Source organism: Balaenoptera ricei, chromosome 10 (genome assembly GCF_028023285.1).
Source record: "Balaenoptera ricei isolate mBalRic1 chromosome 10, mBalRic1.hap2, whole genome shotgun sequence".
NCBI lineage: Eukaryota > Metazoa > Chordata > Mammalia > Artiodactyla > Balaenopteridae > Balaenoptera > Balaenoptera ricei.
This window is the reverse complement of record NC_082648.1, coordinates 8,906,109-9,050,287: the sequence shown is the minus strand read 5'-3', so window position 1 is coordinate 9,050,287 and position 144,179 is coordinate 8,906,109. Positions and strand designations below refer to the sequence as shown.

The 144,179-nt window shown below is 38.5% G+C and overlaps 5 protein-coding genes across 11 annotated transcripts; 3 read left to right on the top strand and 2 right to left on the bottom strand.

The window, feature by feature from the left end:
* Positions 1-4,681: 4,681 nt before the first annotated feature.
* On the top strand, positions 4,682-5,611 carry TAS2R42 (taste 2 receptor member 42). Its single transcript, XM_059934486.1, has one exon. It carries the CDS (start codon positions 4,682-4,684, stop codon positions 5,609-5,611), a length of 930 nt encoding a protein of 309 aa, XP_059790469.1.
* A 5,512-nt stretch (positions 5,612-11,123) lies between these two features.
* SMIM10L1 (small integral membrane protein 10 like 1) lies at positions 11,124-14,620 on the bottom strand. Its single transcript, XM_059935310.1, has one exon. The coding sequence runs from the start codon at positions 14,429-14,431 to the stop codon at positions 14,225-14,227; it is 207 nt and encodes a 68-aa protein (XP_059791293.1). The 5' UTR covers positions 14,432-14,620; the 3' UTR covers positions 11,124-14,224.
* A 15,661-nt stretch (positions 14,621-30,281) lies between these two features.
* Positions 30,282-31,197, top strand: LOC132372409 (taste receptor type 2 member 20-like). Its single transcript, XM_059934484.1, is given in 3 exon segments — positions 30,282-30,717; positions 30,720-31,052; positions 31,055-31,197. Coding segments are annotated over 3 exon segments (912 nt in total).
* Positions 31,198-41,392: 10,195 nt separating this feature from the next.
* On the bottom strand, positions 41,393-113,046 carry LOC132372997 (otolin-1-like). 6 transcript variants are annotated; one of them, XM_059935303.1, is made up of 8 exons: positions 71,896-71,977; positions 67,135-67,207; positions 65,808-65,858; positions 46,531-46,652; positions 44,823-44,855; positions 43,969-44,007; positions 41,931-42,252; positions 41,393-41,481 (listed from the first exon to the last, which is right to left on the bottom strand). In XM_059935303.1, exons 4-7 carry the CDS (start codon positions 46,607-46,609, stop codon positions 41,972-41,974), a joined length of 432 nt encoding a protein of 143 aa, XP_059791286.1. In that variant the 5' UTR covers positions 46,610-46,652; positions 65,808-65,858; positions 67,135-67,207; positions 71,896-71,977; the 3' UTR covers positions 41,393-41,481; positions 41,931-41,971. The 6 variants fall into 6 exon arrangements, with proteins under 6 accessions (XP_059791286.1, XP_059791289.1, XP_059791290.1 ...); XM_059935306.1 differs by lacking the exons at positions 65,808-65,858; positions 67,135-67,207; positions 71,896-71,977 and adding exons at positions 90,279-90,394; positions 112,723-113,046; XM_059935307.1 differs by lacking the exons at positions 65,808-65,858; positions 67,135-67,207 and adding an exon at positions 112,723-113,046 and having other exon boundaries at positions 71,896-71,939.
* A 160-nt stretch (positions 113,047-113,206) lies between these two features.
* Positions 113,207-136,305, top strand: YBX3 (Y-box binding protein 3). Of its 2 annotated transcripts, XM_059935302.1 has the most exons (10): positions 113,207-113,645; positions 117,351-117,414; positions 118,403-118,436; positions 120,819-120,908; positions 122,800-122,922; positions 125,917-126,126; positions 130,622-130,719; positions 132,845-133,016; positions 133,598-133,697; positions 135,710-136,305. In XM_059935302.1, the coding sequence occupies exons 1-9, from the start codon at positions 113,384-113,386 to the stop codon at positions 133,661-133,663; spliced, it is 1,119 nt and encodes a 372-aa protein (XP_059791285.1). In that variant the 5' UTR covers positions 113,207-113,383; the 3' UTR covers positions 133,664-133,697; positions 135,710-136,305. The 2 variants fall into 2 exon arrangements, with proteins under 2 accessions (XP_059791285.1, XP_059791284.1); XM_059935301.1 differs by lacking the exon at positions 125,917-126,126 and having other exon boundaries at positions 113,297-113,645.
* Positions 136,306-144,179: the final 7,874 nt, after the last annotated feature.

Here is a 144,179-nt window from a genome sequence, read left to right as displayed (position 1 = left end):
TCTGATGCCTTTGAATGGGGAAATGACATCAGAGTCCCCAAAGGAGGAGTGAATAAATAAAAATGCCAGCAGAGATAAAGATCTGGTGGCACTGAAGGGAGATGCAGTTCATTGACTGACTCTCTTGAAGGTGGCAGGATTGGTCTACGGACACAAAACACAGTAGGAAAGTGGCATTTACGACACAGGGGTGCCTGTTCCCCAACTAGGAGGAAAGGCATCAATACGTTCAGTTTCAAATATCCACCCTAAGTCAAGCTTTTGTGTTCCTGTGGAAGATAAAGAAGACAATATACAAAGGGTCTTGCTGAATCATGAAAAGTGGCATAAAGTAGGTATCAAGAGTCCAGATTCTGGAGTCAAAGGGCCTGGGTTTGAAACTTACTAGCTTTGTTACTAATTTTTCTGGTCACCAATTCTCATGTGCCCAGAACACTACCAAGCAGTTCTCCACCACCAGCTGGGTGTCTTACAGTTCAACTCAGTTCACCAACCTGAAAGCTCTCTGAAAACTTTTGTTTTTTTTAATGGAGACTTCATTATATAGGTATAATTGATTAAATCGTTGACCATGGTGATTGATTCAACCTCCAGCCTTGCTGCTTCCCCCCACCCCCAGAGGTCAGGTGGGTGGGACTGAAAGTTCCAACCCTCTCATGACAGGGTTAGTTCCCTTGGCAATCAACCCCATCCTTAGGTTACCTAGGGGCTTTTAAAAATTAACCTCATTAACGTAACATAAGACACCTTTTATCACTCTCATAACTTAGGAAATTCCAAGGGTTTTAGGAGCTCTGTGCCAGAAGACCAAATATATATTTATTATAAATCACAATATCACAGTGACCTTGGGCAGATTACTTATCCTCTTTATGCCTTGGTTTCTCTTTTCTAAAAAGTAGAGTAATATTGTAATAATAAATTATTTACATAATTAATACATTAGTTTAAAATTTGAATTAATTAACAGATATAAAGCACTTAGAACAGTGCCTGGCACATACTATTTATTGTTATTTTTGTTATTATTATTGTCATTACTACCATGGGGTTTGAGGAGAAAGATTGTGCTAAATGGAAATAATTGACTTGAGATTTAAAAAACAAAAATCAAATAAAACTCTTTGGGCTCTGAGAGTCTTCTGTGGGTCAATTTATGTAAGTTAAACATCAGTTATTTCAATACAAAATTTCTATCTCATTTCTACACATACAGTATGTATTTCATTGGTATGAAACTGCTCTGTAGGGTCGGGGTGGTGGAGGGAATTCAGAGGTAATTTGTTTAACACCACCCTAGGAAATTACAATGCAGGGCAAGTAAAAATGTAACACATAAAGCCTTTAAAAACTACAGTTGTTGAAATTGAAGTCAGATTTCCAAAATATGGCCCTTTGTGCCACTGGTTCTTCCTCTGAAACTGATTAAAACAGAGGCAGATACATTATGGCCTCTGTTGTTACTTAGGATTGTATAGTGAGAGAAATAAATGCAGCAATTACAAAATCTATAACACATTGAATTGATTTTTTTTTAATTTTAGAATTTTATTTACTTTTTTATACAGCAGGATCTTATTAGTTATCCATTTTATACATTAGTGTATACATGTCAATCCCAATCTCCCAATTCATCCCACCACCACCACCTGCCACTTTCCCCCCTTGGTGTCCATACGTTTCTTCTCTACATCTGTGTTTCTATTTCTGCCCTGCGAACCGGTTCATCTGTACCATTTTTCTAGGTTCCACATATATGCGTTAATATACGATATTTGTTCTTCTCTTTCTGACTTATTTCACTGTGTATGACAGTCTCTAGATCGATCCATGTCTCTACAAATGACCCAATTTCGTTCCTTTTTATGGCTGAGTAATATTCCATTGTATATATGTACCACATCTTCTTTATCCATTCGTCTGTCGATGGGCATTTAGGTTGCTTCCATGACCTGGCTATTGTAAACAGTGCTGGAGTGAACATTGGGGTGAGTGTGTCTTTTTGAATTATGGTTTTCTCTGGGTATATGCCCAGTAGTGGGATTGCTGGGTCATATGGTAGTTCTATTTTTAGTTTTTTAAGAAACCTCCATACTGTTCTCCATAGTGGCTGTATCAATTTACATTCCCACCAACAGTGCAAGAGGGTTCCTAGAAGTAGTTCTTTTTCATAAAGAAAAATACAAAGGCTTCCACATCTTGGTTGCCCGATGTGTATGTTTTTGTGATTCAGTATGACTTCTGATTTGAACCAGGAGACTAGAGAGCAGTGTTGGTTATTTCAAGGTTAGTACAGAAACCTCTCATGAATTCAGACACGTTATAAAATTGTCTCTAGTTTTAAGGGGTTACCATCTTTTCTTGCTCTAATACTAGTTTCACAGTCAGGTCTTACTCATTTTCTCTTTTTCAGTATTCCCAATAAGACTACCAACCAAGTTAGCACTCATTCACTTGACATATAGTAATTGAGGGCCTGCAGTCCCTCCTTGTTCTAGGAATTGGAAATAGATCAGTGGAGACAAAAAATAGTCCCTTTCCTCATGGAGCACACGTGATTGCCAACGTGGCTAAGGTTGTGTAGTGTAAGTGCCTGACAACAAGCTTTTGATTGCAGAGGCATCCATTTCAAGGACCTCCATCTTTTTTTTTTGGCCGTGCTGTGAGGCTTGTGGGATCTTAGTTCCCCCACAGGGGATTGAACCTGCGCCTGAGGCAGTGAAACCGCTGGGCCTCCATCTTGACTAGACATTGCCAGCTGTCTACAGCTACTACTAAAACACCTAGATAAGAAGCCAGGTTGCCCCCACCCTTGAAGTTTCCCCTTTAGAAGATGCCAGGTAACCTAGATAACAGACTGTTCACTCAAGTGACTCCATTTCTCCCTTTCCAAGCCCTAATTCCCCCTCTTATGGTTTAAATTCGCTGTTAAAGAGTGAAACTGTGAAACCCTAGGCACCCTACCCTCAACCCAGTAAAGGCAGAGCCCCAGGGGCTTTCTTGTCTCTCTCTCTCTCCTCCTGACTTCACTGTATGGCCCTTGCTGTGCTGTGTACCCTCCAGGACCTGTGAGTAATAAACCTTGTTTTTTCCTGATGGTTATTGCGGAGGTGAGTCTTGCATTCATAAGAACCACAGCAGCAGGTCCAGCCACAGCACTGGCTCTGGTGGGGAAGTGTCTCTGGGGGCTCCTACAGGTAGTTTGGGCCCAGGTGAGTGCCTCAGGCATTCCTAGCCAATAGCATCTCTATAGAGAGGCTGAGACCGACATGAAACAGGTTATTAGTCAACCAGAATCAGAATCGGCTGAATGGGAAATGCATTGTCAGAGGACAGTGGGCAAAATCCTGTCTTGTTCCTGGAGAACCTTCATAGATTTGCATCTTGTGGGTAGAAAGATGTTTTGCCTGGGTTTAGGAGGCACTGTGCAGCACACATCAAGGAGCTCTCAGTGAGCGCCGACAGTGTACCCCAGACCAATTAAGTCAGAATCCCTAAGGGCGGCTCACAGGCATTTATATATATGTATAGCTCCCTAGGTAACTCCACTTTACAGTCAAGGTTGAAAACCATTGTATTAGAGTTACCTGTTTGTTAAAGCAAAAAAAAAAACAAGCGAAAATATATTTTACTGTAAATTAATTTTTTATGAGATGAAGAATGTTCTCAAAAGCAGAATTAATGAAAAGGAGAACCTCCCTCCTACCCATCCACCCCCTGCCTTTTATTTTCTTTTTTTCTACCTTATTTTTTTTCTTACTGTTTTTTTTGTCTCAGCTGACAATAGCTAATTCAGAATCAAATAGGCAGGAACTCGTTGGAAACAAAGCTAAAAAATGCAGAGTAGTAGCTCAGGTAGAGGTATGATTTTGGTACCTTTCCATATGCTTTTACATCATTCTGTAAAATCATTTCCATTTTTATCTATTTCTTCAAAAAATCCTAAAAAGCTTTAAGACCTATGCCAGTTGTCACTATCCGCAGGAAACTAGAATTAATTATAGACAATAGATTTTGTAGCACCCTCCTCGTAGCACCAAAATGTTGTAATTGCATTTTGGTCAAACTTTTGTCATATTCAATAGTAATATTTAATGTTGCTTTTTCCACTACTCTGTGAGCTCCTTGATATTGCTTCTCTTTATTACACTTGTTTCATCTATAACAGTATCTGAAACGTTACGGATTTTATTAAATGAAATTGATGAATAATGCTTGTATTGTAGAGGTTATTTTTAGAGAACTCTATTAAAATTAAGAAACTTGAATCTAAATGGTATTGAGTTTCTGTTGAAAAAGAAAGTACAAATCAGTATAAAGAAATCTGTCTCATATTTGCATGTTTGACTTTTCCAGATGTCCTCACAACTGGAAAATTGCTGCCAGTGCCAATGATGAGTGGGCACATTTACTGTTTAATTTGGCAATCAGTAGCTGATTGAAAGTAATGTTAAGTTTTTCATTTAGAGCTGTGAGACTAGATCTCCTTGCACAAATTTCAGACCTATGGCTGGAATAAAAGAGGAAGTTCTTTATGAAGATAAGTGAGATGGTATCTGAGTTTCACTGAGCATTTTTTAGTAGAAAAGTGAAAAGTATCAAACTGGATATCATACAACACTTTGACCGCCAAAAAAATCAGTGAAAAATAGTATTAGCTTTCTGGATTCTTTCTACAGCAATGCCATCTGGAGTTGAAAATACTTTTCTGGTAGAGGTAATAGGAGAATTCATGATTGGAATGCTGGGGAATGGGTTCATTGTACTAGTTAACTGCATTGACTGGGTGAAGAGACCGAAGTTCTCATCAGCTGACTGCATCCTCACCGGCCTGGCAATCTCCAGAATCAGTCAACGTTGGAAAATGCTATTTGACTCGTTTGTACTGGTGTTATGGCCACATCTATATGCCATTGATAAACTGGCAAAAATTTTTTGGACCCTGTCCAATCACCTAGCTACCTGGTTTGCTACTTGTCTAAGTGTTTTCTGCCTCTTTAAAATAGCCAGTTCCTCCCACCCCTGCTTCACCTGGCTGCGGTGGCAAATTCGTAGAGTGGTACTTGTGCTTCTGTTGGGGTCTTTGCTCTTACTGTTTTTGAACTTTGAATTAGTAGATGCATTTAATGGTGTCTGGACTAATGTCTACAAAATATATGAAAGAAACTCAACATGGCCCTCAGATGTAAGTAAAACTCTGTATCTTGACATGTTGATTGTTTTCACCTTCATCTGCCTAATCCCCTTTCTTCTGTCCCTGACCTCATTGCTCCGTTTATTCCTCTCCTTGATGAGACACACCAGGAATTTGCAGCTCATCCCCAGCTCAAAGGACTTCAGCATAGAGGCCCATAAAAGAGCCATGAAAATGGTGATGTCTTTCCTCCTCCTCTTCATGGTTCACGTTTCTTCTGTCCTATTAACAGGTTGGGTTTTCCTTAAACTGCAGAAACATCAAGCCAATTTGGTTGTCATGTTAACTTTGACTCTTTTTCCTTCAAGCCACTCATTTATCCTAGTTTTGGCAAACAACAAGGTGAGGCAAAATGCCTTAGGACTACTGTGGTATCTTAACTGCCACCTGAAAAGAGTGAAACCTTTAGCTTCATAGACTTTTCCAGAATTTTCTATATTCCAAGAGAACTGAATTAATGAAGAGACATTGAAGATCCATTTTAACTTCTGTTTTTCTCACTGGATTCTTTGAGATACTATTGTGCCTCACAAATTTTCCCTAGAATGGCCTACAAACTAACAATCTACTCACATAGGTGAGTAGATTTTTTAAAAGCGAACATCATTGTCATCGTAACACTTTCTAGTAACAAGAAAATATTAGAGACACTATGAATATAAAATATATAATGCAATATGTATTCATTTTATATATGCTGGAAAATATTTACTACAGTCATATGTCAGGAAAAAAACCCATGATTATTTAGACATGAAAATCCTTTCCAAGGTAGAGTAGGTGAAATATTTGTACAATATTAAGTTAAAAATAAATCAAGGAATAAAAATTTTGTAAGCATGGCATCTTAAAATGGCAGACGTAACTTTGAAAACAGAGGCTCAGACTATCTATCATTAGGGATCCAAGCTAGACTAGCCACTACCTTTCTAGAATAAGAAAAAAATCAACTGAATTTATAAAAAGGTACTGAATAATTATCCCTAAGTGTATAATAATACTTATGTGTCTACTTTGACATGGAATTTGTATGGGGTGTGTGTGTGTACATCTACGGATTATATGAACAGTAATGTCCCTGGTCAGAGAGGATAAAAACAACCAACTCACCAGAGATAAAAACAAAGTTTACAAGAGAATATCACATATTTGTAGAATTTTTGGACATGTTTGTGTGCATATATAGTGCTGAGTTGACATTTATAGTAATTAAAGTAAAAGCAGCTGAAAATGTATATACATCTTAAGGCCAGCAGGTGGCAAAATTGTGCTTGCTAATGATATTACAATTTTGAATACAATAATTCATAATTTTGCTAGTAATTTTAGAGATTACAATTGTAAACATTTTTTAAAACCATAAAAAATTAAGAAATTTTTGTTAGGATTTATAGTTGCCATAATTATTCAGTGGTAGAAGCAAACAAACAAAAAAACCCAAAAACAACTTTGAAAATATGTGGGTTATAAATTAATTTTGATGGAGCAGTAGGCCAAGTCTGACACTAGGAAGAATGTAAGAACCATAAGAGCTTTGTAAAGCGTGCCTTTACTCCAGGGAACAGGGCTATGGGGTACTCTGATGTATCCATAATGATAATGATACATGTATATGCAGATCTCCGTAAAGATTTAGATTTCTAAGCTGCATTCATTATGTTGGACACTATATAATAAATTTCCTGGGTAGGGGTAGGGGGAATTACATGAAGGTGGTCAAAAGATACAAACTTCCAGTTATAAGATAAGTAGTACTGGGGAAGTAATGTACAGTGTGATGACTATAATTAACATTGCTGTATGGTATATTTGAAAGTTGCTAAGAGAGTTGTTTGTAAAAGTTCTCATCACAAGGAAAAAGACATCTTTTTTTTGGTATTCATACTAGATGATGGATGTTAACTAAACTTATTGTGGTAATCATTTTGCAATACATGTAAATCAAATTGTTATGTGTACACCTTAAACTTATACAGTGCTGTGTGTCAATTATATCTCAATAAAACTGAAAGAAAAAATAAATTTCCTAATGGTTGTCACTGGGATTATCTTGTTTTAGGAAAGGTGAAATTCTCATTATACTGGTTATATTTAGATTCAGTACTGAGGATAATTTGATTTAGAATCCCTTTCAGTAAAAAAGTTAAAAATTACTTTGTGCTTATTAGAAGTAAGCATAGTTTTAGTTTTTAGATTTACATTTCAGTGTTACTAAACTTTTCTTTAATGACCTATAAGATAAAAAAAGATTTAGGCAACTATGCATAGCCCTGGGTGCTTATGAGGAATTTAGCAGTAAATGTCTCATTAGGATTAAGTTCTCCCTACTCATGTACTAATCTTGGAGAGGTGAAGCTATAAGAAGTAGGGGCCTGGGAACTTCCCTGGTGGTGCAGTGGTTAAGAATCCACCTGCCCAATGCAGTGGGCACAGGTTCGAGCCCTGCTCCGGGAAGATCCCACATGCCGCGGAGCAACTAGGCCCCTGTGCCACAACTACTGAGCCTGCGCTCTAACGCCTGTGAGCCACAACTACTGAAGCCCGCACGCCTAGAGTCCGTGCTCCACAGCAAGAGAAGCCACTGCAATGAAGCCCGCGCACCGCAACGAAGAGTAGCCCCTGCTAGCTGCAACTAGAGAAAGCCCGCGCGCAGCAGCAAAGACCCAATGCAGCCAAAAATAAAAAATTAAATTAAAAAAAAATAAAGTAAAAAAAAAAAAAGAAGTAGGGGCCTATTCCACATAATAGAAGCACAGAAAATGACTATAAAAAGGTGAAGTCTGGGTTATGGGCTGGGCATTGTCTACCAATGTATTTATTGTCTTCTCCCTATTAAAATGGCATTTAGAGATTAAGTTCTGTGCCTCTCCCTTCCATAAGAAGAAGCCTGTGTTAGAGATCCCAGCCTTGATCCAAGAAAAGCTACTAGTATCACATCCATAGCTAGTCTCATGCAATCTGGAGAGAACTGAATCCTATTCTGGGACCAAATTATTGGGAAAATAAAATGATTGTCCGTGCTTTCTTGCTGATCACTTCCCTCCAAAATAAACTTTTTATAGTCGAAGTAATGAGTTTTTTGGGTTTTTTTTTTCAGCTTGCCCACACCTGAGATCAGGAGTGTTGCAAATAACCTGTTTCTAATCTCAAAAGAGGCTTATGCCTGAGCTCTGCCCTAGGCCTAGAACTTAAACTGAGAAGATATTTTAGTGTTCAAGCCATGTTGTCTTGAACTTTACTGAAAAGGTCCCAGTAGAAATACGCATGGGTGAATACAGAACGTGATAATGTTGAATCTCTGATGGTTCAGGTGTTCTATCTGCTGCTCTTGATTAAACCTCATGTTCTCCAAGGCAGGGGCTTTCATAACAGAAGTACAGAAATCAGGGGGGCACCTGCAAAACCCATTCTTCCACAGTCCACCCACCTTAACATTGGTTAGGGCTGTCTATCGAGATCTATGCCCTGTGCTGGATTGCCCAGAATAAACCATTTAAAAATGGATCAGATGGTTGGTTTGATCAATTAAAAAAAAGACTATTTTTTTTTTGGAGGGGGATTATTTGAAGGAATAAAAGCTCGGGTGACAGATGGGTTATTTTCGACTTTAGCAATTTGGAGGGACACCAACGTAGATACGGCTTCAGAAGACTAAGGCACTATCTTAACTTGTATGTTAGTACCTCTGTTTCTTAGCCCCAGGTTTAAATGAGTTAGTTTTAAAATAACTTCTTTTCCCTTCCATATGGATCTAACCTGACCTCTAAATTTTAAGGCTTCTATTAATTGTACTCATCTTTGACTGCAGTTTGAGATGCTTTTTATCAATTAAAAAGCTAAAACAGTCTTTTGAAAAACAGCTCTTTTTTCAAATTAAACATCTTTTTGTTTCTTTATCTGTTGGACACAATCTCTATTACTGTGCCAATGATTTTAGAGCCAAGATGTTCTAAGTACAGTATTTCCTTAGTGGTTTTTGCTTTTTCGTTGTGTGATGATTTATTTTTCCTCATTTTGGTTCATATGAAAAAGTATACCCACTCTCCCTCACCCAGTATATGAAAGATCTCCATTCCGCTTTATTTTTCACTGATGGCACTCCACCACCTTACTGTGAATAAATCCACTGGGTGCTTGAAAGCCATAAGGATGAGCAAGAATTTCTCATGTTCACTGCAGATCCCTAATTAGGACAGAAACTGGCAGGAGTGCCCTCAGATGTACTGCAACTAAGATGTACTTTACTAAGAATTCCAGTGTTTCTTCATTTGTTGTAGGCACCAGCAATGTCCTTTGGCCTTTCAGTTCTTCCAAGAGCATTGCTGAGATTTGTATAAGTGAGGAGTGGGGGTGGGGAGGAGTTGGTTTCAGCTGCAAAAGATTCATGACCTGACCTGGTGGTAATCCTGCTGGGCAATAGGCTATCATCTGTTCTTGCTGAAATTGCAAGGAAGTTCCCTCACTTAGGGTAATTCAAGAAATAGACTGATGTGACTCAATCCAGCCCAAGTGTTGGAAATTCTGATAGCTATTGAAGAGGTTCTTTCCTTGGTCCACTGTGTTTGGAATCTTCCAAATCTACTCCTCAGACTACCTTCCAGGCATTAGGATTTTCCTCTCCTTCTTTTGTACCTATATTCATAAACTTTCTATTCCGCCACCACTTTATGTCTCCATATGTAAGTTCTGTTTTCTTCTTGACTCTATCAAATGCTATTGATGCTCCAAGAAAAGTCTCCATTAAAGAGACTTTAATGCAGAATTTTGTAACCGGGAATTTAGTTAGGCCTCCTCAGAACAGCAATGACTTATCTTCAAAATTCATGTTTTTACCTGATCTCCACTCCGTCATGGGAAGGAAAGTGTTTTCTTTCCATCCTAGGGGAAATGAATGTCCTTTCCTCTGTGTCCTCCATCACCTTCATCCCTCTTCCCCACAAATAGGCCAAATTTCCCCACAAATTAGGCATCAGAGTATAAAATACTCGAATTTACATATCAAATAATGTTAAATATTTATATTCTAATACAAAAGGCCCTCAATAATTATATTAAAAAGAGATATCCTCAAGTATTACTCAGGTAATACTTACGTTTGAGAATTTGAGAAAAGCGACGGGATTATTCAGAATTACCTACACATGTAAAAAAAATTGAATCCCTCATCAAATGTATCTTTAGTAATAAACTTGAGATGCACTTGTGGTTTGGCCAGTTACTATGACCTTGGGAAAGTTACTTAACCTCACTAAATCCTAGTTTCCTTACCTGAAAAAATGATGAAAATATCTTTCTCATAGGGTACACGTGAGGATTATGATCATGTAAGTAAATAACTTTTCATAGTTCCTGCTATTAAAATCTCAATAAAATTTAAAAAACATGCTGATAGTGATATGTTCTTTTTTTTTCAAGTTTTTTTTTTTTTTTTTGATGTGGACCATTTTTAAAGTCTTTATTGAATTTGTTACAATATTGCTTCTGTTTTATGTTTTGGTTTTTTGGCCACAAGGCATGTGGGATCTTAGCTCCCTGACCAGGGATCGAAACCACACCCCCTGCATTGGAAGGCAAAACCTTAACCACTGGACCACCAGGGAAGTCCCGATGATACATTCTTTTAGCCAACTAATCATAAGTATTTTTACCCTCAATTTTTAAATTCTTAAAAAAAAAATCTTGCTCCCTAACCCTTAGGTTATGTGTTTACTATGATCACTATTTCCCTTTAAACTACAAGAGTCTCCATTCCCCCAGCATTCTTGTCAGTTGCACTGCATAAAAAAGTTTTTTTCTTTATTGATCAGAATTATGCCACCTCTTTGCTTCTTCAAGTTTGAGATCTCTGGGCCAATCAATATTCTTCATGGCCTGAAAAAGCTTGATTTATGGGAGAAATAAAGTAGATGACTTTAGTATCAGACACAAACACATCTTTATTTCTTTTATTGACTGCTAACTAAGTGTAGAAAAACCAACTAATTTGGCATTCATTCAACAATATTTACTCACATTAGGCAATGCTCTAGGCTGGGGATTGAGAAAATCTTTGGCTTCATGGATGTGACCTGGAAGGATGCCAGGAGGAATAAAATTCCTTGTAAATTAGAATAGTAAGTGGTTAATAATAAGTAGGGCAAAAATCTTGTTTTCTCCCGTGGGAAACTTTACTGAGTTGTATCATGTAGGAAGAAAAATACACATCTGGTTTTAAGAGCAATTGTTAAGAATAAATGGTAAATCATGGAGCTTTCATTCAATTCCTACTATATATTTGCTGATATTACAGGCTGTAAAATTCGATAGGATACAGTATCTTCCCTCACAGGGCTTCTAATCTAGTTGGAGGATATAATAATAAATCTGCTAAAGTGCCTTAGTTTCTTCAGTGTAGCAAAACACTAATATGAAGAAAAAAAGGTTGAGGAAGGCACACGTTCATTAGCCACCCAAATGGAGCATCCCTGTATGTCACCATTCCAGGGCTAATGGCAGCCTCATTCTTCTGTGTTACAAATTGGGACATTAGTGCCTCTAGGAAATAGTGATGCCCACCATTTGTCAGCCCATTGGCAATACTGAATTATTTCATTGATCAAATTACATTTCTGATATTTTAGACTAAAATGTTTTAGTCCCTGCTCTTTCACAGCAATACGTAATTACCACGGGAAGAGATCAAAGTCCAGGAAACCTGTCTTCTTGGATATTCTTTAAAAAACATCTGATAATGCACAATTAAGCACAAATAAGGAAGCCTATGAAAATGGCATAGGTTGATATTATCACAGCCCTTTAGATGGATTAAAAGAAATGATCTCTAATCTGGTCAGGAGCATCTGGGAAAAACTTAATGGAAAAAGTGATGTCTAAGTTCAGCCTTAAAACACAGGTAGAGTAACCATAAGCCAAAAAAAAAAAAAAAAAAAAAGGTACAGAAGGCAGAAGAAAGTGTACGTAGAAAGAGGAAGATGCTCTAGTTTGGCTGGAGACAAGGAATGAAGGGTAGGAAGAAGTTACTCAAAGCAAGACATTGTGCTACAGGGGGCACTTATTTTATAATCCTAGAGTACACTTGTTTGTTGGATACAATTAGTGGAATACGGAACACTACAAATAGTTTAAATCTTTACTTTGGCAAATAATTGCCCCTTTCAGCTCAAATCTCTCTTCCTGGAAGGTCTTCCCTACACCCCCATTGTCAGTAATCTACAAACCTCCTTCAGTACTAAAACCCTCCATTGGAAAAGCAGGCACTCCATATGAGAGTTTTAAGTTTTATTCACAAGTTAATGAAATATTGTTATAACAAATACTCTTTACTGTGTACAGTATGTATCAAGCACTAAGTCAGGCTTATTTTTAATTCCCGACTGATCTTTAAAGGTGGGTATTTTTACTCTCATTTAATAGAATTGAGAAAACTGGGGTTTAGGCAGATTAATGGGCTCACCTGGACCGCAAAATTAGTTTGTATTTTAACAGAGGTCTGCCTGATATATATATCTCCACACACACACACGGCTAAGAAAAATCACCGTTACTGTTAGACTGGTAGTGAAAAACAGCAGTCCTCCACCTTTCTCTGTCTATCCCTGATTTCCTTTCTCCAGAGACTACCAATTTTAACTCTTAGCTATTTCTTACTGTACTCTAAGTGACAAGTTATACTGCTTTTTAAAAATCTTTTCTATATCAGATCTTGATTGATTCTCCCCCATTACATATACATCTCTCTCTTCTCCAATCCTTGCAATGTTACCTAATAATCTGTTATCTGTATTCAGTGTTTATATCATTATAACTGACTTTATATGATGAGTAGTAATATTCTTCACAGTTGAGTTATGCAGTGTAGTTCTTGAAAATTTTTTTATTCTTCCCGGGGTTCATAATTGCCTCAGCTTTGCTTCCTAATTAGAAAAAATTTTGCAGACCACTAATTCATCTCCAGACTCTCTGAAATCTAAAAATCTCTTGACTCTATATTCAAATACATCAGGTAATCTGAGACATTCCACCCTAACTCTAACCTCTAGGCATTTCTTGTTGACCTCATGCTGTTCTCCCCTCCTCTTCTCTCTCTTTCATATAGTTACATTTTAGCAACTTTATGGCTACTCTTTAAATAATAAAATGCCCTCTTCCCCCATCGACAACAGAATTTTCCTCAGCTTCCCACTTTAAAAGACACCATTGCCATTCCAGGTACACTCACTTTTACGCCATCAAGGCTGATAACATGTGCATTCAACTTTGTAACTGTAAGTATTCTCTTAAAAAGATGAAAACCATAAACAGCATTTACATTACTATGATTATTTAAATGTTATTCAATAAATCGCCAAGCTTTGTGCTATGACTGGATTTCCTTCTCTTTGGCTCCAAGATTTTGAACTGCATGTTACTCATAGGGACACTGAAATAAAGTCTCCTTTCTTACACTCCCTCTGTTCAAAATCCTGCAGCATTTTACATTGTTTCGTATTTGAAGGATGTGTTTCCTGTACAGTTTTTTTTCACTGAAAGCTTCTGATCGTCATTTGTTTTTCCGTGTGGGATGAAGAAATATATGCCCTCCACAGCATATCCTTAAGATCTCCAGCTTCTTACTCATTCAGCGTCCTGCTTATATTCCAGTCTCATACTCCCGAAATTTACTGATTAAAGTAATATGGACCATGAGCTTGTACATTCTTGTCCTGAAAATTTTAGTAGCTTTCCCTTTTTGTAATACATCCTGTTCGTCCCGTTTTTGTTTTAAGGATGCACAGTTTCTTAAATATTGTCGTGGGTCTTAACTGAAGTTCTTTCTCGGCTGCCGGAATCGCGTATTTCCTCTTCGTAATCTCGGCAAGGTCTCGGTGACATTCCAGGAGCTCGGCTGAGAGCGGAGAGCACAGCCGCGGAGGGAGCCCAGGCACTCTCGCGAGACAGCGGGACTCCTCGCCCTCAGCTCCGCGGCGCCGCGGGGCCTCCTGGGAGTCGGCCATAATGCAGGCCCGGAATGCCGGCGGCTTCCTCAGGGCTCTAAAAGTGTACCTGCAAGCGGATGTTGAGGACCACGGAGCCTGCGATGTAGAAGTACGGGAAGTTCATGCGCAGCTGCCAGGCCAGCTCGAAGAAGGCGAGGAGGGTGCGGGAGAGCCCCTTGCAGAAGACCCCGTACGAGCCGGGGGCCGCGGCCAGGCTCGAGGCCTTGAGAGCCAAGGATGACGGAGCCGCCGCGGTGGCCATGGACGCGGTGTCGCCGCTCGCCCGGTGTGGTGCCTGGAGCGCAGGGTGACCGTAGACCCCGCGGACCCCCCGACAGACGGCAGTGACCGGGAGGGGCCGGGGGCTAAGCGGCAGCTGGCCTCACACTTGCGCCTGACGTAGCCGCGGCTGCTTCGCTAACGGCGGTGAGGCGGGGGCTGCGGTTGGCGCTCCGCCCCTTCCTGTCTGCTGCTTAAAATGGTATTCAGCGTTTAGAGTTTTAACTCTTGGTAGGTCGGGAACGGGTTATTTATTTACATATATACCATGCAGTTATTTTGTACAGCATATACGAACAGCCTTACTGATACTGTTTTCACTTTAAAATGAAGAAAGGAAGCTAAGTAAAATTCTGGAACTTGCCCGAGGCGCTTGCATTAAAACTCGGGTTAGTCTGCTCTGTGATCTGGGCTACTAGCCAGGAATCTTAACCAGTTGATTCCGTAACATTAACTTTAATATTAGGGCAAGGTGAACTCCTCACATAAGCCAGTTTGGGCACAGAGTCTCCGTATTTACAACATGCTTTAACTTAAAGGATCACAATCTCAGGCAGTGGATTTCCTATGTATTAGGACGATTTCAGATGCAAGTGTTAGAAATTACACACTTATTTAAGCAAACACACACACACATATCCACGTATATAAAACTGTATAAAACGCAGTTGTGTATCCCCAACTAGAATTTCTTTTGCTACTTTGCTACCAGTACCAACCCAGCAACTAGACGGCACCTAGAGGAACTGATTACTGCTCACTCAAGACAACTTCTAAAATACTGGTATAGAGACTGAAGAGTAGTGTAAGATAAATGACAGCTCAGAACCAGTAGATGTATCGTTTCCACATAGGAGTACAATTTATCTTTTCTGAAAATTGAAAGAATAATAGAGGTATTCAGGGTCACAGAAGTCATTAAGTCCCTGTATCTTCCATTTCCAACTACGTAAAACTATGTGGACTCATTCTCTTCCACCATTCTTCTGCTCTTCGCTCCCCTCCCTCCCCCCTAGCTCTTGTTAACTCCATGAAAACCAGATCTTTCATTCTGAGCCCACGGGGAAAGCAGCAGCCATTTATCAATATTTATAACATGGCTAGGTTGATATCCCGTTCCAGTTGGAAAGGAATAGGCAAAGAAGGCAGTCATGAAGCTCCAGCTCCTACTTGTTAATGCTGCAGAGCTGACGAAAGATTTCTATCAGGTGAAAGTGACAGTGGAGAGTGGGATAGGATCAGTATTTTACATGATTGTGTTTTTTTATTCTGTCCCTTGATGTTTAGATTTGAATGAGTGATCCACACTTTTTGCCAAGTAGGCACACATAAGTAAGCTTCAACAGGAACACGTCTTAAACCATTTCTCCAGATGATGCTTCATTGACATTGACTCTTTTTTTTTTTTTTAAACTTCAAGTCATGTTTTTTTAATGATTTTTTTTCCTCCATATTTTAAATTTATTTATTTATTTATTTATTTTTGGTTGTGTTGTGTCTTCGTTTCTGTGAGGACTTTCTCTAGTTGTGGCAAGCGGGGGCCACTCTTCATCGCGGTGCGCGGGCCTCTCACCATCGTGGCCTCTCTTGCTGCGGAGCACAGGCTCCAGACGCGCAGGCTCAGTAGTTGTGGCTCACGGGCCTAGTCGCTCCGCGGCATGTGGGATCCTCCCAGACCAGGGCTCGAACCCGTGTCCCCTGCATTAGCAGGCAGACTTAACCACTGCACCACCAGGGAAGCCATTCATTGACTCTTTAACTTGGCCTTCCTTTCCAAATCTTTCTTATCCCCTTATTGTTGACCCTATATTCCCAATTTAGTACTTTTTTTTTTTTTCTCCTTTAAAGTAAATGTTTATTGGGAAAGTCAAGTCTGCTGAATTTACAATGATTTGCTATTAAATCATCATGAAGCTTAAAATCCCCAGAGGTCATGCTCATCTTTTCATCACACACATTGCTTTTCATTTTCAGGAGGCCTAGACAGGCTCTGAAAAGTAGTTCATCTCACTGGGTTTCACATCAGTAGGGCCAGGAATGCAACCTAAAGCTCTTGGTAGAGCTCTGCCTTAAGAGGAGATCATACCAAGATCAAATGTAAGTGCATCATTTCTTTTTTTTTTTTTTTTTAACATCTTTATTGGAGTATAATTGCTTTACAATGGTGTGTTTCTGCTTTATAACAAAGTGAATCAGTTATACATATACATATGCCCAGTTTAGTACTTTTTAATGGCTTGTTTGGTTTAATCATGCTTTGAAAAAGTTTTAAGGTAAGCTGCAGCAGGTCTGCAAATTCTCAGCTCCTTTTTTAAAGAATTTGCCAATATAAATGTTCTATTATATAAAAACAAATGCATTCAGGCTGCAAGGATTGGATCCAAACGATCCAAGCCTAAACACAAGAGAAAAGTTACAACTCAGTGAAAGAGTCTGTCCCACATTTGCAGGCTAACAGATTGAGTTTAGCCTTTCAGTAGGCATCACATCAGGAACCGTTTGATGTTTAGTGGAAACCTTTATGTAGGTTTAGTAAACTCAGTGAAAGAAAAATTGTAACATATGATAGCAATGATTAGATCCCATAGTAACACTGCAATTTCTGGGTCAAGACTGTACATTCAAGCATCAGATTTGTGTCATACTGAAGCAAACCATTAGCTGCAACATCAGATTAAGATTTTTTCCCTCTTCAGGCATCTAGAAAAATATCTGATGCAGGCATTGTTTCTGGACGCTTAGCTCTGAATCTCCTTCTGCAGACCTTGTAATACTTTGATACTCTCTCATAAATGCCTTTATGCTTAAAACCACCAGAATAGATTCTTTTAAAATAAATTTCAGTGAGTTCATGTTGACCTTTCCAATTCTAATTTTGTATACATTTATTTCTTTTTTCTAATGCTGAAAATTTTGGTCCCTAACAACAAAAAATTAACAGTTATTTGTGTGCATCTCTGTGTATAATAGTTTCAGACTAACAATATGCTATTCTAACAACATAATTATTAAAAAAACAATTTAAGATATCTCTTATTTAAGAATATATCCTAATGGAGACAAAAAATAAAATTACCATGTCTTAGCATCATTTGAAACAACTTTATTATTAAACTATACAAACAAGTGTCTTTGCTTTATTTTGCATTTGATTTTTACAGATAGATAGTTCTTTTGATTTAATTTTGTCTATTATTATGTAATAAATTTTCATGGTACCAGAGTCAAAACTTCAAAACAAAGTATATTTAAAGAAGTCTGGCTTCTTTCCTGTCTCCTCATCTCTGTTACACTCCAAATAGGTAACCATTTTAAAAAATTAGTTTTCAGTTAGAAAGCCTTCTGCACTTCCTTAGGCACTAGATAGCACACTATACACATTGTTCTGCATCTTGCTGTTTTTCACTTAGACGTATAACTGGAGATGACTCCATGGGACTCTGTAACATCTTGCCCATTCCTTTTTACTGCTGAATACTATTCCATTTATCCCCTCTCTGCAGTTATTCATAGACCCAGGCTGCAGAAGGCTTAACCAATTTCAACACATTTTTTCTTTTTTTTTTCAGCTTTGTTGAAGTATAATTGACAAAATTGTAATATATTTAAGGTGTATGATGTGATGATTTGATATACGTATACATTGTTAAAGGGTTCCCACAATCAAGTTAATTAACACATAAATTGCTTCACATATTTACCCAGCCCCCCTTTTATTTGTGTGAGAACACAAGTTCAGCTCTCTTAGCAAATTTACAGTATTATCAACTATAGTCACCATGTTATACATTAGATTCTCAGACCTTATTTGTGTTATAACTGAAAGTCTGTACCCTTTTGCCAACCTCTTCTCATTTCCCCTAACCTCTGGCAATCACCATATCTTTCTGTAAATGTGACTTTTTTTTTGTAAGATACCATATAAGTAATACCATGAAGTATTTGTCTTTCCCTGTATGGCTTATTTCACTAAGCAAAACGCCCGCCAGTTTTACTCATGTTGTTGCAAACGGCAGGATTTCCTTTTTTTTTTTTTTTTTTTGGTGGCCGAATAATATTTGTGAGACATATATATTTATTTATTTCACATTTTCTTTATCCATTCATCCTTCTGTGGACACTTAGATTGTTTTCATAGTTGGCTATTGTGAATAATGCTTCAGTGAACATGGGAGTACAGATAACTCTAAGAAAATGATTCTGTTTCCACTGGATGTATATCCAGAAGTGGGATTGCTGGATCATATGGTATCTCTATTGTTAAGTTCTTGAGGAACCACCATACGTTTTTCCAACTGCCTGTACCAGTTTACATTCCCATCAGTGGTGCACTAGGGTTCCCTTTTTACATCCTTGCCAGCATTTGTTGTATCTTGCTTTTTGGATATAGACATCCTAATAGATGTGGTATCTCATTTGATTTGCCTTTCCCTGATCATTAGTGACGTTGAGCACCTTTTCATAAACCTGTTGGACATTTGTATGTTTTCTTTGCAAAATGTCTCTTCAGGTCCTTTACCCATTTTAAAAATCATATTCATAGTTTTTTTGTTTGTTTTGTTTTTGTTTTCTTTTTTGCTATTGAGTTGTATGAGTGCCATGTATATTTTGTACATTAACCCCTTATCAGTATATGATTTGCAGATATTTACTCCCGTTCCAAAGGTGGCCTTTTCATTTTGCTGATGGTATCTTTTGTTGTGTGGAAGCTTTTTAGTTTGATGTAGTCCCACTTGTTTATTTTTGCTGTTGTTGCCTTTGTTTTTGGTGTCAAATCCAAAAACTCATTGTCAAGACCAATGTCAATGAACATTTTCCCTGTGCTTTCTTCTAGGATTTTTATAGTTTCAGGTCTTAAGTTCAGGTCCTTAATTCATTCTGAACTGATTTTTGTGTGTGGTGTAAGATAAGGGTTCGGTTCATTCTTTTGCAGTTGTGTATTCAGTTTTTCCAGTACCACTTATTGAAGAGACTGTCCTTTCCCCACTGTATACTCTTGGCATCTTTGTTGAAAATTAGTTGAGTGTATATGCTTATGTTTGTATCTGGGCTCTCTGTTCTGTTCCATTGAACTATGTGTCTGTTTTTATGCCAATACTATCTGTTCTGATTACTATAGCTTGTACTATGGTTTGAAATCAGGATGTGTGATGCTCCCAGCTTTGTTCTTTCTCAAGATTGCTTTGGCTGTTCAGGGTCTTTTGTAGTTCCATACAGATTTTAAGATTTTTTTCTATTTATGTGAAAAATGCTATTATAATTTTGATAGAGCTTGCATTCAATCTGTAGATCTCTTGGGGTGGTATGGATATTTAAACAATATTAATTATTCTGATTCATGAGCATGGAATAGCTTTCCACTTATTTGTGTCTTTTTCACCTTCAATTTCTTTGAATGTCTTGCAGTTTTCAGAGTACAGATCTTTCACCTCATTAGTTAAATTTATTCGAAGGTATTTTATTCTTTTTGATGCAGTTATAAATGAGATTGTTTTCTTAATTTGTCTTTCTGATAGTTCATTGTTAGTGTATAGAAATGCAACTGAATTTTGGATATTGAATTTGTATCTTGCAAGTTTACTGAATTTGTTTATTCTAGCAGTTTATTTGGTGGAGTTTTTATGTTTTTTTTTTTTAACATAATATGCCATCTGCAAATAAAGAGTTTTACTTCTTCCTTTTTTTAATATTTACATTTATTTATTTTTGGCTGCATTGGGTCTTCGTTGCTGCACGTGGGCTTTCTCTAGTTGCAGTGAGCTGGGGCTACTCTTCGTTGCGGTGCGCAGGCTTCTCATTGTAGTGTCTTCTCTTGTTGCGGAGCACAGGCTCTAGGTGTGCGGGCTTCAGTAGTAGTGGCTCGCGGGCTCTAGAGCGCAGGCTCAGTAGTTGTGGCGCACGGGCTTAGTTGCTTTGCGGTATGTGGGATCTTCCCGGACCAGGGCTCGAACCCATGTCCCCTGCATTGGCAGGCGGATTCTTAACCACTGCGCCACCAGGGAAGCCCCAAAAGGTTATTTTTAAGATATAAGAAAAATTATTCTAAATGCAAAGTTGTATATGCAAGATGATGGAAAATTAATTGAAATGGTAAATATATGTGTAAGTCTAAATGAATGTTGACTGTATAAAGATCATATTTTGGGTTAAAATATATAATGAATAAAATATATGAGAATAGCAGCATATAGACTGAGAATGAATATGAAAGTGATACGTTTAGTTAAATTATTATTTTCTTGAACCTTTCCTTTTCTGTGAGGCAAGTCAGAGTTTCAGATTTAGTAACCCTAGAAAAATTCTACTTCTAAGCATATACCAAGACAAGTGTATCAAGTAATGTGTAAAAGAATGCTCATAGTAGCATTCCTCTAAGTTGCTCAAAACAAGAAACAGCCCAAATATCTACCAACTAAGAATGGATAAATATTTTAGTAAACTAATTCAATGGAATAATATAGAGAATTGAAAAGGAATGACCCACATGTATATGCAACAATATGTTAAGTTTCCAAAACATAATGATGAATAAAAAACCATAAATAGAAAAAGATGTAAATTTCACAAAGCAGACAAAACAAAGCTACACAGTTTAGTTTTGCACATTTAGGTAGTAAAGTATAAAGAAAATCAAAGAAATGATCAACATAAAGTATGGATATTGGTCACCTCAGGAGAAGTGAAGAAAGGTGTAGTGATTTAGAAAGTGGGTAGAGGTGGTTATCAGCTGTTTGTAGCATCCATTTCTTGACCTGTGTAGCAGTTACATGTGTGTTTGCTTCGTAATAGGCTGTTTCTAAGTGTGCATTATAATTTTTAATAAAAACTTACAATTAGGAGAAATTTCTCATAAAAATTAATCATTACTGTGCTCATTATATACCTAAGGGGAAAAATCCACTCTCCATATGTACTACTGAAGTCTAAAAGAGTTGAAGTGAGAATTTTCTTATTTTAGCTGCACATGTAGAAATTGAGATTATGGTACCTACTTTCCCCAGATTTTTACAAAAGCTTTCATTGACCCTTAATTATTCATCTCCCATGAGAAAAACTTTGACATACTTCATCTGTTTTTCTTTTGGCTTTCTTTTGGCTTCCGAATTCTTGACACATTAAGAGTAAGTGGTAAACACATTTTCCACACTGTTGGGTTAACAGGGTATCTGTATCTGTTAGCTTTTGCTGAAAAAGAAACCATTCTAAAACGTCACTGTGAAATTACAGTAGATATTTATATGTCCCATGTCTGTAGGATTCAGTTATTTTTAGGCTGGACTTGGTTGGATGGCTCTGATGATTTTATTTTTATTTATTACTATTATTTTTAATAAATTATTTATTTATTTATTTTTGGCTGCATTGGGTCTTCGTTGCTGCGTGCGGGCTCTCTCTAGTTGCACCGAGCGGAGGCTACTCTTCATTGCGCTGCGTGGGCTTCTCATTGCAGTGGCTTCTCTTGCTGCGGAGCATGGCCTCTAGGTGCACGGGCTTCACTAGTTGTGGCATGCGGGCTCAGTAGTTGTGGCACACAGGCTTAGTTGCTCTGTGGCACATGGGATCTTCCCAGACCAGGGATTGAACCCGTGTCCCCTGCGTTGACAAGCAGATTCTTAACCACTGCGCCACCAGGGAAGCCCCTCTCTGATGATTTTAAATGGACTTGGTTATATATCTGGGAACTAGCTGCAGTTTGGCCAACTTAGTTTGGATCTTGCTGCAGCAGTTTGACTCCGCGAGTCTCATTTTCCTCCGGAAATCAGTACACTAGCCTGAGCATGTTTTCATGGGGATTGCAGAAGAGCCAGATTTGGACAGCCCTGATGTGGACGCCATTTCAAACTTCTACTTGTGTCAAGTCTACTAATTCCCCATTCATCAAAGCAAGTTTACATGATTGAGTTCAGAGTGCCCATAGTGGAGGTTACTGCAATATTGCATGTCAAAGGGTGTAGATAAAATGATTATTAAAAAAGTGCAGAAATTGTAGGAAAAACAATTGCCAGACTACGTTAGTCCAATTTTTCAGTTTCCTCCCATACAGAAAAATGCTCATCCCCATTTGAGCATCCCCTAAAGTCTAATTCAATTATAGCATTAGCCCTGAATTCCAGGATCTTCTGATCTACATCTTGTTAGGTAATGGCTCCTTTTCATCTGGAAAACAAGGAATTAAAAAGGCAAATTTTGGGCTTCCCTGGTGGCGCAGTGTTTGAGAATCTGCCTGCCAATGCAGGGGACACGGGTTCGAGCCCTGGTCTGGGAAGATCCCACATGCCGTGGAGCAACTAGGCCCGTGAGCCACAATTACTGAGCCTGCGCGTCTGGAGCCTGTGGTCCGCAACAAGAGAGGCCGCGATAATGAGAGGCCCACGCACCGCGATGAAGAGTGGCCCCCACTTGCCACAACTAGAGAAAGCCCTCGCACAGAAACGAAGACCCAACACAGCCATAAATAAATTAAAAAAAAAAAAAAAGGCAAATTATTAACACGTCAAAGATGTAGTACACAGCATTGAAACAGGGCAGGATAGCCATAACAAACAATTCCATAGGAGAAGAGGGGAAGAATAGGAAAACAGCAATTCTGACTCATAAAGATTCTGAAATCATACATGGAAAATATTTTAGTACCATTTTCTTTTGGCAGTAGACACGTTTCGTGATTATGTCCTTGTCGTGCTTTACAGTCAGTTGTTCTCTATGGCCATTGGCTTTGCCCTTGGGAATAGCCCTGTTTTTCCATCACTCTCTTTGAGTAGTTTTGAAGAGGGCATTGGAAAATATGCCTTTTGAATAATGTTTTCAGCCTGCTTTCTGAGGTAGAAAGCTGGGGTCCAGATAATTTTTACATTTACAAAAGTCTTAGTCCAGGCTGGCAGCAGTTTTATCATAGGCTGTCTCAAAAACATTTGTACTTTCTGTGTATTTGATTATAATATATTCCATGAGCCAAAAGCCATATTCATACTTCTTTTCAACAGTCACCTCTCTGTAGATTAATCATACTACTTATAAGAGTGAACAAGGCCCAGTGTGCAAGCACCAGTGATGTAAGCCCCAATGATACAAATCTCTGCTTGTTAACAACTAATTGGCCAAAACAAATTATGTGGCTGAGCACAGAGCGAGGGGAAAAATAGGTGGGTGAGAGGGTATAACAAAGTTATAGGCTGAAGAATGGGGACCAACTTATGCAGTCTACCATGCTACCCTCTATATTGCACAAGCAATTCCAGGTAACAGCTATGTCTTGGGTATACCTGAGTCTCAGTGTTCTACTCCTATCTGGAATTGTCTCTCTATAGTAAAATTATAAGATTTTTGAGAGCTCATTTTGATTTATATTACAGAGAAGACTGCCACTGCCTTCTTTTCTGGAATTATGCAAATTCTGTTTTTAGCAGAAGTTTCCTACAATTCCCCACATTTGTCCCAGGTGTAAATTTCTCATCACAATTTTCTGCTTATCAACAGTTCCATTCTGTTAGTTCCTCCAGGGATTGTACTTTTTTTTTTCCTGGAGCCTTCCTGGCCAATCTGCTTCTTCTTTATTAAAAATACTGGTTAGGCAGCCATTTTTTTGGTTCATATTTTTCCTGTCCTATCATTACTTCTCTAAATTTTGCATTTTGAAGACCCTTGTTAAGGTAAGATACATGGTATTAATATATTTCATTTTTTATGAAACCATCTATTATTTAAATCAATTAAGCCCATTTCTTGTCACCGAATAGGTAATATAATCTAAAGATATTCCATTATCAGTTAAACATCACCCCAACTCTGAATTTAGTTCATTGTCATCTTGCCTGGTTCTCCTCTCATCTTCTATGTAGTTTTCTTTAATGTCTTTTTTTTTCATAAATTTTTATGCATGCCATTCTTCACTTCTGAACCACATTCAAGTGTATCTTGAAATTCAGTAACTAATGCCAGAAATGTCTCCATGATCCATTAATGCTTTGTGTAGTCATCTTAGCAAATAATATGGGCCCAAGAAGTCACAGTTCTTGAGTGTCAGTGCCAGGACTGGGATTCAGGCCTATCTTCTATTTAGGCTGGTATATAAGCCCAGGAAAATCTTACCTCCAAAATCTTTGCACTTTTCATCACACAATATTAACTCTAAATTTAGGTGAAAGTGATTGTTTATCAGGAACCAAACTGTGCAGAGTTTCGTAAGTCTATCTCACTACATAACTGTTAATGTTTAAATGGAACTGCAGGGTGTGGATTTCCTTATATTGGTGAGAGATATTTAAGTTTTAGGTAAGGGAAAAGCAAATTCAGACTTATGGCTTACACAACTGAAAATTCCAGGGATAGGGCCCCTTCTTGTGTGGCTAGATTTAGATGAACATGACAGCTCTGCCAAAGATAAGTCTTGAAAATGAGCATACTTGTTCTCAATCTCATTAGTAACAATAAAATGAATTCAGTCACATGCCTGACAGAATATGACCCCTATATTCAACTCATTTAGGTAGACTATCAATGACGTTATTTTTTATTACAGTTAACAGCCTTCCCTCCTGTGATTGATTAAATAATGGCCCCTCAACAGTCTACATCTTAATCCCTAGAAGCTGCGCATAATGTTATGTTGCAAGGCAAGGTGGAATTAAGATTGCAGATGGAATTAATTAAGATTGCAGCTAGTCAGCTGACCTTGAAATGTGGATAGTATCCTGGATTATCCAGGTGGACCCATTGGAATCACAAGGGTCCTTTTAATTGGAAGAGAGACAGGAGAGTCAGAATGAATGAAGAAGATGGGAAGATGGAAGCAGAGATCAGAGGAACATGATTGCCGGCTTTGAAGAAAAAAGGGGGCCGTGAGCTAAGGAATGCAGACAGCCTCTAGGGGCTGGAAAAGTCTAGGGTGGATTCTCCTCTAAAGCCTTCAGAAGGAATGCATACCTGCCAAGCCCTTGATTTTAGGTCTCCTTCATTTTAGCCCAATAGGACCCATGTCAGGCTTCTGACCTCCAGAATTATCCAATCTAATCTATATTTATGTATTATCTAAACACTTGTTTTCTGTTCTTTGTATAAACTTTTTCTAAAAAGGACAGGTTAAATTCCAGAATATTTACCTATTCATCTACTATAGTTAATTGGCAGATCAACTGCAGCCAAACTGAGCACATTTACCATGTCCAAGACTATCTTTATTTCTATACATTGAACCAACTGCGTGACTGGTACACCAACTTGAGACAGGAGGGAAGAGGGCAGGGTACAACCTTTAAAAGAATGACATAGCCATTGAAGATATGATGAAAACTGGTTAGAACCAACTAAGCTCAAGAAGGTGGAAAATTCGACTTCCAGTAGACCTTGACCCTCATTTATAAGCTCATTAGCATCTAAATGACACACTCACAGGTACCTTGACAGTTCTGAGGCTAACCATAAAAGGCCAAAAACTGGGCAGTGGCCCAGTTCCTGGAAATCCATGCCCTTTCCCCAAAATCATTGGAATAATCCTCCCACCTGTTAGCCTATGTAATTACCAGCCCATAAAAACTAACCACCCTTGCATCCCAGGGCCTCTCACCTTCTGAGACGGCCCACCCTCAGTCTATGGAGTGTGTATCTCCCAGGCCCGCTCTCACCTTCTGAGACGGCCCACACTCTGTCTGTAGAGTGTGTTTCTACCAGGGCTGCTCTTGCCTTTTGAGACGGACCACGTTCTGCCTGTGGAACGTGTATCTCTGCTTTCACTTTACTATGGCTCACTCTTGATCTCTTTCCTGTGCGAAGCCAAGGACTGTCACTTGGTGGCCCATCCCAGGAACTCACCTGAGACCTGGGACATGGCCATCCTCATGCACCCCACTTTCCTTTGATTATAAAAATGTAGCCCACTTAGTACTTGGGGCAGAGCTCTCTTGCCTGCCCACTTGTATCCTTCACAAGCGTCCTGTATTAATAAATCTACTTCTTACCTATCACTTTGCCTCTTACTGAATTCCTTCTGCACTGAGACAAAGAACCTGAGCTTCATTAAGTCCTGAGACCAGGTGTGAGGTTTCAGCTGGAAGATTGTGGGTTCGAGTCTGCGCCTAAGCCAGGGATTGTGGGTTCAAGTCCCACCTGAGGCACAACTGGGTCCGAGTCCTATCCGAAGGAGTGTGGTTTCAGTCTTACCTCAAGAACATAATAGAAGTCATCAGGAATTATAACCAGGTGAACCAGAGAGTTGAAAGTTAGAGTGGGAAAGAATAATTTAGATGGTTGTGGTTTCTATTCTCTTCATGAATATTTACATTTAAATAATAGGTACACAGTCCTTCCCCTAAAAACCAGACATCAGCACCAGCAATTGTACTAAACAATTACTTTGCACCTCTCTGCCTTTGTTCTGAAACTGCTTTCCTCTTCTCTAAGTGTTTCACAGTGAATTCTAGTTTTGATTTTTTAAAATGTAATTGCTTTAGGATATTCTAGAAAACACTTGTTAGCATTTTTCTAGGTTTCTGTATGCTTCTCTGGTTTTGCCTCAAGTGAGAAAATCCACATGTAAGCCTCTGTATCATGAGTTATACTGGCAAGTTTTCAACCTGTTTTTTTGTGAGTGGAAATTCTGAAAGCTGGTATTTGGATGCAATGACCTAACCTTAGGGCAAAAAGAAAATTGCAAATCAGTGCAAGTTACTCTTATTCACATTCACATGATAAGCAAATGGAATTCAGCCTTTCTATCATCAGTGCTCATAGAGTGTTCTTGCTTGTATTAGCACAGCTGTTTGAAAGGCACAACAACGTGCATATGTTAATACAGATGTTTTGCCGCAACTTGTCTGAAGGATTTCTAGATTAAAACTCTACAGTAAAGCATCACATATGTGCCACACTGTACAAGATATGGAACAAAGCAAAGCAAACTGTTAACTGTATCCTTAGAGATTAGCATTTTTCTCTCTTCAGGGATTTCCGTTGATTTGCACAATATTGTTGCTGATGATTGAGTTAGGAGAATTCCTTACAGGAATTTTTGAAAATTGTTTGAGAGTACTCATAAATTGCATTAGTTAGCTCAAGTATCAGATTTCCTTGGGTGACTTTATCCTAAGGAATTTATATCCAGAATTAGTTGTATTGAGTACCATATGTGAATTTTTTAGAATCAAAAAATTACTTTATACTGGTTTTTATATCACTTCTATATTGATATTAAACTAGGAAAAAAACTGCAGTATTTTCCTTTGCCCACAGACTACTGTTTGACTCTCTCGTTTGGCATTTTAAAAAATATCTATTAGTGGCCCATATTTTTATATCTGGCCTCTTGCAGTTTTTAACTCCTCCCATCTTTAAGATCCATTCCCACTCATACTCTTCAGGTGTGTGTTGATATAAAATTTACAAAATTTTACAATTCTTTTGGTGTGTATTTTACCTTCCCATGCATTACACTTTGTACTTTATCATTTGTGGGCTGGAAGTTAAGTGTGATTGTAGGTCGAAGCACTAAGAGGAGGAAGAGGAGGTAGGGATATGTCTTGAGGAGGGTCAGCATTCCTCCACAGGGCATCCAACTCAGGAGAAGTCATTACAGATTTTCAAGGCAAGGGAAGACTAACCTCCTCAGTGAAGGGAGGGAGGATGCTTCATCTGACAAAGGCTCAGTAAAATTGAGGGGTTCAAGATCCCTCAGATTCTTTGAAATCTACCCATACATCCCCATTCCAACTTCTAGGGTCTCACACATGAACCCTGTGTCAGCTTGGATGAAACAATATAGTAGGAATGTAAAGGTGCTACTCTTGCTCAAAGACCTCATTTAAGACCTGATGTGTCACCGGTAGCCTACATGATCTTGAGCAAACTTATTTAAATTCTGTAATCTCCAGGTTACACATTTTTCAAAATAGAATAGTCTTCTATCTCTACTAAATGATGCTATTGAGAAGCAAATGTGATGTCAAAGACAAAAATACCTTGTAATATATAGGCACATATCTAGAGAATATTGATTACTATTACTGTAATCATCAAAATAAAGATTATTCTGGTAAAAATAATACATTTCTTTTAAACTTCAATTACTGAGATTCATTTGTACCAAGTTTTTTTAATTTATGAATTATTTGCAGTCACCTACCTTCCTTCAGCCTAGGTAGAGTTGAATTATCGGTGCTTTTGATTTGTTTTCTTTTTTAGTACTATAGACAATGATGCTGCTGATTATAATGATGATAAAATTTCATCCCTAAATTCAGTTTTCTACAACAATTTTAATTCTGCAAATAGATCTTAGAAACTGCTACTTGGGAGTTTTCATGCTTTTTTATGGTGCATTTTAGGGAAGGGCAGAGGTGAAACATTGGAAGAGAATCTTTCCTGATTAGCATCTAAGCAAACTATATTCTTTCATACGTATTAGAACATGATAAGTCACAGCAGACATTACTATAAAAGAAGAAATATCTATACTTGTTGGCAGGGAAATCACAAACTAAGACATTTTAGAGGAACTGAAATGTTTTTCACAATGTTAGCTGAGGACCAGTGTGATAATAGAAGCTGGTGTTTATTGAAATAGAAAGGAATGGAAGCCACAATAAAAACAAAAAAGCACCTCAAGACTATTAGTTTTCAATCCATTAATTCATCAGTAATAGTATTTGGGATGGTAGTTTTTCACTCAGAAAAAATGTGAAGCGTACAGGACCAGGTCTTTTTGTTTTTTTTAATCTGTGAAATTCATAATCGGTATTTGGGGAAATAGATTGATTGGAATAATGAACTGTACCAACTGGGTGAGACACAGGAAAATCAACTTCATTAACTTCATTCTTACCAGCTTATCCATAACCAGAATATGTTTCTTAATCATGGTACTCACTGATTAATTTCTACTGGTGCTCTCTGCAGATTCACATAACATTGGTCAAACTGGAAAAATTAATATTCTGTTTTGCATAATGATCAACCACTTCAGTGTCTGGTTTGACACCTGCCTCAGCATCTTCTCTCTCCTGAGGATAGCCACCTTTTTTCATCTTCTTTTTCTTTGGTTGAAGTGGCAGATTTTGTAATTTCAAGGCAGGCTGGGAAAGTATTTCAATTTAGTTTTCTAAAATGAGAGCTAGATCTCATAAAGCATGGTTCCAGGAATAGGATTCAGTTCCTGGGTGACTTAAAATAGTGGCAATTGTCCAATATTTCCCACTTGAATTATTCAGCTCCCCAATGTTCACCCTTTACTCCACATTTAAAATTTACAAAAAGTCCCTCATTCCATCTAACAAAAGAAAGTTTCCATAACTATATTAGGTGTCTGTTTTGCATTATAGACTTTGTATTACACATCAACTCAAGATCTGGTGATTTTGATCCTGGTGATGTTGAGCCTTGTTATGACCAAGCTCCATCTAATAGTTTAGGCTTTCACTGTACATTCTATGTATTGGGTTTTAAAATTTTGCTCACTAACAACTAAAGTTGATGAACACAAATTATGGCGAGGTTAAACAGGGGAAAAGTTGCAAAACAATATGTCCTTATTTGCATGCTGGCAAATGAGAATTCATCTTTCACTTCAACATCAGTTATGAATTAATCCATCCCACGGCAAGGACACAGTGTATGAATAGGGCCAGTTTGAGCTTTTAGGGAATAACAGTGTTTATCATCAAGACAACATTGAGCTCTTCCATTATTATTTCCTGGTGCTTTCCTGCTTGACATTCATCACGGAATTTAAAAGAAACAAGAATTTCACTGCACATGCAGAAATCAGGTGCACAAAGTATTTAAGGTCAGAATATGGAAGGAATCACAACAGTGATGTTAAGACTTGGTTCTTTTTTTTTCTAGACATGTTAACTTTACTACTGAACATTTTTTCTATTCTAGTAATGACAGAATTTGTTCTGGGAAATTTTGCCAATGGCTTCATAGCACTGGTGAACTGCATTGACTGGGTCAAGAGACAAAAGGTCTCTTCAGCTGATGGAATTCTAACTGCTCTGGCAGTCTCCAGAATTGGTTTGCTCTGGGTAATTTTACTAAATTGGTATTTAATTATGTTTAATCCAGTTCTACATAGTTTAAAAGTAAGAATTATTGTTTATGTTGCCTGGACAGTAAGCAATCATTATAGCATCTGGCTTGCTACTAGCCTCAGCATATTTTATTTGTTCAAGATAACCAATTTCTCCAGCCTAATTTTTCTTCACCTGAAGTGGAGAGTTAAAAGTGTAGTTCTCATGCTGATGTTGGGGACTTCTTTCGTTTTGGTTTTTCAAGTTGTGGTGGTAGCATAAATGAGGCTATCCAGACAAATGAATACGAAGGAAATATCACTCAGAAGACCAAATTGAGGGACATTTTACACCTTTCAAATTTGACTCTGTTCACGCTAACAAACCTCACACCCTTTACTATGTCCCTGACAGCTTTCCTGCTGCTAATCTTTTCCCTGTGGAAACATCTCAGGAAGATGCAGTTCAATGGCAAAGGATCCCAAGATCCCAGCACCAAGGTCCATATAAAAGCCACGCAAACTGTCATCTCCATTCTTTTGCTATTTGCCATTTATTTCCTGGCTCTAATCGTATCAGTTTGGAGTCCTAATGAGCTGCAGAAGGAATGGTCCTCATGCTTTTCCACACTCTTGGAACCAGTTGTCCTTCAGTCCACTCATTTATCCTGATTTGGGGAAACAGGACATTAACACAGGCCTTTTTATCATTTCCGTGGCAGCCAAGATGCTGGCTGAAAGAAAGGAAATAAGTGGAAACATATGTCTTCTAGCAGAAAATTAAGGGATGAAGTCTATAATGTTTTATACTTTCTACTGCTTTTTAAAAATGTGTATATAATTGAGTAACGTCCAAAGGTTTACCTAGAAAAGTCTTTTACCTAAGCTTATCTCAAAAAGTGTATAGGTGTGTGTTTACGAAAGATATAAGACATAAGATTACCACACCATTAAACAATATTTTCCTGGTAAGCAATCTAATTTTACAAAATATTGTGTGAAATTCCTCGGGATAATGAAGCAATGTGTGTTTCACATACATGTTCTGTGTTATCGCCTTCCAATTGAAAAATTTATGTTATGAATTTTAAAGAACTGACAACTCAAGAAATCATTGCTATTTTCCACTCTAATTAGTACCACAGTGTGTTTGGATTTTATTGTTTGAGCCTCCAGTTGTTCGGATGGTAATGACTTTCAATTCTAAATCAGACATTGAGGATGTATATTTGGGATAGATGTTATCCCATCATGAATACTTCTTTCATGGTTAATAGAGAGTAATTAGCAATGTTGTTGGGAAAAGAATGCCTACAATAAAATTCAAGAGTAACAATCATATTTAGATAAATTTTACACATGTGTACAATCAGCTCTACTGAGGAATATTAGATTTAATATATGTAGACAAAAAACTTAGGAAAAAATCAAGTTCTGTTACAGGGATGAAGAGGAAAATAATAATCATGACTTGTTTTCAATGCTGCTATATTTCCACATGCAGTTAGGAAAGTCATTTTTTACACTTTTTAATTAAGAAGACCTTTTTTGAAGTTGATATCTGATGTCAAATTATTTATTTTCCCCCAAACCACCTTTGGGCCTCTGAATTATCATCTCCTCCATTTTGCTACCTAAAAATTCCTTTTAAACTTCAGACAAGAAGTCTCAGATCTTCCCTATCTTAAAAATACATTCAGTAGTACAAAATTATAGTACATGATTCAGTGATTTTTCTGCATGTATTAAAGTGGTATCTGTGATATCTATGTAATAATTATAGGAAATGTCTTCAAGATCTGTTTTATTATAATCTTCTGGACAATGCTGAAACAGAAAGTGGGTTGACATAGTATTGATAGCAAGTTTCACTACAGGAAAGAAATGTATAGCCTTGTTCGACAACTGAATTTATATGTCTATATTAATTCTTAGTTAGGAAATTGTAACAGCATTATCTAAACCTTAAGGTAAATCATTTCCACATCTGATTTATTCATTGTTTTTAATTATCTGTCTGCCCCAGCAGAATATAAGCCCTACAATGTGGGGATCATGTTTATCTTGTTTCCTGCCCCCTCCCTGGACATAAAAGTAAGTCTATAGAAGAGTCTGTCCAAATGATATATTCTGGTCACTAAATGGATGAATAAAGTATAAGGATTGGAAACCAATGAAAATGAAACTCATCACAAACTCTGTGGGTCACATGGATTTACTAGTTCTGTTTCTTCACGATTCAAATGCCTCTGCACAAATCTACATACTCTTAATTCCAATTTCTGCATTAGACTGGGTAGATGAACTGCTACCCCATATAGGCTCCCAAGCATATAGTGACCCAAACACAATGTACATTTAATATTGCTCTTTTAAGAGCACTGATATGTCTGGCAGCCTTTTTTAGGCAGTTATCCAGGGAATCAGGCTGATTAATAGTTTGCCATCTTTAACATGGGGCTTCTAAGATTTCTTGGAGTTATTTCCATTCAAGACAAGGGAGAAAAAGGCATAGGGAGGACTGTGCATGGGGAGATTATTTGGGACAGGCCTAAAAATAATGCCCATAATTTTCACTTACATGACATTGTTCAGACTTTGATTACATTGCTACAAACATCTGTAAGGGAGGCTGGGAAATGTGGTCACTTTATAGCCCAGAAAGAAGAACATGGACTTGAGGATGTGGAAGTGGGAGGGCACTTATTCACACTTAAATTGGAATAGCAACAAGTTACTGTAAAACAAAAAGAATTTTCTCCATTTAGAAGCATGGTGTAGCTTGTTCGTGTCATTCTTTTTTCCTCTCTATTTTTTTTCTTTTTCTTTTTTTATTGGAGAAAAATTGCTTTACAATGTTGTGTTACTTTCTGCTGTACAATGAAGTGAATCAGCTATATGTATACCTATATCCCCTCCCTCTTGGACCTCCCTCCCTCCCTTCCCCCCATCTAGGTCATCACAGAGCACCGAGCTGAGCTCCCTGTGCTATACAGCAGCTTCCCACTAGCTATTTTACACATGATAGTGTATTTATGTCAAACCTTATCTCCCAATTCATCCCACCCTCCTCTTCCCCCACTATGTCCACATGTCCGTTCTCTACATCTACATCTCTATTCCTACTCTACAAATAGGTTCATCTGTACCATTTTTCTAGATTCAAGAACACAATGCAGTATAAAAATGGGAAAAAAATCATAAGACTAAGTGCTACATGGAAGACAAAACATGCTCATTAAATTTATGGAAAGATTCTCAACATAATTATTAATTGGGGAAATGCAAATTTAAACCACAGTGAACACCATTTTTATCCCCTATACTGTCAACAAACAAGGAGCCTGATAATACCAAATAATGGAGAAGATGTGGATTAAAGAAACCTTTAATACATTTTGGTTAGAGTCTAAATTGATGTATGTACTTTAGGAAAGTAGTTACCATTACCTTAATAGTCACATATCCCTAATTTACCAATTATGGGTGTTAAATAACTGTTTACAAATTTGTCCAGAAGAATATATAAAACAATGTTGACAGTAGCAATTTTTGTGATAGCAAAAATCTGGAAACAATGAAAATATACATGACAAAAAGTAGACAAATAAATGGTAGTAGAAACATAAAATGGGAGATTATACACAACTAAAAAAAAACTTACTGATAATGCTCATCTTTAATAATGTAAATCAGATGCTAACCTCCATTTTGGGAATGATTTACTGAATAACTTGATTAAATTGGCATACTGGATTTTTATGGAGAGTCATAAAGAATAGATATCCTGAATTTATCCTAAATAATCTTAAAATTATGAAATAATTTTAATAAAGATTAAAAAGTGATGCTTACATATTCACCAGGGTCCACGTATAAGGATATTTATAACAGCATTGATGATAAGGGTATATTCCATCGGCAGTAGAATGGATCAATAAAATGTGCTAAATTCATCCAGTTGAACACTATTCAACAACAAAAATAAACTACAATTACATACCACCATATGGATGATTGTTTCACATAAAATGAAATTTTAAATAAAAGGAACTCGACCTTCCCTGTGCACTCCCTTGAAAATAAAACAACATAAATAATTCCAGTCCCCTAAAATCCAATTGCTGGCACAACTAAACTACAGGCATGCCTAATTTATTGTGTTTCACTTTATTGCATTTTTTTAACAAATTGAAGGTTGTGGCAACCCTGTACCAAGCAAGTCTATCAGCGTCATTTTTCCAACAGTACTTGCTCACTTCGTGTCTCTGTGTCACACTTGGATAATTCTCACAACATTTCAAACTTTTTCATTATTATAATATTTGTTGTGGGGATTTGTGATCAGTGATCTTTGGTGTTACTACTTACTAAAGGCTCAGATGAGGATGAATTTTTTTTTGCCATAAAGTATTTTTAAGTTAAGGTATGCACATTTTTTTAGACATAATACTAATTGCACCCTTTACAGACTACAGTATAGTGTAAACATAACATTTCTATGCACTGGAAAACCAACTTTATTGGTTTTAGTTTAAAACCACTTTATTGTGACTCACTTTATTGCGATACTTGCTTTATTGTTGTCTGGAACTGAACCTGCAATATCTCCAAAGTCTGCATGTATAATACCTAGAAATCATATTTAGGTAGTAAAACAACAAAGAAAATGATAGAAATTACTTCCACAAAGCATGGTGGGTTCTGTTTGGGAGTAAAACAGGTGGTGTGATCAGGAAGAGGCATATGGTGAGTTTCTTTTTTTTTTCTCGGGTGGTGTTAACATCACTGTGCAATGTAGAAGAATTTAACTATATATTCTCTTCCTGTTTATCATATCCTATTTTTAAAGTGTTATCATTATTATTAGCTACTTTATTCTAGAAAAACATGCTATCATATATTTTACTTTTGCATATATTAAAAACCCCACCATCAGGACTTCCCTGGTGGCGCAGTGGTTAAGAATCCACCTGCCAATGCAGGGAACATGGGTTCAATCCCTGGTCCAAGAAGATCCCACATGCCGCGGAGCAACTAAGCCTGTGTGCCACAAATACTGAGCCTGCACTCTAGCGCCCGTGAGCCACAACTACTGAGCCCGTGTGCTGCAACTACTGAAGCCTGCACGCCTAGAGCCCGTGCTCTGCAACAAGAGAAACCACAGCAATAAGAAGCCCACGCACCACAACGAAGAGTAGCCCCCGCTAGCCGCGGCTGGAGAAAGCCCGCGCACAGCAATGAAGACCTAATGCAGACAAAAATCAATCAACCAATAAATAAATATTAAAAAAAAAAACCCCAAAATCCACCATCCGTTGTTGTTTTTAGACAATTATCTTAAAAAAAGATTTTTAAAAAGAAGGATCTTATATACTTACCCATGTAGTTCCATATATAATACTATTTAGTCCTTTGTGTTGATTCTTATTTCCATCTGGTATTATTTTCTTTCTGCCTGGAGGAAGTCCTTTAAGATTTCTTGTAGTGTGGGTCGCGGGTGTGCATTCCCTTTGTTTTTATTTATTTATTTATTTTTGGCTGCTTTGGGTCTTCATTGCTACGCGTGGGCTTTCTCTAGTTGTGGCGAGCGGGGGCTACTCTTCGTTGGGGTGCACAGGCTTCTCACTGCAGTGGCTTCTCTTGTTGCAAAGCATGGGCTCTAGGTGCACGGGCTTCAGTAGATGTGGCACGCAGCCTCAGTAGTTGTGACTTGCGGGCTCTAGAGTGCAGGCTCAGTAGTTGTGGAGCACGGGCTTAGTTGCTCCGCGGCATGTGGGATCTTCCTGGACCAGGGCTTGAACCCATGTCCCCTGCCTTGGCAGGAGGATTCTTAACCACTGCGCCTCCCTTTGTTTTTTTATGTCTGAAAAAGTCTAAATTTCTCCTTCAGTTTTGAAAAATATTTTGTCTGGGTATTCTAGGTTGAGAAGTTTTGGGGGTTTTCCCTATTTGAGTGTTTTGAAGATGTTGCTACAGCAAATTCTTGCTCACACTATTTCTGAAGGGAAATCTATCATCCTTATTTGTTCCTCTGAACATAGCATCTTTTTCTCTGGCTAATGTTAATATTTTCCCATTAAAACTACTTTTGAGAAATTTGATTATCATATGTCTTGGTGTATTTTTGTTTTGTTTCTTATGCTTGGGGTGTATTGATATTCTTGGGTCTGTGGGTTTATAGCTTGGACACAATGATGGCCTCTGTATAAGGTGGAGTTGCTGCAATTTTCTGGACAGGGTACTAAAAAAAATCAGAAAGTTCAGGAATATAGTAATGTCAGAAAGGATTGACTAGATAAAATCCAAGAACCCACCACCTACCTATGTTCCCCAGGAGATCCCTGAGGATATTCCTTTCCCTGAGGCAGTAATGAATGCTCTGGTGAGGGGAGCGCTGGCATCACTGAGAACTCAGTGATGGGATGTTCTCTGTAGGTCAGAATTGGCTAGTGGGAGAGGCTGCCCAGGCTGCTGGGCTCCTTAGTGTCAATGAGTACATTGGACTTGTCAGTTGCAGCACTTAACCATCATTACCATATTGGACAGCAAGTCCAGCCAGAGTGCTAGTCACCATACATTGATTCAGAGGAATCTGTGGTGAGAACTAATATAAGTGGTATTCCTAGGATTCAAGCAGATACACAGTCAAATAAGGTACTTCTTGAATTATGTAAGAAAAATTGAAATGCCAAGAAGTCACTGCAATAGAAATTCATTATTCCTTCTCAAGCTTCCAGCTCTGAGTCGCTTCACAAAAAGTCCATTGAAGAGGAGGCTGTTTTTCATTGAGAAATAATCTTGCAAAGCCACTGCAAGTTTTCATGGCAGGTGTTTTCACAACCTTCAACCCTCCTCAAAGGGGACTGTGCTCATTTGAGAGAGTAGTTTTGAATTGGGGAAAGAGGGGAAATTAGATATTTTGAGAGCTATTAAATATAGAATTTGACCTGACGCTAATACCAGAGCAACAAAAATGTCATCATCATCTTACAGTGAGAATAGAATGGAGGCTTAGGGGGGACAAATTCTTCAGTGCTTCCAGAGGGTCCAAATACCTACCTGTGGTTATCTCCCTAGTTCTCAAGAATAAAATTGGGACGGATGTACTTAGTATCTGTCAGAACACAGCATTGAAGGCTCTTAAGTTTCAGGTGGACAGAATGACTTATCTACTAGATCAGCAAGCTTTTGTCTTCAACCATTCACGTTTTGAGTAGATGTTGAAAGACAGGTACTAGTTGGGTGCCAGAAAACTAGAAATACACATAGAAATACACACAGATTTGGCTTCAGACAGCAGTTCTTGCATAGTAAGGTGTGAGTGATCAGGTTTTTGGTCAGTCTAATTCTTGCCTCTCTGGGCAGACACTATTGATGACTGTCATCTCTCTGCCTGCTTTGGAACCAACCGTACGGCTCCATCGCAGAAGACAAAATATGTACAGATAACCAACTGTGAGTCTCAGTGCAGGCCCGTCATCACCGTGTGTGAAGAAAATTCTTGCCTAAATCTGATTAGGATCTCTAAGTATACAGAAAAGATCCAGATAATCTGGTACAGTCGCCCTTCAGTATCCAAGAGGATTGGTTTCAGGATCCCCCCACCCCCATCGCAGATACCAAAATCCATGGATCCTCAAGTTTCTTATACAAAATGGCATAATATTTGCATATAACCTACACACATCCTCCTGCACTTTAAACCGTCTTTAGATTACTTATAATACCTAATACAGTGTAAATTCTATGTAAACAGTTGTAAATACAATGTAAATGTTATATAAGTAGCTGCCAGCATGCGTCAAATTCAAGTTTGCTTTTTGGAATTTTCTGGAATTTTTTTTTCAAATGTTTTCAAGCCGGGGTTGGTTGCATCTGCAGGTGGAACCTACAAATACAAGATAAATACAGGCTGACTGTATTTAACATCTGTATTGTAAGATTTAAAACACGTAACTAAAATTTACATACAAATGCCCACTTTTATCCTTAAGAAATGACTGGGTAGTAGAATCCTCTCTGTGACTGGCATTTAAATGTGGCAGGGGTGGAGGGTTGGGGGGAAGGGCTATTCCAAAACTGCTAGAAATTTGCTGCTTAGAACTCTAAGTATGGCAGAAGAAATTCACTTTTAGGGAGCATGCCTCTGTTCCAGTTAGGATCATATAATTAAGCCCCGGTGGTCAAACATATGCAAATCAATAATTTCTGCATTGTCTTTATTGTCCTTAAAAAATCACTTTGGCACGTCCCTATTCTTGGTTCTGAGTCTATGAAGGTAAATGAGACATTGTTCCTGTTCTTAAGGAGCTCAGGATCTAATGGTAGATTTAGGTTGGATATTACAGTGATGACTTTCAGAAAAGTGGCAAAAGGAGGCATAAGGAAAGCTCAGAGCAGGAGAGAAAAGGGAAGGCCTCATCCAGGAGATGCCATGTGAACTGGACCTTGGAGAGTGGAGGCTTGGGGGAAAGCAGAGTGAAATGGCTAAATCTATACATATAGCATCACATTTTCAATGGTCTGGGACACTGAATAATCCAGTAAGGTTGAAGTGAATTCAAGAAGATAAAACTCTCGGAGATAGGTGGATTAGTTCCAGACTGCGAAGGATGTTGTAAATGGCAAACTGAATTTGTAATTTATTTTGTGGGCAACAAAAAAGATTTTTGGAGAGTGGAATAGCATGATCATTTCTTTGCCAATACTTCAAACTGGGATATAAATTGGTTAACATAAAGTTTTGTCTTAGGAGGAGGGCTACCTCTTCATCAAGAGATTGATTTTAATGAGAGGAAACTGGAGGCTCCCTCTGGTGGGCTGCAAGACTGCTCTTTCAGATGACATTCAGAAAGAAGAAATGGGGAGTAGAGCTCTGAACTCAAGATAATATTGCTAAGCATGCAGTTTTTAACCAGGAAAGCCAAGTTTTGGAATATCTTTCTGGAAAAAAAAGAAAGAAAGAAAGAGAAAAACCCATGACATTACATAGTTTACTTATGAACATCCTTGCCTGTTTGCTAGGCTTGTGTTATGCAAAAGTGTATTGATTTGGGTATGAAACCATGAGCTTCACTGTCCGGTATTTTGATTCAAATGATAGCAACTCATTATCTAGTAAATTACTGTCAATTATTTTTAATGTCTAGTGTTATGAGGTTGATTGGTTTTTATTTTTTACTTTTTTCTCCCATGCTTTCAATAAATAGTGGAAAATGGGAAAAGATCACAAATGGGACTGCTACCCTGCTTGCGTGGTAAAGAAAAAGCTGCTAATTTCTTCCCGAATCCTCACCCAAGTCATTTCCAAATGTTCCTCTCCTCAGGCTTGTATATTTTCATACATTTTGCATTGTGAAATTCCATCTGCAGAATGATCACATTACTTCAGAAACTCAGAAGAAAGTCAATCAGGATACTGAGAAAGCCAGAACAACCAGAGATTAATTCTGCTTCCAAGGAAAAGGCCAGGTCTAGATCTGATTCCAGAACTGAACCTGGTAGTGAATGTGGGAATAAACAGAATTAAATATGTTTAATTTCTGTTTCTGTTACCTTAGCCTGTAAATTCTTCATTCATACTAATACTAAAAGCAAACTACTTACGTGCTTGCTAGAAATGTCCACTAGAGCCTTCATTTTTATCTTCACCTAATTTTGTAGTCAATCTGCTTGGTCCACCTACATTCACATGCGTGACTCCCCATAGGAGGTATAAACAAATTTTAACACTCAGAGAAACACAGAACTTCTCAGTTAGGCACAATTCCTAGCCTGACTGTACTGAGCCCACCAGCTGAGGGATGCTTCCCTGTAACACCTCTCTCTGTTGGTCTCCACTCAGAGGCTTTGGAGGTAGATGGAATAGTGTGTTGTAATTAGTCTATATATGCTCATTCATTTAAAACATCTGGTAAGTAAATTTTCTCACTGTATTATTAGCTTGCTAGGGTTGCTGTAACAACGTACTACAAATTGGGTGGCTTAAGCAACCAAAATTTATTTGCTCACAGAACAGAAGTCCAAGATCAAGGTGTTGGTTCAGTCTGAGGGCTGTGAAGAAGAATGTGTTCCTGGCCTCTCTCTCAGCTTCTGGTGGTTTGCTGGCAATCTTTGGTATTCCTTAGCTTCTGCTACATCACCGCAATCTTGCCTTCATCTTCATTTGGTGTTCTTGTGTACGTGTCTGTCTCCAAATCTTCCCTCTTCTTAAGGACACCAGTCATACTGGATGAGGAGCCCACCCTATTTCCATATGAGCTCATCTTAACTAATTATATCTGCAACAGCCCTATTTCTAAATAAGGTCGTATTCTGAGATACTGGCATTAGGACCTCAACATATGAATTCCTGGGAGACATCATTCAACTCATAATATTCACTTTCTGGCAGATTTTACTTCACACCATTTTTACAAATGCAAAATGCAGACGAAATAAGTTGAGGCAACATGTATGAGCTAAATGCAGTGCGTGAAGTATATCTGTATGTCTCTAAACCAAGAGGAAGCCTGTCTGGCTGACAGCTGAAAGATAAGTCTGTCTCCAACAGGGCATGCTGAAGGCTAACAGGTCCTGGGGGCCTTCTCGAACCCCAGAAATAAGCAGAACTATAGTAATATGACACACATATGTTGAAAGACTGCCAGAGATCAAGGGAGTTTACAGGATTATTTTCTCTGTCTGAGCTGAGAATGTCTATGTGTATTGATAATCTCAACTTGGAAAACTCCCTTACAGGTCTCAAGAATGAAACGGTTTTGCTTTGAAATATTTGTGGTAGTTAAGTCCAACAAAATTATTAAAATTTGAGCTACCTATAAAGCCTCACAATACAGAACATCTGGATTCCAATCAGGTTTTTGTATCTCCCAGTCTGTCCTTCTTGTCCCTTTACTGAGAACCATGACCCTAGAAGGAAAACAAGAGCCAGTGCTTTAATGCTGATGACTTTATTGATGCTTTGAAGTTGGAGAAAGGAAATACCAAGACCACTGAAAAGTCCATGGTCACCAGTAGATCCCTATCAATTTCTGAAACAAAAATTAGAAGTAATAATTATGCTTGGCATCTCTACTGTTAAATAGTCTCATTACAAGATATCACATTAAGAGAGAGAAGAGAAGAAGGAGGCAGGAGGAGGCCAGGGGAGGGGAAAGAGAAGGGAAGGGAAGAGAGGAAAGGTAGACGGGAGGGGAGGTGGAAATTGGGAAGGCTCAATGCTAATATAAGATGCTAATATAAGAAAAGGGTGTGAAAATAAAGCTCAGGGTAGAAGTAATACTTGCTTTCATGAGAATGGAGGAGACTTTTCTATGCATAAGTGTGAGATAAGAGATTTGTGACAAGGACAAATCTGGACAAAGAATTTAAGAGGGATTAAAGTCAAGATTTAAAAACAATAAATGGACAGAAACAAAAGAGAGAATTAGGAATTTAAAGAGAAACACACTAGATCAGTGGCTAAAAGTACAATTAATACCTAGAGAATCACTGGAGGACATCTTTAGTTGGTCTTCCTTGTCACTGGTCACCATGCTGACCACCCTGGCCACCTTTTCCACGCTGGCCTCTTTGGCCACCAGGGTTTCCCTGGCCATTCTGGTCACCTCTGCAACCTTGGCCACCTCGGCCACCTCTGCTATATGAGCTTTCCTGGCCTCCCTGGACATTCTGGCTGCAAGGCCTATGCTGCTGACCATGACCTTTCTTCCCATTTTTGCCTTTCTTGCCACGTTGACTTTCATGTTCTCCTTGAGGCTTGAGTTGTGATTCTTCTGGGGTTTCTTCAATGGATTCATCACCTGCTTAGGCAAGAAAACACAGATTGAGAAAGGAACAAGTAAAGAGCAAGGTCAGCCATAAAACTAAATGAAGCAAGTATGGAAACTACCGTAATCTAAATTTAGTTAGAAGTAATGTATTATTGGTTTAAATGGCGTTAGGTAGTGACTGGAACAGGGCCCAGTACCTAGAAGAGAAGGGGCAGCAGGTCTTGTTTGCCACATGGCCATTCATCTCCCCTCTTTTTTACTTTCATTGTTTTTCATCTCCCCTCTTTTGGTGTTTCTGCCGCTGTTCTACTCCACCATCTGTCCTGAACTTGCCGCGGTGTACATGAAATCATCTGTAAACTACCAGATAACACATGGTGTCTGAGAGAAACCACCAGATTAGAGTCACTGCATCTGCTTTTAGAAATACATGATATCTGGACACAAATCTATTGAACGCGGGGACATTATGCAGCCACTCTGCCTTTCCCAATAGCAGAGCAATCATGTATCACTCACTCTCCTCTTTCTTCTGTCACCTTCTGCAGACTGTTGTCTGTATTCAAACAGAAAGTAAAAGTAAAGCCCAGCCTATATTGTCTCCTTTTGCAAATTTCTGGTCCTATAATTGAGCCCAAGCCTTCACCACCTCTTGCATCAACTTTCAATTATTTCTTCATGATCTCATGGCCATCACTCTTATAATCATTCTCTTGTGAATTTAACATATATTTTATTGCACGCTTGTATACTGTATTGCACCTTATGTCAGACACTAAGATTCCAAGCTTAAAAGATACAGCCTGTGATCTCAAGCTGCTTACTCCTTCTTGTCAGATTCACACACAAAAAATTGCTGAGTCACTCTTCTGTTCCAAATCTCTTTGTTGCCCATAGAATAAATTACAAATTCAGTTTGCCATCCACAGCATCCTTCACAATCTGGAACTAACCCACATTTTCAACTTTATCTTCCTACATTCACTTCAGCCTTATTGGATTAAGTGTTCCTAGATCATTGAAAATATTATATGTATTGATTTAGCCATGCGTTTCACTCTGCTCTCCCCTACACTTCCACTCTCCAAGGTCCAGGTCACATGACATCTCCTATTGAGGCCTTCCCTTTTCTCCCCTGTTCTGATCTTCCATGATACTTTCTTTTGCCACTTTTCTGATAGTGATCATTGTTATGTCCAAGCTACATCTTCCATTAGATCCTGAGTTCCTTAAGGACAAGAACAGTGCTTCATTTATCTTTGTATCCTTCGTGCCAAGAATAGGACCTTGCCATGGTTATTGGTAAGTAGTACATTTTATTGAATTAATGTTAGGGTAGAGAATGTAGATAATCAAAGCATTTCTTTTGGGAATCCTCAAATAGGCATGCCCTTATAAAGACAGCCAAGGCCAGGTAACTTAGGCCAAAAAAAAAAAAATCAGAAGGAAAACAGTGACTGTATTTTCTAGGCCTGAGAAAACTCAAATCTAAAGCAAATCATTTCCTTCTTTTTTTTCTTTTTTTGTCTTTTGTGCTGCTTCTGCAATGTGGAACTAATAAGATTAAACTATATATATATATATATATAGTGGAATGGTTGAGAAAGGAAATTTTAAAGGTTAAGTGTGATTTTTAAAATGTAAGTAAAAAATCATAGAAATTTTGGATTAGACCAGTGAGCCAGAGCTTCCTAGAATCCATTTAGAAAAATTCTAAATAAGTTGAGTGAATCCAAAATAACTCACTTATCGTTTGGAGGCTTTCCTCTTCCTCCTGAGAGGCTTCTGCAAAGAAAATAAGAATGAAGTATGAAAGGACATCCTAACCTGAAGGGAAGGGTCATTGGTAAGTCAGAAACTGGGGAAAATCATTAAGCATGTAAAGGTTTTCTTTAAGCAACAAAATTTTTGCTTGATTCATTTATTAAATTCTTCCACTTCTTTAGTGGCATAACTAATAATTTATTAGCTCTCTCATGTACTCTGTTCCTTTCTTAAATCCTTCCTCCTACACACACTCCCACACACGTCATTAAAACTGATTTCAAATTTTTCATCTGATGTATGTACAACTAATAATAGCTTTAAATTTCACCTACTCTGAAACAGCTTATTATTTAAACAGATATCAAAGCTTCATAACAAAGGAATGAATCATTAGTGCTATAAATAAATAAGATGCAAAGGTAAACTTATTGATTGAACAACTAGAGTACTTTTTAAATTACATAGTATATTTATGATTCAAATTAGTTAAATGTGCATGAGCTAATGCTCCTACAAAAGTAAAGGAATTTGTGTTATTCACTCATTAGCTATTGGTTGTAAAAGGATTTAGAGAAAAGCATTTACAAATGAATAGGGTGACAAGTTCTACTGATGTTCAGACACTAGATCTCTGACACAAGTGATTCCAATGTGAAAAGGAAGGAGATGGCTCATAACTAACAATAGACTGAGGATCACTAAAACTTATGGGTTTGTTATTCCTTTTTGCCCTTCTCTAGACTCAATTTTGAGAGCTTTCAAGAGACAAAACACTAAGCAAAAAAAGGTTCTGAAGAAAAAAGAAAGGAATACTTTCTTGAACAAAGATTTACCTGGTCCTTCAAGAGAGACTTCGAAAACAGTACCTAGGATTTAAAAAGGAAAAAATAAGAGAAAAAAAAAAAGATTAAGAGTAAACTCATCTTTGCCTCAGTGACAGATTGTTTTGGTGGTATTTTGGGGCATCCTACATTTAACAGTCTTTTAAGTTATATTTTTACTTGAAACATTCACATTTTGATAAACAAATGTTTTATGAAATACTCAGGGAAACATAGCATGGCACTTGATTAGACTGCAGTGCTGCACTTGGGAACTATGTGAATTAGGAACAGAGCTCAAGAAGGATATCAATTTGGAAACAAGAAGAGATGTGGAGCAAAGGAATTGATGTGTTGAATGGAGATATAAACTTGAAAATATTCAACATATTTAAGACAATTCCAAGCCATTTTAGATGAAGTAAAAGCTAAAAGAGAGGTCACAGAATGAAGTAGAAAGATTCATGGGCTTTGAAATCTGACAGGTCTGAGTCTATAATACAGCTTTGTCACCTGCTAATTATGTAAGCTCTGCAAAGTATTTAAACTCTAAAGTTATGCTTCAAACATAAAATGTGAAGGTTCATAATTCAGAGTGTTGCAGTGAATAATTAATATATTTACAGGACCAGGCATAGACAAAATTCCAGTGCATACTTTTTAAAAAAATAATCTTTCCTCAGAGATTTACTGTTATTCCCCATTTAATATCCAAACTACCACAAAGTGCAGAGTTTGAGGCTCAAAGAGTTTTATCATAAAATACCCTTTTATAGATCCATATTAAAACTTACATGTCTTTCAGAGAAATCTAATATTACCATTTTAGAATTAACCTTACCTATGAGCAACAACTTTGTCTCACTATGTGTAAACAGGTTTAAGCTCAGGTTATCTATTAGAATTTCGTGTATTTGTTTAATATTTCTATTTTTTTGACTTAGGTTGCTTCTACATAAAGACAAACATTTCGTAAGTAAATAAAATTTCATTCCAACTTCCAATTGTCTTACAAAAGGTCTGATATTTGCAGTCGTTTAAACAATTACCTGGATTTTAACTTTGTATCTGGATATTTGTTACCATTAAGATATGCCATCCATCTTCTCTATTTAAAAGAGCCACCGATTGATAAAGAATTAACCTTCTTCTTTTGTAATACATAAATTCCTTCATCATTGCCTGAAATTATCCATTTCTATGAATCCCTAGATTTAGTATAAATGCAGGTCTGCCAAGTAGTTGTCACCTGACCTATAAGTATTTTAAAAGAGTAAGTAATGTAATGGAGAGAAGAAATTAATAATGCCTACTTAATGTCAAAATTTTGATGAAATATATGAAAATTCAGTCAAAATTCTCAATATTTGTGAGTGTTCAAGTGTTTGATGTTAAAGAAATGAGTTATCTAGATGAATTATAGAATTTTCACTCAATTTAGATGAGCTTTTTTATATAAACAGAGTGAATAATTTAAAGTCCATATATTTAAAAACAGCAAAATTCATACCATGAAGATGCTGGCTTAGGACTTAAGCCCAGGTTTTCAGAGAGATATTTGCAATTGGTGGAAAATAGAAACTAATGTTGCCTCCTCTTTTATTAACTTACTCTTAGGAAGTAAAATACTTAGTTTCCGAAAAGGGTCAGTCCAGCCCTACTCTTCTTCATGAATCTTAACCCCATCATCCCTTGTATGATCCCCATTTCCCCTTCTTACTTTCATCGGTGCCTTGAGCTGAGCTCAGGGCCAGCAAGGTTGTCAGGAGCAAGAACAGCAGCATCTTGGTAGAAGCCATGGTGTCTCTCTCTCCTGATGCTGCAGGAGCCCCAGGCACACTGCTTTATAAGACCAAAAAGAACAATATCACCTTTGAAGCCCATGGTTTGGACACTTTCACCCATTTCTGACTTGCCATTTGGGCCTCAGCTAGCCTGTTGGGTTTAAGGGCTGGTCAAGCTCTTCAATGGAAAACCATAAATTGGTCAGATTCTTTAAAATAATTGTTCATCCTCCTCAACTCTTAGTTGTAAGTATTAACTGTTGTCTTCTATTTTGTAGTATTTTGTTCAGAACTATGGTTCCCTGTTTTCTTACCCTATCTAACATTGTTCAAGCTGTCCAAATGTCAATTACTCCAGGCCCCTTTCCTGTAGAGTGAGCCAGCCGAGTTATTATGAAATGAAAGGTTAAATAACAGAAATATAATTACAAGATGAAAGAACAATGGGGGGAGTCAAGAAAGACTAATATAAGTTATCTTACACGGCTTAAAAAATGAAAGCAGTTGCCAGTAAGAGACTAAAACCAACTTCACACTCAGAAGACTGTAGTTATTCAGAATACACTTGAGTTCATAATGTTAATGGACTGTGAAATCTTCAAACTAAAAATTATCAGAATAATGAGTGGGTTAGAAAACAATGTCGTGTAAGCAATCATTGAATGAATTAAGGGGGGTCAGCTTGGAAAGAAAATAGTATGACTGAGTATGATAATTTTACTTAGTTATATAGAACAAAGAGCAATCTTGCATGTATAGTTCTGGAAGGTACAAAAAGAGCTATTGCTCTAAAAAGGAGGATATTTTGAAATTAATATAAAATAATGTAAAATGATTTCTTACAATTATTTAAATTATCTTAGATAATTTTAAATTTAATTTTAAATTTCCTCAGATAAATTTTAATTATCTTAGAATAACATAAAAATAAGTTTCTTGGGATTACTGAGACAATAGATTGAGTTCTTTAGGGGAAAATTAGTTTCTTATCACTGGATGTGTTTAGACATCAAGGGATCTATAACTAGTATGTTAAAAAAAAATGTAGAGTGGGGGTGGTGGTGTGATGAATTGGGTGATTGGGATTGACATGTATACACTGATGTGTATAAAATGGATGACTAATAAGAAAAATAAATAAATAAAAATAAACATTAAAAAAAAATGTAGAGACTCATTGGGGTAGAATTATTCATATTCAACTATCTCTTTAACATGTTTTCAATAGAAGAAAGGTTTGTTTTCCTTTGGATGAAAATTCAAGAAGTTACACAACTTTTCTGATCACGCTAAGATAAAATCCTCCCTGACCCTAACCCCCAAATCAGGGAGAATTTAATCAAGAATTTTGTAAATTGTTGATATAGCTGTTACATATCTTATAATAGTTATCATAACAGTCTACATGTGTTATATATATATTAGACTGTAAATGTCCTTCAGAGTAGAAAATTTGTCTCATTCATCTTATAATCTCCAGCATTCCACAAAGACATGGTATCTGGAAAGTACTCAATAAATATTTGTTGAATTAAACTGTTAAATTTTTTAAAAAATAAATTTATTTATTTATCTATTTATTTTTGGCTGTGTTGGATCTTTGTTGCTACACACGGACTTTCTCTGCTTGCGGCGAGCAGGGGCTACTCTTCATTGCGGTCCACAGGCTTCTCATTGCGGTGGCTTCTCTTTTTGCGGAGCACAGGCTCTAGGCATGCGGGCTCAGTAGTTGTGGCTTGCTGGCTCCAGAGCACAGGCTCAGTAGTTGTGGCGCATGGGCTCAGTTGCTCCACGGTATGTGGGATCTTCCCAGACCAGGGCTCGAACCCATGTCCCCTGCATTGGCAGGCGGATTCTTAACCATTGCGCCAGCAGGGAAGTCCCTAAACTGTTAAATTTTAAAGTTAGTAAATATTTTGTAATTATCTTTTCCCAATTTCTCATCTGAAAAAAAAAGTATATCCTTTCCTATTCTAAGCTACACTGTCCAGTTGTGCTTTTGATCTCATTCTCTCCTGCTGCCTCTAGTATTTTGTTTTTACAATTTTGTTTCCCTTTCCTTGCATCTTCAGTCTTCACTAACTCCTCGACTTAAAGCCAAAATATTCTCAAGCCTCCCTTAGCTTAAAAAAAGAACCTTCCTTGAACTTTTCTAACCTATTGTGCTGTTACCCATTGTTCTAATTACAACTGTCACTCACTTTAAAACTGTCCTGAAATTACCCCCTAGAGAGGTCCCACTTTATCCCTGATTATCAAACAGTAATATTTCCTTTAGTCTTTTTATCCTTAACCTTTCAAACTTTTAATATTACTCTTAATATATTTATATTTAATTTTAAATATATTTATAAATATAAAACTTTATAAATATATATTTTATAAAAAGGTTATATTAAAATACATTTATTTTTATATTATTAATTATTTATTCCCCCTTAAAGTCTTTTTGTTTTTCTTTTTCTACTGTGAAAATAAATCTCCTGATTCTTTTTATATCCTTTTATCATTTTGTCTGCTTCATTGAAACTTCATCTTTAAATGAAGCTATTACCTATCAGGTGGGGAAGATACTGCTAATTGCTTACTCATTATCCATGTTTTGCCAGTTAGCTTGCATAACCACAGTACTGATTAGGGCGGCAATGTGTCCAGCTAAAAATATTTTGTTTTTAGACTTCCTTGCTTCTGGGTGGGACCATATCACATAATTCCAGAAAATTTGAGGTTAGTTGAATTTTCTTTGAGGTTAGTTGAATTTTCTTTTGGAAAAGACCGACCCAGAGTACTATTTGCCTTTCCCCTTCCTACTGCCTGAAATGCAGACACAATGCCTTAAATTTTGTCATCTTGCAATATGGGGCCACAACATAAGAATGGATTTCAACATGTTTAGTTTGGTAGAGTGATAGAAAGACCCCTAATCCCCGACAGCATAACTAAACTCTGCACCAGTCCTGGCCTTTGAATATCTTGTTATTTGAAAAAAACTAATTGGGTAAATTGCTTGTAGTTAGAAATACAGCAGAATGAATGCAATCCTAACTGACACATCAAGTTCTGACACAACAGAAATAGAATAAAGATGATAGAATTTAAGGTAAAGTAAATAGAGTTTTCTGAAGTTAATTTCACTTTTTCTTTTTTGGCTTATGCAACTAGTGACATTAGGATTCACCAGGATAGGTGGTTCAGGAATTTTTTTAAAAAATGCAGATTTGGAGGAAGATGTGGTGAGATTAAGGTTTAAGGTACTTGTGTAAGATCCAGGTGGAAATGGCTAGTGTCTCACATGTACCTGGAAAACAGGTACTCAACAAACATTACTGGAATCAATATACTGCTACATAGTTCAGGATTAGACCTGGGGTGAAATTATGTATTTGGGAGTCACATATATGTAGGTACTTAAAGGCACGGCAATTAATGAGATAGAATGCAAAGTGTATATCAGAGAAGAAAGGAAGGAAGAAGACAGCTGAAGAATCCCTGGGGAAAGCCAAGAGTTAAGATATAGGAGAAATCAAGGAGCCTAGGGGAAAAAAAAGACAAAAAGTCACTAGAAAGGTCTCAGTGACATCAACAGAAGAAGAAGAAAATACTAAATCAATTAAGGTGAGAAATGAACAGGAGCTATTGAGAATGAGGAGCACAGTCCCTAGGAGAAAACAGAATGAGATGAAGTGGAAATTAAAAAGGCTTTTATGGAAAGTAAAAATACAACAGTAAAATTAAAATCCACAGTGGAGGCAGTAAGGAACAAAATGGATTCATCAGACACTCTAATAGCACATGTTGTGGACTATAAATGAAAATGTCTAAGTTTAGAGTAGAAGGTTGATAAAGTCAGGAATTCAAAGCCAGATTGCTTGCATTCAAATCCTGATTCAGGTGTACAACATAGTGATTCCTAATTTCTAAATGTTATACTCCATTTATAGTTATTAAAAAATATTGGCTATATAATTGGCCTATATAATATTGTACATCTGGGACTTCCCTGGTGGTCCAGTGGTTAAGACATGGGCTTTCACTGCCATGGACCTGGGTTCGATCCCTGGTCAGGGAACTAAGATCCCATAAGCTGCATGGAATAGCAAAAAAAAAAAAATATATATATATATATACACATACCTATATATAGTACATCAACTATACCTCAATTTAAAAAAAACACCCTGCTTCTAATATAATTCAATCCATTTTACTATTGAAACTCATTTGTACATAAGGGAAAGAAGGCAGGCAGAGAAAAACTGGTTTTCACTGTGTTAAGTGTCAGTGTGTTTTGATTTTTAAGAATCCATGGTCTATGAACAGAAACCCAAATGGGGATGGGGGGAAATCTCCATTTAGGGAATTAACTATAGCACTGGCTTCCATATTTGGTGGGGAGTGGAGCTTGAGGAGTGTAGGGGGGAAAAGAAATCTGTTTTTGCAACTTACCTCTCCTATTTAAAAAAAATCCTGATTCTGTCACTTCCTAACCATGTAACTTTGGGAAAATTACTCAGCCTCTCTGGCCTTATTCTTACTGTGATGCCGTTAAAGAACAAGACAGACAACATGCAATCCACATATAGATATTTTGGCATAGAAGCAGTAATCAAAGCTAAATTAGGAGAAAAAAAATGTTTTTCTTAGTTGAAAAAGGCCAAGTAGATTCAAAGAGCAAATCAATAAAAATAAAAGTCCAAATTACTTACATGTCACTAAAATTTTATAACCACAAATATAATCATCTTATTTCATAAAAGTATGCAGGTAACCCAAAGAGATGGGTATAGTTACTCACAAAGAAATAAAATTCAGACTGGCCTAATAATATAAGAAACTATAATCAACCATACATAAAATTAAAGAATTGTACATTAAAGCTAAGAGATACCTTTTTCCAAACATCAGATTAGCGGTTAAAAGTTTGGTGATTATAAATTGATACAAGAACCTTGGAAAATTGTTTGGCAGTATACAAATACTGAACATACACACACTGTGTGACCTAGCAATCTTAGTCTTACACAACAGTAATATGTGCACTATGGGGCAGGTGCAACAATTATCAGTCTTATTTGATATAGTCCAAACTATAAGTAACCCATGTGTCTGTCAAAAGGAAAACAGGCAAATAAATGTTTTTCAGAATGGAATATTATACAGCAATGAACACTCCACTATGCTCCTCATACAAAATGTTCATGGAAAGAAATCAAAGAGTATATACTGTTTTATTACATTTTATATAAAGCTCAAAATGGTAAAATGAAGCATCATGGAAAGACATGTCTGTAGGAGCAAAGGAGGATGTCTAAGAAGGACACAAGGATTCCTTTGGGGTACTGTAATATATTATTAATATACTGTTTATTGAGTGGATTTTAATTTATGGGTGTGTTCTCTTAGTAAATATTTATCAATATGCATACTTACAATTTGTGCATTTTTCCACAGGCATGTTATACTTTAACAAAAAATATTTAAAGTTATTAATCTAGATATCATTTGTTTATGTATACTATGTTGATAAGGATATAGAAAACTATAAGCTATTCTATTATACCTTTGGGGAATTCAAATTTATACAATATTTAGAGGGTAAGTTGTTTGATTTATCAAAGGGCACCTGGTGTTTTATTCAGAAATCTTATTCTTAGAATTTATCCTGTATGTGTTACTGCATGAGTAGATAAATAAATAAATAAATAAGAGAAATTATTGCAGCACTGTTTGTAACAGCAAAACACTGGAAACAATATAAATATCGATCTAACTGGTCAAATAATTATGCACCACCAATACAATGGAATATAATTCAGTCATTTAAAACAACTCAGTAGATACATATGAATGGCGTGCATATGAAATGCATGTGAAAAGATATTCAAACAATATTGTTAAGTGAAAAACAAAGGTTAGTATGATCCCATTTCTACATAAAAGAAAAGGAATCTTCTCTCTCTCTCTCTCTCTATATATATATATAGCTATTTTATATATAAAATATTATATATATCTATTATATAATCTATAACATTTTATATATTTATATATACATTTTATATATAATTTATTATATAATATATGTCTTTATATAATGTCCCATACTGTATATAATCTATCTATCTAGACAGAGAGCCATGTTCAGAAAATATCCGAAAATATAATCAAAATTTTACCAGTGATTTTTTTCTGAAATGAAATGTGGTGATGAGTAAAGCCACCTTTTTTCTTTTTATCCTTTTGTATTGTTTAAACTTCTTATAATGATGTGGTTTTTTTATATTTAAAAAATACTAATGAAAATGAAGACCCTTGCCAGCAAGCTGTAGTCTGACAGCACGAGTGAGGCTCGCCCCACAACCTACTTCAAGCCTCAACTTCCTGCTTCTTCATTTGCTTCTGCCAGGTGCTGATCTTGGCTTTTAACCATAACCTCAAGTCTAGGTCCAGTCAACACTTAGCACCTTCCTTTCTGTCATCCAGCAATTAACTCACTTCAACTCTTCACTCTACTTGGTCTTATCAGACTGACTATGACATTTACCTGTTTCTACCTGATAATTGACCTTCACTTTATTTCTTAATTTCAGATCTTCCTTCCAGATGTAATTTACTTTCACTGCCTGCTCTTTAGAAATAATAGTCATGACCTTGGTTTCAGTGTCTCATGCCCATCCTTGAGACCAGTAATCAGTATCAAATGATATTTAAGTCTTAGTAAACTTGGGTTCTATGCCCAAAGCATTGTATAAGTTCTTTTAGCCATTTTCTTATTTAATCTAATCCTAACAATCTTGGGAAGTAGGTGCTATTATCATTTCAGTATTATAAGTAAATAAATCGAGGCATATATTATATTTGTCTCATAAATTTTGGAGCTCAGATTTGACTTGAGGACTGTTTGACCCAGATGGAATCCATGTTTTTAACTACTACATTGGACTGTATGTAAGACTTTGCCCAACCCTTATTTTCATCTGCTTCATATTTTTATTTGTGTTATATCCTTATTTGCTTATAAATTTCTCAGAGGAACTACTAATATTTAGTCATTGTTCTTGGAACACTGAACATGCAAGTAAGGGGACAGTCCCTCACATTTGCTTTCCACTTTTGAGTTCTCACTAACTTCTTTCTATTTTATGAACTTGATTTTAAAATGTTTTAATGCAACAGCAATTTGCTGATGCTATTATAGTCAGGTCATAAATCATCGTAAGACAACCACAGTTAAATCTCATCCCATAATAGCTAAGTGGTAAATGTAGTGATCTAGGAGTCAAAGACAACGGGTGCTAGCAACAAATAAAAAACAAAATATATTTGGATCTTGAAGGGAAGTTTTATGTTGAATCACCAACTCACCAGGAATTAGGATTTTCAAAAAAAAAAAAAAAAATCCATCATTCGCAAATTTTTCTACTAAAAGGTTCACCTATTCATATACACTTTTCTGATCAGAAATTTCATAGTGATTACAGCTTTCCAGATTGGTCAGCTCTGATCTTTTTTTTTTTTTAATTTATTTATTTATTTTTGCCTGTGTTGGGTCTTCGTTTCTGTGTGAGGGCTTTCTCTAGTTGCGGCAAGCGGGGGCCACTCTTCATCGCGGTGCGCGGGCCTCTCACTATCGCAGCCTCTCTTGTTGCGGAGCACAGGCTCCAGACGTGCAGGCTCAGCAGTTGTGGCTCACGGGCCCAGTTGCTCCGCGGCATGTGGGATCTTCCCAGACCAGGGCTCGAACCCGTGTCCCCTGCATTCGCAGGCAGATTCTCAACCACTGCGCCACCAAGGAAGCCCCAGCTCTGATCATTTTTAAAGAGAGAAGAGGAGAGAGAGAGGGAGAGAAAGGGAAAGAGAAAGAAGGGAGAGAGTAGCATGTGCACAACACTGCCATTCCCCTGGAAATAATAAACCAAAAAAAATGTTGCCAATATGAGATGGTATTATATTGCATTGCATTTAAGAATGATTCATCAGCTTGCTAATTATATGAGACTGTGGATTCACTAACACAACCTCAAAAGTATGGTAATATTTTATTAATCCAGAGCTTTGCTAAAAGGGAAAAAATGCATTTGCCTGGAGAAACAGGCTTGGAGGAGCAGAATGCTCTTTGCCAATATGTGTCTTTCTAGTAGTACAAAGTATTGAAAAACAGGCCAATCCCGAAACAGAGAAGCTGTAAATTCAGGACTGAAGGCACTGGGGCATACTATTCTCTAAGCAGGTCACATGAGAATATGGGTTATTGCTCAGTGTATGCTGTTTAAAAGTGGAGATTTAACTAAAATTAAAAATATGTTTTAGATTTCTTGCACTTTGAACCAACCATTACAGAATTTTTTAAATTGTGTTTTGAATTCTCCGTTTTCCATGAACCATGGCTAAATCTTGCAGTCTAAATAATTTTTTAGAGTGGGAAAGTCTCATTCAAGGAAGCAAATAGAACAAAGATATCTGCCCCCTCCTCTCTGAGACCCCATCACAATGACATACAAAAGTGAATAAAGCCATAACAAGAGAAAGGAAGGGGGCTGTTAGTTAATGAGATTTTTTTTTAACGTCCAAGAGATAGTAAGTGGTTAGCAGCGTGCTAACCCCTGAAACAGTCAGAGGGCTAGCTGCATGGGGCGGTATCTCAGAGGAAGTGGGAGTCACGATCTTCTTAAAACCACTGGGCAAAAGTTAACAGATATGAAGGGAAGGTATGAAAAAGAGGACTAAAAATAGGGGAATTAGTTAAACATTTATCTACCATAGAACAGCTGTGCAAATGATTGTAGCCTATCTGTAAGCCCCTCCCTGACATCCGATACCACCACCAGCACCACAGAGAAAAAGGAAATAGTATATATTCTAAAATCATTCCGAAGGATTTGGTCAGTGATTTAATATCTCCAGCCATCCATGCTTTGAACGTCATACATCTAGAAATATCACTTTTTGTTTGTTGGCCAAAATGAATCTGCTCCATTGCCTATATGGACTTGGTTTCTCTATGACCCTCTTTCCCGTTTTATTGATAAGAACATTAAGAGTCACAGAGCAAACAGAGCACGCTAATCTCCAGCAATTTGTGAGATCCGATTTCATCCCCTTGCATTGGGAGGAACGTCCTGTTTTATTCACTCTTAGTAAATTTATTTATTTATTTATTTATTTATTTATTTATTTATTTATTTATTTATGGCTCCGTTGGATCTTCGTTGCTGCGCATGGGCTTTCTCTAGTTGCAGTGAATGGGGGCTACTCTTCTTTGCGGTGGCTTCTCTTGGTTGTGGAGCACTGGCTCTAGGCACGCGGGCTTCAGTAGTTGTGGCACGTGGGCTCAGTAGTTGTGGCTCGCAGGCTCTAGAGCGCAGGCTCAGTGGTTGTGGCGCACAGGCTTAGTTGCTCTGTGGCATGTGGGGTCTTCCCGGACCAGGGCTTGAACTCATGTCCCCTGCATTGGCAGGCGGATTCTTAACCACCATGCCATCAGGGAAGTCCCTTATTCACTCTTTACGTTCAATCCTACTTTCAAATATGGAGATTATTCAACCGCCTTGGTAACTTAATCTTATATATAAAATTTCAAAATCATTACTACAATTTGTTTAACGTGATTAACATAGAATATCTTTAATCTGTTTTCTCTTGTGCAATCCTTTAGAAGCTTGCACAGGGAGTTAAAATGGAGGGTATTTAAATAGAAGGTGTCTTATTTTCTGTGTTCTGATCCTCTGACATCTGGGGACTTGCTGACATTAGGACTAACCACCTCCCCCCTCCTCCAAGGGTAAGCAAATTCCTAGAGAGAGTAAACAACTTGTCTGTTGAGCATGGTTTTTAAATGCAAACCCATCTGGAGCCTATACCTCCAACCACCTACTTTATCAGGCCTTACACTCAGGGTCACTAGCCACCTGCTCTAATCACCCCAAGGCCAGGTACCAGACAATTAGGGACAGCCCTTGTGCCCCAGAGCCTGCTAAGTTACTCAAAGTAGCCTATCCTAAACCTGCTTACCCTGCAACTCCCTCCCGTTCCTTGCTGCTGAAACCATAATAAAGGTTCTTGCCCACAGTTTCCCATCTCTCTCTGCCTCCTGACCAACCCCGGGGCTTTCCTGTGTGGCCACCCATGGCAAGACAGCCACCTTCTCTTGCGATCTGTGAGTACAACAAATTATCTTTTCAATGGTAGTCATCTCCTGGTTTTTTGGCCTTATTCTCTATACCTAAATAATATTAAGCAGGTATATACTAGGATATTCATGAAAATTATTTGAGGTAGCAAAAATGTCCTAGCAATGTAAATGGCCCCTGGTAGAGGAATGTTGGAATTAATTATAATATGTCCATAGAATGAAATCCTAAGCAGCAGTTTAAACAAATGAGGCAGTTCTGTGTAAACTGACATGGGATTATCTCCAAGACACATCGTTAAGCGAGAAACTGAAACTGAAATATTTGCAAAACAGTAGATACACTACCATACACACTGTATGTTTAAAGTACATGAAATTACACTATACTTATAAATGTTCTTATACATGAATGCACATACAAGAAAAGACCCGTTCAGATGATGAATCAAATAGATTACAGTGGTTACTTCTGGGTAAATCAGGAAAGATTTTTACTTTATCAATAGTTTTGAAAAACATTTTTATACTGAGAATGAATTCATGTATTATTTGTTGTATTCAAAATAAATACAATTTATTTTAAAAATGTTTTTAATTGATAACTAATTTAAACTTTTCACCAGCATTATGATCAACCTACCCTTCAAAATTCAAGGTGTCTGAAGTCCACCATGTCTAGGGCCAACTAGAGACTAGAAGTAAGATTAGGCTTAACTCATCATCTTAACTGTAAACTCATGTTCACTTTAGCGCTATAGAAATGGAAGCATCTCTTTCTTAATTAAGTCAGTAAAGCAAAATCAGAATCACAGCTTGGCAGAGAAATACATTGAAGTCTTGAGCAACACAGCACAGTACTGAGCTATATGCAAAGTGTGGCCACTAACTTCTAGTAAACACGGTTTTCTTTTTCTTTTTTTTTCTTCTTCTTCTTCTTTTTCTTTTTTAAATCTGGAAAGGACCTATGAATGTCCTATTAGCCGAGAATTAGTTTTGAATTCAAAGATCCTTTCCTTAAAAAAACATAAAAGAAACATACTAATAGATATTTACGGGCAATTCTTCTTTGTAGAATTCATTCTTCCCCACTGTTGGGTAAAATATAAAACAAATTAAAATATTTGCCAGGAGAGTCAGCTACAACTTACATCAGAGATTTCCTTGTTCTCTGAATTCATACAAGTTACTATGCACATGATTCACACATTTTTCAGGCCATTACAGAGCATTTCTATGCAAAAGGTGAATGTTCACTAAATATTTAAGTTAATGAGTTTCAAATTATACAAATGGGGAAAACTTCATCATACTGAAGTTGACATTGTAAGGAATGACTCTCATAGATCTCACAAATCTATTATGTGCCTTAACTTAGGCAAATTAATAAACCTCAGTGCCTTGGATTTCTTCCATATATTTGCCAGAGCAAACATTAAAAGATTAGATCAATATAAAATGAAAGATTAAAATAACACCAATTACATCACTAGACAAAACAGAAACAAAGAACCTGTACAGCATGTAAATTGTCAGAATTATCTGCAGGCATTTTGGTGATCAAATTGAGATGCGTGTCTTCTGAAAATGTCCCCAGATCCCCTAGATTTCATATTCTACAAACTTCAGTTATCCAATCGCCCCCAAGGAACCCCATTCTGGACAGCAGAAACCATATGCTTTGCAATCCAGTTACTCCCGGTACCCTTAGAACTCAAAAATAATTAAAACCACAAATTGGACACATGGCTCAAATATAGATGATGCTGAGCTTTTAAAGACATGTGAATTTTAAGAATAATACTTGAGAGAGTTATATTTTGGTAGAGATGAGTCATTTTAAAAAGCTCTATGGAGGCAGAGTCAAGATGGCAGTGTGGGAAGATGTGGAATTAGCATCTCCCCACAACTAGGGCACCTGCCGGCTGCTGGTGGGGGACTCTGATGCCCAAGGAGAGGGGAGGAACCCCAAAGCGAACTGGTATGACGTAGGGGGACTGAGGGGTGAGGAGAAGAGGCCAGACAGGATCGCTGCCCCTGAGGCTGGGGAGATCAGGAGAGGCAGGCGGGAGGGACTTTCCAGGAAAAGCGGGAGAGGAGCAGAGGGCGATCACCTGGTCCACTCGGGCCGGGAGGCCTGCTGAGCTCCCAGGCCGGTTCCCCCCATCCAAAGCCCCATCCAGGCCACTTGGGTCCTGGTGGCAGGGGAGGGAGGCTGGGGAGATCAGGAGAGGTAGGTGGGAGGAGCCATCCAGGAGGAACGGGAGAGGAGCAGAGGGCAATTGCCCACCCACTGGGGCACGGGGAGCCTGCTGAGATCCCAGGCCAGTCCCCTGCCCTCCAAAGCCCCCTCCAGGCCACATGGGTCCTTGGGGGCATAGGAGGGAGGCTGGGGAGATCAGGAGAGGCAGACGGGAGGGGCCCTCCCAGACAGGAGTAGCAGGAGAGGAGAGGAGGGCATTTGCCCTGCCCACTTGAGTCCAGGAACCCTGCTGGGCTCCCAGGTGAGGTGCCCTGCCCTCTGAGACCAGGGGTGGGGGGCGCGCCGGGGCCCCTTCCATTCCTTGACCCTAAGCCCTACCCCCCACAGCCCCCAGGGCCTTTTCCAGGCCTGTGGGTCCTGAGCATTGGCCCCGCCCACCACCCAAACATCGCCCTTGCTTAGGCCCCATCCTCCACAGCCAAGGCCTTTTCCCCTGCTTTTTTGTTTTTTTCTTTTCCCTCCTCTTTTTAACTATTGTGGTACTGATGTACCTTCTGGTTGTTGATTCATCTGTATATTTATTTTTATATTCTTCCTAACATATCTGTTAGTTTCCTGGTCTAATTTTATTTTTTACTTTGTTATTGATGTGTGTGTGTTTCCTTTTTTTTTTGCCACCCCCAGGTGGCTTGTGGGATCTTGGTTCATGAGCCCCGGGTCAGGCCGAAGCTCTTGCGGTGGGAGCTCCCAGTCTGAACCATTAGACTAACAGAGAACCACAGACCCCAGCAAATATTCATCAGAGTGAGGTCTCATGGAGTTCCTCATCTCAGCACCAAGACCCAACTCTACCCAACAGCCTACAAACCCCAGTGTTAGAAGCCTCAGGCCAAACAACCAGTAAGACAGGAACACAATCCCACTCATTTAAAAAAAAAAAAAATGAGATGGCTAAAAAATATGTCACAGATGAAGGAGCAAGATAAAAACCTACAAGACCAAATAAATGAAGAGGAACTAGGCAATCTACCTGAAAAAGAATTCAGAGTAATGATAGTAAAGATGATCCAGAATCTCGGAAATAGAATGGAGGCATGGATTGAGAAAATACAAGCAATGTTTAACAAAGAACTAGAAGAACTAAAGAACAAACAAACAGAGATGAACAACACAATAACTGAAATGAAAAATACACTAGAAGGAATCAATAACAGAATAACTGAGGCAGAAGAACGAATAAGTGAGCTGGAAGACAAAATGGTGGAAATAACTGCCAAGGACCAGAATAAAGAAAAAAGAATGAAAAGAATTGAAGACAATCTCAGAGACCTCTGGGACAACATTAAACGCACCAACATTCGAATTATAGGGGTCCCAGAAGAAGAAGAGAAAAAGAAAGGGTCTGAGAAAATACTTGAAGAGATTATAGTTGAAAACTTCCCTAACATGGAAAAGGAAATAGTCACCCAAGTCCAGGAAGCTCAGAGAGTCCCATACATAATAAACCCTAGGAAGAACACACCAAAACACATATTAACCCAACAAACAAAAATTAAATTCAAAGAAAAAATATTAAAAGTAGCAAGGGAAAAAAAATAACATACAACAGAATCCCCATAAGGTTATCAGCTGATTTTTCAGGGGAAACTCTGCAGGCCAGAAGGGAGTGGCAGGATATACTTAAAGTGATGAAAGAGAAAAACCTACAACCAAGATTACTCTACCCAGCAAGGATCTCATTCAGATTCTATGGACAAGTCAAAAGCTTTTCAGACAAGCAAAAGCTAAGAGAATTCAGCACCACCAAACCAGCTTTACAACAAATGCTAAAGAAACTTCTCTAAGTGGGAAATACAAGAGAAGAAGACCCACAAAAACAAACCCAAAACAATTAAGAAAATGGTAATAGGAACATACATATCAATAATAACCTTGAATGTAAATGGATTAAATGCCCCAACCAAAAGACACAGACTGGCTGAATGGATACAAAAACAAGACCCATATATATGGTGTCTAAAAAGGACCCACTTCAGACCTAGGGACACATACAGACTGAAAGTGAAGGGATGGAAAAAGATACTCCATGCAAACGGAAATCAAAAGAAAGCTGGAGTAGCAATACTCATATCAGATAAAATAGACTTTAAAATAAAGACTGTTACAAGAGATAAGGAAGGACACTACATAATGATCAAGAGATCAATCCAAGAAAAAGATATAACAATTATAAATATTTATGCACCCAACATAGGAGCACCTCAATACATAAGGCAAATTCTAACAACCATGAAAGGAGAAATCGACAGTAGCACAATAATAGTAGGGGACTTTTAACACCCCACTTACACCAAGGGACAGATATCCAAACAGAAAATGAATAAGGAAACGCAAGCTTTAAAAGACACAATAGACCAGATAGATCTAACTGATATTTATAGAACATTCCACCGAAAGGTGGCAGAATACACTTTCTTCTCAAGTGCACGTGGAACATTCTCCAGGATAGATCACATCTTGTGTAACAAGTCAAGCCTTGGAAAATTTAAGAAAATTGAAATTGTATAAAACATCTTTTCTGACCACAACGCTATGAGATTGGAAATCAATTACAGGAAAAAAAAAACTGTAAAAAACACAAATATATGGAGGCTAAACAGTGTGCTACTAAATAACCAAGAGATCACTGAAGAAATCAAAGAAGAAATTTTAAAAAAACATAGAAACAAATGACAATGAAAACACAATGACCCAAAACCCATGGGACGCCGCAAAAGCAGTTCTAAGAGGGAAGTTTATAGCAATACAATCTCACCTCAAGAAACGAGAAAAATCTCAAATAAACAATCTAACCCTACACTTAAAACAACTAGAGAAAGAAGAACAAAGAAAATCCAAAGCCAGTAGAAGGAAAGAAATCATAAAGATCAGAGCAGAAATAAATGAAATAGAAATGAAGAAAACAATAGCAAAGATCAATAAAACTAAAAGCTGGTTCTTTGAGAAGATAAACAAAATTGATAAATCCTTAGCCAGACTCATCAAGAAAAAAAGGGAGAGGACAAAAATCAATAAAATTAGAAATGAAAAAGGAGAAATCACAACCGACACTGCAGAAATACAAAGGATTATAAAAGACTACTACGAACAACTATATGCCAATAGAATGGACAACCGTGAAGAAATGGACAAATTCCTGGAAAGGTACAATTTTCCAGGACTGAGCCAGGAAGAATTAGAAAATATAAACAGACCTATCACAAGCACTGAAAGTGAAACCGTAATTAAAAATCTTTCAACAAACAGAAGTCCAGGACCAGATGACTTCACAGGTGAATTCTATCAAACATTTAGAGAAGAGCTAACACCAATCCTTCTCCAACTCTTCCAAAAAATTGCAGAGGGAGGAACACTCCCAAATTCATTCTACAAAGCCGCCATCACCTGATACCAAAACCAGAAAAAGATATCACAAAAAAAGAAAATTATAGACCAATATCACTGATGAACCTAGATGCAAAAATCCTGAACAAAATACTAGCAAACAGAATCCAACAGCATATTAAAAGGATCATACACCATGATCAAGTGGGATTTATCCCAGGGATGAAAGGATTCTTCAATATACGCAAATCAATTGATGTGATACACCACATTAACAAATTAAGGAATAAAAACCATATGGTCATCTCAATAGATGCAGAAAAAGCTTTTGACAAAATTCAACACCCATTTATGATTTAAAAAAATCTCCAGAAAATGGGCATAGAGGGAACCTCCCTCAACATAATAAAGGCCATATATGACAAACACACAGCAAGCATCATATTCAATGGTGAAAAACTGAAAGCATTTCCACTAAATCAGGAACAAGACAAGGATGTCCACTCTTGCCACTCTTATTCAACATAGCTTTGGAAGTCCTAGCCACAGCAATCAGAGAAGAAAAAGAAATAAAAGGAATACAAATTGGAAAAGAAGAAGTAAAACTGTCACTGTTTGCCTAAAGATGCCACCAGAAAACTACTAGAACTAATCAATGAATTTGGTAAGGTTGCAGGATACAAAATTAATGCACAAAAATCTCTGGCATTCATATACACCAACAATGAAAGATCAGAAAGAAAAATTAAGGAAACACTCCCATTTACCACTGCAACAAAAAGGATAAAATACCTAGGTATAAACCTACCTAAAGAGGTGAGAGACTTGTACTCAGAAAAGTATAAAATATTGATGAAAGAAATGAAAGATGACATAAACAGATGGAGAAATATACTATGTTCTTGGACTGGAAGAATCAATATTGTGAAAATGACTATACTACCCTAAGCAATCTACAGATTCAATGCAATCCCTATCAAACTACCAATGGCATTCTTCACAGAATTAGAACAAAAAATTTTGCAATTCGTATGGAAACACAAAAGACCCCGAATAGCCAAAGCAATCTTGAGTAAGAAAAATGGAGTTGGAGGAATCAGGCTCCCTGACTTCAAACTATACCACAAAGCTACAGTAATCAAGACAGTATGGTACTGGCACAAAACCAGAAATACAGATCAGTGGAAAAGGATAGAATGCCCAGAGATAAACCCACGCACGTATGGGCACCTAATTTATGACAAAGGAGGCAAGAACATACAGTGGAGAACAGACAGCCTCTTCAATAAGTGGTGCTGGGAAAACTGGACAGCTACGTGTAAAAGAATGAAATTAGAACACTCCCTAACACTATACACAAAAATAAACTCCAATTGGATTAAAGACTTATATCTAAGACCAGACACTATAAAACTCTTAGAGGAAAACATAGGAAAAACACTCTTTGACATAAACCACAGAAAGATCTTTTTTGACCCACCTCCTACAGTAATGGAAATAAAAACAAAAATAAACAAATGGGATGTAATTAAACTTAAAAGCTTTTGCACAGCAAAGGAAACCATAAACAAGACAAAAAGGCAGCCCTCAGAATGAGAGAAAATATTTGCAAATGAAACAACAGACAAAGGATTAATCTCCAAGATATACAAACAGCTCATGGAGCTCTATATCAAAAAAACAAATAATCCAGTTAAAAAATGGACAAAAGACCTAAATAGACATTTCACCAAGGAAGACTTACAGATGGCCAAGAGGCACATGAAAAGATGCTCGACATCACTAACTATTAGAGAAATGCAAATCAAAACTACAATGAGGTATCACCCCATGCCGGTCAGAATGGCCATTATCAAATCTAGAAACAATAAATGCTGGATAGGGTGTGGAGAAAAGGGAACCTTCCTGCACTGTTGGTGGGAATGTAAATTGATACAACCACCATGGAAAACAGGATGGAGGTTCCTTAAAAAACTAAAAACAGAACTACCATATGACCCAGCAATCCCACTAGGCATATAGCCTGAGAAAACCATAATTCAAAAAGAGATGTACTACAATGTTCATTGCAGCACTATTTACAATAGCCAGGACATGGAACCAACCTAAATGTCCATCGACAGATGAATGGATAAAGAAGATGTGGCACATATATACAATGGAATAGTACTCAGCCATAAAAAGAAACAAAATTGAGTTATTTGTAGTGAAGTGGATGGACCTAGAGTCTGTCCTACAGAGTGAAGTAAGTCAGAAAGAGAAAAACAAACACTGTGTGCTAACGCATATATATGGAATCTAAAAAAAAAAAAAAAAAATGGTACTGATGAACCTAGTTGCAGGGCAGGAATAAAGAGGCAGACATAGAGAATGGACTTGAGGACATGGGGTGGGAGGGAGAAGCTGGGGCAAAGTGAGAGTAGCATCGACATATATACACTACCGAATGTAAAATAGTTGGCTGGTGGGAAGCAGCAGCATAGCACAGGGAGATCTGCTCTGTGCTTTGCGCTGACCTAGAGGGGTGGGATAGGGAGGGTGGGAGGGAGGCTCAAGAGGGAGGGGATATGGGGACATGTGTATGCATATGGCTGATTCACTTTGTTGTGCAACAGAAACTAGCAAGGTATTTTGAAGCAATTATACTCCAATAAAGATCTATTAAAAATTTAAAAAAATAAAAAGCTCTATGATACTCCTTCTGAACCCATTTCTCCATCCAATATCTAGGGGGGGAAAACAGAGAAGGGAATAATTCAACCAGGAGTTGAAAACTGACCTCTGAAAGATAAAGATGAAAAAAAAAAAAACTGACCTCTAACTCTCAGATGGGGTTGGATTCATGATGGTTAGAAAAGGAAGGGGAGAGGTAGGGAAACACAAAGGAGAGGAAAAGTCCTGGTTACTAGTGACGGATAAAGAACATCTCTGAAATTATCAACTGCATGAGTGGTTGCATCTGTCCTGTCCATCACTATATTTTCAGTGCCTGGCATATTGTGGGTATTTCAATAAATGTCAGTTGAATAGATAGATAGATAGATAAAATCAGGTGGAGAATACCTAGAATGTTCTTCTGAGATATCATGCCCTTTTATATATCATGGAGAAAGTGGTCTAAATTCTAGACCATTCTAACTATATATTCTATACTATAGTAACTGGATATAAACTATGTCTGTGTTAGAAGAATATAAGGCACAGAAAATGTTTTAAGATGAGAGAATTTTAAATGAGGCCATGATGAGGGGGTGATGTTGCCTGATACTTACACCTTAGATTGTGGAGGTGGATTGAAATTGACAGGTCAGCATAAGAGGATGTGTGCACCTCAGGCCATACCTAGAGGTACCACAGCATTTCATAACACCCTTCCAGGCATTATCTTTTGTACAAGGAGCGTCAGAACAACATATGGAAAGATTAGATTGTTGCTTAGAGTGCTGTTTGCCAAAATGGTGTCTAAATTTGGTTTGACTGTCACTTTGTTGGTTTACCTCAACAGATTGTGTAAGTATATGCAGGACACATATAGGGCCTCTCCTCATCTGTAAAAGAAAAAAGAAACTGTGATGAGATTTTTTACTGCCTCTGTATTTCTACAAGGAATTTAATCAAATATATCCATAGTCTCCTTAATTATGCTCTTCTGTTAGCTCATTTCTCTCCTTTAAACCATGGCTTAAAAGTACTATAAAGCACTACGCAAGTAAATTTAAGGTGTAATTATACCTAAAGCTGGCTGTTAGACCAGCTCCAACCTGGTTTCTGTAATACTTTGGTATATATGATATATGACATATATATGGAATATATATATATATATTTGGAATATTTCTATATATATACATATTTGGAAAATATATATTCAGAATATATATACATTTAGAATATATGTGTATATTTGGAATGTATATATTTGAAATAAATTGGAAGCAAGAAATTACACAATAGGGAAAGATGTTTCAACTTATGTTTGTCTATTTTAATAGAATCTTATTACAGTCCTACATAGGATTAACAAAATGTTTTTGTACATTTATACATTTTAAAAAAAATCACCAGAGGTGTTCAAACATAGGCTTACTTGAAATGTGGTATGGAAATTCTAAAGTGTGGATGATCAACAGATGTAGATATCTTTAAATCGTTCATTTATTCATTTTTTAATTTCTAAGAACTATTTATTGAGTGCCTACTGCATATGCCAAAGTTGTTGGCACTGGTGATATAGTAGTAAACAGAACAGACGTTCTTTCTCTCATGGTGTGGACAAGATAGAAGTAAATTAGTGAAAATAAAATTAGTAAAAGAAATAAAAAATAAATTAGTAAAATATGGAGTATATTAAACAAACTGTGTATTGCAAAAGATAATAACTAAATCAGTAAAGGAGATCCCTAACAATATCTTGCAATCCCAAGTCTCTGATTCTTTAATTTTGGATATATAAGTATTTATCTACACAAATCAGTTGTTTTTAGAACTTTTTGCACACTGTACATCTTGTTTATTCACACATTACCATTCAAGAAGCACTGATCAAACTTTCACCACCGCTAACAGGAATAATGCTCTACTTTCCATGAGGTCAGTTAGTATATAGATTGTTTATTAAAATGCAAGTAAATATTATCAGTAATTAATGAATGCCAGGAAGCATTATAAACTTTCATAACAATTCTATGGCATTTTGACACTATAAAAAATAAAATTTAATGTATGAAAATAGTAATCCCTATTGGTCATCATACCATAGAACAAAAAACACTAGACACAAAAGAGTAAAAAAATTTTTTTTAGAAAATAAAAAATTAAACTAACTTGGTGGGGACTTCCCTGGCGATCCAGTGGTTAAGACTCCACCCTTCCACTCCAGGGGACATGCATTCGATCCCTGATAGGGGAATTAAAATCCCGCATGCGGCACGGCAGGCAGAAAACAAAAAAACAGAAAAAAACTTACTTGGTAGTATGAGTTAACTTTGTAAAGGAAAAAGGGGAAAAAATAGTAGAATTATAGAATCAGCCAAATATTAAGTTCAACTTAAAACTCACCTTCCTTTTTCTTTATAACCTTTATTTTCCTTGGATAGGGAAAGTAACAGAATTGGAGAATTTAAAGTTTGAGAGCAGCTTAACAATCCTTTTTTATGAAAGAATTGTACTTATTACAAGATTTTCTTTCATCAGTCTCCTTAATTCTGGTAATTCAGCTCACTGAATATATAGCATAGAAGTTATGAATGATATAAATATTCTTTTATGTTATTTATTTTTCATTGTTCATAAAGAATATTATTTCATGCATGTATAATATGGCAGAATGGATTTTTCCTCTCCACCATCCCAATGTTACACTTCTGAGTCTGAGGAAATAGAACAGCATTTTTAAAAAACTTTTAATTTTGGACTAATTCTAGATTTCAGAATAGTTGCGAAGATAGTACAGAATGTGTCTGTATGCCCTTCATCCAGCTTCCCCTTATGTTTACATCTTACATAAGCATAGTACAATGATCAAAACTAAGAAATTCACGTTGGTATAATGCTCCTAACTAAACTACAGACTTTATTCAGATTTCGCTAGTTGCTTCACTAGTGTTCATTTTCTGTTCCAGGATCTAATGCAAGGTCACACGTTGCATTTAATTGTCCTTTCTTGGCCTCCTCTAATCTGTGAGAGTTCCTCAGGCTCTCCCTACCTTTCATGATCTAGATTCTTTAGAGGAATATGGGTCTGGTATTTTACAGACAGCCCCTCATTTTGTATTCATCTGATATTTTCTTATGATTAGACTGGAGGTCCCAGGTATTTGGAAAGGATACCGCAGAGGTGAAGTGCTCTTCTGCTTGCATCACGCTGGGGGGACCTGATAGCGCTGTGTCTTGCTACTGGTGATGTTAACCTGATCATTTGGTTAAGGTGGTGTCTGCCAGGTTTATCCTCTGTAGTGCTGCTACTTTTTGTTTTCCATGCTTGAACGGAGTCTTTTTACTGTGAGTCAATATTTAGACAAAGATACTTGTCTAGCCCCAGCATATTAGCAAGGGGTATCTTTGTGTTGAAAAAGTATGACAGAGTCTCAGACCCTCCATCTGAAGGCAACAGGCAGCGAATGTCTGGGGTGCCCTGCCCTGATCCCCTTTACTGCCCAGTGCTCCCCAATACCCACTTGTTGTGAGTATTGGCTGCCAGCACCCAGAGCTGACCCTTCTCCCGATAACTGCTCTCAGCAGTGACTTTCTGACATGAGGGGGCAAGCGGCCAGCCTCCCAGCCTCAGGGAGGACCCTCTGTGGAGCAATTGGTGCTCCAGAGCTTTCTCTGTGGGGTCCGACTAAGCTAGTCTCCATGTAAGACCACGTTCTTGCTTAGCTTAATTCCCTGCCCTCCCCTGCTTCCCTCACCCACCCCACCCCCAGGAGAATAAACATTTTGAAAACATTCCCATTTCAGACCTGACTTCTAAAGAATCTGACCTAAGGTAATACATCACTTTGGGTTTTTTTTCTCTTTATAGTCCCTCCCCACCTCCACATGCAGGTTCCAAGACCCTTCCTTCCCCCATCCCCCTCCCCGTCCAACAACAGAATCTAAAAGCAGAAAATGACTGTCCACTCACAGAGATCAGACACAAGAAGGGACAAGTAGGGGCCAGTGAGGGAGTTAAAAAGACAGAGGGCTCTGATGGGCCTGAGAAAGAAGATTCAGAGGGGGATGCCCCCTGCCATCTGTATCTTGTGCTCTCATGGATGAAAACCTTAAATCTTGGGTGGAACTTGGAGACCAAGTATTCATTCCCCAAACCCCATTATCTGATAAAAGTCAATACTGGCTGGATTGCGTTCCTTGAACTTGAGGTAAAAGATTGATAAAAACACATTCTCTGGGCTTCTGTATATAAGACTTACTAGCTGACAGAACTTTTGGTGGTGAAATTCTGAAGGCTGCAACTATGTAAGGAAGAGGCTGAGGATAAACTAGTAAAATAGATTAACTAGAAACAACCTAACAGTAAGAATAAATCCAGAAGACAGTAACATCACCAAACCAGAATAGTTTCCAAAAGAAGAGAATGAACAGTAGTGTCAAATACGAACTCATTTTGAGTTTGCTCAGTGAAAGCAAGTTTGATGAGTAGTTACAAAGTGGGTTCTACAAATGAAGGATATTTGTTCATGAAATTAAGTAATGAGCTGGTGATATGTAGCTAGTTTGAGGAATAGGCAGGATTAGATTTTCTTTTTAGAAGAGGGAAGGTTTGACCAGGGGCAAAGGGCAGTTGCCAAGGGAAGGGTAAAACTAGCTATGAGTAAAGAAAAATCAAACATATACACAGGAAAGCATGATGTTTAAAGTCTGGCTTCTCTTGACAACTTTCTTGGAGGGAAGAACCTACAATAATTTGAGCTAGTTTTCGTTGTATTCTGATAACATGTCTAGAGCGAGTATTATTGTCATGCATGATGCTAGGGTGCCACCCTGTGGTCATTATAAGTATAGCTTCTATAATATCATACATCGTTATGTTTATAGATTTCAATTGCAACAATTTTCATGGCTCTTTTATTTTAGTTTTTTCTTAGCATGGCTTCCTATCTTAAGTTTCTTTTTGAGTAATACATAACATTAAAAGAAAATATAAGGCCAAACGAACAATTCCGCACACAAAAATTTATAAAAATCAAAAAGTGGGTTACCACACTTAAATACACAATTTTAGAATTTCGTTGAAAACCTTATAATGATATCTGAGGTTAACTTGTAAAGTAGGTTAACTTGGAAATTATGTTACATTGTTTCTTTGTTAAAAAAATGATACAATTTTTTAGAATAATGGAACTCATAAGGTTAGAGAGAGGTTCAAATAATATATTACAATAGTTATTTTCAATCTTATTTCAAGCACTACTTTTTTCATATTCATCCTGATATCACACATACTATAATAACTGCAAACCTAGCTGTGGAAGAGTCATCCAATCAAGTATACTCCATTGTTGTTCATTTCATCTAGCTCTTTTTATTTGATTCCCAACAACTTACTAATTGTCTTTGTACTCCAGGTCCATGGGAATGTGCATCACTTGTTTGTATCACATAGTCTAGCAGTAAAATGTTGAATTTAGTACATATTTATTTACTACCTTCCTAAGGGTATGCAAGCCTTACTCTCCCATGAAGATTGTTCCTTGAGGACAATAAACCATATCACATATTTCTTTTTTATCCCCTATATAGACACACCTTTAATTTAAAGTTAATAGGTTGAAGAAGGCTGTATTTCTAAAATTATATTTAAAAAAACTATTCGATCAAATTAATTATTTAAGATTGGAAAAATTGGTTTTTATTGGCCAAAGTGACAAGTAAATCAACAAGAAATTGTCTTTGATTGATTGATTCAGTCAACTATTGGAAATACTACTCAAAATAAACCAAATCTCTCCCTAAAATTTCAATATCATATAACAGAAGTAGTAGGGCATGCCTCTGGGGAAGGAATAAGAGAAACTTAAGAAATGTTCATCTGTATTCGTTCTTAATCTGTACTAATGATTAGAATAATTGACATTCTAACTAATTAATGGAAGGATCAATAGACTTAAAGAACAAACATGAAATGCAATCATTACTTAAAAAAATTATCTGCTGAGTAAATTGTTCCTGGTGAGTTGCTCTTTTGGAATTGGGGTTGAAATATTAATCTAATCATAAGATCTTAGATGTCAAACATGATACTCTGATTAGATGAACCCCGTGATGGTCTTGGGAGGAAGAGAGTATATTCTGAATGTGGAGATTATTTGAATAATTGTGATCAGGGAGAGGAATACCGTATATTATTCTCCTCTCTGTACCTAAGCCCTTTGCTCTCTGTTTGCTCTAAAGAAAAGGAAAGCAAAAAAAAAAAAAAAAAATGACTGAGAATAGACAGTCTTTTTTTTTTTTTTAAGGTAAATGGAACCCACTATGCATTTATTTTGAACACTCGGCTCTCAGAACCCAGTAAGATTATTGTGTAAAATGGTTGCACAACTATTCATTCAGGTCCGTTCATTCAACAGACATTGTCGAGTGCCTCGCACGTGGCAGGCCCGATCTAGTACTGGGAAGGAACAAACAAACAGCAGAAGAAAACACAGCACAGACCTTGGCCCTGGGGGAGTGTGCATTTTAGTGACATTTGTTTTGAGCACACCATGAGCCTTCAAGTTTTGGAGGAGATGTCAGCCACTTTTAAATGCTAGGAACATGAAGCTGACAAGGAACATTGGGGGTTCAGTTTTAAACAGGGAGGTCAGGAAGGCCTCAGAGAAGGACAGTGGAACAGAGATCAAATTTTAGGGGAGGCCTAACTTTTCCCCTGCCCTCTTAGGGTCTCCAGCTGGGCTTGAGAATTAAATCGATCTAAGGCAGATTAACAGGAGAAACCCACACAGATTGTTCCATGGACATGGGCGCCCCCAAGGAAACAAAGACCCAGTGAAGGGGCCAGGTCTGGGTGTTTAGAGGATAGTCTTAATGCTCACATGTCTGCTCATCAAAACCTTATCACACTTGTCATCATATCGGACTTACCACTCTGGGTCTTTGCTGGGCTTTTTTCAGAGGCAGCAGGGTAGCTAAAGGAAGAAGGAAAGCATCTTTAAATCAGTTATTCTTCCCTTTCTTCTAGAGAAATTTGGGATTTCTCACTTGCGTAGTTTACAAAGAACAATAAAAGCTATGCTGCTACACAAGAAGGACCTCCAGTCTTTTCTCTTGTGAGGTTGCCTGAACCAGAATATTTCTTCCATGATTTATCACTGATCTCATTGTGTCCTATGTTATTAAAGTTGTCACACGATAGTACAGCTTATGCTGTCTTCCGCAACTGTTATGAGAATGACAAACAGAAGAAGGAATGATTAAGAAAGCACAAATGTAATTGCTTGATGACACAGGAACTACTTGGGAGAGGGTTTAGAAAGAACCTTCTGATTTGTTGGCAGAACCAGAGGAATTGCTAGGTAGTGCCAGGGGAAAGTCTACAAAGAAGAGACCCACTTTAATATATGATACCTGCTTTAGGGTTGATTTAGTTCACAGAAAATTGACAAGAAGTGAAGATAAAATTTACAACATCAGATTCCCTTAGCAGAAATACTGCAAGTGAGGAGCTAGAAGCTGTGGGAAGGATTTGGAGAGTGATTTGGTGGGAATGGCACTTGCCGCTACAACTTGGAAGGGAATTTAAGACAAACTGGCCTCAGTGGAGGGGAATCAGGGAGTTAAGAAAGAGTTGGCTTTCTTGTACAAACATGAAAGGTCAAGTCAAATGATTTCCGGGAACTCAGGACTTGACTCTTCCTTTTATTATCTCTTTGACCTTGAACATGAAAACTGAAACAGCTGAACTAAATGTTCTCTAAAGCCATGCTTGTCTTCATGCAGGGAGTCCGAACAGAGTTTTAAGGATAGAAACTGCTATTTTATCAATTCTCTGAAAAATTACCAAAAGAAAGGCCATTTTATAGGCAGTAGGAAAATGCCTGCTTGAAAGAGTACACCTAAAAACGAAAACTTTCCGTTGGTTCTAAGCAATAAACTATAGAAGTTAAGTGTTTGTGTCCTGAAGTCAGATGTGGTTTCAAAATCTGTCTTTATCACTTATTGGTTGTGTAATTTGGGCAAACTAATTAACCTCTCTAAGCCTCTTTATCTATAAAAGAGAAATAGTAGTAACTAATGTAACATTTTGTGGGAACTAAGTAAAATTACAAATATAAAATGCTTATCCTGCCGGGATTTCCGTGATGGCACAGTGGTTGGGAATCCACCTGACAATGCAGGGGACACGGGTTCGAACCCTGGTCCAGGAAGATCCCACATGCCACGGAGCAACTAAGCCCGTGCGCCACAACTACTGAGCCTGCGCTCTAGAGCCCGCGAGCCACAACTACTGGGCCCACGTGCCACAACTACGGAAGCCCGTGTGCCAAAAGCCCGTGCTCCGCAACAAGAGAAGCCACAACAATGAGAAGCCCGCGCACCGCACTGAAGAGTAGCCCCTGCTCACCGCAACTAGCCTGCGCACAGCAACGAAGACCCAAGCAGCCAAAAATAAATAAATAAAATAAATAAATTTATTAAAAAAAAAAAACTTTGCTCTGTCTTTCATTTAAAAATGTTGTCTCCATCACAGGCCTTACGGAATTTGTGGGTACACAGAAATAATCCGTGGACTATTACCTATTTCTGGACACTGAATTGAGTCCAGCAAAGTGTCTCAAAACACGAGAAGGCTGAGATGAAGGCAAAGAGTAATCATCCTTGTACTTTTGCTGTCGTGGATCAATTATGCTAGATGGTCTCTTTCTCAATGATGTGTGATGCCTCCTCATTATGAAAGTTTTCCAACTCAGGATTTAGAAAGGGTTCCTCATTCAGATTTCCTGAATGGTTGTTGAGATTGGCAGGAAAGATAGATATGTCAGGAAAGAATAAAGTACAAGAGTCAATAACACCAGGTGGAACAGAAAGACAGCCACTAACAGCCACTCTAGGCAGTCTGATATTCCTAGTTGAGAGAGGAATGTTCTAAAGAGCATAATATCTGTCAGCCTTCACTTAGTTGATGATCTGCGTTAGGCTTCTGTCCCTGCATACATGAGGTAGCTATCCAAGTTCATCTTGTATTTTCATCACTTTGTGCTTAGACCACACAGAGCTTCTGTGAGTTTCTTCAGAGCTAACCATCATATTCCTCCAACAAGCAAATAGAAAATAAAGGGACTATGGTGGAGGGGGAAGATTGGGAGTTGGGATTAGCAGATACAAACTATTATATATAGGATGGATAAACAACAAGGTCTTACTGTATAGCACAGGGAACTATATTCAATATCCTGTGATAAACCATAATGGAAAAGAATATGAAAAAGAATATATATATGTATAACTGAATCACTTTGCTGTGCAGCAGAAATTAACACAACATTGTAAATCAACTACACTTCAATAACATTTTTTAAAAAAGAAAGTAAAGGGACTGTGATTATTTTTGCTGATTGACAAAATTTGTTGCTTAAAGGGGTTAGAATTTTAAGAGCAAATGCAATTCTTTTACTGAGGCCAATACCCATTTAAATTAGATATGTATGTCTTCCCAGTTTTGTTGCTGTTGTTTCAACAACTTCTTAATCTAAAAGTCTCAAGTCTTATTTCTAGGGAGTTATAGTTCCTCTTTGAATGAAGACACTTAGCATCAAAGATATAAAGGAACAATGCAATAGCTTCTTGTGGTCTGTTCCCTTGCCTTAAAATCATTATACTCCTTCATGCTGACTCAGATATATTTATTCTTATTTATGACATACAAACACATAGATTCTTCACCCTTTTGTATTCTAGAATGAACAACCTTCATTATGGCACAATTGTCAGATTCTTTTATTTATCATTAATTCTTCATGATGCCGCTATGACATTTCATTTTAAAAATTATGTGCAGTGTTCCTATGTTACATTTTGAGTAGAACTTTGCTTACTTTGATAGCAGAGGGATCTTGTCTCAGCTTTATTTGGTTTTGTTTCTTGTTATTTTTCACTGAGAGAGCCGAATCAGCTTATCTGACATAGTAGCAGTGACCATTTACATATGTTGAGAAAGAGGGAGAGCCTGGTGTTGGAGTGAAGTCCTGGCTATTTAACAGAATGATTCAAAAATGAAGGCCAGCAAAGAAATTTAAAAGACTTTTATTTGGAACACCTTGTCTCTAAGAATCAGGTTTGTTCAAACTTTAAAAAGTAAGAAATGAGAAGAAGGAGGCAGTCTTGCTCTGACGGAGATAATGCTGTGAGTTCACCAAATGTCTTCTAGTGCTTGTCCTCCCTTGGAACAAGGAAAACTACTTCCCAGTCCCCCAAGTAGTTGGCTGGAGCCATGTGACCAATCCTGGGCAATGAATATGAGAACAAGTGACATGTGTCATTTCTGGTTTGAGGCAGCGAAAAGCCTTTTATGAGTCTCCAGGCAGATGTGCAGGCCTCAGGGTCAGTTGGTGGGACCATAAGACCAAAGCAGCCAGGATCACTGAGCAGCTGCATGCAGAGCAGAGAAGCTTTCAGACCCACAATGGGCTTTATGTGAGGAGGGAAAAAACAAACCAAAAAAAAAAGAAGAAGAAAACCTATTCTCTTAAGATTTGAGGCTTGCTGCAGAATAAACCCAAGAAAACTTACTTGCAAGAAAAATTCGAGAACTTAGAAGCAAGTTGAAACAGATATACAACAGAAAGGAGCTTTATACCTGTACCTATGGCTTTTAAAGGCTGGGCTAAAAAGGAGAGAGAGAGACTCAAGACTGACTTAACGGAGAATGAAAAGCAAGAGCCTACATAACAAAGGGGAATCATTTTCCCAGTAGTAGCTGGTTTCAGAAATTATTCAAAGTATGACAGGAAATCATAAAGCCAGCAATTGACACCAAAAGTATTAACCAAGAAACAAAAAATAAAGATATTTGCAACACAAGTCTTTGATAAGGGCTTGTATCCAGAAGTTAGAAAAAACTCCTGCAAATCAATACAAAAAAATGAGAAAACCCATACAATAATAGGTAGAATTTGAACAGACTCTGTATGAAATAGTAAATGGCCAAAAACATAAGAAAGGATGCTCAACTTCATTAGTCATCATGGAAATGCAATGGAAACTATTACGTTAGAGAAAAAATAGAAGCACATGTGAAAAAAAAAAAAAAAGAAACACTAGACACCTGTCAACTGAAAAAAGGGCACAACCTAAAAGCTGAGAATTATGTTTTACTTGGCGGACAAAATCAAGGACTTAAGCCTGGGACACAGCATCTCAGATAGCTCTGAGAGGTAAGGGAGAAGCCAGGATACATAGGAGTTTTTGCAACAAAGACCAGGTAGTCAGAACATCGAAAGTTTACTGTTAATTAAAGAAAGTCAGATATCTCAAGGAATTTAGTGCTTTTTTATATATGGGAAGATACAGAAGTCTGGACTCACTGAAATCGTTCCTTTGATATGGATCTCAGTTATCTGGGGCCAGTATGTGATGCTTTCTCATCCTGAGTCTCCTCAGGGTGCGCTGTTGGGGGAGGGCGCCACAGTTGACTGCTAGGTGGCGGGCATCCTGTTTCTATCCTGAGTTCCCTCAGAGCTCACAGTCAGGGCAGCTGTAACGTGATGGCTTGATGGCTGCAACACCCTTTGTTTACTGACATGGCAGGCAACATGTTTTTCATTGAGACACCTAGTCCACTTCTTCAGGATAGGATTTGGAATAGAGAGATATTTTTGCTGCTCTTGAAATAGTGCAGTTTACTTATGGCCTGAAAAATTCAGAAGCTGAAAAAAAAGGATGCTTGTGGAAAAGAGCAAGTTGATGAAAAGGGGTACACTGTTCCTTACCAGGACCTAAGGGCAGTTGCTCCCAAAACATCAAGAGCCCAACTCAAGAACAAGTTAACTGAAATGTTCTTTATCTCAATCTGGGAAGTAGATTTGTATGTACATACATACAAATATACATACAATTATATTTATATGTAAAATTTCATTAAGCTGTAGAATTAAGATCTGTGCACTATACAGTATGTATAGTTAGGCTCGAAAAAAAGCCTTAATTTGTTAAAAGCATAAGGTAAGAGTAATTCTCCAGGTGAAATGATCTTGGGAGCAAGAAAGAAACCTCCTCTAGGAGACAAGATTCATAGGCATCAAGAATGTCACTACAGGAGGTCACAGTGACAGACTTTAATGTAAGGATAAAAGGTCTGAGGCTCCTGCTGGGGATGAAAACATACATCTTCCAGAGCAGAAGACTGGAGTGAAGGTCAAGGTGTCTAGAATTGCCTATTACAAATAATGGTACCCTGCTTAAAAAGTATTGTAGAAGAAAGACTCCATTTATTTGTGATGCTAGGAACATGGGGTTCAAAAAAAGAAAAGGAAATTTAGAGGTTTCTCATCAACTAATGGGAAGAATTCCTTAAGTAAACTTTAGACAGTGTTTATAACACTTCAGACAGAGAGTTTCACGTTCCACCCTCTGACAGAGAATATATACATAAGGCATACAATCACTATTAACTTCTTAAAGGAGATATTTCTTCTAGTTGAGTTTTTAGCTCACAATTTGTGGACTATAGACATCTGGTAGAAGTTCACTGATAGTCTAAGTTGAAAACAATAATTTTCTCCTTGTTTTTGTTTTTCTTTTTCCATTTCCCTACCTCGGTGGCTTGCAATAGTAATGCAGGCACATTGCTTTTGCTCTTTAAATGTTATTGCTCCGGGCAAATTTTCTAAACTTATGTATAGAGATATTTTTGTAATATTCTTTTATATGCAATTATCCTTTTCATTCTTTGGAAAATGGGACATATAAGACACTGTGGGTGGAAAGCAAGGGGATATTTTTTCAACTTTGGAGAGTCAAGGACCTATAATTACTCAAGTGAAAAATGGCTTAAGCTCTGTTACAGCTAAAGGCAAATAGAATCTAACGAGGTATCTGAATGGCTTAAGGTGAACAGAAGATGAAATTGGAGAGCAGAGTATTTTGGAATTTAGTTTTTTTAGGATTTTAATTTGTAAAGGATAGGAATATTTCTTTGAAAAATTAATAATAGGAGGCAATTCCTTTGGTGGTGTTTTTCATTGTAACTTTTGGGTTCATTTTGTAACTATAGGACAGTGGATTTGCAATGGGGGACTTATGGGGAGAGAGGCATCTTTACCCTTCTCCATACACTTTTGACCTCCTTCCCATGTTTCCAGTCCTTTTCCCCATCCTTTCTCCTTTCTTCCCACCTTCCTTTCTGCTTCCTCTCAGGAGAGGAGAATTTGCTAATCTGCTTGTTCAGAACCAAGGATATGAGGCTATTAACTGTGCTCTATTTTAGGGCAGGTTTGCTGTGTCAGAATCCAGGAGAGGACGCTCTTGTCCATCCGCCTCCTGGAGTAAACCCTAGCCGGGCTCGCTCTCTTGAGGCAGCTGACTGCCCCTTCTCTCCCCACCATTTGGCTAGGACACTAAGTCACTTGGTTAAGTCAGCAAGTAGGTAAGGGTCCCCTCTGTGCTCAGCCTTCTTGAGAGAGAAACAGAGAGTCAGAGGCCCCACTTCTGTACTTCCAATCCAGTTTATACCAAATAGTGCTACATAACCCTGTGCCTACCCAGATAATTTCAAATATTACAATGAAAGCTTTCCATCCATTTAACTTACTGAAATATTGTGTATACATTGGTCATCACTTATACTAAGTTTGGTTAAGCTGAAAAGAGTTGACGTGTGTAAGCAAACCTGAGGAAATAATACACAACGGATTCAAAGGATTTTTCAGATAGAAAGAAAGAGAAAAAGAAATGCACAGGGACTTCCCTGGTAGTAGTTAAGAATCCGCCTGCCAATGCAGGGGACATGGGTTCGAGCCCTGGGCCGGGAAGATCCCACATGCCACGGTGCGCAAGCCACAACTACTGAGCCTGTGTGTCACAACTACTGAAGCCCGTGCGCTTAGAGCCCGTGCTCCATAACAAGAGAAGCCACTGCAATGAGAAGCCCGCCCACTGCAATGAAGAGTAGCCCCTGCTCGCTGCAACTAGAGAAAGCCTGTGCACAGCAATGAAGACCCAATGCAGTCAAAAATAAATAAATAAATAAATAAATAAATAAATAAATAAATAAATAAATAAATAAGAAATGCACAGTTCATGTGGCCAGACACGTGACTAGTGATGGATGTGTCAACATTTTTGAAGGAGAGATGGAAGAATTAACTAAGGGCATAAAAAAGCATAGACTAACAAAGGGTTATAGGACCTGATATCTAGTTGTAAAAACAAAAACAGGTGCCAAGCACTTTAACTTTGGCTGATTAGGGGATTTCCATGGGTAATTCTGGCAATACATGATTTTTCACCTTGTGTTCCAACTTTGGTTCTTAACTTGGTATCAGATGCCGCTCCACTGCAGTGTGTTTTTCTTTTTTCCACTGTTCCTTTCATGTAAACTCCTTAGTCAGGAACCCTGAGGCAAAAATCTGAGTGGCAGGATCCAGGATAACTGTTGAAGGACATCCAAAGCCACCAAATCTCACTCTGCCTTCTAAGAAGACTTCCTTTTTGTTCTGTTTTTTTTTAATTAATTTTTATTGGAGTATAGTTGATTTACAATGTTGTGTTAGTTTCTACTGCACAGCAAAATGAATCAGTTATACATATACATATATCCACTCTTCTTTACATTCTTTTCCTATATAGATCATTACAGAGTATTGAGTAGAGTTCCTTGTGCTGTACACTAGGTTCTTATCAGTTATCTATTTTATATATAATAGAGTGTATATGTCAATCCCAATCTTCCAATTTATCTTCCCCCTTTCCCCCTTGGTAACCATGTTTGTTTTCTACATCTGACTCTATTTCTGTTTTGTAAATAAGTTCATTTGTACCTTTTTTTAGATTCCACATATAAACAATATCATATGATATTTGTCTTTCTTGGTCTGACTTACTTCACTCAGTATGACAGTCTCTAGGTCCATCCATGTTGCTGCAAATAGCATTATTTAAGAAGACTTCCTTAACAATCTTTCCCTTTTCAATCTATTGTACTGGCTTCGACTCCCATTACTCTACAACATTACTCTGGATCCATCCTCTGTGCATGCCATGAATATTCCGCCTGGAAATAAAGATGACCTGTGATGCTTGGGATGGATACTGACTGCCTGAACAAAACACCTAGCTGCAAATGAGCCCACAGCTGTAGTTGCTTGTGAGGGGTAAACTGTGAAGATACCTGGGGTCATCAAACATCATGAAGACAAGCAAGAGGAGCATCTCAGCTGTCTCTTTCCTTGACTGGAACTCAGTTAGTTTTAGTTTGCCCTCAGTTCTATTGTCAGAAGAAGGGTCCTGTCCTCCTTGTCTCCTCCCACAAAGACAGGGTAGGTGGATACTTTCTATTGAATTATTTAAAGGACCCCAAGGTCAGAGATCTCTACCTGTTTTGCTCACTAATATGCCCCAAATACCTAGAAATGTTCCTGGGACACAGTGAGCAGTCGGTATGTATCTGATAGTTTTATCTAATGTTAATCATTAGAACTTGAAGGCTATTTCTTACTGGTTCGACTGGGAATAAAACATAGATTAACGGCAAAAGTAATGAAAGAATTTTTTTATTCAGTGATCTCTGATCAGTACAGAGGCAGTTTTTACTTTGGATTATTTATTTTGTCTTAGTTTGTTCAGGCTGCTCTAACAAAAAATCACAGACTGGGTAACTTACAGGCAACAGAAATTTGTTTTTCACAGTTCCGGAGGGTGGTGCCAGCATGGTTGGGCGAAGGCCCTCTTCCAGATTGCAGACTGCCAGTATCTCACTGTGTGCTCACAGGATGGAAGGGTCGAGGGATCTCTGATGGGTCTCTTTTATAACATTAATCCCATTCCTGAAGGCTCTACCCTCATGGCCCAAGCACCTCCCAAAGGCTCCACCTCCTAATACCATCCTCTTTGGGGTTAGAATTTTAACATATGAAATTTGGGGAGACACAAACATTCAGACCGTAGCAATTTCCTAACGTACTACTTACAATTCAATGAACCCATTGATGCTTTTTTTTTCTGTTTTAGCCACCTCCCCGGAGAACCTTGTAACAACAGAAGATCTGTCCTTCTCTTCATAATAGAGTACATGTCTCCAAAGAACTGAATTATTCTGCCTGTCAGATTCTTTGTTTCCTGCACTTGAATAGTAAAAGATGAAAATGATTAAAGTTTTGTTTTCAATTCTTTTAATAAAAGTCATGGATATTCTGCCACAACATTTTTTCAACAATTTAAAAAACAGTTATTTTTCATTCATGTCTTCAGGGAGATAAAATTCCAGTCATTGTAGTTGAACTTGAGTATTTCTAAGTCTTTTGAGCTATAGGTTGCCAAGTGATTTCTTGCTTTAAAGCCCTTAGTACAGTTGAAATGACTTTGTTTTAGTATAATCACTCCTTTAACATCTGTCTCCTCTTCTGGTTTGTAAGCTCCACGAGAGAGGATTGTATCTGTTTTGTTCAACACTATTTCCTGACACATTTTGTGTTCTCTAGAACCTAGAAAGCATCATGTGGAGTTACCACTGCAAATGGTTAGACAGTACTTATATATATGTCTGAGCATGTGTGTGTATGTGTTTGCATTTTTGGAGAGTTCTCTTCTTTTTTTCTGAGCTTATCCCTAAATTCAGTAGGACTTTAAAAATTGGTCTTACATATAATGATATACTGTAGTAAAAGATGCTGGACACGAGTTCAAAATAGTAGCAATAATAATAATAACAACAACAATTACTATTTATTGAGTGCATATTATGTGACTGGAACAGTTCTAAGCTCTTTAAATGTAATCCTCACTATAATATTTTGAGAGCAGTACTGTAATTGATAACATTTGCAGATGAGAAACTAAAAGATGGGAAAATTAAAACTTTTTCAAACGTGACACAACTAGTTGGTAATTGAGGTGAAATTTGCACCCAGTGTAGATTTTGTACCTTTAACAGCTATCCCTCCCTGGGCGTTGAATCTTTCTCTGCTTCACGCTAATGGTGTGAATCTCAGTTAATCCTTGGACATAGTTTTCTCAACTTGAAATTATAATGATTATCTCAGACTTGTGGAGAGAATTTGGTGATATAATTTATAAACTTTTTGGAGATTGCAAAATGATGTCAGTTTATACAGGGTAGCCTATGATAATTATTCATGTTTACTCAGTTCAGTGCTTCGCTGATCTATCTATTGATCAGAAGTTGCTGAATACAAATATTCTTCCATTACTGGTATTGTTAATACGTGTTTTACTAGCAGTCGAGCCAATAAGAAATAGCTTGAAATAAGGAAAACAATTAATTAGTGGGCATTACTAACAGAATGGGCGAATGCAACAAACCTGACCTCCCAACAAATTTTTGAAAATGAATTTAGAAATAAGGAATAAATCCTTAGCCATACTGGAAAAAAAGAATGTCATTAGGAAAACAGAAATGTTTAGATACATCTAAAAGATAGAAATCTGACAGGATTGAATTGAGGAAGGAAAATTGGCTGAAAGGTAGACACTAGATATAATGGCTGATATGGTGAGATTAGTTCTGGAGACTCTTCTATCTCATAATCAATGAAAATAACAAGGAATAAGGAGCCAAGGATTAGGGTGACTGCTTAGAGATGGAATGTAAAACAGTCAAGCAGGTTGGTCCTGCTTCCACCCCTTCTACACAAACAAACACAAACATTCACACACCCACACACCCACACACACACAGAGCCAAGCAGTAAACAGTTCGGCATCTGCTTTCAGACTGAAGAAGTCAGTATGAATAACTGGGTCACAGAGGCAATACAGCCTTCCAGGTGGCTGGCAACACCCAAAAGGAATGGAAAAATCCTAATAGAGACAGCTGGAAGATTCTGTGCTAGCAGATTCCAACCCTCTCCACTGCAACAGTGGAAGCACTCAGGAATAAATTTAAAAAGTGTCCACAGTCAGGGAAAGAGGAATTCGCAAATGGAAAGATAAGCCTGCAACCAAGACTAACAAAACACACAGGGAAAAAACAATTTTGTTACAGAGAGGGTCCAAATAGGACAGCAATAAGGAAAAACGAACAAATAAAAAGCACAGATATTGAAAAGAAAGCAAGGAAAGGATCATTAACTATAGGTGATGTGATTGCTTTTATTGAAAATTCAAGAGCAGTTAAGCGACAGACCAGTTGAGTTAATAAACAAGTTCACCAGATAAAAGATTACTAAAGGATTTAAAATAACACCCTGTACATGGTAAGTACTATGTAAATCTTACCCTTTTATACAGCAGTGACCAATAGAAAATGCAAGTTAAAAAAACTGTTTACAAAATCTCAGTGTTAGATCTTTAAAAGGAAAACATAAGTGTTACCGAAGGACATAATGAAGATGTAATAAATGGAATGATAAACCATGTTTAAGAATGAGAAGAATAAATATTGTAAAGATATTGTCTTCCTGAATTCTTCTATAAATTGGGTGAAATCTCAATCCAAAATCATACCAGAATTGTTCCTTGAAATTTACAAATTAATCCCAAAATGTATCTAAGAGATTAAGTGAGTGGTCATGGGGCCCATCAAGAACAGCCACCCCAGTTCAAAGAACTAAGAATTCTAGATAGGACATGAAAAAATCTATTTCAGTGCATTGCTGAGCTAGCAAAAAATCAAAGGATATGCTCAGAGATTTAACCAAATAAAGTGAAAGCAGTACTCCATGGAGAGAAGTAAAGCCTGAAATTGGTGTCTGCCCTAAGAGGATCTGTCCAACCAGGAGAAACTTGAGCTTCCATTTTATAGCCCATGAGAGAAAAGGACTGACACAAAAGCAAGTACTCACTTAAATTCACTAGTGAAAAATCAGGAGTCAAGTTGGAGATGAGTTAATGGAAACCAACCCCTCCACACATACATGCATCTGAAATACAAGAAGGCTACACTCATTATGAGGGTGAACTGCAAAAAACAAACAAATTAAAAAACAAGCAAACAAAACAAAAACATAAAAACCCGTCCCCAGAAAAAGAATGACTTATTATAGAAAATGAGGGGAGAGAGGGAAAATAATCTCCACTGAGAATTCATAACCATAAACCAGCTTTCAAACACATTTGCTACATTTAGTCCTCAAAACCTCAAACCGAGAATTTGTTTTAAAGCGATAACATCAGTTGCCTCTAATAAACAAAAAAGAGAACCTCTGTGGAAGAAAGTAACTTGAACACAGATGCCAGAGAAGACCCATAGATGAATTGCTCGGCACTGGAAGTTATGGGAGAAATCACACACACACACACACACACACACACACACCATGCACGTACAAATGAGGAACCTGGTTGCCACAAGTAAAACCCAGTGGAAACAAAAGGCAATAATCTGCTAGTATGTAGTGTTTTTGTTTTCCTGTGCTTGGAAATATGGAAACATGATAGAAAAGGGAAATGGAAGCAGGGACACCTAGGATGGATCAAGAAATATGTATTAATTACATATCCGTTGGGAATTCAGGTGCCCTGAGTAATACAATGAAGACATCTTTGCTTTCAAAGAGATCATAGTCTGGGCTTCCCTGGTGGCGCAGTGGTTGAGAATCCGCCTGCCAATGCAGGGGACACGGGTTCGCGCCCTGGTCTGGGAAGATCCCACATGCTGCAGAGCAACTGGGCCCGTGAGCCACAACTACTGAGCCTGTGCGTCTGGAGCCTGTGCTCCGCAACGGGAGAGGCCGCTACAGTGAGAGGCCCACGCACCGTGATGAAGAGTGGCCCCCGCTCGCCGCAACTGGAGAAAGCCCTTGCACAGAAACGAAGACCCAACACAGCCAAAAATAAGTAAATAAATTAAAAAAAAAGAGATCATAGTCGAGCTAAAGAAATAATAATGCACATGTTAAAATAACATATAAGTCAGAGATATGAGCCCCAAAAAGATGTAGCATGGACCACTGTGGCCTGCAAGGCTCAGAAGAAGCAGGTTGAGGAACTTCAGTTGTGCCCAGAAGAAATAGGATTTGCATAGTATCAGAGAAGTGGAGGGATTTTTCAGGAAGTAGGAGGAAACACAAAGATGGAAATTCTACAGCGAATACAGATAGGCTCTTAAACTATCACCAGATACTTCCACAGAAAAGGATGGCAAGAAAATGCTTCTAAAGGAAGAAAATCGGCAGCACCCAGGAAACAGACTAGAAGAGAGGAAAAACACACGTATATACAGTGCTATAAAGCAAACTAATTAATTGATCAATTAAAGCCTGCTTATAAAATAAGTAAATAATGAAAAAATGACCACCAGCTAATTGTAAAAACAAGGCTCTGTTATCCAACTGTGTAAGTGGGAAGAACGGTCAGTTGGAAGTGAAGACCCAAAATTCTCTTCCTAGCTTTACCACTGCCCAGCCTTGAAATTCAAATTATTTGGGATTCAGCTTTAATATTTGAAAATTGGGGGAGGGGGTGTGTCCATGGAGGAGGGCAGGTTAATGCACGATCTTATTCATGCTGCAGCACTACCTTCAACTCTGCAAACCTACAAACGCCACAACTCTACAAATGGAATGATGAGTGTGGTATTTCCTTCAATGCCCAGAAGAGGGCACTCACACTGACAACTGAAATTTACTAAAGTAACTGTAATCCCCCTCTTTCGCTGGCTCAGACTGAGCTTCATTACCCAAGAAATCCACGGGGTGGCAATAACACTGAGTGAAAAGTAAATTCACAGTTGAATTCTAACAGGCTTCTTCAGTGGCTAATGTTGACACAGTTCTCTTCCCCCGCCTTTATGATGTCACCAAGGCCAGAGAAGCTGGGAGAACAAAGGCTGTCCCAGTCCTGCGAAGGAGACTTTACCGTCCTCATCCTCATTTTACATAAGAAACTAGGAAGAGAGAAATATTATCTAAGGTAGCAGAGATAGTAAGTGATCCAGCCAGAATTCAAAATTCAAAATTTGACCATGGTCAAAGTCCATGGTCCCTTCGCCACACTTGCTGGGGGAGCTGAAGAAAACCGATTTGATTGACAAAGGGACCTTCCTTCCTAACCACCCTTCACTGATACAGAAATGAGATGTTTGCTCTTTTCTTTATAACTAAGGGGCACTTAAAATATTTGATTCCGTCTGAGCACAGGACAATACATATAACTTTCCCAGACACTATTAAATAGTGTAGTGATTGCTATAGCAATTTTCAACTTTAGGGTTTATTTGAATCACTCATATTTCTTTCCTGCCACTTAGATGGAGCAGGAACACTTTTTTTCATTGGCCATAAATTTAATCAAGGCACTGTGAGTTACACATAACAGAATTTCATTCAAACTTGGCTAAAGGGGAAAAAAAGGATAATTTTTCAGCGGAATAAAGGTGCATTTCAAAGAATCCAAAGACGAGAAGTTTCTTTAGGTGATACAGAAGGTTTAGAATCAAGAACCAGAAAACCATTAGGAATTATGGCAATTGCCGTCATACTCATTCTCTCTTTCTCTCCAGGTTCTCTAGCCCATGGATTTCTTGGCATGTCTGGGCTATTGCCTCTTTCTAATGACTGGCTTTGTCTTCTTCTCTAGATGCCACAGCTCCTGGGTTCACACACCCTCAGCTCCAGTGGCTAGCAGAGACTGGCCCACATCTTTCAATCCAGATTCCTAACCTCTGAGAGAAAGAATCCAACTTGGTTGGGCTATGGCTATGGCGTAAGTAATTAAGCACAAACAAGGGTGATGATTATCTAAGAGGGATGTTCTGAGCCAAGCAGCCACCCTAGAAAATGTATGTTACCAGTGGCTAAGTAACTTTCTGGGGAATTTGAAAGAATATCAGGATGAAATTCTAAGCCATTTGGCATTTCCACACGTCCCCCTATGCTAATGGTGATAACTCTCAAACCATAATTTAGGATACAGATTTTGATAATTTTTCAGGATATTTAAAGTTAGATCAAAATTAGAAAATTTGAAAATTTTCACTTACAACATCTATACCTCAGCCTACCCATTTAAAAATGGATTGTAAAAATTAAGATGTACTTTGATGATAGATCAAGTAGCAATACACTTAAAATGACAAAAGAGTAATTTAAATTTGACATACAGAAAGACTTCTGTCTAAGGGTGCGTCACTGAAATAGGTTGTCATTTACAGCAAACACATCTTTCCTGGAGAATGACCCTCAAATAATAAAGTGGATCTAGCAAGGGTATTTAATATCCTGATTAGAACCAAGTCAGTGAAAAAAAATTTTTAAGTGACACCCTTAAGTTTTAACAACCAACATTTAGTCTATTTAGCAAAAGAGAATGTAAAAGTTAATCAATACGTTACAAATGTGCACTATTATCAAAGGCTAAATTAAATGCTGTTTATACTCTACATCAGTGATTTTCAAAGTGTAGTGCACTTCAGAATTGCCTGGAAGTCTTGTTAAAACAAGAATTGCTGCCTGTCCCTCCTCCTCCAGTTTCCGATTGTCTAGGTCTGTCTAGGGTCTGATAATTTATAATTTGCATTTCTAAAAGTTCCCAGATGGCATTGATGCTGCTGGTTTAGGGATTGCGCTTTGAAACTTCCTGCTCTAAACTCAGGACAGAAGAACCGTTTCTTCTTCCTTCCTTCCTCCCTTCTTTTCTTTCTGTTTCTTTCTTTCTTTCTCCTTTCCTTCCTTCCTCCCTCCCTCCCTCCCTTTTTCCCTCCCTGCCTCCTTTCTTCCTTCCTTCCTTCCTTCATTCCTTCCTTCCTTCCTTCCTTCCTTCATTCCTTCCTTCCTTCCTTTCCTTCTCACATATTTTTTGGTGTATGTGAGAACATGTAAGTTTTCCTCCCTTAGCAAATTTCAACCATCCGATACAGGTGTTGTCACTATAGTCACCATGTTATACATTAGATCCTCAGACCTTATTCAGTTATAGCTGAAAGCTTGCACCCTTTTACCAACCTCTCCCTATTTCCCCCATGCCCAGCCCCTGTCAACCACTTTTCTACTCTGTTTTCTCTTCCATAGGTTGCCTTTTCATTTTGATGGTTTCCTTTGCTGTGCAGAAGCTTTTTAGTTCGGTGTAGTCCCACTGATTTATTTTTGCCTTTGTTTTTGGTGTCAAATCCAAAAATTTATTGCCAAGACTGATGTCAAGAAGCTTTGAGAACTTTAAGAACTCTTGTTCTAAGCTCAGAACAGAAGACCCGTCTCTAACTAATATTTTTCTGGGTTCATGCAGAGTTATACCAAACACAACCAAAGGCACCAAAAACTGTAAGCAAACAAAAAAAAACAGGAAAATATTTTACTGGCTTACTTCTCAGGGTCCTGGTTTATCCCAATTGCAGATGTAGATAACGGTGGTTGGGAGAGTTAAATCTATAGACACGTTCACAAATGACATGTCATAAGCTCTCAAAGATGAATGAAAGCTCAAAAGCTGTAGTCAAGGCTAGTACTAGACAAAATGAAAGACAAAGAAATATGTGTTCAGATTGTCACATGTTTGTGAAGGATCATGGTATAATGGAATCATTACAGATTTTGTTGTCAGGCTATCCAGAGTTTAAGACCTAGATCTGCCATTTACCCAGTATGCAATCTGGTATACTGGTTTTCATAATACCTATTAAAAGTGATGTTGAGAACACTATCAGGTAACATATATTAAAATGTCTAGCACATAGTAGGCATTCAAAAATAACAGCCACCATATATTAGAGTCCTATTATGTGCAAGGCACTCAACTAGGTGCATTAGCTTGTCTAATCCTCATAAGAGCCCCTTGAGTTGTCATCATCATCATCACCATCATCATTCCCACTTCGCAAACAAGAAAACAGAATCCCAAGTCACTTAGGCAAAAAGTCAAAGCAAACCCCCAACAGCTTGAGACCAAATGCTTACCTTTTTTTTTTTTAAGCTTTTTTTTTTTTTTAATATCTCCACCTTTATTTCCCAAAGATGTCTTAAACTTTTTAAATTTTATTTTATTTTTTGGCTACGTGACATGCGGGATCTTCCCTGACCAGGGATCGAACCCGGGCCCCCTGCAGTGGAAGCGTGGAGTCTTAACCATTGGACCACCAGGGAAGTCCCCAATGCTTGCCTTTCTACAAAGATGAGTTGTCTAATCCCCCTTATCATTCTCTTCCCAAGTTCCCTGGCTGCAGTTATGAACCAGATGTTCTTATGCGAGAACAATTTCCTCATTTAGTTGATTTCCCATACCTTGCCTTTAACTTTCCTCTCTCTAAGTAATGTTCACTACTCTCATATCTTAATTCATCAAGATCTTGTTGGCAGACCTAATTAGGGAAAACTAAGATGTGAGGAAATTTTATTTTTCATAATGTAGTCTCCAGCTTTTTCCTACATTGCTTGAGTAACTCTTTAGTCTATCTGCTATTAGAGTCTGCTACCAGTTGGGAAAAATCTGACCCTGTACTTCTACAGCATATAGTTGCTCATCCTCTCTGACTATGCGGTACAAAGGAGTCTGTTTTATGGCATAAACTAGTTTGTATGGTACTGTCAGTGATATAAATGATAACAACCTTTCTGGGCTATTTGATCACCTGCCTTTGAATAGCTGTTTTGATTTTTTTGTTGCATTATTCATTTGATTCTGCTTAGATACATTGTACAGTTGCTCCAGCAATTATGTCCCTAAATAATAACAGTAACTTACATCTTTACTGTCACAATGTTCACATACAATATTGCATAAAGCTCTTTATTGTCTCTGGTAGGTGGGTCTTCAGAACACCCCTTACTCCACACTTGACATTCAGAGACTACTGTGCTGTGTGGAGCAGAGACACCCTGTCATTATTAACTTAGTTTTATGAGGTACTCCTAAGTTATTCAAGTCTTTTACACTCGTTTACAAGCTGCTCTTGGAGCGATACTGAGAAACGGGTCAGCATTGTCATGCATTTTACAGATTGAAAGAAGAGGTCTCAGTTTACAGGTTATTTTCTGAAGGACTGACAATCAATGCAAAGTCTTTCTTATAAACAGAATCTAGAATCTCTTTTGCCTTTTGGTCATGAACATTGTAATCGGCCAGCAGGCGTTAATAAAATAATGTTATTTTCTTAGTGATCTTGGAATTGCTTGGACTTTTATTAAATCTCCACAATATGTGAGTTGTTACACAGATTACAGCTCTGACACATAGTAAGATGGATAAGTGACACAATATGTCAAATGTATAATGGCCCATGTATATTGTCTGTAGTGTGTTGTAGATTTTAATTTGGGTGCTTAGGTGTGGTAAGATATTCACATCAGGCTCTTCTCTTCATCAATGTCATTTTGATCCCTTCCCCGCCCTGCCCCATGACCATAATAATCATAATCAATTACAAAGATGCCACAGGGTCTGCTTCTAGGCCTTCTCCTTCTGCTCCAAGTCCTCTTCAGCGGTGCCTATCTCTGTGATTTTCTTCCATAGCAGTTGATAGTTGAATAAATTTTAAAACCTGTATTTGATTTGTAATGACAGAAAAGTGTATTTGAGTGTATGGTATACATATACATATACAAACATTGTAAATGTATATAAAAAGCCAGAAAGGATAAAAAGCATGTCTTAAAAATTATTTTAACTTTTTTTAAGTAGATAATTTCAAACATTCAGAAAGGCTGTAACTATAAGAATAATGCAAAAAAAATCCACATACCTTTACTCAGGTTTGCTTAATAACATTTTACCCCATTTGCTTTGTCACTCTCTCTCTTTTTGCCTGAACCGTTTGAGGGTAAGTTACACCCATCATGGCCTTTTACCCCTAAACTTTTCAGTGTGTCTTTCCTAAGAATCACAACAGTCTCTTACATAACGACAACTCAATTATCAACTTCAGGACATCTAACACTGACACAGTACTTATCTAATCTACTCTCCGAATTCCAATGTCGTGAATTAAACCAACAGTGTGTTTTACAGCATTTTTTGCCCCCTCTAGCACACATAACCAGTCTAGTGCTGTATTTCATGTCTCTTTAGCCTCCTTTTATTTTTTAAAATTAGTTTATTTATTTATTTATTTTTGGCTGTGTTGGGTCTTCATTGCTGTGCACGGGCTTTCTCTAGTTGCGACAAGCAGGGGCTACTCTTTGTTGTGGTGCACGGGCTTCTCATTACGGTGGCTTCTCTTGTTGCAGAGCACAGGCTCTAGGAGCTCGGGCTTCAGTAGTTGTGGCACGCAGGCTCAGTAGCTGTGGCTCACGGGCTCTAGAGCACAGGCTCAGTAGTTGTGGCGCATGGGCTTAGTTGCTCCACAGCACATGGGATCTTCCCGGACCAGTGCTCTAACCCATGTCCCCTGCATTGGCAGGTGGATTCTTAACCACTGTGCCACCAGGGAAGTCACCAAAAGACTTTTAAAATGGCTGTGGTTCAAGATCTGATAAGAGTTCATTTGATAAGAAATTCAGTTATTTTTGTGGCATACAACAATTTAAGACAATAATTGGATAATGAGGATATTGATAAATTTCTCTGAACTTCAATTTCTGGAATACCTATATCAGAAAACTTATATCCATATATATATAACCTAAGAAGGTTTATTATCACTTCTTATTTGACAATGTTTCCCATGTAATTTAACATGCCAAATAAACTTAATTAGTTTAACATCTCCTTTATAAGGTGAGAGACAAATCTTTTGGGAATTTCCAGGGGCCCTCTGGGAAATCTCAAAGTTAGTTTGAGGTCAAAAAGACTCCATTTAGATTTGATCTGGGAAGTTGTAAAAAATGTCAAAAGGTTTGAACATTTGACTAAATAGGATCACAAGTCATTATGAAATAATGCTTATTTAGCAGGAGTGACAATAGAAGATATTAAAAGCAAATACGGAAGGTTACATTGTTGTGAACAAAATTTAGCTCTTTTAGTATTGAGAAGACTCAGTTCTCCAAGGTAATCAAAGATCTAATAAATAAAACATGAAGCACAGGAAATTATTTTGGTAACACACAAAATCTTTGCTTTCCTGGCAGATTACCCAAAAGGCAACAAAACAAAAACAAAAACAAAGAGCTTTCCCCATCTCCTATCAAGAGCAGACTAATAGTCCAATAAAACTGTCTTTTTAACAGAAACAAAAACATATTCTAATTCTGCACCAGTGTACTTTTGATATTAAGGCTCATTCTTTAAAAATATAATTCCGATCATAGCCAGCTTGACCACACATAAAATTCATTTCCAGGATTCCTTTTCCACAAACCTTCTACAAGGTTTTTTTGTATCCCCTCAGGTTTTGTCTTATATTTGTCCTTACTCATTCTTCATCAGCCAGTCATTCCACTTCTGGACAAAATTACTTTCTTTTCCTCTTAAGAGAAGTATGTTCTTTATACCTTTCCTTATCCTAAAAACATATTCTTAGAACTACCATACGACTCAGCAATCCCACTACTGGGCATATACCCTGAGAGAACCATAATTCAAAAAGAGTCATGTACCACAATGTTCATTGCAGCTCTATTTACAATAGCCAGGACATGGAAGCAACCTAAGTGTCCATTGACAGATGACTGGATAAAGAAGATGTGGCACATATATACAATGGAATATTACTCAGCCATAAAAAGAAACGAAATTGAGTTATTTGTAGTGAGGTGGATGGACCTAGAGTCTGTCCTACAGAGTGAAGTAAGTCAGAAAGAGAAAAACAAATACCGTATGCTAACACATATATATGGAATCTAAAAATAAAAAATAAAAATTGTTCTGAAGAACCTAGGGGCAGGACAGGAATAAAGATGCAGACATAGAGAATGGACTTGAGGACACGGGGAGGGAGAAGGGTAAGCTGGGACGAAGTGAGAGAGTGGCATGGACATATATACACTACCAAACATAAAATAGATAGCTAGTTAGAAGCAGCCGCATAGCACAGGGAGATCAGCTCAGTGCTTTGTGGCCACCTAGAAGGGTGGGATAGGGAGGGTGGGAGGGAGACACAAGAGGGAGGAGATATGAGATATATGTATACGTATAGCTGACTCACGCTGTTATACAGCAGAAACTAACACACCACTGTAAAGCAATTATTTTCCAATAAAGATGTTAAAAAAATAAATAATAATTAATGACAGTAATGCAATATAACTCCTTGAATAAAATAAGAATCTATAAAAAAAATTCTACTTTCCTTACCAACTTTTTATACACAGTTGTTTTCTTTCACTCTTATTACTTCTAGAGTTTTTAATTAAATGTATTGATTAGAATTCTTAACCCTTAGAAACCTTAGTTTCTAGTGAAAACTGAGAGGTAAGCAATTATGGGCTGGTTGTTACACCAGCATTCTGTGCACCGGCAAATTTATAAATGCTCAGTAATTTCTAGAAGTACACTCTTTCTCAGTCAACTTTTTAATGTGGCAGAAGACATGTTTACTATTAGACCCAAACATCTTTAATTCCTCTGTAATAAGAATCCAAAAGTAGATGAACTTATATTCAGTTATTAACACTTCAGTGTTATATTTTATTTGGAAATGATCTAGATATTCAATGACTATCCATCATTTAACTTAACTTTAAGGTTTCAAGCTAACAAAAAGATTTTGGAAACTATTTTTAAACAATTATGTTTAGATTACTCATGAAAATTTCACAAGACATTAAACAGCTAGCCATCTTCTTAAGTTATTTTTCTTGCTGACAGATTCTGGAACAGTGATAACATGGGCTTATTTGACTTTTAGTAAACCTAGGTAGAATAAAAGTTGTATGTTTGCATTATATTTAATGTGAATAGTTCTGAAGACATGTTCATTTTAACTAAAGCAACAAAACTTCAAGTAGCTTTTATTTATTGAAGATTATCCTGTATCACTTGAACTTGAAACACTTTTGGGTTAGTTTCTATATTTCTGAGAGAATACTTGATTTGTATAAACACTTATTTTTCATCAAGCTAATTAAATAGAGCTCTTTTACAAATTAATTTTGGCAATACCCTCTACGGTAGAAAAATCACACATCTATCCATATGTATATAAATATACACAAACATACAGACAGATACAGAGATCTTATAGTTTTTTTTAATTAATTAATTTTATTTTATTATTTATTTTTTTCTGTATTGGGTCTTCGTTGCTGCGCGCAGGCTTTCTATCATTGCGGCGAACGGTGGCTACTCTTTGTTGCGGTGCATGGGCTTCTAATTGCGGTGGCTTCTCTTGTTGCGGATCATGGGCTCTAGGCGCACGGCTTCAGTAGTTGTGGCACATGGGCTCAGTAGTTGTGGCTCACGGGCTCTAGAGCGCAGGCTCAGTAGTTGTGGCACACAGGCTTAGTTGCTCCACAGCATGTGGGATCTTCCCGGACCAGGGCTCAAACCCATGTCCTCTGCACTAGCAGGTGGATTCTTAACCACTGTGCCACCAGGGAAGTCCCAGAGATCTTATAGTTTTAATTTTTAAATTACAGCCATGAGAGAGGATTGGTTCAAGATGGCAGAGTAGAAGGACGTGCGCTCACTCCCTTTTGTGAGAGCACCAGAATCACAACTGCTGAACAATCATCAACATTAAGACTCTGGAACTCACCAAAAAAAGATACCCCACATCCAAAGACAAAGGAGAAGCCACAATGAGATGGTAGAAGAGGTGCAATCACAATAAAATCAAGTCCCATAACTGCTGGGTGGGTGACTCACAAACTGGAGAACACTTATACCACAGAAGTCCATCCACTGGAGTGAAGGTTCTGAGCCCCACATCAGGCTTCCCAACCTAGGGGTCCGGCAATGGGAGGAGGAATTCCTAGAGTATCAGACTTTGAAGGCTAGTGGGATTTGACTGCAGGACTTCGACGGGACTTGGGGAAACAGGGACTCCACTCTTGGACGGCACACACAAGGTAGTGTGCGCATCAGGACCCAGGGGAGGGAGCAGTGACCCCATAGGAGACTGAACAGGACCTACCTGCTAGTGTTGGAGGGTCTTCTGCAGGGGTGGGCGGTGGCTGTGGCTCACCGTGGTGACAAGGACTGTGGCAGCAGAAGTTCTGGGAAGTACTCCTTGGCGTGAGCCCTCCCAGAGACCGCCATTAGCCCCACCAAAGAGCTGGAAAGGCTCAGTGCTGGGTCGCCTCAGACCAAAAAACCAACAGGGTGGTTACCCAGCCCCACCCATCAGCAGACAAGCAGATTAAAGTTTTACTGAGCTCTGCCCACCAGAGCAACACCCAGCTCTACCCACCACCAGTCTCTCCCATCAGGAAGCTTGCACAAGCCTCTTAGATAGCCTCATCCACCAGAGGGCAGACAGCAGAAGCAAGAAAAACTACAATCCTGCAGCCTGTAGAAGGAAAACCACATTCACAGAAAGATAGACAAAATGAAAAGGCAGAGGACTTTGTACCAGATGAAAGAACAAGATAAAACCCTAGAAAAACAACTAAATGAAGTGGAGATAGGCAACCTTCCAGAAAAAGAATTCAGAATAATGATAATGAAGATGATCCAGGACCTCGGAAAAAGAATGGAGGCAAAGATCAAGAAGATGCAAGAAATGTTTAACAAAGACCTAGAAGAATTAAAGAACAAACAAACAGAGATGAACAATACAATAACTGAAATGAAAAATACACTAGAAGGAATCAATAGCAGAATAACTGAGGCAGAAGAATGGATAAATGACCTGGAAGACATAATGGTGGAATTCACTGCCATGGAACAGAATAAAGAAAAAGAATGAAAAGAAATGAAGACAGCCTAAGAGACCTCTGGGACAACATTAAATACATCAACATTCGCCTTATAGGGGTCCCAGAAGGAGAAGAGAGAGAGAAAGGACCCGAGAAAATATTTGAAGAGATTATAGTCGAAAACTTTCCTAACGTGGCTAAGTAAATAGCCACCCAAGTCCAGGAAGCACAGAGAGTTCCAGGCAGGATAAACCCACGGAGAAACATGCTGAGACACATAGTAATCAAATTGACAAAAATTAAAGACAAAGAAAAATTATTGAAAGCAACAAGGGAAAAATGACAAATGACATAAAAGGAAACTCCCATAAGGTTAACCGCTGATTTCTCAGCAGAAACTCTACAAGCCAGAAGGAAGTGGCATGATATATTTAAAGTCATGAAAGGGAAGAACCTACAACCAAGATTACTCTACACGGCAAGGATCTCATTCAGATTCGATGGAGAAATCAAAAGCTTTACAGACAAGCAAAAGCTAAGAGAATTCAGCACCACCAATCCAACTCTACAGTAAATGCTAAAGGAACTTCTCTAAGTGGGAGACACAAGAGAAGAAAATGACCTAAAAAACAAACCCATAACAATTAAGAAAATGTTAATAGGAACATACATAGCAATAATTACTGTAAATGTGAATGGATTAAATGCTCCAACCAAAAGACACAGGCTTGCTGAATGGATATAAAAACAAGACCCATATATATGCTGTCTACAAGAGACCCACTTCAGACCTAGGGACACATACAGACTGAAAGTGAGGGGATGGGAAAAGATACTCCATGCAAATCAAAAGAAAGCCGGAGTAGCAATACTCATATCAGATAAAAGAATTTAAAATAAAGAATGTTATAAGAGACAAGGAAGGACACTACATAATAATCAAGGTATCAATCTGAGAAGAAGATATAGTAATTATAAATATATATGCCCCAAACATAGGAGCACCTCAATACATAAGGCAACTGCTAACAGCTATAAAAGAGGAAATCGACAGTAACACCATAATAGTGGGGGACTTTAACACCTCACTTACACTAATGGACAGATCATCCAGACAGAAAATTAATAAGGAAACACAAGTTTTAAATGACACAATAGACCAGATAGATTTAATTGATATTTATAGGACATTCCATCCAAAACAGCAGATTACACTTTCTTCTCAAGTGCACACGGAACATTCTCCAGGATTGATCACATCTTGGATCACAGATCAACCCTCGGTAAATTTAAGAAAGTTGAAATCATGTCAAGCATCTTTTCCGACCACATTGCTATGAGATTAGAAATCAATTACAGGGAAAAAAATGTAAAAAACACAAACACATGGATGCTAAACAATATGTTACTAAGTAACCAAGAGATCACTGAAGAAATCAAAGAGGAAATCAAAAAATACCTAGAGGGACTTCCCTGCTGGCACAGTGGTTAAGAATCCGACTGCCAATGCAGGGGACACGGGTTCAAGCCCTGGTCTGGGAAGATCCCACATGCCGTGGAGCAGCTAAGCCCATGCACCACAACTACTGAGCCCACGTGCCACAACTACTGAAGCCCATGCACCTAGAGCCCATGCTCCACGGCATTAGAAGCCACCTCAATGAGAAACCCATGCACCGCAATGAAGAGTAGCCCCTGCTCGCTGCAAATAGAGAAAGCCCGTGCACAGCAGCGAAGACCCCATGCAGCCAAAAATAAATAAATAAATAAATTTATATATATATATATAAAAAATACCTAGAGACAGATGACAATGAAAACATGACAATCCAAAACCTATGGGATGCAGCAAAAGCAGTTCTAAGAGGGAAGTTTATAGCAATACAAGCCTACCTCAGTAAACAAGAAAAATCTCAAATAAACAATCTAACCTTACATCTAAAGGAACTAGAGAAAGAAGAACAAACAAAACCCAAAGTTAGTAGAAGGAAAGAAATCATAAAGATCAGAGCAGAAATAAATGAAATAGAAACAAAGAAAACAATAGCAAAGATCAATAAAACTAAAAGCTGGTTCTTTGAGAAGATAAACAAAATTGATAAACCTTTAGCCAGACTCATCAAGAAAAAGAGGGAGAGGACTCAAATCAATAAAATTAGACTTGAAAAAGGAGATGTTACAATGGACATCGCAGAAATACAAAGCGTCCTAAGAGACTACTACAAGCAACTCTATGCCAATAAAATGGACAACCTGGAAGAAATGGACAAACTCTTAGAAAGGTATAACCTTCCAAGACTGAATGAAGAAATAGAAAACATGAACAGACCAATCACAAGTAATAAAATTGAAACTGTGATTAAAAATCTTCCAACAAACAAAAGTCCAGGACCAGATAGCTTCACAGGTGAATTCATCAAACATTTAGAGAAGAGCTAACACCCATCCTTCTCAAACTCTTCCAAAATATTGCAGAGGAAGGAACACTCCCAAACTCATTCTATGAAGCCACCTGATACCAAAACCAGATTGAGATACTACAAAAAAAAAAGAAAATTCCAGACCAATATCACTGATGAATATAGATGCAAAAATCCTCAACAAAATACTAGCAAACAGAATCCAATAACACATTAAAAGGATCATACACCATGATCAAGTGAGACTTATCCCAGGGATGCAAGGATTCTTCAATATATGCAAATCAATCAACATGATACACCATATTAACAAATTGAAGATGAAAAACCATGTGATCATCTCAATAGATGCAGAAAAAGCTTTTGACAAAATTCAACACCCATTTATGATAAAAACTTTCCAGAAAGTGGGCATAGAGGGACGCTACCTCAACATAATAAAGGCCATATACGACAAACCCACAGCAAACGTCATTCTCAATGGTGAAAAACTGAAAGCATTTCCTCTAAGATCAGGAACAAGAAAAGGATGTCCACTCTCACCACTATTATTCAACATAGTTTGGGAAGTCCTAGCCACGGCAGTCAGAGAAGAAAAAGAAATAAAAGGAATACAAATTGGAAAAGAAGAAGTAAAACTGTCACTGTTTGCAGATGACATGATACTATGTATAGAAATCCTAAAGATGCCACCAGAAAACTACTAGAGCTAATCAATGAATTTGATAAAGTTGCAGGGTACAAAATTAATGCACAGAAATCTCTTGCATTCTTTCATGTTTGGTAATTACAATCACTGTTGCTTCTGTTGTGGTCATCCATTTACAATGTTTGGTGTCAGTTTATTTATCTCTCGTAAAAATAAAATACAGTGTGTGTGTGTGGGAAAAAAAAATGAAATCTCTTGCATTCCTATACACTAACAACAAAAGATCAGACAGAGAAATTAAGGAAACATTCCCATTCACCATTGCAACAAAAAGAATAAAATACCTAGGAATAAACCTACCTAAGGAGGTAAGAGACCTGTACTCAGAAAACTATAAGACACTGATGAAATAAATCAAAGATGACACAGACAGATGTAGAGATATACAATGTTCTTGGATTGGAAGAATCAATATTGTGAAAATGGCTATATACCCAAAGCAATCTACAGATTCAATGCAATCCCTATCAAATTACCAGTGGCATTTTTTACAGAACTAGAACAAAAAAATCTTAAAATTTGTGTGGAGACAAAAAAGACCCTGAATAGCCAAAGCAGTCTTGAGGGAAAAAAACGGAGCTGGAGTAATCAGACTCCCTGACTTCAGACTACACTACAAAGCTACAGTAATCAAGACAATATGGTACTGGCACAAAAACAGAAATATAGATCAGTGGAACAGGATAGAAAGCCCAGAGATAAACCCACGCACCTATGGTCAACTAATCTATGACAAAGGAGGCAAGGATATACAATGGAGAAAAGACAGTCTCTTCAGTAAATGGTGCTGGGAAAACTGGACAGCTACATGTGAAAGAGTGAAATTAGAACACTCCTTAACACCATACACAAAAATAAACTCAAAATGGATTAGAGACCTAAATGTAAGACCAGACACTATAAAACTCTTAGAGGAAAACATAGGAGGAACACTCTTTGACATAAATCACAGCAAGATCCTTTTTGACCCACCTCCCAGAGAAATGGAAATAAAAACAAAAATAAACAAATGGGATCTAATGAAACTTCAAAGCTTTTGCAAAGCAGACTACAAACAAGACGAAAAGACAACCCTCAGAATGGGAGAAAATATTTGCAAACGAATCAACGGACAAAGGATTAATCTCCAAAATATATAAACAGCTCATGCTGCTCAATATTAAAAAACAAACAACCCAATCAAAAAATGGACAGAAGACCTAAATAGACATTTCTCCAAAGAAGACATACAGATGGCCAAGAGGCACGTGAAAAGCTGCTCAACATCACTAATTATTAGAGAAATGTAAATCAAAACTACAATGAGGTATCACCTCACACCAGGTAGAATGGGCATCACCAGAAAATCTACAAACAACAAATGCTGGAGAGGGTGTGGAGAAAAGGGAACCCTCTTGCACTGTTGGTGGGAATGTAAATTGATATAGCCACTATGGAGAACAGTAGTAGGTTCCTTAAAAAACAAAAAATAGAATTACTGTATGACCCAGCAATCCTACTACTGGGCATATACCCAGAGAAAACCATAATTCAAAAATACACATGCAAAAAAAAAAAAAAATACACATGCAGCCCAATGTTCATTGCAGCACTATTTACAATAGCCAGGTCATGGAAGCACCCTAAATGCCAATCGACAGACGAATGGATAAAGAAGTTGTGGTACATATATACAATGGAATATTACTCAGCCATAAAAAGGAACAAAATCGGGTCATTTGTAGAGACGTGGATGGATCTAGAGACTGTCATACAGAGTGAAGTAAGTCAGAAAGAGAAAAAGAGATATCGTATATTAACGCATATATGTGGAATCTAGAAAAGTTGTACAGATGCACTGGTTTGCAGGGCAGAAATAGAGATACAGACGTAGAGAACAAATGTATGGACACCAAGGGGGGAAAGTGGCGGTGGAGGTGGTGGTGGTGGGATGAATTGGGAGATTGGGATTGACATGTATACACTAATATGTATAAAATAAATAAATAATAAGAACCTGCTGTATAAAAAAATAAATAAAATTCAAAAAAATTAAAATTAAAATTAAAAAATTTCAGCCATGAGATAGGTACTTTTATTTTTCTTCTGGAAAGGATTATCTCCCTGAAGTTTGTATTTCAAAAAGATGGCCTTGGGTTCCTAGAGAAGAGAGGGTCAAAAATTTATACCTCAAAGGCACAGAGAATAGAGGTTAAGTTTTTCTCCAAGAAGGAGTTTTGTTTCCAGTGTCCTGATCTTTTACAATGTCTGTAAGCCTTTTGAGATGAATGTGAAAGGTTTGAGGATTGTTAAAAAGGATTGGTGGACTTTGAATTGCTTCTAGTGCTGCATTTCTATTATTGTAAAACAAAATACAGTTGTTTCTAATTCCTCAAAGAATTGAGTTGCAACCTGAAAGATATCAAGGGACTGATGCAGCCTTTTAACTTGTTGCTTTATATTAGGGAGAAGATTTCCAATAAAGATGGAAATCAAAAGAATCCTGTGTTCTAGATGTGGAGCTGTGTGTCTTTGGACTGTTTTACTAAATCCTTCCACAATAGCTTCAGGATGTTTTCTTTCCTTCTGAGTACATTGTTCCATTTTAGCTTAGAAAAGAAGACCTTAAGAAAAGTTTCTATCAAGCTCTGAATATCAGCTTCCATCATCTGATCATAGAGCTCATTTTAAAAAGTCTGTCAATTTATTTTTCACATTACCTTTTCATTTTTTGATGTTCAGTGTTAGTAATACATATAACATCTACCATGTTTTGTGTCAGATAAGACAGTACTGATATAGGTGCTGACAGATGATTCATCTTGTAAACAGATGATGTAAACTTATGGTATCAATAAATACAGTACAGTACTGTAGAAAATATAAAAAATTAAAAATGCTTTCAAATATCTTATTATCTGGTTTAACCAGGACAAACAGTAAATATTTCTGGCTGTATTGAACACCTTAAAATTTTTTTTCCTTTTTCCTTTTAAACCAAAGGCATACCTATAAAGTGACTCAGAACCAAAACCAATAAGCCTTTTATGGCTTAACCATGGACACAAGATGTGTCCCCAAAGAGGGTTTGAAAGATACCCCTCCCAAGATCCAGAACCACTCCCAAAGATAACCAAAAGGAAGAAAGGTTTAGACAATTCTCATGAGACCTGGCAACAGTCAGTAGGATGCTACTGCAAATGGAGTGCAACCCACATTCCTATCCAGCCATATTGGGGTCCCAAACCTGATGGTTGAGCTGCCTGCACACACAAGAACTGACCACCTGCATGCCCTAAAGGGAGGAAAGCCGGGACACAAAACAAGACAAATGAAAGCAATAGCGGCCCCTGGGAGGGAAAGAATTGATAATCAATAGGTACTCCAAAACTAAATTCACAAGAGTCTGAATTTGGAAAGGAAGGAACAATATGAGATTTTACGTCTCTTTCTCGACCAAGCACTACAGACAGAGATCCAGAAAGCTGACTTTGGTAAGAATTCTTGCCCTTTGTCAGCTTCCACCAGTTTTCCCAGGATCCCATCTGCAGGCTCCAGAGTGAGAAGGGTGTCCCAGCAGGTCCCATCTGGATGATCAGAAACTGTAGGGGAAGAAAAATAATTTTCCCTCTGCCCTTTTGAGTTCTTGGCCGAGACTCCTTTTCCTCTAGGGCACCTCATAAATGGGTAAGCTTATCTAGGTTAAAAGTTTTCCACTCTGGCCACTGTAATTCAAGATTATGTTTCATAAGATTAACCTACTTGTTCAAAGAAATGCAACTTCTGGGCCCATAATTTTCATACATATAGTTAGCCAGAGTCCCAGATGGAGGAGTCCCAGATTCTCTGGACTTGAAGGAACGCTTTTTCTCTTTTTTTCCCCTTTAAATTTTTCTTATTAACCTGAGACCTAAAACTGGACCCAGTCTGGTTTAAACTAGATCCAGTTCGACCCCAGACCCAGTCTGATTTAGGAGGGATGCAGTCCAACTCTGGACCCAGTCCGGTAAAAGAAATACTTTAAGTCTGAGAGCTCATAATGCAAAAGTTGCAGAGCTCATATATCTGAGGGACCTGCCCACAACCTCCAGATACAGCGAGAAAGGATCTGCTGTCTTCAGTAAAGGGACCCAGTCAACCCATAGGGAAAGATCTTTGGAAATAAATGTCCCAATTTATTCTCCTCCCTTTCTCTGATCTCCTGCCAGTGCCTCTCAATGGCTGGACACAATTGGAATCCAGAGGTCAAAGAAGTCTGTAGAAACCATCCAGAAAGTTAACCCCCCTAGGCACAGAGCAGGGAAGAGAAAGGTGGAGACTAGCTGTAAGAGACAAACAAAAATATTCAGCCTACGTACATATTACATAGAGCAAAGTGTATTCATGCCTGCTGCTGAGATGGGCATTGTCCAAGCTTGTGAGAACGTCCAAGTCTGGTGGTCCCTTGGCTCTATGCCACAGTGTCCATGGGAATCTTTAGCAGAGTCGAAGATGCCAGGGAACATGATGCAACCCCAATGTGCCCACCATGCAGACATCCCCACATGATGAAGTCCCTACGGGGGCACCAGAGGGAGCAGGTCACGGTCCCAGTCACCCACAGTAACCTAACGTCCCTCTCCCAGGCTTCAGAATCTTCTTGTCTTGGCTTCTGCTTTTGCATATCTCCTGACAAAGACACTAGCTCTTCTGCCCTTACCATTCAGAACACTCTAGAACATTATCTTTAGTCAGTTTGGATATTCATGATAGAAAGAGAGGTCTTGGGTCAGCTTCTGCCTTCGGTCCTATAGACCTAACAGCCAAAATCTTGGCTTTCTTTTTGGAATAAGGCAAAAGAAAATCCCAGAAACAAACCCCGTTGTTCAGAATTCTTCCTAATTCTTTTATTGCGACGTAAATAAATGCAACTTAATTTGCATAAATCAAACTGGAAATTTAAACGATGTTGGAGTACTATAGAAAAGGGGAAATTGAGATTAATTCTAGCATGTAAGACAGAAACAAGAAAAAATATACTAAAAAAAAGAAAACTAGCGTATAAAAAGACAGAAAACAGCCATAGCCTCACCATTTATTTTACTCGTATCTCTCCTTTCCTCTTCCTCACTTTGCTTCCATGCGTCTAAGCCTTTGAGTTTGATAGAAATGGAGGGACTTGGGAGGATAAAGGTAAGCAAATAGTGATGACTTCCTCTATAATTTTCAAGCAAACTTAACTCTCTGAATGAACGGTAGATAACTTTATAGAGCTGGTAGCCTCACATACTGTGTATGGATAAGGGTGGGAGGAAGCATCAGAGTAGAGTTGAGGAGATGGTCCTGACTTTGGACCTTGAAAGACCTGAGTTTGAATCTCTGTTCTGTGATCTACCGGCTCTATGACCTTAGACAAGTCACACAACCACTCTAAGTTTTGGTTTCTTCATCTGTAAAATTAGGGTCATGATACTAATCTTGCAGAGCTGGGGTAAGGGTTAGAAATAATAACTGTGAGGCCCCTGTTTAGTACCTAGACCATGAGAGATACCAGATAAATGATGCCTCTATTAGTATTCAGGTAGCTGTGCCACCCTCAGTACTATAGAAAACAGCAAATGAGAGAAAGATCTTAGAATCTGATGGATTCAAATGTGAACTGGACTAGAGTTAAGGACAAATGAAATTATAACAATGGCAACTGGAAAGGGTCAAGTGAAGAGAATAAGAAGTCTTTACCTAGGAGATATTTTTGTCTCTTTTTTCCTGTTTTTATTTGAGGAATCAGGGAATCCTCTGATTACAGAACTTGCTCTCAATATAAGTTTGGTCCCCATCTGGAGGAAAAGGCATCAGTAATCCCAATCCAGCACTTTCTTGACAGACTTCTATTTCAAACACCACTATGGCCTATTTCTGTAGGTATGTACAGCTTGATTAAGAGTTTCAGCCATAAAAGAGGTCAAGAAAGTATCAACTAGTCTTGAGGGACCAGAATACATTGAGATCAGAAACTAAGGCTAAAGTGTGCCCAGTTATACCCGTTGAACAGCCATAGTAAATCTTCCTAAGCTGTAAAGAAGAGTTGAGTGATGAACTGAAGTGAGTATCACCCTCCAGAGCAGACTCCTGCTCCTGTCAAATCCAGGTACTAAAATACCAATTAAGACCATCTCTCTGGTGTGGAGAAAAGGGAATTGTCCTACACTGTTGGTGGGAATGTAAAATTGTACAACCATTATGGAGAATAGTATGGAAGTTCCTTAAAAAACCTAATTTAGAACTACCATATGATCCAGCAATCCCACTCTGGGCATATATCTGCAGAAAACCATAATTTGAAAAGATACATGCACCCCAATGTTCATTGCAGCACTGTTTACAATAGCCAAGACTTGGAAGCAACCTAAATGTCCATCGACAGAGGAGTGGATAAAGAAGATGTGGTGCATATATACCATGGAATATTACTCAGCCATAAAAAAGAACGAAATAATACCATTTGCAGCAACATGGATGGACCCAGAGATTGTCATACTGAGTGAAGTAAGTCAGACAGAGAAAGACAAATATCATATGATGTCGTTTATATGTGGAATCTAAAAAAAATGGTACAAATGAACTTATTTACAAAACAGGAATGGAGTCACAGATATAGAAAACAAATTTATGGTTACCAGGTGGGAAGGGGGGGAGGGATAAATTGGAAGATTGGGATTGACATATACACACTACTATATATAGATAACTAATAAGGACCTACTGTATAGCACAGGGAACTCTATTCAATACTCTATAACGACCTATAATGGGAAAAGAATCTAAAAAAGAGTGGATATATGTACATGTATAACTGATTCACTTTTCTCCACACCTGAAACTAACACAACATTGTAAATCAACTATACTCCAATAAAAATTATTAAAAAAATAAAAAGCCATCCCTCTGGGCTTTTCACAGTAAGTCAAGACTACATCCAGACACCAAACAACCTCCTGCCCGCAAAGATTGACTTTAGAACCTTTCCAGTCAGGGCTGCCTCAAAGTCATTTTTCACATGACTGAATTTCTCACCACCTCACTGTCAGATGTTATTAAACTGACATCCTTCTTGGTACAACTTAATGTGGGTTCTTTTAGTTTACTCTTGTTAAAGATAAAGAAATAACTGGCTAGCATTATTATACATTAGTGAAATTCAAAGAAAATGGCATTCTTCTATTTTCTTAGACCCTGACACACCTTTCAGGTCTTTTTAAATGTCAGGCTCCATACTTTAGCTTTAGGACAATATTTCATTTTATTATAGTTATAGATTATGGACCTTGAATCTGTATAGAAACTCATGAAATTGAGATACAGGAGAATAGGAGTAGCCACAGTGAAACAGTGTAATATATGTCTTTACTGTAAAATACTTCTTTATATGGTCCATCATCCTGAAAACAGGATTTTAGCTTAGTTGGTTTTTTTTTTACAGTGGCAAAATAATAATAATAGTAACACATACACACAAAAAAATCATCACACCTAACCACCACCAAAATAAAGTAACCTTCTCAAAAAACAAACAAAACCACTCCACTTGATTCTTGCAATCTTGTTTTTAAAAATTAGCCTATCCAAATTTAAATTTCCCTGTTGATATTTTACAACTCCTAGATTTTTTCATTTTCCATCCATGTAAGTTCTCGCTGTAGGGACTCCTACTGTGGTATAGCTTAAACTCTAAAAGTTCTGCTTTCATCTTTAAAAGCTCTAAAATTGCTCCATCTTTATCAATGAAACCATTTTATTTATTACTCCTTTTCACCTGAAATGGCATAATAAGCCAAAGAGAAGAAAAAACTGGCTTGAGAGTCATGATGTTGAAAATTACTCTAAATTGCCTAAGCAAGAATACAAATAAAGGAAAGATTATTTTACTAAAACTATTTTTGAAAATGTATTTCATGGCTTAATCCAAAACAGTACTAGGTGGATGTGTTTCTGGAAATTTGCAACAAGCTTATCTGTAATTACAAATTGCAGTACAATACAACTTAGTAAGGACACAGGTGTCCTACTATTATACTTCTTTTTGCTCACACTCTGCTCTCCAGCATCCTATATGTATTAGAAGATCAAGGCCAATAGTGATGGATGCAAGGGATTCAGCAAAGGCAGAATAAAAGAAAGAGGACTAGAAAAATTTGCTCAGAGTGCAGTAAGATTTCTAGAGATCTAAGTACTTGGAAGAGGTAGATATTACTCTCCTTGTTTATATTTAGTTCGTAATATCAAAATAGGTACATACTCAGAACTACACTAGCAAATATTGCTAGTTTATGGTAATTTTTTTGCATATATATATATATATATACACATATTTTTTTTCCCTTCAATATTATGCCCTTGTCATACAGAAGTCAAAACTCTGATGGGACTTGACTTATCCTTCTCTCTTGCAGTCTTATTAGGAGCTAGTTTCTTCCTTACCCTTCCAAATTTTCTCATTCTCAATTTCTACCCTAAAGTTCCCATGTTGGGGGGAGTATCAAAATCAAAATAAACAGATATCTCCAAAAAATGAGTACTAAATGGATCATTATAGTGAGCAGTTAGGGATGCTAATAGAGGTAAAATGGAAGTCTGACTAAGAGGAAGATTTCAGATTAAAGAGGAGAGGGGAAAGAATTTTGAAGAGCAAAAATTGAAAAAGAGATCTTTTGGCAGCTTTTCCTTTTTCCCTTTGCTGGTTGAAGACTTATTTCCCAGAATTATCATATCCACCAAGAAACATAAGACATTAGATTTTATAGACAAGAATTTAGATTAGATATCCCTTGAGATTTAATTCCTAAACAAGTGAGGACATATAGGGAAGTAATGAAGAAGATGAAAACAAATAGAGAAAGCAGATTAAAACAGGAAGAAGAAAAAAGAGAGAGAAGTAACCTGCAGAAAGAGACAGAAGGAAGCTTTTTCAGGAAGAGGAGAATACATTTTATTCATTGTTTCAGAGAGTTAGCTCCAAAATGCTATAAAATAAAATTGCACACAGCTGCTTGTTTTCCTATCCAGGGCTCCTAATTGGGAAGATATGAACATCTTCCAGTATCCAGAGAACCTGCTCAGTTCAGTCTATTTCTGAAGTGAGTTCAGAGTGTTTACAGATTTCTCTGCATGTTTCTTACATTTTACCAGATTCCGATTATTATGTACTTAATCAAAGAGGAGAGTTGAAACACCACTAGACTCAGTGCCAGACCAGGAGGATTTTTTTCAACCAGAGTTATATATACAGTAGAAAGAGCACTGGATTGAGTGTAAGGAGACTCAGGTTTGGGTTCTAGCTTTGCCATTAAATAGATGAATGAGTTTGAGAAAGTTGGTTAATCTCTCTGAGTCTCATTTGTAAAATGAGTGGGGTTGAAATGGGTAATTTCTAAGATTTCTTTCTGGTTCTTATTTATCTATCAGAAAATCTTTTCAAGTTCTTCAACCAAAAGTACACCAATTTGCTAGTCTTTAGAGAAACATTAGCTAAGTAGTTCAGGAAAAACCAACGAAAGCAAAACCAACGCAACGAAGTCTTTTATTTATTTTTTGACTAGCTTCTTTTTTAATTAAAGTATAATTGACATACAACATTATGTTAGCTCTACATGTATGATATAATGATTCAATATTTGTATACATTGTAAAAGAATCACCACAATAAGTCTAGTTACATCTGTCACCGTACAAAGTTACAATTCTTTTCTTGTGATGAGAACTTCTAAAATTTATTAACGAAGTCTTTTAGAAGCCAGAATTTTTATATAAAATCAGCATCTGCTGAAGTAATCAGATTTTTTTAAACCTGCTTTTGAAAGTTCTCAGTAATTGCTTCTCCTCTCTCAATAATCTCAGATCTAGAAGTGCAACATTTTCCAAATCCTAAATCCAGTTTCCCAATGGAGAGAGATAAGTCACAATCTTACACCTACTCTTAGTTCTCTTAATGAAAATGAAGAAAGCCCACAATATATCTTCACTTTGGTACCAATATATATTAAAGTTAAAGAAGGAGAGTGTATGTTTGCAAAGGCAGTGATGACATGGAATGGATACTGTAGATTAACTTTATCAATACATACTCTACAGCTCTTCAGAATTATAGTTCGTGTAAATTCTTTGGGTATTATACATCATGAGGAAGCTCAAGTGTGTTATAGGTAGCATTACCCTGATGGGTTACCACAGACTGATGCATGGTCCAGATTGAAGGGCCAGGACGTTTTCCATGATGGGCTTCTGGAGAATTATTCATGCTAAAACTTCTAGTTGTCTAGAAGACTTGTATAACTCTTCTAGTGGCAATACGGTAGCCACTAGCCACATTGAGCACTTTAAATGTGGCAAGTCCAAATTGAGACATGCTATAAGTTTAAAATACACACCAGAGTTTAAAGGTGGTACCAAAAGAAAAAAAATGAATGAAATATATTGTTAATAATTTTTATATTGATTAAATGTTGAAATGATAATATGTATTTTGGATATATTGGGTTAAGTAAAATGTATTAAAATTAATTTCATCTGTTTATTTTTATGTGTTGTGGCTGCCAGAAATTTTAAAATTACACATGTGGATCATATTTGGGGTTCAAGTTATATTTCATTTGGACAGTGCTTGTCTAGACCATAAGCTCCTTGAATACAGGGCCAGTCTGGTCTTGATTTGTATATCCTTGGCACCTAATGTGACTAATCAATAAATGCATTGAATGCATTATTAGTGAATGACAGAGACTTGTCAGGGTACCTTCTCCCATGAACATTGCTCGAGACCATGACACACCTTTGATCTCTTATTCCTCTACTTTTTTTATTCCAAATTCTGTGTTGTTTTAGAATCAACCAGGTGTAGATTAATATTTCGCTGTTTTCCAGTTTTAGATATGCTCATATAGCAATGCTTCCATACTTAAGCTTTAGTCTCTTGAATGGTTTAAACTCTCCTTAATCTCTTTAGTCAATTAATTGCACTCTCTTCCTTAGGGTGATATGCTGGGTAGTCTCTTGTCAACTCAGCATCATCCTTAAGCCCCCTCAAAGGCAGGCACTACATTTCCCAGAATCTCCTTTCCTGTATGGTTCCAGGTTGGAAACTCAATGGGAGTCAACAGTTCAAGATTTAGAAGGCAGAAGAGGACAGCATTTTTTTTCCAGTCAGTTACAGGAAGATGCATGGGCAGATGGAGGTTCAAAGCTGCTTCCAGATAAACTTATTGAGGAACTCCAGCATCTTCATTGCCGACTTGGATAGCTGGTGCGGGTGGACTCAAGGTGAAGCTAATGAAGTTTAAACTTTGGGGCTCCTTTCTTGCATGGGCTCTTTCTAAGAGTCTGGAAGTGGCTAGCAATTTTGTTTTCACACTTTTATTTATTCTCAAAGTCAGCTCTCTAAATCATGTAAACTTTAAGTCTCACGAAACCTGGCTCTAGCCCTGAATAGTTGGGAGACTGCCAGGGACCCTGTGACTCCGGTGGTTTCAGGAAAGCTCTTGAGAAGTACCGCCCTGATGGGGCTGGACTCTGAGATCCTCAGTGGTGCTCTCTGACTTGCTCTCCCACAGCCCTTCCAACAGTTGCGGAAGCTCTAACTTCTTTCATACTAGGAACAGAGTGCCTTTTGTTTTCATGACCAAACCGGTCATAGCTTAAAAATGATAGCTGTCAACAATTAGATTATGATTCTTTTTCATTGTTGTTCCACCTAATCTCAAATTTAAGACATGATGCTTTCCTTCGGTGTAAATGATGTGAAAAAAGTGATTTCACAGGAAAAAAACCTTAGCGGAAGCTTCATTTTGATCAACATCGGATACTCATAATGTAGCACTTTGACACACATAGTGTGTAGTTTAGTAAATATGTGCTAATGAGTGAGCAAAGGGATGGAAGACTTCGTGTGCATCTGTATCAAAGTTGCTCTTTGATTATGATTATTGAAACAACATAGATCATGTTTGGTCTAGTTAATTCTCTCTAGATTTATTTAGCACAGTACCAAGAACTCCCAGCTGCTCACTGCTTTTTTTTTTGGATGAAAATGATGACTAGTTTTGGGAGCCATTCCAGCACAAAATGCTAGGAAATCCCAGGATGCATCTGTAATTATTTTAGGGTCTTCCAGAGGTTTGAGACCACACCTGTTACTTATGAATTATTTTCCAAGGGTGGATATATATATTATAACAAAGTGAATCAGCTATACATATACATATATCCCCATATCTCCTCCCTCTTGCGTCTGCCTCCCACCCTCCCTATCCCACCCCTCTAGGTGGTCACAAAGCACCGAGCTGATCTCCCTGTGCTATGTGGCTGCTTCCCACTAGCTATCTATTTTACATTTGGTAGTGTATATATGTCCATGCCACCCTCTCACTTTGTCCCAGCTTAGCCTTCCCTCTCCCCGTGTCCTCTACGTCTGCGTCTTTATTCCTGTCCTGCCCCTAGGTTCTTCAGAACCATTTTAATTTTTTTTTTAGATTCCATATATATGTGTTAGCATACGGTATTTGTTTTTCTCTTTCTGACTTACTTCACTCTGTAGGACAGACTCTAGGTCCATCCACCTCACGACAAATAACTCAATTTCATTTCTTTTTATGGCTGAGGAATATTCCATTGTATATATGTGCCACATCTTCTTTATCCAGTCATCTGTCGATGGACACTTAGGTTGCTTCCATGTCCTGGCTATTGTAAATAGAGCTGCAATGAACATTGTGGTACATGACTCCTTTGAATTATGGTTTTTCTCAGGGTATATGCCCAGTAGTGGGATTTATACATATATTTTTTAAGGGCTTGGCTATTAGATTGGAGTTTGAAGAATTCAAGTCCTCTCATTTTTTCCCCTTGCAATCCAGTTCTGCCTAGCAATGATAACCATTTTGTTAGATAAGAAAGTCAATGGCCAGTCCTCACCAGAATAAATCATGCATATTATTTAATCGTAATTAAGACTACACTCTTTAAAATTAAGAAATAATTTAATCACACTTAGAACTGGACCAGCATTTTTAAATTAAAAAAAAATTTTTTTACACACCTATGTAATTTTCACTGTATGGTCCATATTGAAGTCAAACTAAAATATGAATCTAACATTTACCTCTTTGTAATTTTAAAAATATAGATGAGTTACATGGAAAAGTCAGATATTCCATATTTTGCTATTTTTTTCCTAAGAATTTTTTTTAGGTTTTATTTTTCATGGATGGAGTAAGAAAGTAATAAGGCAGGATAGTTTTATAATTATTGATAATGAATTGTTGACAAGTAATTGAGTTTGGAAAGTGTTGGAAACATTTACTGTGTTCTAGCTCTGTGATGGATACAGTGGTAACCAGTGTAGATACAGTGAGGAAATACACTTGGTAGATAGCCTCCTGATGTAGCCACATAACACGTAATTCCAGGGGAAAAAAAAAGGGTAAATGGTTTAGGAGAATAGGGAATGAAAACAAGCAGCTTTTGTTGGATCAGACGTTGGAGTTAACACATGATAATCCCGTCTACTTTCCGTGGTACCTTGGAGAAACTCTCATAAAGGAGGAAACTGACGTTGGGACGTTGAACACCTAGTCCAAGTTGACTCCGTTAACTAAGAGCAGCACTTAACAGCCCTGTATCACAGTAGTTGTTGAGTGCAGGGCACAGTCCCTCTGGCCGGTGTTTAGCATAATCCAGTCCATTCTCTAAAGGCCATGTGGGCGCTTCAGACTCAGGATACCGTTTATTGGGTAATCTGTTTCTCGGTAGCTCTCCTCCCTGAGGCTCAGAGAGCTCAATTGCTCAAGTTTTCACCAGCTGGCAGAGGTAATTAGAGCAGAAGGTGGGATGTGGATTTATTCATTTTTTCCCCTAGTATTCTTATATGCATATTAACAGGTCGTTACTTGCTGCAGGTTACATTGCCGTAAACTGATATTGACATTAATTCTCGGAGGTTTGAACTTCAGTTTCCTCACCTGTGGCTCATAGAGGAAATCATCCGTAACTTACCTTTCAGGAGGAAGTAGCCAAATAGCCTTAAGATTGTAGTATTCCAGCTCCTCATTGCTGTATCAGAAACGGTTTCTGGTGCTTCATAACGTTGAATGGGTAACTAGAAAGGATTTAAGAACGAGCGTTTGGGAGAGACAAGCGCCCCGTCATTTGGATGCCCTAGTTTGCCCCTCCTGGAAGATGTGGCGAGGAGGGAGAGCCCCGCTGCCTCGCTCCAACAAAGGGACGGCAGCGCGTGCTCCGCAGAAGACTCCAGAGCAGCCTGCCAAAGCTCAGATCCACCCTTGCCTTCCTTTCCCCGGCCCCTCGGCCCCGGCGCTCCCTCCCGCGCCGCTAGGCGGGCGGAAAGGGCAGCGGGCGCCTTTAAATGCTAATGAAGTCGATGCCCAACTCCGGAGCCAACTCTCCCCACCCTCTTCCCTCCCCGGCCCGTGCGCCGCCTAGAAAAACTTGAGCGGGGCCATTTTTGGGGCAGTAAGATCCAACGAGGAGCCCAAGAGCGAGCGCGCAGCCCGAGAGCTCGAGCCGCCTCCGCCGCCAGCGCCTCGAGATCCGCACCGGCCTCCCGAAGAGCGAGCCCCGGCCGCCGCGACCTCCAGCCGCGCTAACCGCCGACCAACCGCCACCGAGGCGCCCGAGGGAGAGCGGAGGAGGCGGCATGAGCGAGGCGGGCGAGGCCACCACCACCACTACCACCCTCCCGCAGGCTCCGGCGGAGGCGGCCGCCGCGGCCCCCCAGGACCCCGCGCCCAAGAGCCCGGCGGGCGGCGGCGGCGGCGCGCCCCAGGCCCCGGCCCCGGCGCCCGCCGCCCTGGTCGCGGGCAACCCCGGCGGGGACGCAGCCCCCGCGGCCCCGGGCACCGCGGCCCCCGCCTCTTCGGCCGCCGCGGGCAGTGAAGACGCGGAGAAGAAAGTTCTCGGTGAGTCAGGCCCGGGAGGGTGGGGGCTGCCCGGGACGGGGGCGGGATCGCTGACAGCACGAGGTCCCCGGGGACGTCGGGTCCCCGCCGCCGGTGGCCGCGGTCCCGCAGGCGCTGCTGAGCGAGCGCGCGGCGCCCTGCGCTCCCGGCCGCCCGAGCATGTTCCTCCTGGTCCTGGGCCCGGAGATTGGGTTCTTAACTCGGGCCCCTTAGGCGGGCCCTGTCGCATCCCGCGGCGAAGCATCCGTCGGTGCGACGGGGAGAGGAGCGGCAGTCGAGAGAGAGGACACGGGGTTGGGATGGATGTGGATGTAGGGATGGGACAGGCACCCACGTGGGACGGGGACTTTGGAGTCTTCGCGTAGTATCTGGGTGAGGAGAGCATTTCCTTCGGGGAGAGGAAGGCGCTCAGAGGAGACGGGGGAGGGAAAAGTGGAAAGGCTTCTTGCTGGGAAGGCTCAGGTGTCTGTCCCTGACGCCCTTCCCACGAGGGCGCGGGAACGAGGCCATGCTTCTGTCGGCCACTTGCCGGCGGAGAGGTGTTGCAATCCTCTCCGGGAAAGTTGGGTCTTAGTCCTGCGTCCTCCTCCCTCTCTGTGCCCGCTGCTGCAGTGAACCACTGAAGTGTTTACCAATCACTCTCTTCTTCCTGGATTGTGGGAAAGCCTTTGGTGCAGCAGCTGAAAAAACTTCGTCGGAAGCGCGGGTATGACGTTAGTTCACAACAGCGTTATCTTGGGACTCGTAACTTAGGGAGGGAGCTCGGAAGTTGAGGTGTTCAGGTCGGGTGGGGGGCGCAGAGCATCGCAAAGGATGGCTGTGGTCGTTGGTTTTGTCGAGTATTTCAGCCTTCTCTCCTTAAGTAACGCCCTGTGTGAGGCCTTAAAACAGGCTCACAGAGGGCGTGTGCTCTATCACTCCCTCTTTTTATTAAACGGGGAAGGTCAGAGATGGTGTAGGATGCTTCCGAGAAATTTTCAGTATTTTGGATGGGGCGTGTTTGATCTCTCTGAGCCTTGCCTGCGCAATTTTCTAGGAAGAAAATTGGGGGAATAACGTGAAGAAAGTTTAATACGATTCCATGTTTCCTGCCTTGAGAGGACTGTTTTCATGTTTTTTTTTTGTTTTTTCCTCCTCCCCACAGGGCTGAATTTTACTCAGTTACTGTCAAACAACGTGCTAAATGTAACATGTGCAGGTTAAGAAACAAAATAAGCCTCATTTCCCTGGGCTAAAAGTTGCTTCAGTCCAGTCCGTGTCCTATTGTGATATTGTTTGCAACAAGTGTGTCTTGGAACACTTCCATGCAAAATGTCAGAGAGACAACCTTGGCTTATCCAAAGCAGTGTTAGGATATATTCTTAATTTGACTGATTTTCGCATAAAGGAAATTTTGCAGTTTTTCGCTTGATCCTTGTACCTTTCTGGATCTAACTAAACTCCTGAATTTTAAACTGAAGAAGATATCTTTAAAGATGAAAGAAACAGATCAATCAATTTCCTCAACCAACTGCTCTTAAGGCACATCCCTGGTGATGATGAGTCTGGAGGTCTTGGATCTTTCCACTGTCATTCCAACTCTCAAAAGCAAGGACAGCCTTCTGCATGACATTTCAATACTATCTCTGTCCAGTGTGTTCTGCCATCTCCTTTCCTTAGCCAAGCAAGCACATGGTGCCTAAAATGTGCCAGGCGCAGTGCTGACTGAAATGGAATTCTGGTTTGGGATTCTCACATTCTAGTTTTTACAAATGGTTCTAAACTTCAGTGCATAGCCACAGGCCAGGGAAAGTAGTTGACAGGACTGAAGGAAAACTTCCCTCCTAATGAAGCCTGATGGTCTTCCTCCGTCCCCACTTCCCGTTCTGTGTATATAAAGTGAGTTTATGGTTTTAAAGCAAGAAGAGTGCATGGATGTGTTTGGCCTTATGAAGTCATTAGCAATATTTGTGGAATTAGGAAATTTTTAAAAACTACAGTGGGAGTAAAAATAACCTTCAGCCTGGATTGAAGTTATACTTGAAAATCACTTTCATCTTTCTCGCTCTTAGTGTTGCTTTTTTAATCAAGATTATGCCTTTGACAGTGCCTATAGACATTAACTATATGAAAATGAATCAAAAAGAGTTCCTAACTTTATATTTTCCTTATATTTTTCTAGATCATTAATTTTGGGGCAAATGAAGGGAGACACAAAAAGCATATGATTTGAAATAATGTGCGATTTAAAAGCATATGATTTATCAAAACCAGTCTTCTGTGTACATTTGGATCCAAAGCATAGAATGTTTTTTTCCTCTTTGCCCTGCTGCTCTAATTTAAATGACCTAAAACTGAAGATTTTAATAGTTTAATCTCTTCATTGGAGAGATCTTCCTTACTTAGCCTAAGAGCCAGAGATTCCTCAGTAAATGGTGGGCTGAATGACTTTGAAGGCATAAAGAGTTTTTTGTTTTTCTTTTTTTTACAAAGAGCTAAAATACTTCCCCAAGCATATCAATCTAGCAAAACTCAGAACTAACCCTGCCCACAGCAAAGTAAGTCCTAATTACTGTTTTAGTCTTGAATTTAAAAGCCAAATCTTTATTGTTTATCCTTGGAAATTAAACACTCTATATCGCATAGAAAGGTAGCATGGATTAATGTTAATTGTTACTTTTATTTTCTACTAAGCTTTTTTCTTCTTTAAAGGTACTCTATTGTCACATTTCCTGTTGCACTGAGTCTTGATAATTGCTTTATGCCTTTCCTAAATTTAGGCATAGGCATTTCTAGAGGTACTGGATTTGGTATTCACAGTTGATTCAGGGGAGTCATCTAAAATAATAAATGGCTGAAACAAATATGAATCTACGAAGTATAAACTCTATGACCATACTGTTTGTTTAGATTCCTTCTCTTGAGTTCTATTAAGATCTGGCATTCTACAGAAATGGTCCTACTCATGAGGGAAAGTAGAGACAATAATCAAGTTAAAGGGGAGGAGGTGATAAGAAAATGCTGAGGGTTTGATTCCCACCAAATGGAGAGAGTAGGGTAAACAATGAAACAGAATCCCAAATTCATCACTGGTTTGAAGAGGCCTGTTACATCATGTCTCAGGGTGGTAAGTACAGAACTGGGCTGAGCCGGCCTCAGTTCTATTATTACTCTCCACTTCTTTGATAGGCCCCCATCTGGCACCCAGACAAGTTTCTTCAGGTCCCTGTAGATGAGCTATTAACAAGGAGCTACTATTTCACTATGTAGTTTGCCGGCTATTTCAAAGTGTGATGAAAGTGATGTGTTAGGTGGTCGGTACTTACCTTGTTCATGTGTCTACAGTTGTTTTCGTTGTGACCCTTCTTTTGCACTTAGAACATTTTTCTGTTGTAAAGCTTTAAAGAGTGTGTTTTGCTTCATTTTTCTTTAAGCAGTGTTTTTCAGTTTTAATTATGGCAGAATTGTATAGACTTACGACCACTCCTTATCTTAGGACTTTATTGAAAAGTTTCATGAGGAAGAAAGGTTTATTCTTTCTGAAAAGTATTTCCCTGTGATAGCTTCACTTGCTCCATTTTCTTCTCCCAGTATACTTTGGAGTTAAGCTTTTAATGGTTTCCTCGGGTATGTTTAGGCTTTAAATAATGCTATCAAGACCTTAATGGTATGAGCTTTATCTTTTTGTAGGTCAGATACTAATTTATCTGTTTAATCCTATTTTAGCCACCAAAGTCCTTGGCACTGTCAAATGGTTCAACGTCAGAAATGGATATGGATTTATAAATCGGTAGGTGTGTGTACCTCTACATGTTTTAAATACCTACTGGTGCTGTGGCACCTGCTGTTGGTGTCTTTTCCCATACTTTATGAATGGCTTGTGTAAGTTTTCAGATTTCTGAGCACCGTAAATATTCTCATTTCTAAGCTACTGATCATTAAACATTAATTAAAATACCTTTCTAAAACATTGTTAAGTACTTATTTTATACAATCTAGTCATTAAAAGAAAAAAAAGGTGGCGGTGGGGAGGATGAATGGGAAATGGGAAGGGCCTCAGGATAATTGAGTTGGTATCCACAATTTCACAGATGGAGAAGTGGAGTCTTAGACTGGGTAAGCAACTTTCCTAAGGTCGCACAACTAGTGAGTAACTGAGCTGGATCTGTAACCCAGGTCTGGTCCAAGTCCTGTAGAAACCGTAGTGTTTTCTTTAAACCATGGTAACTTCTAACCATATAGGAATGAGAACACAGCTGTAAGCTATGGGGGTATTCTGATGTTTTTATATGATACCATCCTTTTCTCTATTCCCCCTCCCAGGCCCCCCTTTTTAAAAAAATTCCTCCAGTTTCTTCCTTGTATGTTTTGGTGGGTGGTGGCAGTTTGGGGGGGGGTGTTTTAGGTTTCAGTGTAAGGAGAGCCTAGTTCACAGCTGTGCCCTGTCCTTTTAGCTGTCTTGCTTTGCTTTCGCTGGGAGGGAAATCTAGGGCTCTGGTTACACACCATGTGATTTAGAGAGAGATGAGAGGAAAGGGATGTTTCTGTAGGTTGAATCTGTATGCTTGGGTCCAAGCACTGTGGTCGTATGGAGGAGTGAGATGGATAGCTTTTGGGTTTAGAAGTTTTTAAGGAGGATTGATCTGAGGCATCTGAATTGAGTTTAGAGGAGAAACAAACATTTGTGCTGTGTTTTGAGGTCTTAGGATCTAAACTGTTCTTTTAAGTTTTTCCACATACCTAGTCCCTTTAATTGTGAGCTTTTTGTCTTCCAACAGAAATGATACCAAAGAAGATGTATTCGTACATCAGGTAAGAGTGATGATAAGTATGACATTTGCTCTGTGAGGAGAGGGGCGTCTGTAATGTGCTATTATCCCTTTCCCAAAGTGAAGTCCTACACATTATTGTTCTACTCAAAACTCTTTCTGGGACTTTATTTTGGCAAGGGAGCCCAGTTCTACATTTTAAGATTTGCACATAAGCTCTTCTGTCCCAACATATTAACTGTTTCCAGACAGTTTTTATTTTTGCAGTCTCATGAAGTAATAATCAGACCACTTTCTAATTTTTAATGCCTTTGAGTCTTTAGCTAAAGCCCTTCTGTTTCCATGTTAGCATCCTATGCTCCCTGACTGTGGTTCTTCCTTGTGTTGGGCTGGACCCCATCTTCCTTGCGCCTGGCTGTGTATTGGTTAAAGCTCCTCCATCAGAGCAGCTTGAACTTGAAGTAAATAGCACAGTGAAGCAGATGGTTAGGGTGTGTGTATCTAAGACATTAGGAAACTCCCAACTCCCAGGATAGTCCTCTCTCCTGCGAGAACGAGACACGCTTAGCTCATGTCCAGGTGAGGAAGGCCCGCAGCCCCCTAGATTCAAAGGAAATGTAGAAAATGGGTAAAATATGGAAAACATGGGCTTCTCTGTACAGGAAGCTCAGTTTTTCTTTACATTCTTAGCCTAGGATGTTATTCTGTTGTTCTGTATCCTGGACTTGCTTGGAAAAATAGGTTAAAAGAAGCATTATGTGCGCTTACTGTTCTTTTTGTATATTTAGTGTTCAGTGAATTGTCTCGCGTACGTGTGCAGTTCTCAGTGTATAACAACAAAGAAGTGCAGAGGCAGGTACCAATACCAGCATGTTCACCTCCAGGGCTCTGTCAAGCGTCTGGTTTTCTGTGTTTTTGTTTCCTTCTTTTCAGGATCGTGTGCATAATGGGGTGGAGTTTGGTGACTGGCGAGAGTGATAGCTAAGAAAAAGCTCTCTGGTTGTGGTTTCTATCAGTTATATTTCAGTTGCTCCTGGGTAACTGGAGTAGATTGGTTCAGACACAAGGACTTTTAAAGTCATAACAGACCTAAGGGGAGTGTTGCTTATAACACCTAGGGGTTAATAGACCTTTTGGGGTAAGAACGCTGCCTTTTGGTGACTGCTGGAGTAAAAGGACCTCACAAGTTTCTGTGCCCGCGGCCAGCTTCACTGACCTGATTCCAGCCCCCTGTGAAGCTGGGCGGTGAGTCACCTCAGTGTGTTGAGGCTTGCCCAGTTTAACAGGAAAAAGGGAAGAGCCGGCAGGGAGGGGCTGTTTTTGGACCGGCTGAGGGTTCAAGGCCTGCGAGTATATCCTGTCCTGAGCTGCCTTTTTCCTCTCTGGGTGAGGTCTCTGCCCTATTGGCTCATTTCTTTTTTTTTTTCTTTTTCCTCCCTCCTACTCAGAGTAAGGGAAGGGCTGGATTACACATGCCTAATCGCTTTATAAAATAAGGTTGACCTAGTTCCATAGAAACTCAGAGCCCCTTTAACTATTTAGAGATACCAGCTAAAGAAATGGGGAATTCGTTGCAGGAATTATTCTCTTCCCTCCACTGACTGAAGAAGAGAGGCCTAGTCATAAGCAAATATTTAGGTGCAGATGTTCAATGCAGGATAACATCTTCATTAACTTTTAATGTATTATCAGGGAGTGTGTAGGGATAAGTTGACATACTAATGGTGTGATGAGAAAAATTTGAATAAATATCATAGAGTTACAGTACAAGGGGTATAAATGTCCCCCATCTCCCCTCCTCTTCCCCCGGGCTGTATTTTTATAACCTCAGATAAATCCCTTATCAGCCTCCAGTTGGTTTCCTCATCCGTAAAATGGGAGGGGAGAAGGCGATCAGCAATGTTTTGTTCTTGAGGTAATTTCGTATATTCTGACGGAAATATTTATCCCCTTGGCATTTTTAAAATTTCTTCGAGGTTAGCAGTTTCTCTTGTGTACAGAAATCTGTGTCCCCGTATTTTTGTGTTTATGTGTGTATGTAAGATTTCATGAAGGCATCCCGCCACCAGCCCCCTGCACTGATGGAGATATAGTCTGAATCTAAGACACTTAACAGAGTGAGGGAGCTCATCTATCCAGTATCACGACTAGTTCATCAGGCTGCAACTGCACATTCTGTTTAACCCAACTACCAAGATGAATTTTGAAGGCTAACATGAATCAAGACAGTAATGTGGAACATAGTTTTATACTGTTTTTTGTTTCGTTTTTGTTGTTTTGGAGATCCAGGTTAGTTGGGAGAGTAATTTTTAAAAGTAATGTTAGATCAACAATTTCTTCGGTATAGCCAGTAAACTTGAGAGCAATGAAATCTGTGGCCAGTTTTGACACATACTTCATTTAAAATTTTCTGTTCTCTTGACAGACTGCCATCAAGAAGAATAACCCACGGAAATATCTGCGCAGTGTAGGAGATGGAGAAACTGTGGAGTTTGATGTGGTTGAAGGAGAGAAGGTGAGAGGAATTGTGGCTGGGTATCCAGGGTGCTGGCACAACTCTCTTGCATAGTAAATGGTCTCTCAGCCCTTTATGAATTTGTCATTATGTACATTGTTTGATGTAGTACAAAAGAACATCTTAATTTCTATTTTAATAAACGATGAACCCTATTTAATCATGGAAGGAAAAGCTAATTTCTCAAGGTATAAGATGACATTTTATTTTGGTACCAAATGTATATTCAAGTGTAGTTTAAAATTAAACTGTTTTATAGTATTAAAAATAGATAAAAGCTGCTTTGGGGCAAAAGATATCTCTTTTTAGGGTTTTTAAAATAACATTTATTTCTTAAAAGTTAACATGTGCATAATAGGAAACCAAAAAACACAAGAAGCAAAAAACAAGGATATCTTTTTCTAAGAGTAAAGTTTTTAGGCTGTGATTTATAAGCACTTCTGCACAAATAATACACAGTAAAGAATGTTTTAATCTCAATAAAAGAAGATTCAAATCAAATATAATCACTGTGTTTTCTCTTTGGCTTGGGTTTTGGAAAGCCAGAGGCACCTTGAGAGACTGTATAACAACCATCTTCAGATGAAGAACAGGCCAAGAAGCTAATGCATCATCTTGATGCGCATCTACAGATTTTTTTTTTATACTGTTATATGCTTAATTCTAATATTAGTAATGTCCTTTATGCTTTGTTTTTAATCAGCAGCATATTCTAGGTATCAGTAAAACAATGTAGGATAAGAATAAAAACATTTTAAAGCCATATATGGTACTGCTGCCATGGAGGCTGATCGTGGCAGCTGAATTACAGGCTGAGTGAATGACTAGTTCACTCCCAAATGAGTGCTGTTTTCACATACACACCATTCATTCCATAGTCCGTATTCTTCGCAGCTCTCAAACTGTTTTCTGCTTTGAAAGAACAACAACTTTATTCCACCTAATGTAGAAATTTAAATGATTTCTTTACCAATGTGATCCCCGGGTTATCTTGCAAACCTCTTGGAGTTTCAAATTATCTACCTGCAAATGCTGGCCTGTAATGATCTCTAATGTCTCACCCAACTCTTAAAATTTTGTTTTGCCAGGTTAATTTTACCTCTGTATATTTTCAGAATTTGAGGTTATACAAATTGATGTAGAGTGGGAAATGCGCTCTTTTGAATCTCCTTTGTCCGAACTTTTTATACTTTTGAAGCATTACTTTATCCATTTGTCCATATGAGAATCCGAACGCTAAGTCTGTTTCAAGGATAAGAAGAAGGTTTAGAGAGGGACTACATTTGTGGACACTGTGTATATATGCGGACGCTAAGTCAAGGACCGTTCATTCCTGCTGCTGCCAAGCTGGGAGAAGTTTCCCTCTCAGTAGCTCAGTGCTGGACAGAGCCATGTGAGCCCACGAGTGGATTCTCTTAGTACCTCACAGAGTAACACAGGTTTCAACATTTTCTAGGAAGAGAACATTATCTCAGTTATTTTCCAGTGAGGAATATTCCTCCTGGTCTAGCATTCCTTTGTTACAGTTGCATTATATTTACCAGTTTGTGTTCCTTAAACAGATATATACTGCTCTTGAATCAAACAAGAAGGCAAAGGTTGTGGAAGCAGACAAGCTGTATACATTTATTATTACTATTTCTTTAACTTTTTATTTTATGTGAGAGTATAGTTGATTAGCAATGTCGTGTTAGTTTCAGGTGTCAAGCTGTATACATTTAAATCAGGACGTCAAGCACCTTGCTCACCTTATTAAAACATGGGTGTGTTTTTTAGGTCACCGAAGGAATCTCTAGTATGTTCTGCCAGTCTTCAACCCTCTGGCTATCTAAGGCTGTGCTTTTGGCTTCTTTTTAACTCCGAGGCCGTCTTTGCTTCTTCCCTTTCTCAGGGTGCAGAAGCAGCCAACGTGACTGGCCCGGACGGTGTTCCCGTGGAAGGGAGCCGATATGCTGCAGATCGGCGCCGCTACAGACGCGGCTACTACGGCAGACGCCGTGGACCACCCCGTAATGTACGTTGTCTGTCTCCCTAATCAGTGATTGAAGAAATGCACACATCTAAACTCAAGTGTGTATCCTTGGAGCACATAAATGCTGTATCTTCTCCTGGAGACACACTGGTTTTTTTGGCCCGGGGTGGGTGGAGACGGGAAATTTTTCATGTCCAGAATTTATCTGTATCTACTGGTCTTATGGGAAACTTGCCATTCAGCAGTTGTATCAGTTTGTATGTATTTGGCTGCAAGGAACAGTCATTTAATTATCTTGTAACAAGAAGGCCTAATGAAGGTTGCTGTGCCAAGGTTGTCAAAAAGGTTTTCTCTTTCTTTGGCTCTTTTACCCAGCCAGAACCGCGTCATGCAGCATTCACTGGGAAAGGGGACCGGGATTCCTGTGACTGGCTTGAATCTGTTGTTCCTACCTTGTTAACGTCTAAGAAAGTCAGCCTTTGGTTGGCAAGGAGGGATGGGGAATGGCTCGGGAATAAGTGATGAACAGTGCTGGCCACAGAAATATCAAGTAATTTGCCTCAGTTACGTAGCTATTTTATTTAGCATTGCATTTCCCATCATTTCAAAGTAAAGAAGCAATAAGTAATGCTCTGGATTTTTAGTTCTTTAGATTGGTACCAATCCAGGTGGAAGGGCTTACAACCAAGTCCGGCTGGAGTTTTCTTAGGAGGCTCAGTTTAAAGTATTCTCAAGGCACCCAAAAAGACTCCCGTCCAGTTTGTGGTCATGAGGATCCTATTTTATGTGAGTCATTTTTTGATGTTTCTGGAGTTAGTACCTGGGATTGGTACTATGGAATGAAATCCGAACACTAAGTCTGTTTGAAGGATAAGAAGAAGGTTTAGCATCACAAGATGCTTTGTGAGCACAGGATTGTGGCTATGTATAACATCCAAGGGAAACTTTGGAAAAATCTCACCGGAAGAAAGTATTTGCAGATTGAGAATGATTTATCTCTACACTTTGATAGATTAATATCTTTCTGCTTACCTAAATGCTTCCTCTCTTCATTCTGTCATCTTCACACACAGCCCAAACTGATTTTTATCAGATTCCTTATGACATCTTGTTTTTCTATTTCTATATTTCTCTTACCCATGTTTTGCTTATCCTATGTGATTTTTAAAAATAAGCTGTGTAGGGGGTGGTAGAAATGAGCTACCATAGCATTTAGTCTTTCAAGTTCACCAGATTCACGGAGTTCTAGTTGTAATTATTTTGATTTCTAGGTTAATTCAGAAGTAAAAGTGGGCGAAAACCTTTAGTGAAAACTTTTCCTTTGAAGGCTTTTCTCCTCAGCTGGAAATTCTGAAGTCATGCATGTGAAAGTTATTTAGAAATAAAATTATCAAAATTCTGAAAGTAAACATAAATGAAGGTTTTCTGTTGTGATGTCTTTAAGTCCTAACAGCTTATTGAGTATGTTTGGTAGTGGTGGTGCCATTGTTCTTATTTTGTAAAACTCTTAACGAAAGATCTGGCTATAGAAGACTCAAGAGATACAGAAAACCTAAAGAGAAAACCTTACTATTTTGGTGAACATTTTCTATGCTAATATGTCTTTACATATTTGGGGATTGTACCTGATACAGGCTTTCTAAATTGTAGAATGGCTTGGTTTTTCTGAAATTAGACTAGTTGAGGCCGTAGTTGAAGCTTTTCCTCTTTGGGAATTGGGTTGCCCATGTGAGCTTTGTTCTGGAGGGCTCTAAATCTTAAATATCCTCAACCCCAATGTCAGTCATTTTATTTTGTTCATTTTAAATTTGTTCATTTTTAAAAATTATAGTTGCTTCCCTTAAGACTACCTTTGGCATAGCAATCCCCCTGTAAAGTAGGATTTGAAATAAAAAATTCTTTGAGGGATATTTAGCTGTTTGCTTATTTTTTTTTGATATAAATTATTAGTATGTGATAGGGTAGTTTAAATACAGGAAAAAATATAAAATGAGTCAGTACTTCCCTTTGTTAATAAGGTTTATTATATTCAGAAACTGTATTTATTACTTACTACTGTCTATTAAAGTGCAATTAAAACTTTATTCCTAAACATATAAAGAGAATCATGCCATAAGTCAGTGGTTCTCTTTTGGTTTTTGGACACATTTATATGCTTAAATATGGGATCCCAGAGTTTTTGTTTATGTGTGTTTATACCTATTAATATTTATTGTATTAGAAAGTAAAGCAGAAATTTAAAAGATTTAGTTTATTTAAAATAAGCTCATTGTTTATAAACATAAATAACATTTTTTTCATGAAAACTATATTTTTTAACTGAGAAGAGTGGTGTTGCTTTATGTTTTTGTAAATCACTGATCTCCGGTTTAATAGAAGACAACTGGATTCTCACAGCTCCTGCATTGGGGCTGCCAAGAAGCCACGTGTCACTGTAGTTTCTGGGTGATTCCTCTTCCCCCCCAACTCATGAGAGAATGAGAGGAGCAAAGACAGATAGCATCTTACCAGCATTATGAGAATAGTTTGATCTCAATAACCCCCTGGGAAGGGTTTCAGAGAGCCCCCCATCCCTACTTTGAGAACTGCTCCAGGAAGCAAACCACTTAGGACCAACCTGTTGATAACACCACAAAACATATTTTTCTCACCTTTGCCCCAGTGGATGGCCAATGTTGGGGGAGACACATTTGGTGGAACTAAATATTCTAAACTTGTATATGTTTTTTGGGTGGCTGGTCAACTGGTATTCACCAATTCTAATTAGATGGGAACTAAATTCGTTAGAGATTGATTGCACTTGCCTTTCTGCTTCTTGGTATTTTATGTGCGGCAGATCTACTTGAATCTAAATGTGGTTTATCCCAGTCAATCACCTGATAATCTGGGTTAAATGCATTTTTGTCCGTCTAATAGACGGGATTGTCCCTTTGGGGGAGAGATTGTTTTCTTCCGTTGACATTCACCCTACATGGTACTCTTTGGTTCTCATCTTGCCGAAGCGTCTTCTGAACCTCTGTTTCCTTGCCTCGCTAGTGCGCTGGGGAGGAGGAGGAAGGGAGCGGCAGCGAAGGATTTGGCGCCTCCGCCGCTGACGGGCAGCTCGCTGGGGCCCTGAGTCAGCGGCGCCGCCCCCAGTACCGCCCCCAGTACCGCCCCCAGTACCCGCGGCGCTTCCCGCCTTACCACGTGGGACAGACCTCTGACCGCCGCTCCCGGGTCTTTCCCCATCCCAACGGAACGCAGGTAAACTTGCACCGGGGGCTCCTCTTCAGCAGTCCTCGTCCCTCCGTCCTTCCTCCGCCTCCTCCTCCTCCTCCTCCTCCTCCTCCTCCAGCACCAGTGGCCGGAAATCAAACCTTGCTTTTGCCTTCCCGATGCTTCCAAAGTAGACTAGGCGGCCTTCTCAGAGCATTCATGCTAGTCACACTTCTACAAGCACGACCACCTGGGCCATGCCTATAACCGGGGACGCTGGGTGGACAGGGTACAGTTCTAGTTTATGGAAGAGAGACGTAAAGTAGAGACAGCTGGTATGTGTAAGCGCTGAACTCTGAAGCCAGGCGGTCCTGGATTTGAATCTTGCCTCCGTCTGTGAGCTTTTGAGGTTAACTTGGCCATCCATTGAATGGAGATAATTGCCTCACTGTGGGGTTGTGATGACTAAATCAAAGGTAAAGACCTTAGTGTGATGCCTCAGGTTGGAGAATGTCTATATAAAGTCCTTAATTTAGATGAAATAGTGTTGATTATTAAGAAAACCTAACACAGAGTAGAGATTGTTGATTCTCGATTGGTTCTCCTTTTTACTGCAAAATATTGATACAACTATCATGAACTTGACCTGTAAGTAATAAGCCTTTTAACAGCTTTGCAGTTCCCAGGAAACTTGGAAATCTCGGGATAGGACATCATTTTTGTTAGTTACTACCAGCTACAACTTCTTCCTCTTAGTATCCTTGGTTTTTGTTTTTTTACTAAGTGTTTTGACTGAACATTATGTTCAGTCTATTCTTTGCTGCCCTTTTCCCTTCCTATCATGCATGACTGTGTTCTTTCTACATGGCTTCTTGTTTTTTTTCCCCTTCTACTCTTTAACAGCTGTCCCTGACAAATGTGCTAAAAATAACAAGTAGCCTTACATATATGGAGAGATTGGGTACATGAGGCATAGTAGGTTTCTTTAGAGGGCAGCACCCTGGGCCTCTAGGAAATGAGGACAGGGAGAGTCAGGGAGATTGGAATACACATTTATTTTTAGGGCATTAGTAGTACCTTCCTGAAATAATCCTTCTTAGTATTAGCATATACGTGTGTATCACACTTTTTTGAGAATATGATGATTATCTTCTAGATCGTTTGAAATAAAGTATATTTCACCTTAGGAATGGGAGGTTCAGAGCAAAGGGGTTCTTTGGTGCGATGCAGAAGAGCAAGTTGAAAACTAATTTTGAAAATGTGCATATTCTGGTAACCACATTTAGTTCTCTTAACTTGGGTTGAAATTCTTACTCATTTAATAGCTAACATGAAATCTTCAACAGTTTTTCCTTAGAACCCTTCTAATACATACCATGTTTAATGTTCAGTGACAGAAGTCGGCTTAAGCCAACCAACAGCACCAAACAAAAATTTGTAGAACTTTCTTCTGTATAGTTTAGGCTACTTCCAGGTTGTCCATGTAATGGCTTAAAACTATAGAGAGATCTCTGAGATGGTAAAGATTGTTGAGGTCAAATGGAAAAGTCTTTGCCAACATTTTCTACTATTGTATATACAAAACTGTGAAATTTATTGGACACAACAGGAAAAAAATGAAAATATGAAGGCCAATAGTATTTCCCTTCTGTACCGAGGACGTAATATAGCATGATATATCAGTGTCCAGATGACTTCCATTTTTTTAAAGATAATAATTCTAGATATTTGAAAAATAAGTCGAATTGGTTACTGAGCTAAATCAGCTGTTTGTAGTCTGTGAGAAAAGAATTATATGACAGAGGAAAAGGAGCAACATTGTTTGGCATCCACCAAGGGACAGATGTTTGAAATCAGTTCTTAGTTTTCCCTACAGATTTTTGGAGTTGGCAGTGGTATCCAGATTTTTGTTGTTGTTACAAATGAAGGGATTTGAGTAGTTTAAAAAATTAGCAACTTTTACCTAAGGTTACATGGGCAAGAAGTGGTAGAGCTTGGTTTAAACTCAGTCTGTCTGTCCAGTCTCTTCCCATTCTGTCATTCCAGTAAAGGCTTATCCTTTATACATGTTCATTACTGTTTCTGTGTGTGCGTGTGTGTGTGTGTGTGTGTGTGTATCAAAGTTCCTGAGGAAGCAGCAGCTTGTTCAGAGAAGTAAGGGAGGCTCATGTGTTTGGGATGGTGTGAGTGAAGAGAGGGGTGAGGTGAGATTAAGGTGCTGTCTTAGGGCAGGTCAAGCATGCTGGGTAGACCAAGATAAGAACTATTGACCTACCCCAAATGTGCTGAAAAACCAGTTAAGGGATCTAAATAGGGGAGGAACGTATTTGAGGAATCACTGGACAGTTTAAGGAGGCTAGACCCCGGGGGGCAGCAGCAGAAGTAGGGAGACCAGCTAACGTACTTCCCCCGTGGAGAGGGGATCAGGCGGGCACGGATTAGAGTGCTAGCAGTGGAGGTGTGAGGAGTGGTCAGATTTAGGAAATGTTTTCAGCATGGAAGGGGCAACATGTGATGATGGAGTGAACGTGTGGTGTGAGGAGTGAAGGGTACCTTTGTGAAGAGAGGCCAGGTTTGGGCGGAAACACAGAAGTCATTTGGAGATCTTCTCTTGGGCAGATCAAATATGCCACACACACACACACACATACACACATTTACGCATGTGTAACTTACAGTGTGTGTATGTGCCTATGTATTTGTGTGTGTGTGTGTGTGTGTGCCTTATTTCTGCCTACTAAAATGGCCTGAAGTCAATGACACGTTAATAGCATTGAGCATGTCTGGCCCTCGATTTTTCATTTATAAATACCATTCTCCAATAAAAAGAAGCCCCTCTGGAGAAACGGCTGATTTCAGAGCCAGGCCAGAGAGAGTACAATATGAGCCTGGAACATCTTGCTGTGCCAGAAAGCAAGGAAGTGCTCAAAGAATGCTGGAGACACGTCCAATAGGCCATGAGCCAGCTGGAAAGGGTTCCCATTGGCCACTAATGATAGTAACAGATTATAACTCATTGAATAGCATAGAAAACCATGAGGCTTTACAGATACAGACAAACAAATATATTGAATTTGATAAGGAGTGAAATATTTATAGACTTTGAAAGTACTTCTTCACAAAATCCTCATAAATTACAAAGGGGGATAGAGTAAACTTACCCTGGAGGAGCCGTACTGCTTCTCAAAGTGAACACTGTCCGTAACGGTACGGATTGAAACCATATGCCGTCTGACAGGATGCAGTGAGAAGAATCCAGTGCCACTTTTGTGGCTTCCCTTCCAAAGGTGCATAAGCTAAATCATGAGAAGACACCAAACAGCCCCAACTGAGGGATGTTTTACAAAATAACTGCTCCTGTAACCTTTAAAAGTGTCAAGGTTGTGAAAACCAAGTAAAGATTGAAGAACTGTTCAGATAAAGAGACAACTAGATTCAAGGCATGGTTCCAAATGAGTCCCTTGCTGTAAAGAACGTTACTGGGACAACTGGTGAAACTCGAATGGAGTCTGAGGATTAGAGTCTATACTTCCAGCTGTCCTGTAAGTTTGTGATTATTTAAAGAAAAAAGTTGGAGAAGATGGGTGCTATTTCAACATGTTTATATGCCTGGAAGGAAATGATGGAGGAGAGAAGGGGGTGGGGGATTGAGAGTTCAAGTGCCCTAGCAGGCCAGAAAGAGGGGCTGGCTTTGGCTATGAGCATGGACCACTTAATCAGTGTAATGCGAGAAGAAAAAGCAAGTGCAGTAGGTTGGTAGATTTGATGGTGAAAGAACGTGGAGATTCTTCTCTAATTGCTTCTCTTTTCTTAGTGAAATACGGAGAAAGAAGGGATATTACTTTTGAGGGGGAAAAACAAAGATTGAGATGTGGCTGTATTATAAAGAATTTCAGAGATTGTTGGTGGGTTTTTTTGTTTGTTGGTTTTTAGCTCTTTCTTCCCTTGAAGTTCTGCGATATATTATTTCCCCAGCTTAAAATAAATTTCTCAAGGAAGGATATTTTATCTTTTTAATGCTATACTTCAATAAATAATGCAAACAGATGAAAGGAAAAAATTGTGAAAGGAAGAAATCAGAGATGAAGGTGTGGTGGAAACTTTGAATGTAGAAACCATTACCGTATTGAAGGGATACCCAGTCTGTAGAATGAGTGGATCTGAGTTTGAAAAGACTGAAAAGATTCTCTTTGCTCCAGTGTAGTACATTATTCCATTTCCTTTTGTAATAGAGGTTTTCTTTCAAGAGGTGAATGGAACACTTCAAAATTTTTAATATTGTAAAATAAATTTAGGTGTACTGGGATAAGGCAAAAGACTGTCTAAGGCAAAAGACTGTCTAGTGAGAATGAGTCTTTCTTTCTTTCCTGTCATTCACACAGATCTAATCAGTACATAGTTCACTGTTAGAATTGAGAGTTCCCAGCTCTGTAATGAAGCCTTTCATTTTCTCCTTTTAAAAAAATTTCTGAAGGCAACTGTGTGCCGTGTCTCATATCCTGTAGCCTGACACTCATCTTCAGCTCTCCTTGCCTCCTCCTAGGCGGGTGAGATTGGAGAGATGAAGGATGGAGTCCCAGAGGGAGCACAACTTCAGGGACCAGTTCATCGAAATCCGACTTACCGCGCAAGGTACCGTAGGTAGGTAACGTTTTCTAAGAGCTAATGACCGATTGCAGAACTTGTGAGCGACAGTAGGATGGAAGAGGACGTTGCAGGTCTGTTTTGTGGATTTCTTATGTAATGAGAAGATGTGGCTGTTTGGACCGTATGTCCAAGTTGTGGGAGGGGCTCTGCGATCTGTGTTTTCACACGGCTGTGTGGCATTCCCCCTGCTTAACAATTAGGATTTTTTAGTTATCCCTGTACCAGAGCAGCATTTACTTCTGAGTACTTTCCCATGATGTAAAGTCATACTGGATTTTTATTATATTGAACGAGATAAGTGGAAATGAATTGATGGGTCATTCATTCGGTGGTGGTGCTATGAATGGAGGGAGAGTTGGCTGCCAGCGAGTGTTTGGGACACTGAATATTCTGATAACCGGGGCCGTCTAATGCGGGGGTTAAATCAGCCTACAGATCATATCGTCTGTGTTTAAATCCCCACCCTACGATTAGCAGCCCCTGTGTAGCTGTATCTCCTCCGGCAAGTTTCAGGACTCCTCTTAGACTTAGTCACCAGCTTATGCAGTGGACAGTAAGGGATATTCTACCGCTGTCATAGGGTTAGATATACTAAGGCGTTTCAGGTAATCAGTGTGATGCCTGGTATAGTAAGCCCTCAATAAATTAATCGATTAGTACTACTACCAACATTGTTAAGGTTAGTGAAGGAGGGACTTCCCCGGTGGCGCAGTGGTTAAGAATCCGCCTGCCAATGCAGGGGACATGGGTTCGAGCCCTGGTCCGGGAAGATCCCACATGCCGCGGAGCAACTAAACCTGTGCGCCACAACTACTGAGCCCGCGCTCTAGAGCCTGCGAGCCACAGCTACTGGAGCCCACGAGCCACAACTGCTGAAGCCTGTGTGCCTAAAGCCTGTGCTCTGCAGCAGGAGAAGCCACCGCCATGAGAAGCCTGCACACCACAACGAAGAGTAAACCCCCGCTCTCAGCAACTAGAGAAAATCCACGTGCAGCAATGAAGACCCAACGCAGCCAAACATAAATACATAAAATAAATAAATTTATTAAAAAAAAAAAAAAAGATTAGTGCAGGAGTGTTATTTTATTGCTGCTTTATCCCTTGTGAAGACTGGATTGGGCTAGACTCCCTAAGATTCTTTTTAAGCTTTTTATATTATAAGCCTTCCTGTTGCTTTACCCTGTCCTTGAGGAGCTTCATTCCCGAATGAAGTGTGGCAATATGGGTTTGTTGGGAGGCGAGTAAGTATATTATTTGGGGAAGGATTTGTAACACTCTACGTCTTCTTTTCTCCCAAGATTCGTTTCAGAGTTAGACATAGTCATTCTAATGATTCATTACAAGGGACTTTGGAAATAAAAGAGGCTTCATAGAAATGTCTTCAGGAAAACAGAAAAAAGACAGTAGTGTATGTGAACCCCAGCTCTGGCAATCTCTAGCTGTGTGATCAAAGTTGCATTTGACCTTTTTTGACCTATAAAAGCAGGAGTCCTTTATGGTTCAACCAGATACTTAACCTCTTTAAACCCCTTGGTTTTCTTACTGTAAATCTTAAACTCACAGAATTAGCCCTGAAATTAAATTAGATAATTAACGTGAAAACACACCAGCACAGGCTTTGGCACACAGTGAGCGCTGTGCGTTTGCCTCCCACGTCGAATCCCCTTAGACTCCACTGCATGCTGTCGATGGAGGGCAGATATGGGAGCGCTTTTCTTTTCTAATTTCTCCATCCTCAGTGCCTGTCAAAGTGCCTGGTAGGATCATAGTGTATGTTCGGTATATGTTTGTTCACGGTGTTCAGGTGAAGGGGGAAGATGACAGAAAGATAGGGTGTTTTCACCACATCTTTGTTCCACTTGCCTGTGCATAATTCTAACAGTAAGTCTTGATCCCTTGACTTTTTAATCTTTAAAAATAAAACCTGGGAATTCCCTGGCGGTCCAGTGGTTAGGACTCCGCCCTCTCACTGCTGAGGGCCCGGGTTCAGTCCCTGGTTGGGGAACTAAGATCCCACAAGCTGCTCAGCGCAGCCAAAAAATAAATAAATAAATAAATAAATAAAACCTGATGTTCTTGAGGGCATCTGTTCTCTTTTCTCCTGTGTTCTCTGCTCTAGGGGCCCTCCTCGCCCACGACCTGCCCCAGCGGTTGGAGAGGCTGAAGATAAAGAGAATCAACAAGCGGCCAATGGTCCAAACCAGCCACCTGCTCGCCGTGGATACCGGCGCCCCTATAACTATCGGCGTCGCCCCCGTCCTCCGAATGCTCCTGCACAAGATGGCAAAGAGGTGAGTCCAGCCAGCCGGAGGGGATGCTGCCAGATCATCCTTAATCATGTCAAGCTTTAGTATTCCCTTCTAAGAGTGGTTTTATAATCTGAAAACTGAGACTTAAAATATGTATAATATGTATCATATATTTTTGTGTATAACATTGTTCATTTATATATGTGTGCGTGTGTGTGTGTGTGTGTGTATAAATATATAGAGAGAGAGACAGAGAGAGAGAATGCCCTGCACATATCACAAACCAAATATTTGAATTCAACCAGTTAGCATTCTAGCTAGAATGTTTAGAGCTTTCCAAACAAAAGACAGTGTTTAGAGAGAGGAACCTGCTTCTCAGCACATGTTGGAAGCAACTGTATATTTTTTATGGCTTTTTGCTATGGAGAGTGGTGGTGTTTAGTTGCCATCTGGAGGCCATTCTTCTGTGGTTCTAATTTTTTCCTCATACTTTAAGAGTAGTTAAGATTTTGCACAGTGACTTACCTTCACAGATCCCGACTTGTGAGACCTTTCAGTCTTGAACTTTCCACTGCCGTATGAATCAGTTAGTTTCTGGTTTGTGGTTTTGTTGTGTGTTTCAGACCAAGGCAGGTGAAGCACCATCTGAGAACCCTGCTCCAGCCCCCGAGCAGAGCAGTGTCGAGTAACATCCGGCTCCCCAGGCACCTTCACCATCAGCAGGTAGGAGCTCGGGCGGCTGGCACAGGAGCTGATATTCTCTTTGAATAGCACTGATTTCTCAACAGTAGCACAGATCAGTCTCAACTAGTTCTGTAATTCATCTGGGCGAACTTTCTGATCTCCATCAGGATTCTGGAGAAAGAGCGGCTTTGGTGGTGAAATATCTCTGAGGCTGATCTTATTTTGCTAGGCATTGGGGACACAAATATGCAGACAGAGTTAATGAGAGTCAAATTCATTTTTCTAGATAGACAGTTGTTAACTATTATCACCACCTCAGAAAACTTTTGAGAGTTTCACTTTTGTGACACCTCGTGGCCAATTTGATAATTTTAAAGTGCCTGACAAGGCCTCATTTGAATAACAGAGACTGTGATCTGTAGAGTAAACAAGAATGTGTTTTTTTCCTTCCCTTTTCTCTTTGATAACCAACATTATTTTGAGGCAGTATGTGTAGTACGTGAGAGCCAGTGGGTTTATATATCCAGTGCAGGAGCTAGTAGTCATTTGCTTGAATGATCTTGAGCAGTTGATTTATCCTCTGCAGCGGTACTGTCGGCTGCTGGTAAAATGAGGATACTTGGCTAGATTCCCCACTAGGGTTGCTGCAAAGACTTAGTGAGATAACACATATGAGGTGCTTAAGCAGGACGCGGCAAAGAGTAACCTCTCCATAAAAGTTAGCTTGCTTTGGGCTTCCCTGGTGGTGCTGTGGTTAAGAACCCGCCTGCCAATGCAGGGGACACGGGTTCGAGCCCTGGTCCTGGAAGATCCCACATGCCGCGGAGCAACTAAGCCCGTGCGCCACAACTACTGAGCCTGCGCTCTAGAGCCTGTGAGCCACAACTACTGAGCCCGTGTGCCACAACTACTGAGCCCGTGTGCCACAACTACTGAGCCCGTGTGCCTAGAGCCCACGCACCGCAACGAAGAGTAGCCCCCCTTGCCGCAACTAGAGAAAGCCCGCGTGCAGCAACAAAGACCCAACGCAGCCAGAAGAAAAAAAAAAAGTTAGCTTGTTTTTCTTCATTGTTGCTTCCTGCTTTTTTTCTGTCTTCTTGTTAAAGATCCTGGAAATTGTATTTATACAGGTAGAAATATACTAGAAAGACTGACTCAGCGAGTCTTACAAGAATTTATAAACCATAGTTGGTTTCATTCTGGGTTTTTCATCTAATAAGTCCTGAAAGTTTAAGTTTTTAGTATTTCTTGGTTGTTGCCCTTTTCACTACATAAATAAGGACTTCGCTTTTAGTTGAAAGATAGGTTGTAAAGTTCATAGCAGCAGTGTTCTTTTTCCAAAAATTGTTCAGATTTTGTAAAATTTTGAGGTCATTTTAAGTTTCTACTTTTTAAATGCCATCTGCTTTTATATGCAGAGGTTTGGGATTTCAGTTATCCTTTCACTAGGTAGACAATTGCTATGCTGAGAATATTCTGTTTTATCTCTGGGTAGCATGGACAGTTTATTATAGAAATAAATTCCGTATTCACACTTGCTCACATTAACTGACGGAATTATATATTAATCATTTGGCCATAAACTTTTACTTGGTAACATTATTTTTAGGTATTGTTCCTAAAGAAATAATCCAAAATATAGGGGAAAAAAATTTCTATTTACAATCTAATGTTGGAGAAGTGGTTAAATACTGTGGTATATCCCTATTAGGAGATATTGTACAGCCACTAAAATGATTATGAAGAATTATCAATGCTATAGTATCATTTATTTGAAAAAGCTTCATGATGATAATTTTCTAGAATTTTCTAGAATTTTTACTATTGTGTACTGACTGTTCTGGTTTATAAAAATGTTTTATTAAAAATTTTCCATTAAATTAATGTTTCAGTTTACAAATCTATAAAAGATACACAGTGTAAGATTTTGTTTAGAGCTTTTGAAAATTGATTTTTTGAACTACATAAAAAACAGATAATTTTTGCCGTTTTATTCTTTAACTCTTGGTCATCTTGTCACTCTTCATAAGTTTGATTTGAATTTTTTCCAGGTGACCTAAATAATTAATGACCATTCAAAAAATAAAGCAAAAAGCAGACCGCAACCTTACCAACACCAAAGAAACGTCCAAGCAATAAAGTGGAAGACTAATAACCAAGACGTGGACATTAGAATGCTCACTACTATTCTTTACGAAGCAAACAGCTATACAAGGAAAGCGTCAGCCAGTTTTTCCAGCAGCTGAGATCCTGGGAATGCCTGCACGCAACAAGAGAGCAACCTCCCTGGTTTCAGCAGCCACTAGGTTTATATTTTTTTCCTGGTTTTTACTGTTTTGGTAATATGAATTGAAAGAAGAAATATTAATACCACATGGGGAGACCCCCCCCCCCCAACCAAAGAAATCTAAAATATGTAGTAAATGCTTTTTTTTCCTTTTTTGTTCATTTTGGATGCTGGTGCTAAACTTTCATGAGTTAAAAAGAAATTTTATGCCCTTCTTATTTATTTTGAGGATGAGGGGAGGATAACAGTTTGCTTTCTTATGTGACTCTCTTTGAAAATGTGCAGTATGAATTCCTCAAAAATAAAATTTTTACCCTTGAAAGGAAAAGATGTATAGCTGAAGTATGTTTTCCTATCTCAGCTGGAGTTGTTTTGTCTTTTTTTTTTTTGGTCTTTTTTCGTCACTTCGTTCGCTGAATAGTAAGCTCAGAGCCAAAGGTACAGGTGGAATAGCGCTCTTTAGTAAATGTAGGCGTATGAGCTGAGAGCATAGGAAATGGGGTTGTTTTTGGAATGAACAAGTTCACATCTGAGTTCAGCAATAGGCATGTTTGGTTTGGTGCTCTTAGCTCTTGACTAATCCTGGTTGAGATGGTTGATGACATTTCGGTTAACAGCTTCCTTTAGGTTAATGAAGGGGTTAGTAGTTCTAATATCCTTGAACTTCTAACCGCAGAGGTTTTCACCACCAACTGCTGTGTCGTGCTTATATATGTGTGTCTTTCAGAAAAGAGGAAGGGGGCCTCTTTGCAACCGCACTACAAATTTCTTCCCCCAGGGAGTAGATGATGCCCCTAGGTTGAGAGACACTACAGTATATGTCAGTTCTGTTGAGTTACTTCTCAGATCCACTGCACCTTTCAAATTGTTTATTCCCTAAATCAAGTACATACTTGAGCCTAGGCTTGCGCAAAGCACTGTTCGAGTGGCACAAACCCACAAAAGACCCGAGTCCCGCTGAGTTTGCCTTTTAGTGAGTGAATATAGAGAATCAACAAATATGTAAACAAATGTGAAATTTAATATCAGATGGCAATATATGTTATAAAGAAAAATAAAACATGGTAAGGGGCAGAGATTGGCATAATTGTGGGAGGTATGTTTATTTTAAAGGGGGGTGTCTTTCCTATAAGATAAGAGGATATATAAATGGAGTCCTGTGGTGAGAGATGGATAACCATTTGACTATCTGGAGAGAAGAACATTCCAGGCAGAGGGAGCAGATGCAAAGACTCTAAGCAGGGAGCATACGTGGCTTGTTTGAGAAATCATAAGCTGGAGAAATTGGATTGTTCAAGAACCTTGTATTGCTTTGCAAGTTTAAAAAAATCAAAATTGGTAATATATACAAGGCAAAAATGTTCAAAGGTATAAAAAAGTATTTTATGAAGTAAGTCTCCCATCTCAGTCCTGGTTCCCTCAAGGCAACCGGTTAGCATGTTTTTAAAACATACATCTATTTCAGATATCTTTTGTGCGTGAGTCTGTGTGCATGTGTATGTCTGACCAACTAATGTGAATTCGGGGAGATGGGGTCTTAATTGTCTCTAACGAGACTTATACATCTGTTGTTATAATTCTGTAGGTAACTTTACTGCCCAGCTGTTTGCTCTCTTTTCTAACTTTCCCCTTTTCCCTGCTCATTTTAAAGCAATTTTATTATTATGGAGTATTTCCAACATACTTTTTTTTTTTTTATAGAATGATCTTGTGGATTATTACATAGGCATATGGGAGTCCACGGATTTTTTTTTTTTAATTTTTATTTATTTATTTATTTATTTATTTATGGCTGTGTTGGGTCTTCGTTTCTGTGTGAGGGCTTTCTCTAGTTGTGGCAAGCGGAGGCCACTCTTCATCGCGGTGCGCGGGCCTCTCACTATCGCGGCCTCTCTTGCTGCGGAGCACAGGCTCCAGACGCGCAGGCTCAGTAGTTGTGGCTCACGGGCCTAGTTGCTCCGCGGCATGTGGGATCTTCCCAGACCAGGGCTCGAACCCGTGTCCCCTGCATTAGCAGGCAGATTCTCAACCACTGCGCCACCAGGGAAGCCCTCCAACATAGTTTTTAAAATGTTTTTTTAAAAATGTACCATATACATTTGGGCCCTGAGATTTTTTTCCACCTAATATCTTTCCTCTTGTTCCATCACCAGTGTATGTAGAGTCCTCTTATCCTTTATACTGGCTCCATAACTTCGCACTACATAGCTCCCCATACCTGTGTCAGTCTTCTGTTACTGGGTATTGAGGGTTTTTCAACATTGCAATTATAAACACTTTGTCATTCCAACACCCTTACCTCTAAATACCACCATCCATCAGGGTTACAGCTATTCTATTTCTAGAGAAAAAAATGTAGCAATGAGTGCATAGAGTTGGGGAAAAAAAGTCTTAACTTTGGTAGTGTATATAATTACAACCCTACAACACACTGGTTGGAGCTACAGGAGAAAATACAAATTGAATGTGATATGAGGATGGGCCTGAAGTTAAGTTCTTTTACAGCACAAAATCAGGGACTTGAATTACTTTACCAAGAGACACACGGCCCCTGGATGGGAGCACAGCTATAGAGATTAACTAGAGCCTGTTATACCGTGATTACACATTAGCTGTGATCGGTATTCATTTGAAGCTCTGGAGTTTTGCATATTTGCAACAGCACCTATTGGGAAAGTAGCCCTATGCAACTCAAAATGATAGAGTGCCTGCCTGCTATGTGCCAAGTAATGCTGGGTGTTTTCACGTCACAAATATATCAATTGCAACAGCATTATAGGGATTCCTGCGTTTATTGCACAGAGGCAATTTTCGAAAGTACTTTTGCCCTTAGTGGATTGAAGAAATGTATTTATAAAGACTAATACTTCGAAATTTTGAAGTAATAAAGTTCTTTGAATCTTAGAACTGACACATTAAATCCAAGAGCTTGTACTTGGTTTCAGCTGAAAAGAGGGAAAAAACCTCTTGACTTTAGAGGAATAATTGTATATATTATGGCATGAATGTCTGGTTTAATAGGAAAAGTCTAGAAAGGAAGCAGGTGCTGGTAGAAATCTCTGAAAATTAGGTGATCTTGTCAGTGGCAGTAAAGACTTCATCAGCTTTGTGACTTTCTCAGGGTGAAAGCATTTCATTTTAACTGATAAGCTAGTTCCAGAGCCACCCAGGTTCTCAGAATGGGGATGGGAAGCTGTAATGGAATTGAAACCCACACTGATAATGTAATATTTCCCCCAGCCCCTGTAGTTTGGGCAGTATTCCGTTAAGAAGGGTATAGAGTGGAAGCATGTGAGAAATGAGAAATTGCTACTTTGTTACTGCCATAGTATCATCCTTTCATGCACTGATCTTCTCACTTTAATTCATGGAGGATTTCACCTGTGGAGTTCTGGGTGACTCCTATACCTGCTACATTGACATGGCACCACTGGGAACAGGATTTACCAAGCAATAAAAACATTGGGAATTGCATGCGTGTGTGTGTATTTTATTTAAGAAATTCCTAAACTATTTGCCAGAATGGTTGTTAGGGGCTGAATTATGTTCCAAATTCTTACGTTGAAGCCCTAACTCCCACTGCCTCAGAATATAACCATATCTGGAGATAGGTTAATGAGGCCAGTAGGGTGGGGCCCAATTCCATAGGATTGGTGCCCTTATAAGACCAGGAAGAGACACCAGGGGCTCACATGTGCTGAAGGATGACCATGTGAAGGGGCAGGCAATAGGGCAGCTATCTGCAAGCCAAGATGCCTCAGGAGAAACCAAACCAGCCAGCACCTTGATCTTGGACTTCCAGCTCCAGGACTCTGAGAAAATAAATTGTTTAAACCATCCAGTCTGTGGTGTGTTTTTGTGGCAGCCCTAGCAATCTAATACAGTGGCTGTATCATTTTACATTCATAGCGGCCATGTATGAGAGTTCTTATCTGCATTTGGTATTGTCACTTTTTAAAATTTAGCTCTTCTGTAAATAATGTGTGTGGTGATATTTATTGTGATTTTAATTTGCATTTCCCTAGTGGCTAATAATGTTGAATATATTTTCATATGCTCATCTGTTGTGTGTATATTCTCTGGTGAAACATCTATTCATGTCTTTTACAATTTTTTTTTTTTTTTTTAAGCTGGCTATGAGTGGCTGAGTCCTTGGGCTCAGCCAATCTTTTCAGCCTCTGGATCTAGAAGGGACCGTTGGAGGAACAGACCCTGGTCCCTGCTTCTTTGTCCTGGTGGCTGGGCCGAACAGGGCCCTTGCTCTTGAAGTCTGAGACTGGGCATTGACCTTGTGGGAACACCCTGAATTTAAAGTGCTGGGAAGATTTTTAAGGGCCAGGGATGGATCTTTTCTAAATGTTATTACTTGTAAATAAAGTCTGTTTTTCTCCCTTGGTGGGAAAATTTATTAAAAAAAAACAAAACAGTTCTTTATGTATTATAATTTAGATATGAGTCCTTTGTCAAATATGTGGTTTGTAAATATTTTCTTCCAGTTAGTGGCTTATCTTTTCACCCTCTTAACGGTGTCTTTTGTTAGAGCAAAAGTTTTTGATTTCGATAAAGTCCAATTTATTGATTATTTTTCCTGTATGAATTGTGCTTTTGGTGTCGTGTCTAAGAACTTTTCATCTAGCCTAGGTCTTGAAGATTTTCTTCTGTGTTTTCCTCTGAGATAATTTTTGTATAGGATGTGAGGTATAGGTTGAGGTTCATTTTTTTGCCTACGAATATCCGATTATCCCAGCACCATTTCTTGAAAAGACTATCCTTCCTTGGCTGCACTGCTTATGCCTTTGCCAAAATCCAGTTGGCCCTGCTCATGTGGGTTTATTTATGGGGTCTCTATTCTGTTCCATTGGTCTAGCTTGTCTGTCCCTCTGCCAACAACACATTGTCTTGATTACTGTAAATCTTAAAATATAGAAATACAATAGATTTTTATATGTTGACCATGTATTCTATAAATTCACTGAATTCATTTATCAGTTCTAGGAATTTTTTTTTTTTTTTGGTAAATTGGAATTTTCCGTAGTTACAAAACAGGATTTAAAAAAAAAAAAAAAAAACCAGGATTTTTATCATATTATCTGAATATAGGGACAGTTTTATCCTTTTTTTCCAGTCTGTGTGCCTTTTATTTCCTCTCCTTGCCTCATTGTGCTGGTTGGCTAGGACTTCTGTTTTTATTTCATTGATTTCTGCACATTATTATTTCCTTTGGGTTTATTTTGCTCTTCAGTTTCTGGTTTTTTTAAGATGGGAGCTTAGATTATTGACTTGAGACTTTTCTCCTATTCTAAGATAAGCATTTTAATGCTATAAATGTCCCTGTCAGCACTGCTTTACCTGTGCCCCACAAATTTCAAATGTTGTATTTACATTTTCATACAGTTTAATGTATTTTAAAATTTGAGACTTTCTCGTTCACCCATTTAGAAGTGTGGTGCTTAATTTCCAAGTGTTTAGTGCTTTTTCTGTTATCTTTCTGATGTTAATTTCTAATTTTATTCTCTTGTTGTCAGAGAACATGCTGAATAATTTTACTTCCTTAAAATTTGTTGAGTATTATTTTGGTTTTACGGCTCATGATATGGTCTATCATATAGCATGTTCTATGAGCTCTTACAAATATTTCTGCTCTTGTTGGGTGGACTGTTCTATAAATGTCAACAAGATTCTGTTGATTGATGTTGTTGTCAAGTTTTCCTACTTTGTTGCACCAACAGACCATCTGTCCATCTAGACCCACTGGTTTCTCCTCCATCAACATGTAGTGCTGAGTTTTGGGGGAGACAAAGGAAATCTTCAAAGCTATATACTGACTGAGTTTATCAAAAGATGTGGTTTCAAACTGGGAGATTGGAATTGACATATATACACTAATATGTATAAAATAGATAACTAATAAGAACCTGTTGTATAAAAAAATAAATAAAATAAAATTCAGAAATGCAAAAAAATAAGAGGTGGTTTCAGCCAGACTGAGTGAAGAAGGGGCAAGATCTTAGCACCTTTCCCACTTGGAAACTTGTCTTGTGAACTCATGTAGACCTAAGCTAAACCTATCTTAACTCCTTCAAAAATTTAAGAAACTGGGTTAGGCAAATTAAAGATGATAAAAATTGTATGGAAAAAAAGTAAAGAAATATGGTATTATTAACTTAGGGACTTTTTAATCTTTAAGGTTTCTTGCATAAATGAAAAATACATTAAGTGCCAATGTTCTCAGCATTGTTTTAAACCTTCACACCAATCCTGGCTAGTAGCTTTTGTTGCCATTTAGGAAATGAGAAAGTTGTGGATCCAGGTCACACAGATTCACTAGGAGGCTCAAACCCATGGAAATGGAGGAGACAGAGTCTGGGAATCAGAAGATCTGGGTTCAGATCCAAAGTTCTCATCATCTTTAATCTCAAGCCACTCACTCAGCAGCAGGGTTTTCATGTCTGGCTGAAAGGAAAAACGTTGTGTGCATCAGTGGTTTTCAACTGGGGGTCAGGGTGAAGTCATTGCCGAGTTTTCCCCAGCTCTCCCTCAACTTTAGTATGCCATTGTCCTTTCGTAAGTGCCTCTGTCAAGATCACTTCTAGGGATGGCACCAAAGAACTATATTTCACTGGCTGATATTCGTAATCTGGGTCTGCACATAATTGTAGGGGAAATGATAGCAGAGGCAACAGCCAATGTAGAGTGTTCCAAGCGTGTGGCAACAAACAGGAACAGGCAACGGAGAAGCTGAATGAGGATTGGACAACTTGTTCACTTAGTGTCAGTTTAGAAGTGTGTTTAGGAACTTCCCTGGTGGCACAGTGGTTAAAAATCTGCCTGCCAATGCAGGGGACACAGGTTTGAGCCCTGGTCCGGGAAGATCCCACATGCCCCGGAGCAAATAAGCCCGTGCACCACAACTACTGAGCCTGCGTTCTAGAGCCCGTGAGCCACAACTACTGAGCCCGCGTGCCACAACTACTGAAACCCACGCACATAGAGCCCATGATCCGCAACAAGAGAAGACACCACAATGAGAAGCCCGCATACCGAAATGAAGGGTAGCCCCTGCTCGCCACAACTAGAGGGAGCCCGCGCACAGCAACGAAGACCCAGCACAGCCAAAATAAATAAATAAATAAATTCATTTAAAAAAAAAAAAGGAAAAAAAGAAGTGTGTTTAAACTGTGATATGAGACCATTTTTGACAAGTATAGTTTGAGATAACTCTAGAGTTGCTGAAGTTAAAATGTACTAGTGATGGTTAAGAACTACTGAAGTCATTTTCTTGACAGACTCTGAACTTTTCTTTTTTCCTCCACTTTTCCTTTGCTTAGTCCTTCCGCTCCTCTTCCTTCTTTTAAGACATTCATTTTAAGGTTCAACTACTGCTGGTGTCACATCCTTTACAAATATGACTGTAGTTGCGAGGTTGCAGATGAACCACGGGAAGAGTTTTCCAATGCTTTCAATCTGGATTCCCTTTCCAATCTTATTCATCACAATGTCCCAGTTTGTGTACTTATAACTTAGAGTGGTCAGAGGTTTGTTTGTTTTTTTCCCTACCACAACCCTCAGGGATAAATTTCCTGATGTTAATAAAGAAATAAGAAAAGACTCAGTTGTACAGTTTTTCTCATGATACTATGCTAGTGGTTTCAAATGAAGTTATTTAAATTTCAGATACTATAGGTACCATTGAGAATAGTTGTCTCTGTTCTTTTAGTCATTCATTCTAATTTAAAAAATTGATTTAAGTCAATTTTTAAAAATGAGTATGCAAGTCACTTTACAGTACATCTGAAACTAACACATTGTAAATCAACTGAACTTCAATTAAAAATAAATAAATAAATAAATAAATAAATAAAAGTGAGTATGTATCCCAATGCATGCGTTTTTTAATACAAAAACTCTGTGTATGTATTTGTATGTACTTATAGTACCTGTTATAAAACATAAAAAAGAAATTAAAAATGAAAGACAAGATATCATGCAGAAAATGTTTATTACTGTAACAAACTTCTTACTATGATATTTTAATAATAACTAGTAAAGTGATTTAAATTGTTTTATTATTTGTAAAAGTATTGGCTTAATATTTTGTGATATGTGATTTGAAAATATGTTTTATATGTTCACTTTGATCTGATAGTCGATTTCAGTGGCTGTAATAGCCGAAAAAAATGTATGGGTCCAAATGGAAGAAAAGCATTTTGCTTCTATCATGATATATTTCAATT

What these genes read in the sequence shown, in the direction of transcription:
- TAS2R42 (XM_059934486.1), top strand. Translation starts at nt 4,682, where the DNA reads ATGCCATCTGGAGTTGAAAATACTTTTCTGGTAGAGGTAATAGGAGAA.
- SMIM10L1 (XM_059935310.1), bottom strand. Translation starts at nt 14,431, where the DNA reads ATGGCCACCGCGGCGGCTCCGTCATCCTTGGCTCTCAAGGCCTCGAGC.
- LOC132372997 (XM_059935306.1), bottom strand. Translation starts at nt 46,609, where the DNA reads ATGGCTTCTACCAAGATGCTGCTGTTCTTGCTCCTGACAACCTTGCTG. An exon ending in AGCTCAAGGCACCGATGAAA is followed by an intron (nt 44,856 to 46,530) that starts GTAAGAAGGGGA and finishes TTTAAATCCTAG; the next exon opens with GTACTGTTTTCGAAGTCTCT. An exon ending in AGTCTCTCTTGAAGGACCAG is followed by an intron (nt 44,008 to 44,822) that starts GTAAATCTTTGT and finishes TTTTCTTTGCAG; the next exon opens with AAGCCTCTCAGGAGGAAGAG.
- YBX3 (XM_059935302.1), top strand. Translation starts at nt 113,384, where the DNA reads ATGAGCGAGGCGGGCGAGGCCACCACCACCACTACCACCCTCCCGCAG. An exon ending in TACCGCGCAAGGTACCGTAG is followed by an intron (nt 130,720 to 132,844) that starts GTAGGTAACGTT and finishes TCTCTGCTCTAG; the next exon opens with GGGCCCTCCTCGCCCACGAC. An exon ending in CTGCACAAGATGGCAAAGAG is followed by an intron (nt 133,017 to 133,597) that starts GTGAGTCCAGCC and finishes TGTGTGTTTCAG; the next exon opens with ACCAAGGCAGGTGAAGCACC.